This window comes from Wyeomyia smithii, chromosome 3, assembly GCF_029784165.1.
Source record: "Wyeomyia smithii strain HCP4-BCI-WySm-NY-G18 chromosome 3, ASM2978416v1, whole genome shotgun sequence".
NCBI classification, from domain to species: Eukaryota; Metazoa; Arthropoda; class Insecta; order Diptera; family Culicidae; genus Wyeomyia; species Wyeomyia smithii.
In genome coordinates, this window is record NC_073696.1 from 134,904,448 (window position 1) to 135,016,966 (window position 112,519).

Here is a 112,519-nt window from a genome sequence, read left to right on the forward strand (position 1 = left end):
TTTACAACAGGGGGACTTGGAAAGTTTTTTGGGAATTTTGAATGGTCTTCATAAAAATATCCAGTTCACTTTGGAAATTGAACAAAACAACAGGCTTCCATTTTTAGATGTAGTCGTTGTTAAGAACTCCAACCACTTTGAATTCGAAATCTTTAGGAAACCCACACATACTAAGCGGGTAATACCAAACACTTCTAACCACTCCTCCCAGCATAAAATGGCTTCTTTCCACCATATGATCCACCGTATGGAATCTTTGCCTCTCAGTAATGAAGGTAAGAAAAACGAAATGGAATATATTTTTGATATTGGTGAGCAGAATGGATCTAACAGAAGAACCATACAAGCCATTTATGACAAAAAGAAACGAATCCAACATAGGAAATCTCACACAACACTCACTCCGCTAACAGAAGACCGGAAAAGAGTAGTGGTTGAATATGACGTCAGTTTCACTCGTCAACTTCGTAAAAAATTTAGAAAATTTGGTATCGATATTATCTACAGTAGTAGAATAATCAAATGAAAACAAAGTTGGGGTCTACTAAAGACACTATTGACAAATTACATAGGGCGGGTGTTTATAAAGTTGCATGTCCACATTGTGATAAAGTTTACATTGGCCAAACAAAAAGAAATTTAGACATCCGGTTTAAGGAACATACTTCAGAACTTGTAAAGGCTAAGAAAGACTCAGAAAAAGCAATAGCTCACCATTTCAGATCCAAAATAGCCGAACATATATTTCATGAAGATCACGCTATGACTACCGACAACATTAGTCTAGTTCGATCAGTAACATCCCCTTGGAAATTAGATGTCGCAGAAAGTTTAGAAATTTTCAAACAAATTCCAGCTACCCTCCTTAACAGAGATCAGGGTAATCATTTCTCTTGGCTTTTTAAATTTCTACCGAAAACTCCCCGACAAGGCATGGATCACCAGGCCGCACATTTCTCTACCTAACTCAAGTTGTTTACGTTTTCTGAGTTAAAATTTGCCCCAGTCGTTTACCTAATTAGGTATAAAATTCTTGGGGTTTCGCGATTTTCTCCACAGTCCAAATAAGCACTGACGAATTTTGAAAAATGTTTGAATTAGAATTTTTATAAAAAAAATTAATCTACCATAAAAAAATTATTTTCCATGACTCCATCCTGGACTTTTTTTTAAAAGTTGTATATTAACGTCAAGTTTCTTTAAAAAAATTAAAAAAACATTCAACTCATATTTTTAAATTGAAATTTAATGTTTATTTTTAATTTTTTTAGTAAGAAATTTTTGTTTTCGCAGTGTATATTTTTATGATGCATTTTTAATTCCCTACAACTCGTTCTCAGACAGTTTTTCTATACAACCAACGGTTTCTGGGCTACAATGTTTAGAATAAAACCTATGCCAAAAAGCATACGCTCTTTTAGAACATAACTCACCCATGAGTTCTCTCCATCTGTGAAAAATGCTCAGGTTGCTAAGTCAAATACGTGTGCAAAGTTTCATTCAAATAAAAAATGGTCGATATTCGACCATAGGCCATTTGGCGCGATTCTGCTCTATATTGCAACTAGAAGCTACCGACAAAGGAAGATTATCCAAAGCTTTTATTATCGGAGATTCAATGAAAAAAAACATCGGTGGTGACATCGAAAGTGGATCCAGCGAAGCAAATATGTCACGTTATGTACTTTGCACTCGGAATCCCGAACAAGTTAAAAAAATCGCTGGCAATGTCAAACCTCATTGATGAAACCGAAATTACCATCATTAAACACCCAACACTCAACATATCTAAATGTGCTGTATCCTGCTACGAGCTGTTAGACGTAGACGAAGAAACGATTTTGGAAATCTCAAGGAACAAGGTGTCATAGCAGTAAGACGAATCAAGAAAAAGGAGAACGAATTATTAAATTGTTAATAAAACAACGAAAGGCTAATAACTATTTAAAACTATATCTGCTTTGATCTATATATGTGGCCGCAACATAATTTAAATGTGGTATCGTACTATTTGAACGTTCCAAATTCATTGATTCTCTGCGATGTGTTTAAAGTCTGCAAATGCACGACGAATCAGCCATAGGATATGATCAAAGTCAAAAGACAAATCGTTTGAAATGACTGGTTTTATTGAAATGACAACATCGTCGACTTTTGGCTTCTTTAAATCGCCTTTATTCTGCATATATTCATATTGGGTGATATTCGGTCATTTCCAGCAGATTTTCTGGCATAAATCTGACACCGGAAATACCCATATTGGGAGGTATTCAGTTATTTTGGTTGTTTTCCTGAAACTAGAAGTGGTCGTCTTCGAATTCAAAATGGTGTCCAGGGTCAATGTTTGGTTTCTATGCATCATCTCGATTACGGAAATATCTATATTTAGTATTATTCGGTCATTTTCGACTGTTTTCTAAAAGTTGCCATTTAGCAATTCAAAATGGTGCCTGAGGTCAATTGTTAGCTCATTGCATCATTCTGGTTCCAGACATACTCATATTGGATGGTATTTGGTTGTTTTAGGCTGTTTTTCACAAACCGGAAGTCGCCAGCTTGGATTTCAAAATGGTATTTAAGATAACTTCTGGCCTCTGAGCGTTATTCTGGTTGAAGAAACACCCATATTGGGTGTTATTCGATCGTTTTCGGCTGTTTCTCAGGAACCGGAAGTCGCCAACCTAGAATTCAAGACGGGGTCTGTTATCGTTTTCAGCTGCTGTGTATAATTCTAGATCCGGAGATACTCATGTTAGACGGAAATCGGCCATTTTGGGCTGTTTTACAGAAACCAGAAGTTGCCATCCAACAATACAAAATGGTGTCTGAGGTCAATTTTTAGCTTCTTGCACCATTCTGGGTCCGGAGATACTCATATTGGGTGGTATTTGGTCACTTTCTGTCATCTATGAGTAATTCTTAAAACATTCATATTGAATGGTATTTGGTCATTTCCGGCTGTTTGCCAGACACCGGGAGTCACTATCTGAAAATTCAAGATTGTGTCTGTGATCGATTTTTGGCTTCTGTGCATCTTTCTGGTTCAGGAGATACTCTTATTCAATGGGAATCGTCCATTTCAGGCTGTTTTCCAGAAACCGGAAGTTGCCATCTTACGATTTAAAATGTTGTCTGAAGTCGATTTTTGGCTCCAGTGCATCATTACGATTCCGGAAATACCCATATTGGGTGGTATTTGGTCACTTTCGGCTGTTTTTCAGAAACCGGAAGTCGCCGTTTTGGATTTCAAAATGGCATTTGGAGACTATTTCTGGCCTCCGAGCGTCATTCTGGTTAAAGAAACACTCATATTGGGTGGTATTTGATCATTTTCGGCTATGTTACAGATACCGGAAGTCGTCATCCTACAATTCAAAATGTTGTCTGAAGTCGATTTGTGGCTTCAGTGCATCATAACAATTCCGGAAAACCCATATTGGGTGGTATTTGGTCGTTTTCCGCTGTTTTTCTGAAACCAGAAGTCGCCATTTTGGATTTTATAATGGCATTTAAAGAAAATTTCTGGATTTCGATCGTCATACTGGTTAAAGAAACACTCATATTGGGTGGTATTTGGTCATTATTAGTTGTTTTTTAGAAACAGGAAGTCAACATCTTAGAATTCAGAATGGTATTTGTAGTCGATTTCAGCTCCTGTGTATCATTCTAGATCCGGGTTTTATTATATTGGGTGGATATCGGCCATTTCTGGCTGTTTTCCATAAACCGGAAGTTGCCATCTTACAATCCAAAATGTTGCCTGAGGTCGATATTATGGAACATATTCGTTACCACTAAAAACATTGACCTGCCAAATATGGTTCCATTTAGTTGATTAGTTCGTGAGATGTGCAGAAATTTGTGCAGAAACATGTGCTTACAGAAGATGAAGGGGCTACGAACCATTATGGACATATTTTTTACCTCTATAAACATTCACATACCAAATTTGGTTGTATTTTCTTGATTGGTTCTTGAACTGTGCGAAATTTGTGTTTCATTTGTATGGGACCCCTCCCTTATAGAAGAGGGAGGGGTGTCAAACCATTATGCGCATATTTGTTACCTCTAAAAACATTCACCTGCCAAATTTGGTTCCATTCAGTTAGTTAACTCTTGAGATGTGCAGAAATTGGTGTTCCATTTGTATGGAAACCCTCCCTTCCAGAGAAGGGAGGGGTGTCGAACCATTATGGACATATTTGTTACCCCTAAAAACATTTACATACTAAATTTGGTTCCATTTACTCGGTTCTCGGGATGTGAAGAAATTTGTTCTTCATTTGTATGACACCCCTCCCTTCCAAAAAAGGAGGGGTGACAAAACATTATGGACATATTTTTTACCACTAGAAACATTTACCTGCCAAATTTGGTTCCATTTAGTTGATTAGAAAAGGGAGGGGCGTCCAACTATTATGGACATATTTGTTACCCCTTAAAACATCTACATGCCAGATTCGGTTTCAATTGCTTGGTTTGTGCTTGAGTTGTGCAGAAATTTATGTTTCATTTGTATGGGACCCCTCTCTTCCAGAAGAGGGAGGGGTCTCAAACTATCATAGAAACCTTTATCGGCACCCAATATCCCTACATACAAATTTTCACGTCAATCGGTTCGGTAGTTTTCGAGCCTATATGGATCAGACAAACAGACCGGACTGCATTTTTAGATGTATAGATAGATTACATCATGTGAATCTATTTTTACAAATAAAAGTTTGAATGAGAAAGGCTGGGTCAGACCGCTAGGTGGAGTAATTTAGGTTTTTGTAGTTGTTTTCATATTAGTCGTTAAAAGAATATTTAAAAAAATCGTTGAACGCTAATAAATTTGAATACCGTTTTTCACACATTTTACTTATTCGAAAATAATTGAACTAGTTATAATTCGAAAAACGTTCCAAAGCTCTCACTCTCTAAACAAATTTCAAATATATTGATTCGATTTCTTATTTACTAGCATGAATATAATCATAATTAATAGTTGCCGAATCGCGGGACTAAGAGCGTTTTAACAGTTTGTAGTTGTTCGTGTAACGATTTGCAGTAATGATTTTTCCAACCGTTGGTGTTTGTTCACCTACCGTCTGTACAGAAAAATTTGCCTGTGAGTGCAAGAGCACAGAGGATTTTATTTCTGCTATAGTTGCCCCGTTGGTTACTCACATTTGATTCTGCATCATTTTAGAAAGCAAATACTTACAGAGAAAATAGACAGGAATCACGAGAGCGCGAGAGTGAGTGTAGTCTGATGTCGAAAACGGGTTACTAATGACACTAGTGGAAGGAAAAACTCAGACGCGGAAAATTCTATTGTCAGTATCGAGTGTATGCGTTTCATGTTATTCTTGTGTAGAGTATTTTTATATCTAATGAATGAAGTAAGAAAAAAAGAACCACACTTAAAGCGCATAATTTCAGTGCTGTTGTTAAATATTTAGATTTAAACGTAAAAATACCTTCTGATCGTTGTGGAACCTAAAACTATGGTTTCGAGTTATTCTTATTAGCAGTGAATTGAATATTCGTGATTCACAAAGAGCACCTACTGGTTTGGATTAGTTTTTCTGGCTTTTTTTGCAATGTGTTTCGGCACCATTTCAGGAAAATGAAAAGAAGCTCAGAATGGGAAAGGAAAATGCCGCGAAGGATTTTTGTGTCTTGTCTGCATATGTTTCAGAAAGAGTGTAAAATTTAGTCATAATCTGGTTAATATTAACTGATTAAATGTGATTCAATAAAAAACAAAAAAAATGGATGAGAACTTCGCAGGATAACTCACATATCAATGCTGAATGAGCTCATTGCTTTGATTTGTATAAATGTTACGAGATTTTTCTTAGTGTCTTTTTTGATTCTTAGAAATATTGCATATATGTTCACTATTTGCATGGAAAATATAGTTAAATTGTAATGTTATAGTGTTATTTTTCAAAAAATCTCAAAATTCTGCTAAACAAGTATAGGTGTTTTTCAATTGTAGAACCGAACAGATGCATATAAACGCTTTATTACTATGATTCGTTGGAGTTTTTATTGGATGAAAATATATCTTGTATAAGGCATATGCGTGAGTTTACAATTAATCGATTTCAAAATTTTGGAAGAAACATCTTCGACTGAATTACAAATTAAAAAAGCTTTTCCGCTCTGACGTAGCTTTTCAGTCATTTCATCAGATAGAATCGTCAATGATTTCAGAAAACGACGTCTGTGGTTCAGCTAGAGTAGCTAATATTTATTTATATATATATAGGTACCAGTGTGCTCTCATCGAAAAAGAGAAGAACCTTTTCTGCTATGAGATGTAGTGGAAATCGGGTTTTGGCGGTCAGCGAATGCGTATACAATGCACTGTTAAGATTAACTTTATTCAATGTTCATCCTATGGGATATGTATGGTTTCCATGTGAAATAGCCTAACTAGAGATGCATAGTAAAATTATTCAAACTTCAAATGTGATCATTGCTTAATTTATTTTGACTTTAACCGTTTTGGTGAAGATCAGTACTGCAAATTATTGGTTCGTATTCGAAGTATTTGTATTGAACCGTGCCAAGTAAATTTTTTGCTAACTTTATATTGATTGTTAAACATAGGTTACACAATGTTTTTATTGTATTGTATTTATATTGAACCGTGCCAAGTAAATTTTTTTGCCAACTTTATATTGATTGATTATTCCAAGTTGAACATAGGTTACACAATGTTTTTAAGACTTCCCATTAACCTTTTCTTTTACACTGGATTGTTTAATATACTGATTACTTTCGTCACTCTTATAGTTTAGTTTTACCTAGAGTATTAGACGGATTCGCCAGAATAAATTGTAACAAGCGATACCAGTAGGAAAAACGAGATCAGCATAGTGAAGCAGATGCTTGAAAGGAAGAACAAAATAATACAAACAAGTGCAGATACAGTATTTTTCCCACAGTTATACAAAAACAATCATTACAACAGATTTCAACAATATTTGTCAGGTGTATTTTCAATTCGTTTCAATTGTTCATTTCCGGACTACTTCGTGATTAGGGCGAAGCTAGATAGGAAAACAAGCAAGGATTCGCCCTTATCACGAAGTAGTCCGGATTTGTTTGGAGTAGGCCCAATGAAAATCGTCGAGATTATCATTATCGTTTTAAATTGTGTTAAATTGTGAAACAAGCAATTGCTCAATGTTCTTTCCTGCGAAAACGAAAAACACAAAAGTTAACAGATATAAAAAAGGCATTTTTTTTAATGCCGATTTTTGATACATTTACTCTCAGCAGTATGAGAATATTGAAGGAACAAGCAAAGCAACAAAAAAAAAACTCATTCCAAATCAATTTGAGACTTTATTCAATTCGTTGATTTTTTGGTGTAGAAAGTATGTTTTTTTTTCTTTTTTCACACAAATGGGTTATATTGGTCAAGTATGTATATTCTTCAAACAAACTGAATGTATAATTTTCTTAGGTCGTGTATTGAAATCAAAATTTTCTGTCGCATTTTTTTTTCTATGAAATGGATTGACATGTCAACAAAACACGTATGCGAGTATCTTGATTAGTGTATCAATACGCATGCGTTTTAATTGCCAGGATGTGGGTAATAATCAAAGTGCAAGCTTACTAGGAAGCACCAATCTTGAAGTTGAATATTTGAAGGTAGAGACACAGATGCTTCGAATAGTTATCTTTCAGTGATTGTTCAATGGTATGTGTGTGCTGAACATTCAGCTGAGACAAAGTTATATTTAGTACTGAAAGTACATCGAATCACAATTACGAGAAAAATGTAGTGCTGTGTATGTATGCGTGGAAGAAAACATAATGGTACGTGCTATCTTGTCACGCATTGATGTAACGGTAATATAGGTTTCCATGCTAGCAATTCAAAAAATAATTCTGCTGGTAGTGAACGACAGAAAAGTTTACGAATAACTGTTTTCTCCTCGGCAACCCCTACTCATGTGCAAAAAGGAACAACAATAACAGATTTTGTCCTGTAATGTAGTTTGAACTCAAATAATATTATGTATAATGTAATGTTGAGTATCAAATATTGCATACGAAGAGCAATATGAGAATATATCCTGTAGTGCGAAAGTGTAATTTTAAAAAGAAAAGTTTTTAGTTATGATTTAATGGAATCATGCCACATGAAGCTGAATCATCGTCACTATCGTCATCGAGTTCGTTACAAGATATAAGCTATTGTTTTGATATCATAACTACAAGTAAATTGTGATAGTGTCCAGCCTAACCGGAAGCCCACAGATTTTTGAGGATATAATGCAAATATGGCTAGTAGTGTTTCGCAGCAAGGAGTAGCGAATTCCGCCGGTTTAAATGGAAATCAAAAGATTTGTGGTGGCCGCTATGATTTTGAGGACGGTGGCACATTCTGTGGCGGATGGGAGGATAATAAAGCACATGGTCACGGCGTTTGTACCGGTCCAAAAAATCAAGGTGCTTACTTCGGAGCTTGGCATTATGGTTTCGAGGTTTCGGGGGTTTATATATGGCCAAGGTAAGTATAAACTTTTATGCATGTCAACACTCGGGTACTTCAATATGCGTTGTAAAAATGTGTTAGTGAAACCACAGATAACAGATATCCAAGCTTATTTCGTTTCATGTGTAAAAAGATGCAACGGTTTTTAAGCATGTCGCAATACGCAGTATGGTGGCGCTAAGAACACTTAGTAGTCAATGATTTGATAAAATCGATAGTTTTCCAGCTCTTATCGATATTATTACAATAAGAAGGGTTGCCGTTTTTAATGTAGAAATTTTGAGCAGTCGTAATTTGTACATAATGGACGATTTCATTCATTTCCAGTTTATATTTGCAAAAAATTTGTTTGTTTTAGTGTTGATTTGAAAAAAAAAATGCACAGTGTTATATCGTTGCAAAAACAGCGACTCTATAATTTGTGTGAATTTTCATACGTCTGGCAGCTTTGACTATAATCCAGCGCTGCCATCACTTTAGTGGTTGAAGCTGAGTAAGAATTTGAAATCTTACACGCGATTTCTGGAGTTTTCTGTTCTAGCTTGGATATATGTTATCTGTAGTGAAACTAAATTTTTAACCCATTGATGGTTGAGTAGACATTTTGTTATTGTCGTAAAAAAAATCGGTCGGTGGGTTTTTGGGTAAATTTTACTGATATTTTTTTTTGTATATGATTGTTTCTACTTCGTATGCGATCGTCTGTACTGAAAGTTTACTTTATGTGACATAATTGCAACACTGTTATGTTCAATTGTCGAATTGGGCTATATACTTTTGATATAACGTTGTAAAGACACAACATTTGCGTAACTTTTACATATCAAATATTGTTGAACAATAGAATGGGGAATGGTCAACTGGGTTACATTCGTACAGATACATGCGAGTGTGTATATTTGTATATATAAAACCTGTAAGCCGCCGCCGCTGCAAGTACTTTGGTATGGGCGTGTCGTCGAGAATTTTTTTTTTCACGCCGACTTTCTTCCTGATTCTGGAATCGAGTAAAAGTTACATTAATTTTTTAATACTAATACAGTACTTGACATTTAGAGTGTTAAGTTGAAGCAAAGAGTTCTTCTGTTTATATGTTTTGTCATTGTGCGGCTTATTTCGTTTCATCTAAACATATAAAAATGCAGCTCTGTCTGTCTGTCTGTTTGTCTGTCTGTCTGTCTGTCTGATTCATATAGGCTTGGAAACTATCAAACCGATCGGCGTGAAATTTAGTATACAGGGGTTTTAGGGGCCGGGAAAGGTGACTAAGATAGTTCGAGACCCCTCCCTCTTCTGCAAGGGAGGGGTCCCATACAATTGAAACACAAATTTCTGCACATCTCGAAAACTAACCAAGCAAATGGAACCAAATTTGGCATGAGGATGTTTTTAGGAGTAACAAATATGTCCATGTTGGATCGACACCCTTCCCTCCTCTGGAAGGGAGGGGTCCCATACAAATGAAACCCAAATTTCTACACATCTCGAGGACTAACCAGGTAAATAGAACCAAATTTGGTAGGTGGATGTTTTAAGGGGTAACAAATATATCCATAATGGTTTGACACCCCTCCCTCTTCTACAAGGGAGGGGTTCCATACAAATGAAACACGAATTTCGCACAGCTCGAAAACCAATCAACCAAATACAACCAAATTTGGTATGTGAATATTTTTAGAGGTAACAAGTATGTCCATAATGGTTCGACTCCCCTCCCTCTTCTGTGAGGGAGGGGTTCATAACAAATGAAACAGAAATTTCTGCTTATCTCGAGAAATACCCAACTAAATGGAACCAAATTTGGCAGATGATTGTTTTTAGGGGTAACAATTATAATGGTTTGACACCCTTCTATCTTCTATAAGGGAGGGGTCCCATACAAATGAAACTCACATTACGCCCAGCTCGAGAACCAATCAAGCGAATATAACCAAATTTGGTAGGTGAATGTTTTTAGGTGTAACAAATAATGCTTCGACACCCTTCCTTCTTCTGGCATGTCTCCAAATACCATTTCGAAATCCAAGATGGCGACTTCCGGTTTCTGAAAAACAGCGGCAAATGACCGAATACCACCCAATATGGGTATTTCCGGGATTGTTATGATGCACTGAAGCCACAAATCGACTTCAGACAACACTTTGAATTGTAAGATGGCGACTTCCGGTGTCTGGAAAACAGCCGAAAATGACTATATACAACCCAATATGGGTGTTTCTTTAACCAGATTGACGCTCAGAGGCCAGAAATTGTTTACAAATGCCATTTTGAAATCCAAGATGGCGACTTCCGGTTTCTGCAAAACAGCGGCAAATGACCAAATACCACCCAATATGGGTATTTCCGGGATTGTTATGATGCACTGAAGCCACAAATCGACCTCAGATAAAATTTCGAATTGAAGATGGCGACTTCCGGTGTCTGGGAAACAGCCGAAAATGGCCAAATACCACCCAGTATGAATGTTTCTTTAACCAGATTGACGCTCAGAGGCCAAAATTTATCTCCTAACTCCATTCTGAAATCCAAGATGGCGACCTCCGGTTTCTGAAAAACAGCGGCAAATGACCAAATACCACCCAATATGGGTATTTCCGGGATTGTTATGATGCACTGAAGCCACAAATCGACCTCAGACAATATTTTGAATTGTAAGATGGCGACTTCCGGTGTCTGTAAAACAGCCGAAAATGACTATATACAACCCAATATGGGTGTTTCTTTAACCAGATTGACGCTCAGAGGCCAGAAATTGTTTACAAATGCCATTTTGAAATCCAAGATGGCGACCTCCGGTTTCTGAAAAACAGCGGCAAATGACCAAATACCACCCAATATGGGTATTTCCGGGATTGTTATGATGCACTGAAGCCACAAATCAACCTCAGACAACATTTTGAATTGTAAGATGACGACTTCCGGTGTCTGGAAAACAGCCGAATATGACTAAATACAACCCAATATGGTTGTTTCTTTAACCAGATTGACGCTCAGAGACCAGAAATTGTTTACAAATGCCAATTTGAAATACAAGATGGCGACTTCCGGTTTCTGCAAAACAGCGGCAAATTACCAAATACCACCTAATATGGGTATTTCCGGAATTGCTATGATGCATTGAAGCCACAAATCGACATCAGACAATATTTTGAATTGTAAGATGGCGACTTCCGGTGTCCGGAATACCACCCAATATGAGTATCTCTGGAACGAGAATGAAGCTGAAAATTGACCTCAGACACCATAATGAATTGTAAGATGGCAACTTCCGGTTTCTAAAAAACAGCCAAAAATGGCCGATTTCCATACAATATGAGACTGGGACACGGTTATATGGGAAAAAAGCGATGGTGTTATTTTTTCGCTCCCATTCACCTTTCGTGTTCCTTATGGGTCCTATAACAACTGTGTAACTTTTCAGATCGATCGGTGAAACGCTCGATTTGCGCCCGATTTTTAAAGCTTCCATACGATTTTATATGGGAAAAACCACTTTTTCATAACTTTTTCTATAGAGATGTCCAGTTGGCTCCTAAAAATATATCAATACATGATATTTATAGGAAATTTTCCTGGGAAAAATTCTTCCGAAGACCGTAAGGCGCTACCTTGCTTGTGAAAAAAGATATTCACCCCAGACTGATTGAATATCTGACGAACGGCTCACCATTGAATTTTACTAGCAATACTGCTGCAGCATGCTGCTGTTCAATCATGTGATGAGAGTTGATGTCGCTTAAATTTATCTTGGAGGCTTCCCCGAAGATACTATGAGCAAAAATCACACTTTGAAAATTAATTCCACGCGAAATTATTTCTCATACTTTGCATATAGCAGCATGCTATAGCAGTGTTGCTGGAAAATTCCAATGGTAAGCCGTCCGTCAGACATTCAATCAGTTTGGGGTGAATAGCTGTTTCTACAAGCATCGTAGCACCTTACGGTCCAGGAAAATTTCCTACAAATATCATGTATTGATATTTTTTTAAGAGCCAACTTAACATCTCTAGAGAATAAGTATTGATAAAGTGGATTTTACCATATAAAATCGTATGGAAACTTTGAAAATCGGGCGCAAATCGGGTGTTCCACCGAACAATCTGAAAAGTTACACAGTTGTTATGGGACCCATAAGGAACACGAAAAGTGCATGGGAGCTAACATTTATTTTTCGTCCCACCCTAATGAGTATCTTCGGAACCAGAATGATACACAGGAGCTAGAATCGACCACAGACACCATTTTGAATTCGAAGATGGTGACATCCGGTTTCTGGAAAACAGCCGAAAACACCCAATATGGGTGTTTCTTAAACCAGAATGACGCTCAGGGGCCAGAAATTGTCTTCAAATGCCATTCTTAAATCCAAGATGGCGACTTACGGTTCCTGAAAAATAGCCCAAAGTGACCAAATACCACCCAATATGAGTATCACCGGATCCAGAATGATGCAACAACAGTTTGAATTGAAAAATGGCAACTTCTGGGAAACAGGCGAAAAGGTCATGTACAAAAGCCAAAAGTCGAGGATGTTGCCATTCCGATAAAACCAATCATTTTTAAACGATATAATCCAATCGCAACGAATCAATGAATTTGAAATGTTTAAAATTATTAAATTAAACACTAAAACAGGCGGGACGAAGTTTGCCGGGTCAGCTAGTGTGTAAAAAGATGCAACGGTTTTTTAGCATGTCGCAATACGTAGTATGGTGGCGCTAAGAACATTTAATGGTCAATGATTTGATAAAATCGATAGTTTTCCAGCTCTTATCGATATTATTACAATAAGAAGGGTTGCCGTTTTTAATGTAGAAATTTTGAGCAGTCGTAATTTGTACATAATCGACGATTTCATTTATTCCCAGTTCATATTTGCGAGAAATTTGTTTGTTTTAGTGTTGATTTGAAAAAAAAAATGCACAAAATCAGTGTTATATCGTTGCAAATACAGCGACTCTATAATTTGTGTGAATTTTCATACGTCTGGCAGCTTTGACTATAATCCAGCGCTGCCATCACTTCAGTGGTTAAAGCCGAGTAAGAATTTGAAATCTTACACGCGATTTCTGGAGTTTTCTGTTCTAGCTTGGATATATGTTATCTGTGGTGAAGCTAAATTTTTAACCCATTGATGGTTGAGTGGACAGTTTGTTATTATCGTAAAAAAAAGATCGGTCGGTGGGCTTTTGGGTAAATTTTACTGATATTTTTTTTTGTATATGATTGTTTCTACTTCGTATGCGATCGTCTGTACTGAAAGTTTTCTGTATGTGACATAATTGTAACACTGTTATGTTCAACTGTCGGATTGGGCTATATACTTTTGATATAACGTTGTAAAGACACAACATTTGCGTAACTTTTACATATCAAATATTGTTGAACATTAGAATGGGGAATGGTCAACTGGGTTACATTCGTACAGATACATGCGAGTGTGTATATTTGTATATATAAAACCTGTAAGCCGCCGCCGCTGCCAGTACTTTGGTATGGGCGTGTCGTCGAGAATTTTTTTCACGCCGACTTTTTTCCTGATTCTGGAATTGAGTAAAAGTTACATTAATTTTATAATACTAATACAGTACTTGACATTCAGAGTGTTAAGTTGAAGCAAAGAGTTCTTCTGTTTATATGTTTTGTCATTGTGCGGTTTAAAAATGTTAGTAACTTAATAAAGAAATGAATGTTTGGAATAGTGATGGGAAACTTATCGATACTTATCGATAATATCGATAGATGCAGGACATCGATATTATCGTTAATTTCTTGACGTTAACGATAATTATCGATATTTTAAGGGTGAGCAGGGTGAGCACAAGTCAGTGCGGCTGGTTACTGGAGGAGACCCAAAAGAATGAGACCTCACCTACCCTTCCCCAGGAGTTGCTTTTGTCGCTAGGTATTTGTTGGGTGCTGCTATTCGACAAGATTTAGCATTGTTGGGGGTGGTGTGAAGGTTCGTCCCTGACCTTTTCAAATGTTAATCCAGATAAATTTTCAAACGCAAGTTTGCAAAGTTGCTTGGTTTAATAAGACCTACCCACCCACAATGTTCGATTGAATTCTGCTAGAGTACTGCAAGCTCAAAGAAATATAGTACCCAACAGGGAAAAACCGCCAAACCCTTACTTAATAAATTCATACCTCGATGATTTCTTGGCGAATTTTCAATCTTTGGCTACCAATAAACCCGAAATAAATTCTGATTTATTGACAACATATAAACCTAAGTGAAACAGAATGTCAGAAAAAGTTCTACGCGTTGCAAAAATGTACACTTTGACACACACTCCGGAAATCCGAAACATTTCCAGTGACCCTTGGTCACGTCCAGTTCTCAAGTAATACTAGGAAACTAGGACAGTTTTCCAGTAAAATGAAACCTGTTTTGTCAGAATTGATTCATTTTTCGTGAAGTATTGGCCATTTAAAAATTGACAGAATTTTGCCTGCTTCAATTATTTCCCTTATTATACAACCTTCAAAATAAACTTCGGCTTGAAACTACTCCGTAGAAAGGACTCCCGGCGTAAAACCCGAAGAATTTCAAAAACAATTATTTTTCATTTATTTTTATTTGAATTTTCATTCGCAGTATCGTAAGATTTGTCATTCAAGGCCTTAACACAATGGATACGTTGCGGTTGCGTTTGCGGCAATTTGACAGTTAGCCCATACATATACTGTCAAATTGACGTCAACGCAACGCAAACATATCCATTCTGTTTGGGCCATCACTGTCTCTGTTTTTAACAAATTTATATAGCAAAATTGCATTTGTCGAATAACGTTTGTGGTAAAAACAATGGACAAAAATTGCCGATTTTTCATGGGTTTACCTTTAATCGTACTGACGAAATTACTCATGCATCATCAATCATAGTTACCCATGAGTTAGCCTAAAAAAAATTGACAGCTTTATCAGTCAAACTTTAACTGTGATGGCGAAAAAAGTGAAGCTACTCCGTTCAGAAGTGTGCGCGTTCAAAGAACGGTACCCCGCCGCGTCAAAAACGAACATCGTGCGGCACTTTGTGGACGCCGGGTATGCCGGTTCTGGCATCTACAACATTTTGACACTATTGGACAACGATCAGAGCATCGAAAGAAAGCCCGGTTTCGGACGGCCAACGACCCTGAGCGACAAGAAGCTTCAAAGGATGCTGAAGAGGAATACCGAGGGAAAAGTGGCTAAATCGCTGCGTGCCCTTGGCCGAGAGATTGGTGCATGCTCTAAAACAGTGAAAAAGTATCTGGAGAACATGGACATACATGCAGGAAGCGGCAGTCCCATCCACTGGTCTCGGAGCTGCAGGCAATGACGCAGCGACAGCGGTTGAATAAGATGGTCAAGTCGATTTTCCCGGCGAATCGCGACGTGGCAGTGGTGATGGACGACTAGACCAATCTCACCCTGGATGGCAACGACTAGCAGGGCAGGGAAGTAAAGTTTATTTCACAGACCAAGTTCCCCAAGAAGGTGCGGCTGTGGTTGACAATCAGCGAGAAAGGGATGTCAAAGTTGCTCTTCTTTCACTCCGGGCTGGCTGTGAATATTATAGTACGAAGTGCCTGACAGAAGTTGCGTCGTTCATCAAGAAATACCATAAGCGCAAAGACACGGTGTTCTGGCCAGATTTGACGTCGGCCAACTACTCGAAGCGATCGTTGGAGGAAATGGAGCGGCTGAATATCGATGTGGTACCGAAGTCGGCGAATCCGCCCAATGCCCCCACCTGCTTCCCATCGAGAATTTCTGGGCAAACTTGAAGCGCAAGATCTATTCCAACAATTTTGTCGCGAAAACGGAGGAGGGATTGATAAAGACTTTAAAAACATGGCTACACGCATGTTTTCGTCCGCCATGGCGAATGTTCCGGTTAACTGCCGGAAGGCCGCACGCAAGGACGTAATATTTTTTTTTGCGAGGAAGCTAACATGATAACCTTCCATGGGAAATTTATCCAACTCAATTATCTGTCCTAGTTTTTTTTTTCATCACCATCTGAAATAGTTTTTTTCGTCACCATCTGAAATAGTTTTTTTCATCATCATCTGAAAAATTTTTTTTACCGCAAACGTAAGCTGTCAAATTATCGATACTTATCGATAATATCGATAAAAGCCCCGAAATTATCGATTGTTATCGATGTCCGTTTTGGGCGATATTTCCCATCACTAGTTTGGAAAATTTCACGTGTATAAAAGATTAAACTTTTTGGTAAAAATTAAAGTTTTCTAAAATTCTTGATATTGTGCTGAAATAAAGAACAAATTAAATCAGTTCAGTTACAAAATCGATAATAGACTTTTCGCAAGAAATCATGATGGATTTCGTCCTAAATTTTCAAAATGGCAAGGTGAAGTTTTTTTCTATAGAAATCTTCAAGCACGTTGTACGTTTGGCAACTATAAAAAAAAGCGCTTAAAAGATCTTCAAAACTTTTTGAAGGTGACTTAACAGTTCATATAAATATTCTGAAAACTATTCACAACGATTCCATAGTAAACAGTAATGAAGACTGGATGAAGAAAAGATACAATTTTGAACGACGATTTGGATTGTTTAAACTTGGTCGTGATGTTTGGGAACGCGCTGGTCCCGATCTCCACCCAGGATCAATCATTTTCTACACAGATGGTTCAGAAACGAACAATCGAGTGGGAGTAGGGGTAAGTGGTCCAGGAATAGACCTATCAATTCCAATGGGTCAACTGTATTTCAAGCTGAAGTTCAAGCAATTCTAGAATATTCGGTCTACGCGGAAAATACAGGCACTGAAAAATTTGCTTTCTGTCCGACAGTCAAGCAGTTTTGAATGCTCTGAAGTCTGCGACATGCACATCAAAACTTGTTTGGGGGTGTGTTCAATCATTCGAACACTTGGTTGTTATAATCGAATGAATAGGTAGGTTCCTGGTCACTGTGGAATCTATGAAAATGAAAGAGCCGTTGAACTGGCAAGAATTGGATCATCTTATCAGCGCAATAGAACCTTTCTGTGGTCTATCCGCTTCCTCCCTTATAATGGAACTGAAAACATAGGAAATTCTGAAGATGGAGTGCCACTGGACAAACACTTGTATTTGTAGGCAGTCGAAGCGGTGCATCACATCAACCATTTCTATGACTCGCAAAATACTGGAGCTTTCAAAGAAAGATCTAAGCATATATACTGGCCTAATAACTGGGCGTTGTTCGAGCCGTTATCACTTGAAGGTTATGAAAAACCTTCAAGATGATACATGTTGCCTATGTGACATGGAAAAAGAAGACTCGGCGCCGATATCCGGCAAAACAACTCCCAGTACGATTGTGCGTTTCATGCGAAGTGTAATACCCATCCCTATGTACAGTGGTCGGAAAAGGCAATTTGACGAACTTAATTCTTTTGTGCTTAAACGGTTGATGGTGGCCAAAGACAATGTTCAAAAGAATTATTCACAAAAATATAACGGAAATGTTGATAAGAAAATTTTTTGATCATGGCCTACTATCATAAAAATAAAAAATTTAACTTTTGATACAGCGAAGATACATAAATAGTTTTTTCAGCCAAGTTGTAGAACTTTTCAAAATATGAATTTTTGCCGAAGATATTAAATTTTTATGACGTTTATTTACTGAAATACAAAGCATTGTCGCTGTCAACCCCCTCGAATTTAGTTTTTCTAGCATAACTTTTTATATATTTTTTTTTTCAAGAACATAATGTTCTAGACAAATATGACCAACATAAAAACACAGGTTTCTTTAGAAGACAGCATGTTGCTACAATCGCTCTATACTAAGTTAGAGCGTTTTTTCATTGAATAATTTAAGCTAGTTGAACTTTGATACTTGACAATTCATAAATGAATGAGCAGAGTGATGTTTTAGGTATGTATGTTTCTGAGGTTTTGTATACAAAAATGCACCAACTACCTGATTAATGAACGATAATTTGTGAATTTATAAAACAGATAACTCGCAATACTTTCAAAATTAGTGAGAACACTTCTTAGGTATATTTAGTTGTTGATGGGTGCATCCATCAGTCATTCTACGTGAGTAAAATGAACACATAACATATGGACTGTTAGCTGGCAAGTGAAACCAAGGATATATGGACACCAAAAATGATCTTCATGCAATTCAATGTTGCGTTACAATACTACAGGTCATTTCATCTGGCCGGGAAATTAACGCATCAAAATTCAAACACTATTTTTTTGGAAACTGCTCGTTTGTTGGTATCCTTGGTTTTACTTGCCATGTGAGAAAAATCATGAACTGTTACTATCTTATACGTCGTCTATTGGTTTCGGCCAGTTATTGCCGGCTTGCGGGTCAAACTGCAAAAGAAGCATCAAGAATTTTCAAAAGATGCTAAGTTTATATTAATTTTCACAGAGAGTGAAAACGAGACAGATGGAGATGAAATAAATAATTAACAAGAAACATTGCTGTTATGTGTTCATTTTACTCACGTAGAATGACTGATCAATGCACCTATCAACAGCTAAATATACCTAAGAAGTGTTCCCACTAATTTTGAAAGTATTGCGAGTTATCTGTTTCATAAATTCACAAATTATCGTTCATTAATCAGGTAGTTGGTGCATTTTTGTATACAAAACCTCAGAAACATACATACCTAAAACATCACTCTGCTCATTCATTTATGAATTGTCGAGTATCAAAGTTTAACTAGCTTATAGTACAAGGTCTAAGCTTTAAAAACGTATTTGATGATGTGCACCTCTTTCTCCCCTATATGCATTTAAAACTGGGAAATGATTTAATGAAAAAACGCTCTAACTTAGTATAGAGCGATTGTAGCAACATGCTGTCTTCGAAAGAAACCTGTGTTTTTATGTTGGTCATATTTGTCTAGAACATTATGTTCTTGAAAAAATAATATTTAAAAGGTTATGCTAGAAAAACTAAATTCGAGGGGGTTGACAGCGACAATTCTTTGTATTTCAATAAGTAGACGTCATAGAAATTTAATATCTTTAACAAAGTTTCATATTTTGAAAAGTTCTACAGCTTTGCTGAAGAAACTATTCATGTATCTTCGCTGTATCAAAAGTTAACTTTTTTATTTTTATGATAGTAGGCCATGATCAAAAAATTTTCTCATCAACATTTCCGTTATATTTTTGTGAACAATTCTTTCAAACATTGTCTTTGGCCAACATCAACCGTTCAAGCACAAATGAATTAAATTCGTCAAATTGCCTTTTCCGACCACTGTGCTATGGAATCGCGCTTTGCTCCAAGAGCTAACACTTCAGTATATGTGTAAACGAGATAGCATATCACCCCTACTTTTCATACATCTTTTACTGACAGCTGACAGCGGGCACAAATGAGTTTGAGCCCAGGACATGCGTTCATTGTCATTCACTGTTACTCAGTATAGGGATGTTAATGGCTCGGTAATACCAAACTGGGCTAATAATTGGTCATGTCAGAAATAAATCTTCTAAAACTTTAAGGCTGAAATGCTCTTCATCACAATGTTGGTTGCTGACTGTAATATTGGTGTTGGTGTTGTAACGGTGTTGATAGTAGTAGTTAAACACATGTAACTAAAAGACCAATCCAATTACACAATTGAATCGAACAAGTAATAATTATAAAAAACGCAAGGTAATGGATCGTAATTTTAGAACTTATACCTTTTTTGAAATAATTTTCCTAATTGAATGTTGAGTGAAGAAATAATCTAGTTTATCTTCGATTAAGCTAATATATGTTGCTTCTGAAAAATACAAGAGTTGTAGGCAAAGCCAAGACCGCAAGGTTGACCGAATTTCCCGCAAGGTGCTACCGAACTTCAGTTTGCACATACATCACTGACCAGGAATGGAACAAAAACTATGAGCAATTCCACAAAAAACGGGGAACCTATTAAATCGACTTTTTTGGATGTGACTGAAACTTTATATAGATGTTTCTATGGGCAAAAGATGCCATTTTGTGCTATTGGTTTAATGTTTTGGAAAATGACTCATTTTAGGGAAGCTATTTAAAAATGCTATTTGGGAATGTATTTATGATTACAAATATTTTTAGAGCCAAAACGGTTTGTTTAATCGGTATGACGTCTTCGGCAAAGTTGTAGACAAATTTATTTTCTTTCAAGTTCAAAGAAAAATTAAAAATTATTTATCTGAAAAAAAAAAAAGTTTCGAGAGTTCAACCTGCAAACGCACCATCTGTTCATTGACTTCAGGGCAGCGTACGACACAGTAAAGAGAAATGAGTTACAGCGAATTATGCTCGAATATGGTTTCCCAACAAAACTTATTAGGCTGATACGTGCCACCCTTGAACGCTCTACATCATGCGTCAGGATAGCCGGTGTGATATCGGACTCCTTCGAGACGTTAGATGGTTTGAAGCAGGGAGACGGGCTGTTAAATTCATTGTTCAACATCGCATTGGAGGGTGCTATACGAAGGGCCGGCGTGCAAAGAAGCGGCGCCATCATTACGAAGTGTCTCACATGCTTCTAGGTTTTGCGGACGATATCGACATCATTGGTATCATCCGTATAGCAGTGGAAGAGGCCTTCGGAGAGCGTGGTAGTCCGACAGATGTTGGTGCTGAGGTGGTGTTAGATGGGGAATCTTTTGAAGTAGTCGACGAATTTATTTACCTGGGTACATTAGTGACATATGACAACGACGTTAGCAGTGAGATAAAAAGGCGGATAGCAGCTGCAAACAGGGCCTTTTACGGATTGCGTAATCAGCTGCGGTCTAGTAGTCTGCAAATCCGTACTAAACTTGCACTCTACAAAACACTAATCCTTCCCGTGGCCCTCTATGGCCATGAAGCTTGGACGTTGAAAAAGGCCGATCGGCGAGCTCTTGGTGTTTTTGTTTTGAAATTGTTGTTTAGCGCAGACGCATGAACCATGAGGTGTACAAGGTGTACAAATCGGCGGATATAGTAAAGTGGATCAAACACGGCAGGTTGCAGTGGGCTGGGCATGTAGCTAAAATGCCGGAAGAACGACCAGCGAAGACTATATTTAGCAGAAATCTCGATAGAGGCCGTCGACTTCGAGGTAGGCCCCGCACTCGTTGGATGTGTGCTGTCGACGAGGCTGCCCGCAAAATAGGTGTTAGGGGAGATTGGAAGATAGCAGTCCAAGACCGAGTGACATGGCGACGTATTCTGGATACGGCATTAGATCGATAATCGGTCTGGTGCCGTAAAAGTAAAGTAAGTAAGATAATTAATTTTTAGTTACAGTGAAACCTTCAGGAGTCGATATCGAAGGGACCATCGAGTCAAGGAAATATCGACTCATAGAATAAATTTTTAAATACGTCAATTATTCATACATTAGATTGCATAGAGTTGTGTACACTATTTTTGTCATTTTAAACTCAAGACATCAATCAATTTTATCATCAACAGAAGTCTAGAGTCAATACATGTTGCTTCGCAAATCGATCCGCACCGATTGTTTCCGATACAGCTGCGAATTTGTTTGATATTGATAATTATTTTATTTTATGATATTGGTTGATCATTTAAAATCACAATTCTCGAAAAATAATTCAAAAATGGCAATAATATGTTCAATATGTATTGCATAATGATATGTTTTGTTGAAATACTGTATTCGGCATTGTTATAGATAGTTAAAATTGCAGTTCTGGAGAAAAAAATTACCCTGTAAAAATACTTTAACATTTTTATTTACTTCATTTCTTAGTTTTCTTCATCCTCAGCGCGAATTGAGATGTCATTCACTCTTTCGCGTCAGTAGAACTTGGAATTTGAAAACAACATCGGCTCATAGAAACCAAACAACTAGCAAAGTTACCATGCGGGACCATCGAGCGAAAGAAGCATCGAGTAATAGAAATATCGACTATTGGGATTGAGTTTGTATGGGAAATCGAAGGGACTGAAAATATCATCGAGTATAGGAAAATATCGGCTAATGGAACATCGACTCATGGAGGTTTGATTGTATCTTAAAATTATTAAACGAGAATGAGAAATATTAAATCTTCAATAATATTGATAGTTGTCCTTATAAGGACAATTGTTCTTCAATTTCATGTCGGATATGATGTTGATCGCATATGTGTTGTGGTCCCGTGGTTCTGTGGTTAGCTATGTCGATTGGTTAGCTCTCTCAAACGGTTGTCATACCGGGTTCGATTCCCGATACGGTCGAGGATCTTTTTGAGCTGTAAATCTTCTCGAATCAGCACTGGGGCACGGTGAATCGTTGTACTTATCCTATACATGATAAATATGCCAAAAACAATATCGATAACAAATACTCTCAACTAATCTAGTTGATCGAGACCGATATTAGCCCTACGTGTTAGCGTGCGATATTGTTGTATCTGTGTGCTCCCCCAACAGAGGGGATTTAAGGCATTCATGATAACTCAGTTGAAAGCTGTTGTCACACTGAAAGTTGAACGGCACATATAGTTTGAATACCAGCATCCCAAAACAACACACCTACTACTGATGCTGCCCGCTACTGCACAAAGGCAGCTTTCGACTAGAGAAAGTGTCACTGCACCAGCTGGCTCTGCCGCTATCGTTGCTGATATCACTGCTGCTGCTGATGCTATCCACTTCCACTGCTGCTGCTAAGCAGCATTGCCAACCCTCCAGTTTCTCCTGGATATCTCCAGTTTTTTTGAAGATCGCCAGTGAAACAGATGAAGGTTGAATATTTCCAGTTTTTTGAAAATTGTTCCAGTTTTATCCAGTTTTCTGTTCATCACCACATTTTGTGAACTCATTCTCATTAAATGTATGGTCTTTTCAGTATTTTGTGCATTCATGCCCCTAAGTTGTGAGATTGTAACGCGGACGATTGTCACGCGTGCGGTGATTCTCGTTCTGAAGGAACTCAAACGGTTGACTTAAATGCGCCACCCCCGGAGGGGATCAACCGTCGTGTTGTATTTGCCCGGCAAGAGATCCCCTTTCAGGGCGGATTCAGTAAAAGAACCCAAGCTGTGAATCGCGGAAGGTATGGCCAACAACAACCAACTTAAACGGCTGTCTGAAAATTCAACGCCAGTGGAAAAACGCAGAAGAGGTCTTTGAAACAACCCGTCACTCGGCCAGTTAGCAAAAAACCACCACCCACTACTCTATCATCACGGGGAACAGACTCCAATCAAACTAACCGTTTCGGTCGGTAAGGTGGGTGGAGGGGATTGAGGTTCCCAAGCAATCCTTACTTGGAGTAAAAAAAGAAGAAAACGAACGAACCGCAACTGGACAAGCGACGTGAAGTTCCTAACAGACCGAGCCAATCAACAGGGGTAGCTTCTCATATTCGCCAAAATGATCTCAACTGATTTGTGGGTTTACATTATCGGTAACATCGGTACACAGTGCGCTTGTTTATTTTTAGCTAATTTACACGCATCTTTATCTTCGGCCTTTGCCGACCTCTCCTACAAATTACCTACTGTCTCATCTCTCACTTCTTTCCCCCTCTCTATCTACTGACCTATCGTGTGCGGTTTTAGTTCTATCGATTTCTAATCGGGCCTCTTCGTTCGAACGGGTTATTTCATCGTCTTTTATGACACTTTACATGCGCATGTTATTAAAAAGGGTTTGAGTACTCACTGACCGTAGACTTTTGTAGTGCTCGGGAGCATAGCTCGCTGACTGACGACGGTGCGACAAAACAATGGCGGCGGTGCGACGAAACGATGGCGTCGCTGGTGGTTGCGATGACGCCGACGAGGGACGTGGTAAATTTCGTTCCTGTCGATATGTTGAAAACGCTTGAAGAATCGACGGGGTTCGGACTGAACCGTGGATGACCGTCAGCCAATTCTAAGCCGTGGCGGGCAAAGCGATCCTGGTTTCGCTAGAAGTGGTTGACAAAGCAGCACGTTCCACGTGCATCGATAGAACCGTTTCCTATGCTTAGCGGTGGTGGAAATTATTCGCTAATAGAGAAAAAGCCGTTTGAACGGCTGTTCAAACGCGTTAGGGCGCGCTGTACGAAATTATTTTTTTAATCATTTTTACCTTTTATTTTCAGGCCTTTCACGCACACGCTACCGCACAAACTATTTAAGTACTTATTTCTGTTTCCTATCTACGGGGGAAAAACATCACTGTTACTGGCTAGACTGTAAGAAACTTCACTCACTTTACCTAATTATTTTATATCACTCGACAACGCGCGGATCTAACATTCCACTTACATTCGCGAACCAGGTTAAATAAAGCTGGACGCTGCGAAAATCCCTCAGTTAAATAGTGAGCTATCTTCGGGAAATTTGAACCGGAAGTACGTTATCTAGCCGAAACAGGACAACGAACTTTCCAAACGACAGGTTCTACCAAAAACCAATTCGTTGTCAATCCGGACTGGCATCTCTTTTTCGTTCAAGCCGTTTAAATTAAGCCATCTCAGATTCTGTCGACTACTAAGAACTCCCCTACTAAGAGAGATCTTGCCCGACGGAGAGAATACCGTGGAAAGACGGAATAAAGATTAACCGAGTATCCTCTGGTTAAGTGTTCACGCAGCAGGGACTTTCATAGAAGATATGCGAACCGCAGCAGAGAGCCGCATAAGCTTTGTACGTTCGCTCGAAAAGATGCGTGTCTGAGATATTTGCATACTTGCGTCTTGTGCCATTCTTATCTAGATATTCGATTTGAAGTTGGTGTAATAATTATCACCACAATAGTGAACCAGAATACATCGAAGATTTTGGTGAACAACACGGGTAACAAATCATACAATAATAATAATTCCTAACATTGAAATAACTCTAATCATGCATTTGTGCAATATCTATTTTAGTCAAAATGTGACCATGTTACAAGATTTTAATCGAAATCCGCTCAATTTCAAGTACGCCAATGACTTTAATCTCCATCAGTAAAAAATTTTCCTTCAGCCCTTTTGCAAATATATCAAATACCAATATAGTTCACTTACGTGAAATTATGAAGACAAATTGAAAATGACAGAAGCGTTAGTTACCTTTTCGGCCGCTAGGTGCGCCACTTCCGATTTTATTCTACACGACATGAGAAAAAGAGTAACTTTTGACAATAATATTACCCTAATGGGTACACTGAAAAAAATGCACATTTTATTGTGAAGTGGCCCAGTCGAATATTTTATAATAATAAAGTTCGCCTATGTATGAGGCAATCCATGGGTGGTGTTCCACGGTTTGTACGTTTGTCGACCTCCGACAATATTTTGAGTTGTAAAATAGCGACTTCCGGTGACTGAAAAACTGCCGAAAATGACCAAATACCACCTAATATGGGCGTTTTTTTAACCAGAATGACGCTCAGAGGCCAGAAATTGTCTCCAAATGCCAGTTTGAAATCCAAGATGGCGGCTCCGGTTTCTGAAAAATAGCGACAAATGACCAAATATGGGTATTTCCGCGATTGTTATGATGCACTGAAGCTACAAATCGACCTCAGACAACATTTTGAATTGTAAGATGGTGACTTCCAGTGTTTGGAAAAGAGACGAAAATGACCAAATACCGCCTAATATGGATGTTTCTTTAACAAGAATGACGCTCAGAGGCCAGGAATTGTCTCTGAATACCATTTTAAAATCCAAGATGGCGACTTCCGGTTTCTGAGAAACAGTGAGATATGACCAAATACCACCCAATATGGGTATTTCCGAAACCGTTATGATGCACTGAAACCACAAATCGACCTCAGACAACATTTTGAGTAGTAAAATGGCGACTTTTGGTGACTGGAAAACTGCCGAAAATGACCCAAAAACAACCAAATATGGGTGTTTCTTTAACCAGAATGATGCTCAGAGGCCAGAAATTGTCTCCAAATGCCATTTTAAAATCGAATATGGCGACTTCCGGTTCCTAAACAACAGTGGCAAAAGACCAAATAACACTCATTATGGGAATTTCCGGGATTGTTATGATGCACTGAAGCTACAAATCGACCTCAGATAACATTATGAATTGGGTTGTTTAGCTATTCAAAGATTTCCGATTTTTATATATCATCTGAAAGAGTGTAATTTTCTGAGCAAAACGTGATTTTTTAAAACCTTATATCATTATCCTTCGAATTTTAAATGAAGAATTAAAATTCGCTCCAAATCGCTACAATGACAGTCGGTATATGGGCGAATTGTCATCGTAGCGATATCGAGCAGATTTCGAGCAGTTTTAAATCTTGATTCAAAAAGCGAAGGACAACGATAGAAAATTTTTTTACATCACGTTTTACTCAGGAAATGCAGACTTTTCAGATGATATAAAAACTGATATAGCTAAACAACCCAATTGTAAAATAACGACTTCCGGTGAATGGGAAACTGCCGAAAATGACCAAATACCACCCAATATGGGTATTTCTTGGTATTTTCTGTGGTCCCCGTGGCTCTGTGCTTAGCGATGTCGGTCGGCTAGCTCTCCCACTCGGTTGTGATATCGGGTTCGATTTCCGATCGAGTCGAGGATCTTTCCGAGCTGGAAATTTTCTCGACTCAGCACTGGGGCACGGTGTATTGTTGTACTTATCCTACACATACAAAATGAGCCAAAAACAATATCGATAACGAATTCTCTCAACTAATCTAGTTAAACGAGACCGCTATTAGCCCCAAGGCTGAGCGTGCGATATTGTTGTACGGATATCTCTTCAACCGGCCGATTTCCATCCAATATGAGATGCTTCGATAACGGAATGATACACAGGAGCTAGAATCGACCACAGACACCATTTTGAATTCTAATATTGAATTCTAAATGACTAAATAACACTTATTATTGGTATTTCTACCAGAATGACGCTCAGGAGCCAGAAGTTGTCTCCAAACTTCCGGTTTCTGTAAAATAGCCGAAAGGGACCAAACACCACCCAATATGAGTGTTTCTTTAACCAGAATGATGCATGGAGCTAAAAATTGACCTCAGACACCATTTTGAATTGTAAGATGGCAACTTCTGGGAAACAGCAGAATACTACTGCATATGAATATTTCCGTAATCGAAATAATGTATAGAAGCCAAGCATTGACCCTGGACACCATCTTGAATTCGAAGATGACCACTTTCTGTTTCTGGAAAACAACGAAAATAACTGAATACCACCCACCAACCCCAAATACACATACCACCAATATGAGTGTTTTCGGAATATAGGTGATGTACTAAAGGCAAAAGTCGAGGATGTTGTCATTCCGATAAAACCAATAATTTCGAACGATATAAACAAATCGCAAGAAATCAATGAATTTGGAATGTTGAAAATTATTAAATTAAACACAAAAATAGGCGGGACGAAGTTTGCGGGTCAGATAGTAAATACATAAATATGCTGGTTAAAGCAAAGCTGCAAGTGATAAATACGAAGATTAGAACTCGAGAGCAAAAAATTCGGAGGGATAAAAAAAAACAAAAAAATACTTTCAAAATGAAGAAAACTAAACATTGAATAATAGTTTTTGCATAACAGTTGTTATCACTTATTACGTTTGTTTTGTTGAATATCTTTTATGTATAATATAATAAAGCTTTTAAACCAATTACAATGCTATATGTATCCATACTTAAATTGTTAAATTGATAGAACATTCAAGTGTTATCTAAGCTAAAAGTTGCACAACAACCATATACGACTATTGACAACCATCGTGCGGTTTCTCCTTCTATCTTTTCACGAGGTAATTGAAATATTCATTTAATTGTACACTTCGTGGCCTGATTATTGAGCTTGAGCCGTCAAGGCCGCACATTTCGTAGTTGCTTCCCATGATGGATCTGAGCTAGTGAAGTTACAGAGGGAACCACGTATATAGCAACTTGGGATTAGTTTACCATTTACACGTCGTGGCCTAATTATTTGAATATTTCTTCTTCGTGCCTCGATAAGCTACATGTATTATATTATCAATATTTAACTCCCGGAATGGCGTTAGTTTTACATACAAACAATATACGCACGAAATCTGCAACATATTTTTTTCTGTGAAAGTATGAAATTGAGTCAACTAAATCTAAAATTGAGTAAATTCAGTTTCGTGTGTGAGAATGTCACACGCCCACAGAAATTCAACAACAATGCACAGTGGTACAGTAAGGCAATGTAGGCGGACATGAGTTTTTCGATGCGATTTTGTGGTTTTGGAGTAAATTTTTTTTCTAAGAACTTGTTTCTTATATTTAGTCTATTTTTTATGTGCAAATGAAAATTAGGGTGGTCCTGAAATCGATCAAATGAAAAAAACTAACTTTTCATTTGCATAAATAAATGTATACAGTTGTGGATCAACCAATTTTAAGCAACTTTCGGTATTTCTTCACAATATTTGTTCTTTCAAATGATACCAAAAAATATTATTTATGTTTGCCCTAAACGGAGCCATCAATATATCAAAAGGGCCTATTTTTAAAATAGAAATAGTGAAAACTCTTCATCTGTACAATATATCGACAATGTTTTTTTGTCAAAATTGGCGTATTTTTGATTAAAGTTACCGAAGAAAACTTTGTTTTTAAATTTGAATTGAAAAAAATAGAGCGAAAAGACTGTTTTTGGAAACCAAATTTTTATGTCTACAAAAAAAATTTTCTTACAAAGCTACTTAGAATTAGTTGGTCTACAAGTTTGCCAAAGAATGTTTACAATTATTTATGCAAATAAAACCAAGATAGTTTGTTTTTATTTCGTTGATTTTAGGACCATCCTAATTTTCATTCGCACATAAATAGAGGACTATGTATAAGAAACAACTTTTTACAAAAACTATGGCTTTAAACCGCAAACCAAAATCGCAACGAAAAGCTTATGTCCGCCTCAATTGCCTTACTGTACCACTGTGCAATGAGTTTAGTTACCTTTTTCACCACAAAAGGGGGTGTTCCCTGTCTGTCTTCACGGGAATATATGGGAAATTCGAGAGTGAACTATATTGTTATTTTAAGATATTTGCTTTTTGGTTACATGCAATAATACGGTGCAGCATTTTTGAACCGCAAATCAAATAAATTTCTGTAAAACCTTCAAATTTATATATTCAGTTTTCTCCAGTTTTGAAGTAGAATACTTATCTAAGGAAGTTCGGCTACATAGGGATGTGAAATGAAAATCTAAAACCGAAAAAAGTGAAAAATATGTCCAATTTCAAATGCTAATAAATCGGTTAGTATTCGATGGATTTCCTTCGTTCTTGCAGCAATAGATTGGAAAATCTTCTAAGATTCTTCCCAAAAGAAGTTAATTATAATTTTATTATTCAAACTATTGTACTATTGAAAATAGTCAAGCCTTGCCAACACGAAAAATTCGACCTCTGATTGGTCGTTATATGATTGCTTCCCAAGCACGGTCGACAGAATCATATACCTTGCAATTGAAAATATGCTATTTGGCCTATATAGAGCCTATTTCAGCAATAAGCCGCTCATAATAGTTCTAGACAGCGACAATAGCAGTCATCCCTTAGCAGCAGCAGTAGCAGTGCGGTGGATGCCAGCGATAGCGGATAGCGGCCACAGCTGTGGCGTAGCAATGGATAGCACACTAGTTGCAGCGTATCTCAGCATCGATAGCAGCTGGGCCAGCAGATGCAGGGACAGCGGATACCAATGGCAGCGTATAGCGGCCACAACTGTGGCATGGCTACGAATAGCGTAGCAGTCGCGCGGGTATATCTGAACTTGAAGCATTTATGCAATAAGTGAATAAAAATTGCAATTGCAGCAATCGGCCTTTTTCAAGGCTACTAAATGTTTTTGGAAGAGCGTAATGAATGGTTATCAATAAACTGCAATTTAGATTTGATGCTGCTGCAAAGGCACAGCAGTGTGATGTTTATTACGATTTGTTGATACTGTGCATAACTAGCGGTATATACGAAACAAATCCGATTTCAAATAGAAAAGTTCGGCACGTTCTGCTCATGATGCTGAGTCTGTTTTAGAAAATTCACAACACTTCATTAACAAGGATGTGACACCTTGAAGAAGACGGTTATGGTAAGACATCACAGCACAACTCCGACCTTCATACTCATGTCTACCATTGGCAATATCAAACACGCAACAATTTGCTTCCATGCGACACGGGTACGGGAACATTTTTTTTCTTGCAAGCCGCACAACACGACACAATACATATTATTTTGTTGCCTAATGAGAGCTCTACCGGTCCGGTTCGACAGAATGTCCACAAAAAATCGTTTTTGTACATCCGTGTTACGAAACTGAGAAAATCAGTAGGAACTGAAAATAAAGATGTATTTTTCGTACATGAGTATTACGACATACGAAATAAGAATTTTGTTTCGTTTTTTGCAAATCATTCAATAGTAATTTTTAATGACCAAATCCATCGAGATAAATTGATCGAGTATTATAGCTATTTAAATCTAGTGAGTTCACAAGTTGTTGTTTGCTGCTTGCACTGCTCCATGAGTAGCAGTCACTAATACACTCGACGTGAGAAATAAAGTGTCGGTATATGATACATGATCTGATTTCATTCTATGTCAATGTATTCGCAGTACAACTGTTGCGTTATGCGTTTCACGAATTTATTGTGAGATTTCTGTGCAACATTTGTGCGAATCGGGAAGACACAATGATTGTACAAGAAAAGCAACAACTTGGCCCCTCATTTCAGCAATCATATCTTTCGATGACTAATACGGCGAAAGAGGTTAGGAATTTTATCACTGTTTTACAGTGGAATTGCAGAAGTATCATCCCCAAATTTGATCTATTTTCTCATTTGATAAATACATACTATTGTGACGCGTTTTCGCTCTGTGAAACTTTTCTCAATTCAAACTATCAACTCAATTTCCACGATTTTAACATAATTCGTCGAGATTGAGACTCACACGGTGGAGGGGTACTTTTAGGAATCAAAAAGTGAATTGACGAGGTACGAGGTACTGGACAGGCAGATGAAGTGCTTAATGAAAGTAAAAAACACGGATACTGGCGGCGGTTTGTAAACGCGTTGTCGAGGGAAACAGCGATGAGCACTCTTTGGGATACCGCCAAACGCATGCGGAATCGAAACGTTTCGAATGAGAGTGAGGAGAATTCAGACCGCTGGATACTCGATTTTGCCAAAAAGGTCTGTTTGGACTCTGTACCGGAACAGAAGACCTTTCGCGGCGCGTTTTTAGCAAATACGAGAGTCTTCATTTTCGATGGCTCTCCTTTCGTGCAACAAAAAATCTCCAGGGTTGGATAGAATCAAATTCAACTTGTTAAAGAATCTACCCGATTCTGCAAAAAGACGCTTGTTGAGTTTGTTCAACAAGTTTTTTGAGCTAAACATTGTTCCGCACGACTGGAGGGAGATAAAAGTCATTGCTATTCGAAAACCCGGAAAACCTGCCTCTGATCACAATTCTTATAGGCTGATTGCTATGCTCTCTTGCCTCTGGAAATTAATGGAGAAAATGATCCTCTCACGGTTGAACAAATGGATTGTAACAAACGGTTTACTTTAGATACTCAATTTGACTTTCTCCGGGGCAAAGGGACGAACGATTGCCTAGTGTTGCTTTCTACTGATTTTCAACTCGCCTTTGCTCGGAAAGAGCAAATGGCTTCTGCATTCTTGGATATTAAGGGGGCTTTTGGCTCTGTCTCTGTAGAAGTTTTAAGCGAGAAACTTCATTCGCAGTGACTTTCACCAAATTTGAATAACTTTATGCTCAATTTGTTGTCAGAAAAGCATATGTATTTCTCACATGGTGATTCGCAACTTTCCGAATTAGTTACATGGGTCTTCCCCAGGGCTCATGTCTAAACCTTCTCTTATATAATTTTTACGTCAATGACATCGATGAATGTCTTGCAAATTCATGCACGCTTAGGCAACTTGCAGACGATAGCGTTGTATCCCATTATTGGTAGCGAGGCTAGCGATCTGCAAGGAACATTGCAAGATACCTTCGACAATTTGTCTGAATGGGCTCTTAAGCTGGGTATCGAATTCTCTCCGGAAAAAACTGAGGTGGTCGTTTTTTCTAGGAAGTATAACCCAGCTCAGCGGCAGGTCCTACTAACGAGTAAAACGATCACTCAGATGTTAGTCGCTGAATATCTCGGGGTCTGATTCGGTTCTAAATGCACCTGGGATTGTCATATCAGGTATCTGACACAAAAATGCCAACAGAGGATTAATTTTCTTCATACGATTACCGGAACCTGATGGGGTGCCCACCGAGGAGACTTTCTAAGGTTACACCAATCAACAATACTGTCAGTTCAATGTCGCACTTTTAAATACTTCTGATAATGGTATATTCTTCGACACCAGCATGAAACAAAATATTACTGGTATCCCGGATCAATTGCGACCGCAAGAGATCCCTAAGATTTTTACCAATAGGTTCAAACATGTTAGTTGTGATAGAAGGTTTTACACTGACGGATCTAATCTGGATGAGTCCACTGGCTTCTGTGGTTTTCACGAAAATTTTACCGCCTCCTATAAATTCGATGCTTCTGCTTCCGTGTACGTCGCAAAACTTGCTGCTATTCAGTACTCCCTTGGGATCATCGAAACCCTACCCATTGACCAGTTCTTCATCTTCACAGATAGTCTCAGTGCCATTGAGGCTCTGCGACCGATGAAGACTGTAAAGCACACCCCGTATTTCCTGGGGAAAATACGGCGGTTTTTAAATGCTTTTAAAGATAAAAATGCCGGGTTACCTTAGCGTGGGTCCCTTCTCATTGTTCCATCCCGGGCAATGAAAAGACTGACGCTTTAGCTAAGGTGGGTGCTATTGCTGGCGAGATTTATGAAAGACCAATGCTTATGATGAATTTTATAGTATTTTGCGTCAGAGAACACGCAATAGTTGGCAATCATCATGGAACTCAGATGAACTGGGACGGTGGCTACATTCCAATTTTCCTAAGGTATCGACTAAAGCATGGCTCAAAGAGTTGGATGTAGGACGAGACTTCATTCGCGTGATGTCAAGACTTATGTCCAATCACTATACGTTAAACACGCATCTCTTTCGTATAGGGCTTGTTGAAAGTAATCACTGTGTTTGTGACGATGGCTACCATGACATCGAGCATGTTGTTTGGTCGTGTACCGAATTCTGTGATGTTAGGTCCGAACTTATAGATTCCCTTCGGGCCCGAGGAAAACAACCGAACGTACCCGTTAGAGACATTCTGGGAAGCGGTGTTCTGCAGTACATGACACAGCTATAATGCTTCCTGATAAATGCTGACATTGAAATTTGAAATTCTTTTGTCTATTTGTCAGATTACGGATACAGATATCCTATGCTGAAGACACGGATACAAAGAGCCTGCATCTATGCTCACTCAAATACTTTAAGCCAACAACAAACAAAAATATTATTGCTCTACAAGTTGAAAAACAAAAAGATTTTGAAGTTCCAAAATAGTTTTAAGTCAAAATTGTATTTCCTCTTTACGAACTAATTTCATTTTTTGTCATATTGACTTACATTTTAAGTTCAGCAAAGCGGGCAATGTATGTAGTTTTGCGGGAATGCGAAGATGAACGGGAATAGAAGGTGTGACTAGAATTAGAAAAAAATTTCCCTCGTCCAGACGGGACTCGAACCCGCAATCTCCGTTGTCTCCGGCAAGGTGTTTTGGCCAATTAAACTACTGGGTAAGGGTAACTCTTCCTAAGACCAATGTCGAATCACCCTCTACTATTGTGTTCCCGCATCTCAGCACGCCGCGATGAAACTGCACACACTGCCCTGTGGAAGTTTATTTCTGTCAACTGAGAGAGTGGTCTCTTTACGCACACTATGTATAATGACTTATTATATCTACAGCGGCGCAAGCGATGAGACACGTCAGTTGTTGGCCAACTCCCATGGAAGGCGTATCACGGAAGAGCTCCGTTGTGCTAATTTTACTTTACGAACTAATTTCATTTTTTGTCATATTGACTTACATTTTAAGTTTAGTAAAGCGGGCAATGTATGTAGTTTCGCGGGAATGCGAAGATGAACAGGAATAGAAGGTGTGACTAGAATTAGAAAAAAATTTCCCTCGTCCAGACGGGACTCGAACCCGCAATCTCCGTTGTCTCCGGCAAGGTGTTTTGGCCAATTAAACTACTGGGTAAAGGTAACTCTTCCTAAGACCAATGTCGAATCATCCTCTACTATTGTGTTCCCGCATCTCAGCACGCCGCGATGAAACTGCACACACTGCCCTGTGGAAGTTTATTTCTGTCAACTGAGAGAGTGGTCTCTTTACGCACACTATGTATAATGACTTATTATTTCTACAGCGGCTGCAAGCGATGAGACACGTCAGTTGGTGGCCAACTCCCATGGAAGGCGTATCACGGAAGAGCTCCGTTGTGCTAATTTTACTCTACGAACTAATTTCATTTTTTGTCATATTGACTTACATTTGAAGTTTAGTAAAGCGGGCAATGTATGTAGTTTCGCGGGAATGCGAAGATGAACGGGAATAGAAGGTGTGACTAGAATTAGAAAAAATTTTCCCTCGTCCAGACGGGACTCGAACCCGCAATCTCCGTTGTTTCCGGCAAAGTATTTTGGCCAATTAAATTACTGGGTAAGGGTAACTCTTCCTAAGACCAATGTCGAATCACCCTCTACTATTGTGTTGCCGAATCTCAGCACGCCGCGATGAAACTGCACACAATGCCCTGTGGAAGTTTATTTCTGTCAACTGAGAGAGTAGTTTCTTTACATACACTATGTATAATGACTTATTATATCTACAGCGGCGCAAGCGATGAGACACGTCAGTTGGTGACCAACTCCCATGGAAGGCGTATCACAGAAGAGCTCCGTTGTGCTAATTTTACTTTACGAACTAATTTCATTTTTTGTCATATTGACTTACATTTGAAGTTTAGTAAAGCGGGCAATGTATGTAGTTTCGCGGGAATGTGAAGATGAACGGGAGTAGAAGGTGTGACTAGAATTAGAAAAAGTTTTCCATTGCAGTTTCATCGCGGCGTGCTGAGATGCGGGAACACAATAGTAGAGGGTGATTCGACTTTGGTCTTAGGAAGAGTTACCCTTACCCAGTAGTTTAATTGGCCAAAACACCTTGCCGGAGACAACGGAGATTGCGGGTTCGAGTCCCGTCTGGACGAGGGAAATTTTTTTCTAATTCTAGTCACACCTTCTATTCCCGTTCATCTTCGCATTCCCGCGAAACTACATACATTGCCCGCTTTACTAAACTTAAAATGTAAGTCAATATGACAAAAAATGAAATTAGTTCGTAAAGTAAAATTAGCACAACGGAGCTCTTCTGTGATACGCCTTCCATGGGAGTTGGCCACCAACTGACGTGTCTCATCGCTTGCGCCGCTGTAGATATATCAAGAAACATCATTATCTCGAAAAATGCTGCTGAGATGCGGGAACACAATAGTAGAGGGTGATTCGACTTTGGTCTTAGGAAGAGTTACCCTTACCCAGTAGTTTAATTGGCCAAAACACCTTGCCGGAGACAACGGAGATTGCGGGTTCGAGTCCCGTCTGGACGAGGGAAATTTTTTTCTAATTCTAGTCACACCTTCTATTCCCGTTCATCTTCGCATTCGCGCGAAACTACATACATTGCCCGCTTTACTAAACTTAAAATGTAAGTCAATATGACAAAAAATGAAATTAGTTCGTAAAGTAAAATTAGCACAACGGAGCTCTTCTGTGATACGCCTTCCATGGGAGTTGGCCACCAACTGACGTGTCTCATCGCTTGCACCGCTGTAGATATATCAAGAAACATCATTATCTCGAAAAATGTACAACCGATTTAAACAGAATTGGTTTCAAATGAACGGGCTACCTGAAATACCCTTAACTTTTGAATTTTATAAAGATTGAACATATGGTTCAAAAGTTATGAAAAGAAACGTGTTCTGAAGACAGTTCAATCTCACTCATGTTTCTCAGAGATGGCTGGACCGATTTTCATAAAATCAGTGTCAAATGGAAGGTCTAGTTGCCCCATATAACCCTATTGATTTGTTTTGCAATCGGACTGTTATATTTAAAAATGTGAAATCCAGCTATGAAAAGGAACATATTCCGAAGACTACTTGGACTCACTCACTTTTCTCAGATATTGCTGACCCGATTTCCACAAAATTAGTGTCAAATAAAAAGTCTAGCTGCCTCATAAAACCCTATTGAATTTTACTTTAATCGAACTGTAACTTCGTATGTAATGTACCGAAATGTGAAAATCACGAAACTTCATTATCTCAGAAACTACACAACCGATTTGATCAATGTTATTATCAGATGAGCGGGCTAGTTAAGGGTTAACTGATGAATTTTTATCGAACACGTGGTTTCAAAGTTTGGCTGCCCTATAGGTTCCCATTCCATTTGATTATAATTGAATATAAGCCACCGCTATGTATTAAATTGTTAGTGAAACGACGAAAGTCTATTATCTCAAAGATTACATGACTTATTCATCTCTCAAACTTACAAATAACTCAAACTTACAAATAACAAACTTCATAACAAATTGATATGTGGCTCAAAAGTTATGGAATGAAAAGAAATTCAAAGACTTTTCAAAAATATACCTGCTTTGATCGATATATGTGGCCTCAACATAATGTAAATGTGGTAGCGTACTATTTAAACGTTCCAAATTCATTGATTCCTTGCGATGTGTCTTAGAATCCAAAATGTTGCCTGAAATCGATTATGGAACATATTGGTTACCTCTAAAAACATTCACCTGCCAAATTTTGTTGCATTTAGTTGCTTAGCTCTCGAGATGTGCAGAAATTTATGTTTCATTTGTATGGAACCCCTCCCTTCCAGAAAAGGGAGGAGTGTCGAACCATTATGGACATATTTGTCCCCCGTAAAAACATTCACATGCTAAATTTGGTTCCATTTACTCGGTTAGTTCTCGAGATGTGCAGAAATTTGTGTTTCTTTTGTATGACATCCCTCCCTTACAAAAGAAGCAGGGATGTCAAAATATTATGGACATATTTGTTACTACTAAAAACATTTACCTGCCAAATTTGGTGCCAGTTAGTTGACTAGTTCCGAGATGTGCAGAAATTTGTGTTTCATTTGTATGGAACCCCTCTTTTCCAGAAAAGGGGGGGGGGGGGCGTCCAACCATTTTGGACATATTTTTTATTTTTTAAAACATCTACATGCCAAATTCGGTTTAATTTGCTTCGTTTGTTCTTGAGTTGTGCAAAAATTTATGTTTCATTTGTATGGAACCCCTACCTTCCAGAAGAGGCAGGGGTCTCAAGTTATCATAAGAACCTTTATCGACTCCAAAAACCCCTACATACAAATTTTCACGTCGATCGTTACGGTAGTTTTCGAGCCTACATGGATCAGACAGACAGACAGACAGACCGGACTGCATTTTTATATGTATAGATTATAACCTCAATATTTTAGAACCTAAAGAGTCAATATACATTCATTGGATTGAAGCGTTCATATAAATCTATTTTTACGAATAAAAGTTTGAATGACTAAGGCTGGGTCAGACCGCTAGGTGGATTAATTTAGGTTTTTCAATAAAAAATCGGTTGTTTTCAAAGATAGAGGAAAACTTTTTTTACAAAGTTACTTAAAATTAACAGAGCTATAGATAGAGAAAAACTTTTTTTTACAAAACTACTTAAAATTAACGGAGCTATAATTGTAGAACAACTTTTTCTTATATCTACAAATATGAGTAAGTAAATATCCAATTCGCTTTACGACTGCATCATTTTCACCGAATCCTGGCCAGACTCTGTTCGGCATTAATTATACCGTGTATCGGACCGATCGTTGCTCGAATAGCACCATGGTAAGGGGTGGAGGAGTAATCGTTGCTGTGCGACGATCGTTGGTGTCGGCATTATTGATTGAAGCTAGTGATTCTTACTGATAACTATCAGTAATTTCAAACTCGTTACTGATTACTATCAATAAATATCAGTTATTTGCATTCATGTTTTAGGCAAATTATCAACGCTACATTTGTTGTTAGCGTTGCTTCATTCAGGTGTACATCCTTGGCTCGATATTGTTTTCCGTTGACGGTATTGCATATGTTTGGTGATTTGGGTTTACATTAGAAAAATCCAATCCAATATGTATCGTTCATTTTGATAAATATTAGTCAATCGCCAAACACTGTTTTATTTCGCTTTCGGACACAAGAGCTCTCGAATGGCGCAAAGAGCGCTCCCATCTCACACAAAAAAAAAAATTCTAGTCCCCACTCAGAATTTTTCACAGAAAGGTTGTATTTTTCATAGGATCATTTCATACTTCTTCTCAAGCTGTGGAGAGAAGCTTTTCAGTAGTACGGCGAGTAAAAACGGGGCTTAGTAAGGTCAACACGCAGAATAGATTCTCATATCTAGCTCTACTCAATACTGAATCAGCTTTGCTGAAAGAGGTTGGCGTTGACGCTGTGGCTAAGATTTTCAATCCATTAATTCGGAGATTCAATTCAGATTGAAGTGATCTATTTTACTGTAGGTATTTATTTTTTTTTGTGTCGTACTTTGTTACACAATATTTGATTAAAAAAGCATGAGAGTTTATCGATCTTTTTTTTCAATCGTTATTTCATCGATGTTTTTTCAATAAAAAGTTAGGAAAAACAGCACCCCTTAACTTTTTTTTGGTGGCGCCTATGTGAACATTATATGCCTGTAGAGTACCTCTCCTACAAAAAAAAAATTCAGAATTTATCAGTAAGAGGAAAACTTTATTGAAAGTTAATGATATTTTTTCTTACTGATAACTATCAGTAGTTACTGATAGTTTTCCCATCCCTAATTGAAGCTATAGATGACTCGCTTGAGCAGCTGTGGGTAACAATTAAAAACGGTGAACGGCGCTATTTACATTCCTTCTAACTTGCGAAATGTAGTTGAGATAATTGATCGGCATATTTCATCAGTCGAAAAAGCTGACGATCTACTTATCTTCGGAGATTATAACCGTGCTGATCTTTACTGGTCGATGCAGACGGAGGCTAATCATCTCTTTGTTGACGCTTCGCGCTCTTCTGCTAATGCCGGTAGCACCCATTTATTAGACGGTTTGGTTTTTCACTGCATGCAACAAAATAATTCTGTTTGCAACCAGAATGGCCGATTTCTCGATCTAGTTTTCGATCTAGTTTTCGCAAACTCGCATGCTTTGCCAGCATGCTCAGTCACTATTGCACCTGATCACTTATGTAACATTGACGTTTATCATCCTCCTTTGATGGTTACTTTTAACAGAGCTGTCAAAACTCAATTCTGAGTGATTCATGGAACACGGTTATTGTACGCAGATGATACAAAATTTTTTAAACTTATCGAGACAGCTGAAGATTGCTGTAAGCTTCAATCGCTGATTGAACTTTTTAATGACTGGTGCCATCGCAACTATATGATGCTTAGCATTCCGAAGTGTACCGTGATCAGTTTCCAGTTTCCAGAAACAGCCTCCATTGTTCAATTACCACATTGCCGGTACATGTTTACAACGTACCAATGTCGTCACCGATTTGGGTGTTTTCAAATATCTTAAATACCAATATAGTTCACTTACGTGTAATTATGAACACAAATTGAAAATGACAGAAGCGTTAGTCACCTTTTCGACCGCTAGGTGCGCCACTTCTGATTTTGTTCAACACGACATGCGAAAAAGAGTAACTTTTGATAATAATATTACCGTAATGGGTACACTGAAAAAAAAATACTCCAAATGCCAGTTTGCAATCCAAGATGACGACTTCCGGTTTTTGAAAAACAGCGGCAAATGACCAAATATGGGTATTTCCGCAATTGTTATGATGCACTGAAGCCACAAATCGACCTCAGACAACATTTTGAATTGTAAGATGGCGACTTCCAGTGAATGGGAAACTGCCGAAAATGACCAAATACCACCCAATATGGGTATTTATTCAACCGGCCGATTTCCATCCAATATGAGAAGCTTCGATACCAGAATGATACACAGGAGCTAGAATCGACGACAGACACCGTTTTGAATCCTAAGATGGTGACTTCCAGTTTCTGGAAAACAGCCGAAAATGACTTAATAACACCTATTATTGGTGTTTCTTAAACCAGAATGACGCTCAGGGGCCAGAAATTGTCTCCAAATGCCACGAGCCTTTTAAAATCCAGGGTGGTGACTTCCGGTTTCTGGAAAATAGCCTAAAGTGACCAAATACCACCCAATATGAGTGTTTCTTTAACCAGAATGATGCATGGAGCTAAAAATTGACCTCAGAACCATTTTGAATTGTAAGATGGCAACTCCTGGGAAACAGCTGAATAATACTGCATATGAGTATTTCCGTAATCGAAATAATGTATAGAAGCCAAGCATTGACCCTGGACACCATCTTGAATTCGAAGATGATTACTTTCAGTTTTTGGGAAACAACGAAAATAACTGAATACCACCCAATATGAGTGTTTTCGGAATAGAGGTGATGTACTAAAGGCAAAAGTCGAGGATGTTGCCATTCCGATAAAACCAATAATTTCAAACGATATAAACAAATCGCAAGAAATCAATGAATTTGGAATGTTGAAAATTATTGAATTAAACACAAAAATAGGCGGGACGAAGTTTGCCAGGTCAGCTAGTAAATACATAAATATGCTGGTTAAAGCAAAGCTGCAAGTGATGAATACGAAGATTAGAACTCGAGAGCAAAAAATTCGGAGGGATAAAAAAAAACAAAAAAATACTTTCAAAGCGAAGGAAACTAAACATTAAATAATAGTTTTTGCATAACAGGTGTTATCAGTAATTATGTTAATTTTGTTGAACATTTTTTATATATAATATAATAAAGCTTTTAAACCAATTACAACATAATATGTATCCATACTTAAATTGTTAAATTGATAGAACATTCAAGTGTTATCTAAGCTAAAAGTTGCACAACAACCATATACGACTATTGACAACCATTGTGCGGTTTCTCCTTTTATTTTTTCCACGAGGTAATTGAAACATTCATTTTATTGTACACTTCGTGGCCTGATTATTGACCTTGAGCTTGACGGCCGCACATTTCGTATTTGCTTCCCGTGATGGATCTGAGCTAGTGAAGTTACACAGGGAACCACGTATATAGCAACTTGGGATTAGTTTACCATTTACACGTCGTGGCCTGATTATTTGAATATTTCTTCTTCGTGCCTCGATAAGCCACGTCTATTATATTATCAATATTCAACTCCCGGAATGGCGTTAGTTTTACATACAAACAATATACGCGCGAAATCTGCAACATATTTTTTTCTGTGAAAGTATGAAATTGAGTCAACTAAATTTAAAATTGAGTAAATTCAGTTTCATGTGTGAGAACGTCGGTCACACGCTCACAGAAATTCAACAACAATGCCTAGTGATACAGTGCGTCTTGAGCTGCCCGACAGATCAGACGTATTTTCGGTTGCTTGTGGACTGGTCTTTGACTGCCTATAGCTTCAAAGTTTGTGTTTTGTCAGTGTGTCTTTTAAAGATTACCTGGAAATTAACTTACATCAGTCTTTCTCAAGACTACCTATTTCTTTCTTTCTCAATACTTGCAATTTGATATTATTTTTGAACTTTTTTCGTATCACCTGAAATGGCAGGACGAAAAAAGAAACCACGCATCGCTACGGGGAGGAAAAGAGAAGCATCTCTTTCTGAAACTAGCTTATGCAGTGAAAATTTATATGATATTCTGCCTGAGCAAGAAGCCGGCGAAATTGAAATGTTCGAAAGTAAAACTATTCAAAGTGAAATTTCTGTAAAAAAGGAGAAATTTCCACCTATTGTGGTAACTATTGCTTCTGAATTTAATATTTTTAAAAGAGAACTTTCTACGTTTCTCTCCGACGTCAAAGTTACTTATCAAATTGGCCGAAGAGGCGAATGCCGTTTACTGGCCCAAACATTGAAAGATTGGAATCGTCTTATTCAGTATTTAACTGAAAAGATGTATAAATTGTTTACATATGATACGAAGAGCGCCAAGCCGTTCAAGGTCGTATTGAAAGGTCTCACCAACGATCAAACCGTTGATGAGATCAAAATTACTTTGACAGAATTACTTGGTATAGCCCCTACCCAAGTAATTCTGATGAAACAAAAATCACGAGGCGAAAACAGTCAGCGAACTGGAATTTCCCTTGTAAAGTATTTAATTCATTTTAACCGAAGTGAGGTAAATAACTTAAATTTTTTTGAAAAAGCACATGCTTTATATAACGTGCGTGTAGAATGGGAATTATATCGAAAGTTTGGCGGAGGTGAAAAGCATATTACCAAATGCCGTGTTTGCCAACGTTATGGCCATGGTTCAAAGTTTTGTAACATGGACCAAAAATGCCTCATTTGTGGAGACTCTTCTCACAAAAAGGACACATGTCCTGTGAAAGAGAGTAAAAATTTTCGCTGTGCGAATTGTAACGGCAACCATATGTCGAATTTTTATCAATGCCCAGCCCGTTTAGCAATTGTTAAGGCAAGGCAAGGTAAACAAAATTCAAAACAAACTTCAAAACAAAATTCTCCAAGCGTACCAGTGACGCATAGTTTACCTACTCATTTGCATACCCGTTTAACTTATGCACAGGTTACAGGTAGTTCGAACATTATACCGCCTAGTGTTGGTAGTTCGAAAATGACCGTTAATATGGGTAGGCAAAATACGCCAGAAAATAATTGTACACCTATTACTCCAGCTAATATTGCTGCCGAATTTTTTTTTTCTAATGTCAACTGCCTGGGGCCTATTACGGCAGGTAAACTTTCTTTTTTGCAACAGGCAATGTTCGATCTTATGAACGCCATGTTGCAGGCAAAATCAATGTTTGAAGCCATTCAAATAGGCACAAATTTTTACTATTAAAATTGTTTCTGATTTAAAATTTAACAATGATTTTAAATAAAACAATTAAAATATTAAATTGGAATGCTCGCTCATTGAAGGCTAATGAGAATGAGCTTTTTAATTTTTTAACAGTAAATAATGTGCATATTGCAATTATTACTGAAACATTTTTGAAACCTAACATAAAATTAAAATATGATCCCAATTACGTGGTTCATAGATATGATAGGATTCAGGGTTCCGGCGGTGGAGTTGCAATTGTTATTCATCGCCGAATCAAACATCGTGCTCTTCCCCATCTTGAGACGAAAGTTATTGAAACTTTGGGAATTGAAGCTCAAACTGAACTTGGGATTTTATTTATTGCCGCAGCATATTTACCATTTCAATGCACACGCGAGCACAAAAATTATTTTAAAGGTGATTTACAAAAACTCACCAGAAATCGTTCGAAATTTTTTATAATCGGCGATTTTAACGCTAAACATCGTTCATGGAATAATTCTCAAAGTAATTCCAATGGCAAAATTTTATTCAATGATTGTTCTTCAGGATACTATTCTATTTTGTCTCCGAATAGTCCTACATGCTTTTCTTCTGTAAGAAACCCTTCAAAAATTGATTTGGTGCTAACAGATCAAAGTCATGTATGTAGTGATTTGATCACACATGCTGACTTTGATTCTGACCATCTTCCAATAACTTTTTCTTTATCACATGAATCAGTTTTAAACCCTATGAGCTCTGTTTTTAATTATAACAAGGCTAATTGGGAAAGATACAAAACTCATATTGAGAGAATTTTCAATAATGAGCTTGATTTGCAAAACGAAGTGAATATTTATTCCGCTTTGGAAGCATTAAAATGTGCAATTGTTGATACCAGGTATTATTCTGTTCCAAAGGCTCAAATGAAATTTGATTCACCAATAATTGACGAAAATCTTCAACTTCTAATTCGTTTAAAAAATGTCCGCAGACGTCAATATCAACGTTCTCGTGACCCTGTTTTTGAAACTATTTATAAAGATTTACAGAAAGAGATTAAACATAGATTTACTCTTCTGAGAAATCAAAATTTTGAGACTAAAGTTGAAAAATTGAAACCCTATTCAAAACCTTTTTGGAAGCTGTCGAAGATTCTTAAGAAACCTTCAAAGCCTATTCCAGTTTTAAAAGATGGTGAACGTTTTCTTGTATCCAATGAACAAAGGGCTCAAAGACTTGCTCAGCAGTTTGAGAGTGTTCATAACTCAAATTTGAATTTTGTGAGTCCAATTGAAAATGAAGTCACACGTCAATTTGATTTAATTTCTTCCCAGAATTTTTTACCTGCAGAAATAATTGAAACTAACTTGAATGAGTTTAAATCAATTATTAAAAATTTCAAAAATATGAAAGCACCTGGTGACGATGGAATCTTTAATATACTAATCAAACATCTCCCTGAGAGCACAATGAAATTTTTAGTGAAAATTTTCAATTGCTGCTTCAAAATTGCATATTTTCCCAAATTATGGAAAAATGCAAAAATTACTCCAATTTTAAAACCGGATAAGAACCCAGCTACAGTTTCAAGTTATCGACCAATCAGTTTGCTTTCTTCAATAAGTAAACTGTTTGAGAGAATTATTCCTAACAGAATGATGTCACACATCAACGAAAATTCAATTTTTGCAAATGAACAGGTTGGATTTCGCCATGGGCATTCCACAACTCATCAATTGCTCAGAGTTACTAATATGATACGAGCTAACAAATCTGAAGGTTATTCCACTGGAGCTGCTCTTTTAGACATAGAAAAAGCATTCGACAGTGTTTGGCATAAAGGTTTGATTGCGAAATTGCAAACTTTTAATTTTCCAATTTTCCTAATCAAAATTTAAAAAAAATATCTTACTGATCGAACTCTGCAGGTTGTCTATCAGAATTCAAAATCTGATAGATTTCCTGTCAGAGCAGGTGTACCTCAAGGTTCAGTCTTAGGTCCAGTCCTGTACAACATATTCACTTCAGATCTTCCTGATTTGCCTCCAGGATGCACAAAGTCTTTGTTCTGCGATGACACAAGCATTTCCGTAAAAGGAAAAAGTCTTCGTGTCATATGCAGTTGATTGCAGAAAAGTTTAGATATTTTTTCTTCCTACTTTTAAAAGTGGAAAATCTCTCCCAATGCTTCTAAAACTCAAATGATTATTTTTCCGCATAAGCCTAGGGCTTCTTTTCTCAAGCCAAACAATAATCACGTTGTCAAGATGAATGGGGTTATTTTAAGTTGGTCCGACAAGGTTAAGTACTTGGGACTAATTTATGATAAAAAACTTATTTTCAAAGAGCACATCGAGAGTATACAAGCCAAGTGCATCAAATATACGAGATGTTTATATCCTCTCATTAACAGGAATTCTAAACTTTGTTTAAAGAACAAACTTTTGATTTATAAACAAATTTTTAGATCAGCAATGCTTTATGCTGTACCGATCTGGTCAAGTTGCTGTTCAACAAGGAAGAAAACGCTCCAAAGGATTCAGAATAAAATTCTGAAAATAATTTTGAAGCGTCCTCCTTGGTTTGGTACACTCGAATTACATAGACTTACTGGTGTTGAACCATTAGAAGCTATGTCAAATAAAATTATTAACAATTTTCGACGAAAATCGTTGCAATCCTCAATTGCTACGATAAGCTCTCTTTATAGCCAATAAGTTAGCAATTAAGTTAGTTGTAAGTTTACTTCCCCTTTTCTGACAAGTAGGTTTAAATCCCTACGAATGATAAGTCCTAATTGCGAAAGCAAACAAATCCTAACAATTAAAATTACAAATTTCTAACAGTGTTGAGAAGTCACCATTTGTGATTGGACACACATACTCATTATTTACTAATATTTATCATAAATACTTAAGCTACTAACAAATCCCCCCTTTAAAAAAAAAAATAAAAAAAAATGCATAGTGGTACAGTAAGGCAATGTAGGCGGACATGAGTTTTTCGATGCGATTTTGTGGTTTTAGAGTGAAATTTTTTCTAAGAACTTGTTTCTTATATTTAGTCTATTTTTTATGTGCAAATGAAAATTAGGGTGGTCCTGAAATCGACAAAATAATAATAACTTTTTTTTTGCAGAAATAAATTGGAGTGGCCAGAGCCCGAAAAAATGCGAAAGTCTCGTAAAGACCCGGAATGGCGACGGTTAGAAGAAAACGCGTGTATGCTGGAGTAACAATTAACCTTTTATTAAACTATCTGCGAATGAGGAAGTCTAAAGTGGCACAACTATAGATGGGCAGAACTGGTGATATCGTTCTATCAACCGTGAATGGAATAGATTGGCTGCGTGGGTAAACTGCACGAATGGGGGTCATCCAGAGATGTTGCGCGAACATAAACCGCCCACCGAAATCCCTCCGGGAATTCCAGATCTAAGTCTTCTAGGCACAAACTCATCAACGTCTAAGGGTATAAGCTTTAACTTTCTTACGTCGCGTCGAGTGGTGCTACTACCTGTTTTAACCGCAACAACCCTGATGAGTCCATCCTCTCCTGGAAAGGTTTCAACAATTCTTCCTAAAGGCCACTGCGTTGGTTTTGATTCACCATCGACTAGAAGAACAACATCTCCAATGGCCACATTTGAAGATGATCGCTGCCACTTCGTCATTCTCTGCAAAGACAGCACGTATTCCTTCTGCCATCTACTGCGAAACTCCTGCGAAAGGCGCTGAATAAATTGCCATCGTTGCATGGATGAGATCTGGCGCTCCAACATGTTGATTTCTGGGACAGTTGTAAGCGCTCGTCCGATGAGTAGGTGAGCAGGAGTGAGCGGCTGTGCATCCATTGGGCAATCCGAAATGGGCGTGATAGGTCTCGAGTTCATGGTGGCAGCTACTTGCGCAATCAAGGTTGATAGCTCCTCAAATGTAAAAATATAGTTACAAGTTATTTTAACTAAGTGTTGCTTTGCAACCTTAATTGCCGATTCCCATATTCCTCCATGGTGCGGTGAACGAGCAGGAATGAAGTTCCACTCCACGCCCTTATCGGTCATGAAGTCGATTACTCTTTCATTATGTTGCGAGGAATTGATTAGATTGTACATTTCTCGCAGATGCTTGGCTGCTGCACGAAACGTCGTCGCATTGTCCGAAAACATTTTTGCTAGCAAACCATACCGACTGTAGAAGCGTGTGAATGCGGCTAAAAATGCTGTAGTAGTGAGATCAGACACGGCTTCCATATGAACTGCTTTAGTTGAGAAGCAGACGAATAGTGCTATGTATCCTTTACTTTGCTTTGCTCCTCTGGTTCTTCGGCTAACAATACTGACTGGTCCCGCATAGTCCACGCCGGTAATCGCAAACGGTGGATTGGGTTGAACTCGTTCGGATGGTAGCTGGCCCATTTGCTGAGCCAAAGGTATTGGTCTAGCGCGAGCGCAGGTCACACATTGGCGGTAGATTTTTCTAGCTGCACTGGCTCCCCTGACTATCCAAAAACGTCTGCGGGATATTGAAAGAAGAGTTTGTGGGCCACAGTGATGATGTGCGATGTGGTCATGAGTTAAGATCAATGACGTAAAAATTGAGTGACGAGGTAATAATATGGGATGACGCATATCGTAGCTGAGTCCCGATTGTCGCAATCTACCGCCCACCCTGAGCACACCGTTTCGGCCAAAGAACGGCTTTAATTGTTGCAGACTGCTAGATGAGCTAACTTCTCCTCTTTGACGTAGACGCTCTCGATCTTCATGGAAATGCTTCTGCTGAACGTGAAGAAGGTATATTGTTTGAGCTCGTTCGAGTTCGTTAGGAAGCAGTCGTGGAGAATTTTGAGGATCGATAGAAACGAGGCGAATTATACGAGCAGTCACCCGAAGAAGCATGGTAAGATTTGGATAAAATCGAGCTAACATTTCATCCAGAAACAGATTTTCGTAGACACTGATAAGAAAAATGGGTATTGATCTTTGCTCCCGGTCGATTTGCTGCTTATCAGTGTTGGTTAATGCAGAGAAACTAATCGAATTACTGTGCTCGCTAGTAGGATTCCATGGTGGACCATTCCACCACAAAGTACTGTGTTTAATTTGCTCTGGTGTAGCCCCTCTTGAGATAACGTCAGCAGGATTTCTCTCAGAGGCGATGTGACTCCAATTTACTGCTGCTAAATACGTGGTGATTTCTGCCACACGATTTGCAACAAAGGTTTTCCACCGGGAAGCACCTCCATTCAGCCAGGCAAGGACGACACTCGAATCTACCCAAGCATGTATTTCGAAGAATGGTTGATTGATGGCTGCAGTAACGTTCTTAATTAAACGAGCAAGAATTACCGCCGCGCATAACTCCAAGCGAGGTAGCGTTTTTCGGTTATTTCCAACGGGTGCTACCCTCGATTTGGCACAAAGAAGGTGTGAACTTTTATTTCCTTCCTCGTCGACAGCTCGAACGTACAGACAGGCACCCATTGCCTTCTCGGAGGCATCACTGAAGCCGTGCAGGTAGATTTTTGATGATTTGTTCAGACTAATAACACGTCGTGGTATCTGAAAGGAATTGAGAAGAACCAGATTTTGCGCAAAAACTTGCCAGGAATGAGTCAACTCACCAGGGGGAATGGTATCCCAGTTCACCTTCAGTTCCCACAATTTCTGCATTAATAGTTTAGCCTGAATGATGATGGGTGCTAGTATGCCAAGAGGGTCAAACAAACTAGCAATGCTGGACAGAATATTGCGCTTTGTGGGCTGAAGGATCTTGGGTTGTTGAATGCTGAACAAAAATTCATCGCTGCACGGCTGCCAGTTGATACCGAGTGCCTTGATGGTGTTTGATTCGCTGAGGTCCACGGGAACCTTCATTTCAAGGTCTGCTTCAGGTATTCCTTCCAAGGCTTCAACTCTATTGGAAGCCCACTTGCGCAAGTCCATTTTGCATTCGGAGGCGGTGACATCCGGTTTCTGGAAAACAGCCGAATATGACCAAATAACACTAAATATGGGTGTTTCTTAAACCAGAATGATGCTCAGGGGCCAGAAATTGTCTCCAAATGCCATTTTCAAATCCAAGATGGTGACTTACGGTTCCTGAAAAATAGCCCAAAGTGACCAAATACCACCCAATATAAGTATCACCGGATCCAGAATGATGCAAGGAGCTATAAATTGACCTCAGACAACAGTTTGAATTGAAAAATGGCAACTTCTGGGAAACAGCCGAAAATAACCGAATACTACTACATATGGATATGTCCGTAATCGAAATGATGTAGAGAAGCCAAGCATTGACCCTGGACACCATTTTGTATTAGAAGATGACCACTTTCAGTTTCTGGAAAACAACGAAAATAACTGAAATGCACCCAATATATATCCGGAATAGAGGTAATGTACAAAAGCCAAAAGTCGAGGATGTTGCCTCTCCGATAAAACCAATCATTTTTAAACGATATAATCCAATCGCAAGAAATCAATGAATTTGAAATGTTCAAAATTATTAAACTAAACACTAAAATAGGCGGGACGAAGTTTGCCGGGTCAGCTAGTATTCATATATTTTTAAGCTATTAAACAACGCATTTTCTGATATAGAAAAATGGGTGATCAATTCACCTAAGAGTTAGATAGAAAATTACCGTCTTCATTTGATTGAGATAGACGCATAATGTCTTCAGCAAATCTAACGAACCATATAAAGTTTTCTTTTAACAGGCACTAAAAATTCAAATTTTCGTTCCAACTTTTTCCCACATTTTTTCGAATTTTTAAACCTTCTACAAAGCTATCAGCCTTCCAAAAATGCAAAATAAATGAAATAAGAAAAGCTATTTGCCATATGATAATAATTCCAGAGGTACTTGCACGACCACCATCTCCAAATCTCGCAATTATTCACAAGTGGCAGTTCCACTGGCAGTTAAGATACAAACTATCGTCTTTTCAAATCCGTAGACAGCATCCTCGTTTATTTTTTGTTCTTAAATTCATCGTTGTTGTTTCAACTATCAACAACAACTTATCGATTTGTTTTCTTCTGTTTCCTTTTTGCGGATGAATGAAGACAAAGTAAAAAAAGTCTTATTTTTAATGTGTTTTAAAATGTATTAAGGATATATTTTGTGAAAGGGCTATCAGCGAACCACGTATACACATTGAGGGTCATTTTTGAATCCTCTTCCGTTACCTTAGAAAATAAGTGAAAATTACGAGAAATTAATTTTCTATTCTGTTTGAGATATGTATGACACTAACAGCACAACTTCATAGCCTTATGCAAACACTAGTACCTAACCTACGAACTAGTAGTGAAATTTATGTTTTACTTATATGAGAGCCCTCCCTTTCAGAGGAGGGAGGGGTGTCAAGTTACCGTTGACATATTTCTTACTCCCAAAAACCTCACCATGTCAAATTTGGTTCCATTTGCTTGATTAGTTTTCAAGTTACGCAAAAGTTTGTGTAATATTTGTATGAGGGCCCCTTTGTGAAGAGGGAGGGGTCCCAAGCTACTATAATAACCTTTTCCGGCCTCAAAAACCCCTACATACAAATTTTCACGCCGATTGGTACAGTAGTTTCCTCGTCTATAAGGATCAGAGGGACAAACAGACAGATAGAACTGCTTTTTCATATGATTAAATTTCTTGTAGTAATTTAAATCGCTGATTTTACGTATTAAATTATTGGTTTACCATCTTCCATAACAAAATATTATTAAAAAAAATCCCGATTTGATCACCCCAAACATCATCAAGGGAGTGATATAATCGGGTGATCGCTGTATTTAGGAAAATAACGTTTTTCTTAATTTGTCCGTGGTTCTCCAGCAAAAACCATACATTCATTGGAAGGTTTGACGTAGAACTACGTCTCTCAGGAAATTCGGCTACATAGGGATGTAAGATGAGAATCTAAAACCGGAAAAAGTGAAAAAGCATTTTTCACAGATAGAGAAATTTTTTACACCCATGAGTTATATTCTAACTACCTCAACCACTACCTCAACCACTACCTTCTAACTACCTTCTGACTACCACTAATACTACCTACTACCAGAACGTGCGCGAGTTGCGCACCAAAATTGACGCATTCTTTCTGGCTGTTTCTGCAGGTGATTACGATTTAATTGTACTAACTGAAACTTGGCTCGACGATCGTATTCTCTCGACACAATTGTTTGGAAATCGCTACACTGTGTTCCGGAATGTTAGATCTCGATCGGATAGTCAAAAGACGCGCTGCGGAGGTGTTCTGATAGCTGTTTCGGTAATAAACTAAATTGCCGTATTGATCCTGCACCTATTTATGGCAAACTCGGGCAGTTGTCGGTGATAGTTCAAACATCTTGTAACAACATCAGCGTTGGCGTAGTATACTTGCCACCTGATCGAAAATCGGATTCACAGTTCATTCACCAGCATATCGATTCGATAGGTATGGTATATTCGAACATTCTCGTTTAAAAACTCAGGATGAAGCATTACTTTTCGGCGACTACAGCCAGTCCAGTTTGCGATGGAAAAAACCCAACGGACAACCTCTGGTGAACACACTACGTTCCCACATGCCTGCATGTTGTTGCTTTTTTTATGGTTTTTGTCTACACGGGTTGACCCAAATCAAGACAGTTTTAATTGATGACGACCGCATGCTAGATCTCATATTAGCTAACGACCAAGCAATCCAAAATTATTCTGTATCGATTCCCCATGAGCCACTGGTGAATCTCGAAACTGTGCATCCTGCTATTGTTATCTCGTTAAGCGTCTTTCAACCAATGGTCATCGAGCAACCATCAGAAAGTAGGCGCCTAAATTTTCGTCGTGCTGACTATACCGCACTTTGCGCAGCGATCTCGGCAGTCGACTGGGATGCTCTATTGGAACGGTCTTCTGGTATCGACGATGCGGTGAACTCTTTCAACAATGCAATTGATAGCGTTTTTATCCAGACAGTGCCATTGTGCGAACCACCTCGAAAACCAGCGTGGTCGACCCTAGGTCTCCGTACGCTTAAGCGCTTTCGGTCAGCTGCGCTTCGGCAATATTGCTCTCATCGCTCATCATTCTACAAAAATAAGTTGAACATTGCTAGCCGCCAGTATCGCAACTACAACCGGTTTTTGTACAATCGTTACGTTAAACGCATTCGAAATAACCTTCGAACACATCCAAAACAATTCTGGTCGTTTGTGAATACTGAGCGCAAAGAACGCGGATTACCATCTTCCATGGTTGCTAACAATGAGCGCGAGAAATGTAATCTATTTGCCGGGCAGTTTCAGCAGATTTTCAACGATTTTGTTGCCTCTCCTGAACAAGTTAACAATGCTAGCAACGCAGCTCCCCGTGATGTTTTCTCATTTAGACTACCGCTCATAACGCCAGATATTGTTGCCGCCGGTCTGAGTAAGCTTAAAGCTTCCTATATCGTTGGACCGGATGGTATTCCTTCCGCGGTTCTTAAGCAATGTGGAGAAGTCCTCTGCTCGCCAATCGCTAAGCTTTTCAATTTATCTGTGCAACAATGTAAATTCCCCGACCGCTGGAAATTCTTGTATCTTTTTCCTGTTCACAAAAAAGGTGATAAGCGCAACGTTACCAACTATCGAGGGATCACATCCTTGTGTGCTTGCTCCGAGCTGTTGGAAATAATTGTGAACGACGCTTTTTTTGCTAGCTGTACATTATATTGATACCGAGCAGCACGGTTTTTTTTTCAAAAAGATCAGTAATCACAAATTTATTGCAGTTCTCACCACGCAGAAAATTTATTGCAGAAGCCACGCTCAGTCTCACGATGTGTGCAGACCATGGACTGTGGCTTCCAAACCGATGCTATTTACTTAGACCTGAAAACTGCGTTCGATAGAGTGGACCATGGGATACTGCTAGATAAAATGCAAAGGCTTGGTATGACTTCGGAATCCGTAAGGTGGTTTAAATCATACTTGACTGATCGTAAAGTTTGTGTAAAAGTAGGATCAGCCGTCTCGGACTGCTTTTCCAATATGTCAGGTGTTCCACAAGGCAGCAATTTGGGCCCGCTACTTTTCTCAACCTTTATCAACGATGCTGCTCTACAGTTGCCTCCTAACTGTCAGCTGTTCTATGCTGATGATACTAAACTGTTCAAAGTAATAAAATGTTTACGCGATTGCATGGAGCTTCAGGATCATTTGGATACGTTTGCGAATTGGTGCGAAACAAACTGCTTTACGTTAAGTATAGAAAAGTGCAACACAATTTCTTTTAGAAAAAAACGTTCGCAAATCGTGTATGAATATACCATAGCAAGCCACCGTCTTCTCCGTGTAGGATGTATAAAAGATCTAGGTGTCATTTTGTATAGTGAATTGACCTTCAAGATTCATTACGACAGCATTATTGCTAAGGCTAATAGGCAACTAGGATTTATATTCAAGAATGCCGATGAATTTCGTGATCCGTTATGCCTCAAATCACTTTACTGTTATGAGATCAATTCTAGAGGCCAGTTCTATAGTATGGAGTCCTTTCCGCGCAAATTGGTCACATAGAATAGAAATGGTACAGAAGAAATTCATCCGCTATGCGCTTCGCTTTCTCCCATGGCGGGATCCACTGTGCTTACCATCGTATGAAAGTCCAACCATTGGAACATCGACTAAAAACCGCTCAGGCCGTCTTTATAGCGAAGTTACTGACTGGCCACATCGATTGCCCAAGTATTCTGGCTCAACTCGATTTATACGCTCCCGAAAGACCATTACGTCAAAGAAATTGAATTCTACCAACTTTTCGACTTCAATATGCCGATCAAAGCCTTTCGTCAGCGAATTTTAGATGTTACCGAATAACTGTATTTTTAATTTAATTTAATTTTTCATTAAGACTAATCATTGTCAGATGAATGTTGAGTGTTTAATGAATAAATAAATAATAAATAAATGCTTAATCAAAAATATACAATTCATTCTTTGACAACAAGACGATTGGATAAATAACCAAGGCGCTGTACCTTAGCCTACCTACATGTTCCCCTTTGCCGAATGTTTCATAAAAATATTTGTCGTGCAGAATAACGAACTGCTCGAAATACCCTAAATGACAATTTTCCATATACCGTACGTGTGCGAAATGACATGTAAGGCATTTCGAGCAGTTTTTTATACCTTATTTAAAAATTGAAGAAAAACGATAAACATTTTTTTAAAATCACGTTTTGCTCAGAAAACGCGGCTTTTTCAAATGATATATAAAAACTGGTATCCAGCTTTTTACGCGCCATAATGGCAAACGCTAAAATGCAAAGTTCGTATTAAATCATCCACCCTTGTGACAACTCTGCTCACGTCAATTTGAAGACTTCACGTATTTTATCAAAAGAGAAATGAATCTGACAACATTTGTGTTGCCAATACCTCAGAAATCCCAAAACCCGGACGAACACATACGATTCGCATAGATTCTCTAGGATTCCTCACATTGGATTCGTGAGCGTCCTTGAAAAGGATTCCTGAAAAAAGAACCCTCAGGAATGTCCTGTATATGGCTCTAGGATTCTTGAATAAGAATCCTGAGTGGGAATCCGGATCGTGTTTGCGATTCCTTTCACGATTCCGTCACCGAGTTAAAGGTATCCTGGGGATTCTAATTCATGATTCTCTGCGTGTTAGTAAGTGAACTGGCGTAAGCAGAGAGGTTCGAATATTACGAACACGCATTATAGCGACCGCCATTATGGTGCGTAGAACGCTGGATAGCTTTAGGACCCAGAAGTCAGATAGTTGAGGGTTGTAACGACTAAACAATTTCTCTCGTCAAAATTCAACCAAAGAAAAAAAGTCGTTCGAAATGAGTCCGTTTCGTTCCTTAGCTTAGCTTAGCTTGACTGACTGCACATATCAATGGTTGCACTCCGTGATTGATCCGAATCAGTAAAATTGTACAGTGAATCAACTGAATGGGGTTGGGAGTGACCGACCATTCTCATTGTACAAGTTTTAGTGACTCAATACTTTGAAGGATCAATAACGACGCCGGCCACGTCCTTGCAATCAGGTGGGAAGAGTAGAGGGATGTTAGTGTGACCCTTGCTATTTGAAGACCGTGTTTACCTCTGCATCTCCACAAAGGTCACAGGAAGGAGGTTTTTGTTAGTAGGGGAGGGCTCGTTGGATCAGGATTCACTTTGATAAGTGATGCGATCATACATATAACACCTATCCGTCTCTTTTTAGCTATATTTGGTTTTTCGATAGCCAGCCGGCTGACTATAGAAACACAATTAGCTTATTTATATTTGGTACCGGTTTAGACCAAGAGACATTACCAATGCCTTTGGGGCCGCGAACAGATGTGCATGGTGTATTCCGATGGAGCACAAAATTATTTAAATTTACTGATTTGAGACCGATTTTCACAATATAATGTTATTGAAGCCACGCATATTAGACTATACGATTTGGATCTGATTTAAACCAACAAACTTTAAGAAGGCCAATCCCGAGTACCAGAAACGCACTTCGATAAATGTGGTTCTTTCAAAGGTATACTTTGCGTAGCCATCAGATTATTCAAGATATTTATAGACCGAACGAAACCTACTCCGATTTACGACACGCTTACATCAAAGCAACGCACGAGCAATCTCCGGCTAAACGGTACAACCGACCCGCATCTCCGCGGCTGCGTCGGAACGGAATGTTTTTGTTTTTTTCACCTTTTTCGTCAAACAACACGAACAAGTATCTAAGCATTTGCCTCTTGCCAATCCCGAATATCTCCCAGAAGGCAAACGCACTTCAGTGGATGCGGTTCTTCGAGATACATCGCGTTGTCATTAGTTTAATCGCGATATTCATCGACCGAACAAAATTTACCATAAACATGAATAAATCTGAGTTCACCTCGCAAAGTCATTACATTTCGAAGCCCCATATATGAGCAGACCAAACCAAGGCTGAATACGCATTAACACCGTAGCATTACACGCGACCGCTCTATTCTCTCCAACCGACGCGGACGCGCTGAAATATAGCGCTTTTATCGATTCTTTTTTACTTCTCGACACAAGAGTAAATTTCTATTGAGTATAATTCCTGTTAAGTAGAAAAACTGGCAAAGTTCCATGCATCCAAAGCCATAAAAATTTTGAAAATGCAGATACACATATTCGCCACACCTGCATAACTGTATTGAAACCAAACAGAATTCTAAGTCTATTTAAAAAAAAACTGCCAAACCAATCACAATCGAAGTAAGTTTGAATATTATTGTTCTGAAAAACGGTTTATATACAGAAATATTTACCCAAAAGCTAGGAAAATCATAAAATGAAATCATGTGTCTACTTCTGGATCAAAAGATCGGATCGGAACTCTATCTGGGCACACCGGATAGCCGGAAAGACCTGAGACATGCGCACAGGCGAACGCATCAATCAAACCTTTTGGTATCTTAAACGATATAAAAATAATGTCAACCGTCGTGCACTACCTCGCATACGGCTCACAGATTGGACAGATACTAACGGTACAACACTTCGATGATGTCTGAGCCACTTGCTGGAACAGAGGGCGATGCAATTTCTAAAAATATATACACCAACGTAGGAAGTTGCTCGTGATACATATGAGACAGTGATTACGTTCGAAATGAGTCCGTTCGTTCCGGAGTCAAAGTAAAAGTACTGAACAATCTTCAACATTTCTGAACATCCGGCATCATTCAGAAAAATCAGGACAAATGCTAAAACACGAAAAATAAATCAGGACGATCCAAATGGGTCTCAAAATCAGGACATGTCCTGCTAAATCAGGACGGATGGTATCCCTACTCATCAAGCTTACGCAAATTAAACGAAAACGTTATTGCAAAATTAAAAATATTGAACAGTAAGGCTCATTCTAATACGTCTTTATCAATTTGTGATTTGTGAAGATTATATTGTATCAAAGTGAAAGATGAATTTGATCTCGAAGAGCATCAATTCATTCATGGAACCGACGGAGTTGCAACCATCTGCATCTGTATACGAATTGGCGGAGATACCATCTACTACAACAATCGTATCATCATATTTTCAAGAAAGCATTCAAAAAGAATACTCCAGAGCACAGAAAATTGAGTTATTCAACAAAGGCCTAGCTGGAATCAACGTTTCACCGATATCACTGGCAAAGCTCAATCAGGAAAAATATCCTAAAAAACCCAAATCAATCCACCTAGTGGTGAGACCCAGCCTTTCTCATTCGAACTTATTATTCGTTCAAATAGAATTACGCAACACTCCCATTTAAACAAAATACACCTTGAAAATTTCTGCTGGATTTATTTTCCACTTTAAATAACGAATTTCTGGTAGCCAACAGCACAATCATAACGAACATTCAAAACTTAACATTCACACACATATGAGCGTTAGGATGCCAGGCAAAATGGTCATCTCGAATTTCAAAAAAAAAACCCTATACAAAATGTTCACCTGTTCGAAAAAACACCCTGTGCAAAATTTCAGCTCAATCGGACCTAAAATGGGGTGGCGCAAAGCGATTGAAGTTTGGCTTTTTTGAAAACCGAAAAATCACCCAAGGGGGGGGGGGGGGTACGTGGAATTTCGGTTTTCGAAATTTTTTTTTTATGCCAAATGACTTAAAAACGCACTAAACGTCATCTGAAAAAATTTTTTTTGCAAAAATTTACTCTCTGGGACTTAGTCGTTTTTTCAATTGTGGAAGGCGGAGTTCAAAATGTTTAGAATTTATCTTTTAAAATTGATCACTAGTCTCTCGAAATAGCTTGTATGATGATATACACTATAATTAGCATCAAATACATTATATTTCATTAGGGTGGTTCATTTATTCGGCATAGGGTGGTTCATAATATTGTGAAAAATTAGTATAAAATAAAAAAAAGCACTTCGGTTATTTTGATTGGTGTGACGTCTTCGACAAAGTTGTAGATAATAATTCTGTCTTTCCAAAAATATTACACTCAAAAAATTATTCATTCAAAAGTTAGAAGAAAGATTAAAAATTAATTATTCAAAAGGGCTCATATTTTAAAAACTTGATTTTTTTAATAAAACCTACGAAAGATTACCAAAACAATGAAACCAGTCCGATCATATAGAAATCAAGAAAAATAAATTATCATTTTTTGAAAAAAAAAAATTTCGAAAAAAAAATTTATTTCCAATTATTTTTTTTAAAAGGCATATTTTTTTGAAGGACAAAATACTATCTACAACTTTGCCGAAGACACTATGCCGTTTCGACTGTAGACATATTTTTAATTTCCAATAGAGCACTCTATGAGGAGTCAAGAATATTTCTACAGTCAAAATGGTTTATTTGATTGGCATAGTGTATCTGGCAAAGTTGTAAATAATTACTTCGTTCCTCCAAAAAAAAATGTACCCTGTAAAAAAAAATAAATTTAAAAAATATAACTTTTTTTCTGATTTCTCCATGGCCGGTTCCGTTGTTCAAGAAAACTTTCGTAGTTTTTATAAAAAAGAACAGTTTTTTTAAATAGGCTGTTTTCGATAATTAATTTATAACTTTCTTTTATTTATTTTTTTAATTTAGTAATTTGTTTTTAGAGTGTATGTTTTTTTTGAAAAACAAAACTATTATCTACAACTTTGCCGAAGATGTCACACCACTCAAACGAATCGTGTTGGCTCTAAAAAGTTTTGTAATCATCAATACCTATCCGAAATAGCATTTTCCAATAGCTTTTCAAAAATAAGTTGGGTTTCAATAAATCAAACCAATAGCACAAAATGGCATCTTTTGCCTATAAAAATGTCTATTCAAAGTTTCAGCCAATGGGCACGTTCACGTTCTGATGATGTAAACAGTCTATTGTTCGATTATATAAGCCAGAGAACTGTGTGTTCAATCAAGTGTTGGTAAAGGACATTATTGTGGTAAATAAAACGAACAAATTGTCTGGTACAACATTCGAAAGACGAGTGCAAGTGTCTTAGGGAGTACATTTTTCAAACAAAGTAATATAACATATTCCATCAGTTTCCACCGTTTCATTTAAAAGTTTAAGACACTTGGAATCGAAAACATTTTTCAAATAATAAAATTCCTTGTACCTCCCGTGTGTGATTTTGCAAATGACATGAAAGCATTCAACATTTTCCACGAGACACAATCTTATTTTGGTTGAGATAATTTTTTGTTTGCAGAGTAGTTTGATACATCTTGTAAATTTGTTTTGTAATATTTTGCCATTTTACTTATAATTTTTCCAATTCAACATTGCCACATTTTATTTTCAGGAATTTTTCTATTGGTATTCAGTGAAAAGTGATTTTTTTCATTTTGTACACATTTTTACACAATATTATGAACCACCCTATGTCGAATAAATGAACCACCCTAATGAAACATAATGTATTCGATGCTAATTATAGTGTATATCATTATACAAGCTATTTCGAGAGACTAGTGATCAATTTCAAAAGATAAATTCTAAACATTTTGAACTCCGCCTTCCACGATTGAAAAAACGACTAAGTCCCAGAGAGTAAATTTTTGCAAAAAAAAAAATTTTCAGATGACACCAATTCTCGACGTTTCATGCGTTTTTAAATCATTTGACATCAAAAAAAAATTTTCGAAAACCGAAATTTCACGTGGGTGATTTTTCGGTTTTCAAAAAAGCCAAACTTCAATCGCTTTGCGCTTAAGTCCGATTGAGCTGAAATTTTGCACAGGGTGTTTTTTCGAGCAGGTGAACATTTTGTATAGGGTTTTTTTTTGGAAATTTTCTGGTCACTTTTTTTCCATACGATGATTGGCGCCCTAATGAGCGTACATTAACACTTACACATGCAAATACCATGAAATAAATATGTTTCAAATACATCACGCGAAAAATCCACTGCCTACTTATTCTATTGCTCACCCTAACTACACACACTGCTGCGCAGGCGTTGTTTATGCTACTGAAAGGAATGTCTTATCACATACAGGAGAGTGAGCTGACGCTGATAACTCTTATAGACCTATGTGATTGAGACCAAAACCAGTCTGAGTCATGCGTGCGAGTGCAACACAACAACGGAAGGTGCTCCGTAGGGCTAAATTTTTTCGAATTAATTTCTATCTTTTACAACGGATTTTACCCGTTAACATTCAAATTCATTGAAGGCAGACAAAGTGTGCAGCCGGGGAAGCGAAAAATAAGCGAACTGAAAATATGATACAGATTTGGAAAAAAATATCGCCTGCAGACGAGACTTGAACCCGCAATCTCCCTGACTACTTCACTGGTTGCCGGAATACTTCCTGAAATGGCCTTATTCTGCCTAATCTGGTCATAGTACAACATCAAATTTGAAAAATGTTGAGGCCACATATTTTAATCATTGCTTTAGTTTTAAACAGTCTCCGAGCCACTTTTCTTTCCATAACTTTTAAACCACATGCTTAAACATTATGATGGTTCTAAAGACAAGTATATTTGGTCCATTGAATCCAACTATGTTCAGATCGGTTGTGTAGTTTCTGTGGTACCTAATTAAGTTTTGTGCCTTTTACAATTTTATACATAACGGACAAAAATAAAGGCCGATAACAGTGTAATTAAATAGGATTTTATTGCGCAACTAGATCTTTTATTTGAGACTAATTTAGTGAAAATCGGTCCAACCATTCTGAAAATTGAGTGAGTTTAAGCAGTCTTTGGAATGTGTTTCTTTTCAAAACGTGATTCCTTTCTTGTATACATATCTTTTATGCATAATTTTGAACCACATGTTTAATCATTAGTTAAGGATTTTGCACCAGTTTTGTTTAAATTGGTTGTTTAGTTTCTGAGATAATGAAATATCGTGATTTTCACATTTTGATACACGGTGCCTAGATTAAAAATCCGATTACAATGAAGTTCAATAGGGTGTTATGAGGCCACTAGACCTTACATTTTCAACTAATTTCGTAAAAACCGGTTTAGCCATTTCTGAGAAAAGTAAGTGAGTTTAAGCAGTCTTTGGTATATGCTTTGCTTTTATAACGAGATTTGACATTTTTATAAATAACTGACAAAGTTATAAACCGATCACAATGAAATTCGATAGTAACCTATGGGACAACTCGGCCTTTTATTTAAGACTTATTTTGTGAAAATTGGTCCAGCCATCTCTGAGAAAAGTGAGTGAGCCTAAACAGCCTCTGGAAAACATTTCTTTACATCACTTTTGAACCATATATTCACACTTTATGAAATTAATAAGTTAGTAGTTTTGAAGATAGCCCGTTCATTTGACATCAGTTTTGTTGAAATCGGTTGTGTAGTTTCTGAGATATTGATGTTTCGTGATTTTTACATTTTGATACATAACCTCTAAACCAAAAATCCGATTACAATGAAATTCAATAGCAACCTATGGGGTAACTACACCTTTCATTTGCAATCAATTTCACGGAAATCGGTCCAGCCATCTCTGAGAAAAGTAAGTGAGAAAAAAAAATTGCACATACACACACACACGCACACACACATACACACATACATACATACATACAGAAAATGCTCAGCTCGTCGAACTAAGTCGAGTGATATACGACATTCGGCCCTCTGGAGCACTTTCATACCTTTAGTTTTTTCAGTGATTGCTATACCTTTCTAGGAGAAAGGCAAAAACCTTAATTAATCCACCTAGCGGTCAGACCCAGCCTTTCTCATTCAAACTTTTCTTTGTTTCAATAGATTTACATGAACGCTTCAATCCAATGAATGAATATTCACTCTTAAGGTTCTAAAATATTAATGTTGTAATCTATACATATAAAAATGCAGTCCGGTCTGTCTGTCTGTCTGATCCATATAGGCTCGAAAACTACCGAACCGATCGACGTGAAAATTTGTATGTAGGGTGCCGATAAAGGTTCCTATGATAGTTTGAAACCCCTCCCTCTTCTAGAAGGGAGGGGTCCCATACAAATGAAACATCAATTTCTGCATAACTCAAAAACAAACCAAGCAAATGAAACTGAATTTGGCATGTGGATGTTTTAAGGGGTAACAAATATGTCCATAATGGTTCGACACCCCTCCCTTTTCTGGAAGGTAGGGGTTTCATACAAATGAAACACAAATTTCTGCACATCTCGAGAGCTAACCAACTAAATGGAACCATATTTGGCAGGTGAATGTTTTTAGTGGTAACAAATTTGTTCCATAATCGACCTTAGGCAAAATTTTTGATTGTAAGATGGCCATACAAATGACCTGTTAAAGTAATTTTATGTATCTTGAACCAATAATTGTTAGATTTTGTCCAAATATTGATGAAATTCCTCAGTTTTCGGAATATCGGATTTCCGGGTATGAGAGAATTCTTGTGCACCGCTGACGCTAATTTTAAAGTGGATAGGTTACTGGATCTTTTGGTGCCACCGAAATCAAATGAAAATCACAACAGATATAAGAATTTCGAGCAAAAACGGTTTAAGTCAAAGGTTTCGTATCCGAAGAATTCTCATAACACGATTATCACTCAAGAATCCCAGTCCCATATACAGGGCATTCTTGAGAATTCTTTCGTCAGGATTCCTTATTGCGGACGCTTTACGATTCCAATGTGAGGAATCCTAGGGAATCTATGCGAAACCTATAGGTGCGACTAACGTATATATGAGTATATTCTAACCGCGACGTCAGTCATGTCGAATAGTCTGTCCTCGTTAGAGTAAGTTGTTCAAATTTATAATTCTGTTCGCATATTCAAAGAAGTTTCTTTCGCATTTTTATAGGTTGAAACAACTTCGGCTTGATGCTAGAAGGACGCAAGATCCATGTACAGTTGCAGTGTTACCTTGGTGATACCCATATATATTTGATTTCTGGTCTTTCTGAATCATATCATTTGAGGTTCAGATCAGAGGAAGCCAAAAAAAGGGAATCTAGTTTGGCTGAAATATAATAAATGTTACAAGTACTAAGACGCTCATATTAGAATAGAATTAGATATTCAGAATATGAAATGTTTTAATTTAATTCTACTAGTACTACAAAAAATCGAATACCGCTGAAATCGTCCGCAGATACCAATTTCGGTTATTGGAGTGCTTATGTGGACTGCTGAAAAGGAATCTTTTTAAGAGAGAAATTTTTATTTGTTAACCATCAGTTATCAATTCCAGACATAGGTCTTGTATACTCCTAAAGTAGAATTTCCAAGTTACAGGATTAAATTAGGATGTAGAACACTCTGAGAAAGAAATAACTAACTTTCTCAGAAACGTAATTTGATCCAAAACGGGAGCAAGTTTACCGTCTGTCGTGATGAGTATAATATTCTTTATGATGTTGGTTAGATTCTTCAATTTCATTTGGAAAAGAGATAGACACATTACGACACGTTTTCCTCAGTGTTATGCTATACACTCAGTTTTTTTACGCTCGGAATACGTACCTCGTAAAAAACCACGTTAAATACGCGGAAATCAAATCTGCGTTGAAAAACCGCGGCAATTTGAAATCCCACGATTCTTTCAAAATACCGCGTTAAAAATATCCTCGTAAAAAATATTCTGTCCGGATCGTAGAGACGATTGCTCTCACGATTCTGTCGCCGACATACCTAAATTTGGATTCTTGAGGTTTTCCATAAGCGATTCGAACAGATTCTGTCCGTATCGCAGAAACGATTCCTCTCACGATTCATTTGGATTCTGAAGGATTCTTGAGAAGGTTTTCCATATGCGATTCGTATAGATTCTGTCCGTATCGCAGTAACGATTCCTCTCACGATTCGTTTGGATCATTTGGATTCTGAAGGATTCTTGAATAGGTTTCCCGTATGCGATTCGAACAGATTCTGTACGTATCGCAGAAACGATTCCTCTCACGATTCCGTCACCGAGTTATAGGAATCCTGGGAATTCTTACTCAGGATTCTCAGCGTGTTAGTTAGGGTTTTCATACAAACGTCAAGTTTTTTCAAAATCTACAATACATAGAGAAAAAGTCTCATTAGCAAAGTTGCTTGTAATGAAATTATCTACAACTATGCTGAAGACAACTTTGAATTTCATGCAGAAACAAAAAGTTATACATTTTATTTTTGCCATAGTAGGCTATGGATGATGTTGCCTAACGTTGCCTAATGTGAGCAATTTCAATACAAGCAATTGCTTCGAAGATACTAAAGTCCTAAAGTGAAGCACTTAAACACTACATAATTAAGTTCACGACTTTACTATTTCGAACCACTGTGAAAATCAATTTATTCAATCGAAAGTTAAAGAGTATTGATATCAAAATATTTTGTACAACAGGCCCAACAATTTAAGTTTAATTGATCGAAATGCCACAGCTTGATGCAGCTGACCCATCGAAAACCATTCCTAATTTTGTAGTGGAACTATCTGGCCTCAATACGTAATGATGAGGAAGATAATACGCTGTGCTGGGCTCGACGCCTTTTACACATTCAATTCATATTCAATGAACGTTATGTATTGCTTCTTAAATTCCTTTGATTTATCAAGCCGTTTTTTGATATCCACAAAACGCCTTTCGGCCATTTTTCTAGATTCTTCCAGCTGCATCTGTAGATCATTAAATGGAAGGTGAACTATGAAGCGCCCTTCTTTCGTTCGTTAGTAATTCTCCCGAAAATGTTGAATACAGTTTCCATTGATGAAATCTTATGCCTCGGAACCGCCATAAGATTCTACTTGCCAAAGCTGCTTTATTATAAACGTTTGAAATTGGACAATTTTCGTGACGCTCTCGATGTTTTCGGTTTTGAAATTGGATTCCTGTATTGAAGTCGGGTCCCTGTATATACCCTGCCGTAAGACGTATTCTACGTCAAAAAATGGACATCTCTGAGAAATTTAAAAAAAATTTGAGCCGGAAAACTCTCCATTGGCCCCAGTTCAAGTCCAAGAAAGTCATTTTTTTCAATTTTTTTTCTGGAGATAATACCAGATCCTGACGCTTCATGAATTTCTAAGACATTTGGCATGAAAAACTCGATACCGACAACCTTCCCAGAAAAAATAAGTGATATCTTGTGGTTCATTTTTATTGAAATCGCGTGGCATTGCAAAGGCGCATAGGACACGTTAGATGAACGCGGGACATTTCGCGGGACGTTTTTCTTCGCGGGACATTTTGTTGAAACGCGAGACTGTCCCGCGAAGTGTGGGACGATTGGTCCTTTTGAGCTTAACACAACACTCAAGAAGTTTTGCAGCGAAGGGAAAAGTGTACCCGTAGTATATCATATATTTGAGACATTAAGACTTTAATTATAAATGACTACGTAAATCATTGTTTTTCTAGTCGTGTAGAAACACTTAAAGAGCTCTCCCACCTCAACAAAGTTACGGTACCTCTTGTGCTCGATTACCAGATTGTAAGTTGCTAGTAGTCCCAACCGTGAGCGTTGGAAATGTTTGAAATGCCGAAACACGAATTTGGCTAATAACAAATTTTTATTCTAACAATCCTTGTCTCCCATTTCCTTATAACCTATCTAACCTTTTCTTCTCTCTATCGGTTCCCCTTTTCTTTCTCTACTTTTTAAGAGTCGATCAAGATTTGATTCTCGCTCGGATCAACAGGTTATTGCCCCACGCCAACGGTCATTGTCCTCGCCAAGTAAATAAGCAGCTTTCTCCCGCCAGATCCCACTTAGTCCTCTCTCCATCGCGGCTCCATTTCGCCCGTTTCCTGGTGACAGGATACACTAACCTGTGAACCGGTCAATCGTTGCGTGGCATGGGCGTCGGGAGGGAAACATCAACATACACAAACACTTCCCAGTTAGTTAAGACTAACAAAGTTAAAACGAGATACATTTACGCAAACAATCCCACAAACCTTCTAAGCGGAAGCTACCAACGCTTACATGATCTTGGGAAATAATATACTGACATCCTATTAAGACAAGGATTTGCCTAGATATTGATTGGCTTCAAACCGTTGATGTTATTCTATCGAATAATTGCAACTAATCCTCAACTATATGTAATTAAGTTGTAAATGATTTCCATACTTAATATTTTTATATGCTCGTTATTTACGTTTCAAATTCTATCGAACATCGCTCTGAATATAATATTATGTTTGTTTAAATATTACAGTGGATCTTCATATGAAGGGCATTGGCAAAATGGAAAAAGACATGGCCTTGGTGTTGAAACCAGAGGAAGGTGGATATACAGAGGAGAATGGACACAAGGTTTTAAAGGGCGGTATGGTGTGAGGCAAAGTATATCGTCTACTGCCAGATATGAAGGTACATGGGCAAACGGCCTTCAAGACGGATACGGGTCTGAAACATACGCTGATGGAGGTAACGTGATTCTTTTCCTACACTTTAGCTTAAACATCTTCTAAGTTTTTGAAAACTTCAGGAAGCTATCAAGGTCAATGGTTGCGGGGTATGCGTCACGGGTATGGTGTACGAACATCGGCTCCTTTTGGTATGGCAGCTCGTTTTAGAACAAAAAATATCAGAGTCTCAATGACATCAATTAGGAGCAATGACGGCAATAGCAATCAAATTGTTTCTTCAGATGCAGCTGAGAAGCGCAATCACAGAATAGATGATGCCCGAGGCGGGTTTGTCTTGAAAGCTAGATCCGATGAACCACCTGCTAGACGAAATAGTTTAGTGGAAAAGACAAAGAAAGGATTATTATCCGTAAGTATTGAAACCAATATATCGTAGATGTAAGGTACACAGAGACAAACTAAAATGCGGGGTATGCTGAGCTCTCACTTCGGCCATTGGTGATGAATTGCTATAATTATTTTTTTTATTAGTGAGTATCACTTAACGCATTTTTCAACTGCAACACCTGAGGAGCGACAACTGGCTTCTTACTCTTCATCATCACTCATCTCGATTATCCCCGTTGTATTTTTCACAAGTGATGCCATCCACACCAAAAATACTTGAATGTTTTAATGCTCTCTATCATCATTATCCACAATCCCTCCTGCAGGCGATACAGGGTGAGGAAACATCATCCGTGTTCAATGTTCTAGTCATAACTTTATTCTTTCAATATTATTATCACTGGAGACTTGGCCCTGCGGCACCCTTCTGTACCCGAAAATGAAAATGAAAAATGAAACTTTATTCTTTCAATATTAAGCAACAACATATTTATACAAAATGTAGATACATTAGCATGGTTTGTAATTTTTATATCACGGACTCGACCCTTCAACGCAGCCCTTGGCTTCAACAACGCACGCCTTCAATCCCTTAGAGAAATTATCGACGATGGACGATAGTTCTTCCACAGATACGGCATCCCAGGCTCTGACAGCTCATACAAGTCATCAGTCAACAAGTGGAAGGCCACAAGAACGGTCCTGAATAATTAAAGGCGGTTAGCAGTTGCAGCGGTGGCGGATTCCAGTGGCGAAAGTGAGCTGCAGCAGGTACCACGGTGTCAACAGGCAGCAGCGGTGGAGGTAATGGGCAGCTGCGTTGGACCCCACCAGCGGTAATCCAATTCAGATATCGTTGGGTGAATACAGCCAGAAACTGCACGAGCCACCTCGGAAAGCTACCGCCATATAGCGTGTGTGCATATATAGCGTATATGCATCTGCATAGCTATGACATTTGCGATGCAAGGGATGATAGCTAACCCATGCAGAGTTGCCAATGTTCCAGTTTAAACTGGATTCTTCCAGTTTTTTTAAGTGATCCAGTCAAACAGTTGAATTCCAAAATCTTCCAGTTTTTTCATATGTTTGCCAGTTTCATCCAGATTTTTTATCCACTTAAGCTCCAGTTGGTTTTAGAAAAAAAATTTAAAAACGTTAATTTTCTATATTTTCCTAACGGCATTTTCAGTATTTTCTTCTCGCACGAAACACGGCCAAATTAAGAACTGCATGGCGGGGTTGAGATAAAAGCAAACTAATAGGTTTTATCGTATCAAGAAAAAAAAACTTCAATTCATTTTCTGTTGCGTAGCAGTTTGAAAATTGTTGGAAGAATTGGATACCAAGCGAGAGCGAACTCAGAAATAATTGAAATTGTTGCAACAGTTCTTTTGTTAAAAGTGAAAGTAATTGAAAAAAGTTTTTTTTCTTTATTTTGAGATAGATTGATTGCGTAATTATAATTTTGCTGCTGTTGACGCAAATTTTGCAGTTCATAATTTCTATAAAATGTAAGCTCGAAACAAAACAAAACAGACTCTGGATTTAATCACAGAAAAGCTCTTTCATAATTATTTTTTTTTGTTTTTATTTTTACAATTTATTTGGAATCCAGTTTTTTCCAGTTTTTTCTTCATCATTCTTCCAGTTTAACCAAAAAATTTTATTGGCAACTCTGAATGTGTACCGATAGCTAGAGCTGTTGCGTGTGTATGGCTAGCTATAGCGTGTGTAAGATATAGCATGTGTAGCGTACTATGGCTATTGCGTGTATATCTTTAGCGTGTACACGGATAAATATAGCGTGTGTGTGGATAGCTGTTGCGTGTGTAATGATTAGTTATAGCGTATGTATGGATAGTTAAAGCACATGTTTGGATGTATGGATAGGAATACGGTGTGTATGGAAAACTTTTGCGTGTGTATGGATAGCTATAGCATGTATGTAAAACAAACTATAGCTACAGCGGGTGTATGAATAGTTTTAACGTGTGTATAGATAGTTATAGCATATGTGTGGATAAGTATAGCGGGTGTTTATCAAAGATCATTTTTATCATTAAAAATATTAAAACGTCTAAACGAACACAGTTGTAAATTTAATTTTACAGCAACTGAATGATCAACACTTATATATTAGAAATTTCATTTAGGTCAAAACAGGTTCTTTTGAGTATCATAAATTATTGGTTAAACGAGTTGAAAGTTTTCTTAATGAGCATTCATTAAGTTTTCGTTTTTGTTTTTCGGTGCGCGGTTTTGATTTTGTTTCTTGCACATAGAGAAAGAAACAAACTTGTCGCTATCGTGAAAAATAACAAAACAATTAGAAATGCTCTAAATCACAATTAAAGAAGTTAATATATTTTCCTGTCACTCGTCAAACCCTTGATAACAACTACCGAAAACGTGTAATTGAGCTCTTGCTGTTTTAAGTTATTGCAATAAACGTATTTCTTTTAAATACATGAAGTAGTATGGAGCTAAACATAGCATGAATTTCATCGATTTAATGTCAAGCAATTTTTAAATTTTCGCTTGAATCGTTCGGTCTCCAATTTCAGATAGTTTCGTTGAGTTTGCTTTTTGCTTAGATAGGAAAATTTTACCAAATTCGCTGAATTAAATGATTGTCTTGCTAGTGCAGCTACGAACAAAGGTTTGGTTCGAACAAAGGTTTGATTCGAATATGTATGAAATGACAGTGATTAAATAAGAGAGATCCATTTTTTTAGTATATATAATTATTTATAACGTTTTAAAGTCTCAGCATTCAGATATGCACTGTTAGATAAAATTGCAGCAAATACTAGAGTTGTATTTTCCTCTACTATTTGTTTTAATGGAATATAAGAATACCGTAGTCCAACGTCATGCGGTCGTGTCTTGAATACCACCTTCCTACTTTTTGATTTTCTTGTCTATCATTCCAAAGTGAATTTCTTTTTCGTATGCTGTAAATATAATAATGTTTCGAAATGTTGATTTTTTTTTCATATTTAACACGACCATTATTGAAATTTAAGCGAGAATTAATTTAATGATTTCGTATATCTGGGTAACATTTCGTTTAAATGTTACGGGAGCGAAAGAAGCTAAAAGCGGCATTTTTGTGTTATAATTATAATTTTTAAAAGGCTACTTAAATATATTAACATGCAGGACACATTTGTATACTTATTTTAAACATAAATGTTGGATAAATTGCAAATGAAAAAAACTTGAAGAAAAATAATTTTAGTATGTTTTACACATAATGTTATATGAGACACTTTTATAACACTTACATCACTTATGAATTAAAAAAGTTGTTCAAATCATAACTCACATTCCTTCACTGAAAATCTTCAAATTCCAGTTTTGTTCTGCATTCCCAAACATTTAACACCAAAGTTGTCTCTCGCTATCAAAAATTATCTGTCATTGTCCTCATAAGTCAGTGGTTTTCAACCTTTTTCAGTTCATGCACCCCCTTTTGATAATTTACACAAGCTTTTCCCCCCTATCGGCACCATGAAAGAAAAGCTGTAGTAATTAAAAAATATAAGGCTTTTTAAACTTTAATTTTAAACAGGTTTCAAGCAGGAGCAGGAAAACACCAATACACGGGCATCTTCAGCATCACTTGTGAAGGTGTGTGTTACGATTTATCGCCATCAAGCATGTAGAGCTTTCTAAGCCAGATCTCACCAATACAGGCTTAGTCGTGTATCCTTATAAAATCGATTTGTTTTCAACCAAAAAATTAGCTGATATTCAATTTCGAAAAATATTTCACTTATGAATCCTAGTTCATTCGTGTTACCTGTTTCAACAAACTGTGTTTTAGTGGAAACATAAACGAAATAAAACTAAAAATCTGCCTACAACTTGAATAAAAGTTCGGGGCATGAGGAAATTTTTTGTCATCACCAGCGTGTTGATAATTTGCGCCCAAAAATAAAACTTGTATTAGTGAAATCGACCACTAATACTAGCGCAGATAGAAAGGTCTATTTGACGTATGCCTATAGAGCAAAATAATGCGCAAAAACCGGTGCATGGGTTTTTCGCGAGCGAATTCATTGGACACTGAAAAAAAATGTCGCACCACCGTCAATCATAAAATCGCATTACATGTGAAATTTTTCCACTCGCGATTCCCCCTCTGCAACGGTCAAATTCCCCCCCGGTTGAAAACCGCTGTCATAAGCAAAGTAAAGCCTTGCTACTACATTCCGGTTCGGAACTCGGGCTGCTGTTCAATATACACAGACTTCGGGGCCAACCATTTGGTATACAGGACAATTGCTAGGCTTGCACTATGATCCTATTGAAACTGACAGTTTCTCCCGCGACGAGACTCGAACTTACGGTCAGTGGTGAATATAATTACGGTCACGATCGACGTATGATTGTGTCCATGCCTATACTTCATTTGATAACCGATTAATACATAAGTGGTAAAGAAAGATGATCTCTACTGTGGATCACTTTTTAGGTATATTTAACTGGCCCAATTTTTAATCATGAACAATTGCCTAAAGTGATTGCATAGATTCTTATATGTGTTATTTGCAACATTTTGCCTTCAACAGTGATACACCCTGATTTGGGTATCACATGCTAGAGTAACATGTCACAGTTTCCGTTTACTTCGGTGAGTAAATAGCTGAACGCAATCTCACATTCATTTCGTCTAGATTCTATTGAATGCTACGAAACTTGGATACAAGAGTTTGTATATTGTGTTTGTGCTTGTATCGAATTGTGTTTGTATCACAAAGTTTTCTTTTTGAGTTTGTCGGAACAATCAGGGGTAACAACAATTAGTTTTTACGGGAAACACATTAAATTAAATTGTTAAATTGTCTATGCTTGCTCCTTATTGATTAATACCGAAATTTCTTTGTTGATGAATTTCGAGGCGATGAGAACCAGTTTGCTTATCTGGTTTAATTGTACCGTCTGCCGGGGTGAGATTGTGCCAAAAAAGGATACATTTTTGTTCCTTAGCTTTTAATGTACACATTTAGGCAATGAGTTTGATCCAAATCACGTCAATGCACACTTAAATGTTTTGGTAACGACTGCCGCAAATATGGTTAAGTTACAATAAATTATAATTTTGCTGAAATTGAATGAACTTTGGCCTAATCTCACCGCTTCTATGGGGTGAGATTGTGCCAAAAACAAAAAGTTGAATTTCATACCTGTTAAATGAACAGTAGTGTATCTACGAATAATTCACATGAATAACATGATAAAACAGTAGCTATAGGAATGACCATAAACAACGTGGACTATCAAGGGGCTGCGTTTCATATGAATTATGGAAAAAGGCATGACTAGATCAAATCGATATCTGGAGTAACTAGTTATGAGAACATGGCTTATGGACAGTCTCTATATACATAGTGGCGTCTCCAGGTAGCTTAGAAAGGGAAAACGTTAAGACATAAAGCCTGAGAAGACTTTTCGTTTCAATTATTATGTGACATTGACCACTATATATTTCATTGAAGATCTCAAAACCGCTGGAAACGTACCCACAACCCTCCTTCCTCGGTTTAAAAGTCATCAGTTTATATAGAATAGGTGTACAGAATTTTGTTACATTCCATAAGTAATTTACAATGACTGATACATTGTAAATTTCCATCTAACAGTTGTTAGCTTACTGTTCTCAAGCATTTAGTCATTATTTCAAATAACACCAAAGCTAGACAACACACCCTACGTAAACAAAGCAAGTGTTTTGGTGTATACTGATATAATTTTGTCGTGAATGTGAATTCCGCAAACTGTACCGTTCATTATAGCTTGGCACAATCTCAACCCAAAAGGGCTCGAAAAGTGTACAGTTTGGAAAAAACATTATTTTCTGAGCCAACACAGGTTCATTGCATAATATTTCGTCAAAACATTGGAGACGACATCCTAACGTACCAACTGAGCAGTAAGTTGATGTGATTTCTTGATCGGGTTGGTTTGCCTGGGACATTTTTGGATAACGCAGATAAGCATGTTTTTCACCCTGTACTTTGAAACATTATTTAAGTGAAACAGTTCACTGATATTATCTATATTGTGAATAAATATGTCACGTTTCATAAAGTATTGAATTTGAGGTATTAGGTTCTAGAAATCTCAAGCAATTTAACATACGAACATTTCCCGTTTTGGCTTAATCTCACCCCCGTGGCTTAATCTCACCCGGGCAGACGGTATCATAATAAATATCTTATAGATAATCCTCGATCTCAAACTTTGGTAGGCGTAAGAGGTGGGACCATCATCATCATCATTATAGGTAAAGTTACAGTTACTACTACACTTTATTACAGTTACTCTATTATGTTGTTCCCTATTCAACAAACTCTCTAGAGAATTCTTCTACTGCCCAGGTGTTTCAAGACATTGCGGTTTCTTGTTACGTCGGATTTTGAAACATATGAAACGATGAAATGATTGCATTTGGAAACATTTTTGCCTTTCTCCTAGAAAGGTATAGCAATCACTGGAAAAACCAAAGGTATAAAAGTGCTCCAGAGGGTCGAATCTCGTATATCAATCGACTTAGTTCGACGAGCTGAGCATTTTCTGTATGTGTGTGTGTGTGTGTGTGCGCGTGTGTGTGTGTGTATGTATGTATGTAACGGTCTCCCAATCTCACTCGATTTTCTTAGAGATGGCTGTACCGATTTTCATAAAATTAATTGTAAATGAAAGGTCCAGTTGCCCCATAGAACCCTATTGAATTTTATCGTAATCGGATTTTTAGTTTCGAGGTTATGTATCAAAATGTGAAAATCACAAAAGTTCAATATCTTAGTAACTACACAACCGATTTGAACAAAACTGGTATCAAAAGAACGGGCTTGTTTTTCGAACCATTTGTAAATTAAATTTCTAGTGTTTGGACATGTAGTTCAAAAGTTATGCAAAGAAACGTGTTTCGAAGACTGTTCAATCTTACTCACTTTTCTCAAAGATGGCTGGACCGATTTTCACAAAATTAGTGACATATAGAAGGTCTTGTTGCCCCATAATACCCTATTGAATTTTATTGTAATTGGACTTTAACTTTGTTCGTTATGTATAATAATGTGAAATCAGGCTATGAAAAGAAACATTATCCTGAGCTCACCCACTTTTCTCAGAGATGGCTGGACCGATTTTTACGAAATAAGTTGCAAATAAAAGATCTAGTTGTCTCGTAATACCCTATTAAATTTTATTATAATCGGACTGTAACGTTGTCTTTTATGTAACGAAATGTAAAAATCCCGAATCTTCATTATCTCAGAAACTACACAACCGATCGGAACAAAACAGGTATCAAATGAACATGCTATCTTCAAAACCATCGATGATTTTTACAATGAATAAACAAATGTTTTCCGATGAGTATATATCATTCACTAGTTCTTGCCTTTCTTCAAAGAAGGTATAACTATCACTGACAAAACCGAAGGTATAAAAGTGCTCCAAACGGTCGAATGGCATATATCACTCGACTCAACTCCATGAGCTGAGCATTTTCTGTATGTGTGTGTATGTGCAATTTTTCAACCTCACTCGATTTTCTCAGAGATGGCTGGACCGATTTTCAAAAAAATATTTTCAAATGAAAGGTCTAGCTGCCCCATAACCCTATTAAATTATATTGTAATCGGATTTTTAGTTTATATGTTATGTATCAAAATGTGGAAATAACGAAAGTTCATTATCTCAGGAACTACACAACCGATTTTAACAATATTGGTTCTAAATTAACGGGCTACCTAAAAAAAACCCTAAACATTCGAATTTTATAAAGATTGGACATGTGGTTTGAAAGTTATGGAAAGAAACGTGTTCTGGAGACTTTTTATTTTACTCATATTTCTCAGAGATGGCTGAACCAATTTTCATAAAATCAGTATCATATGGAAGGTCTAGTTGCGTCATAAGACCCTATTGATTTTTGCTTTTCTCCTAGAAAGGTATAGCAATCACTGCAAAAACCAAAGGTATAAAAGTGCTCCAAAGGGTCGAATCTCGTATATCAATCGACTTAGTTGGACGAGCTGAGCATTTTCTGTATGTGTGTGTGTATGTATGTATGTAACGCTCTCCCAATCTCACTCGATTTGCTCAGTGATGGCTGGACCGATTTTCATGAAACTAATAATGCAAATGAAAGTTCTAATTACCTCATAAGACCCTATTGAATTTTATTATAATCTTATCTGTTCTATACAGTGTTATGAAAATGACTGCAAGACAATGACAGCAAATTTTTAACTGATCCGGCCAGTGATGCCACATATACAGATTTATCTGCATTTATACAGATTTTTTGCGTATTTTTCATACAGATATCTGCATATACAGATTACAGATTTTCTGGAAATAATACAGATTTATACAGATTTTTTTGGTTTTCATGGGGTCGTAAATTAAACTGCTTCATATAGTTGAAAAACATAATTTACTGAAATGCGGTGGAGCGTGTCGGAGGTTTCATTATATTCATATGCTACGCATAAACGTGTGCATGAATGAATCACGGAAAAAATGTTAAACAAGCTATATTGCATTTTTTTCGAGAAGGATATGTCTAGTACATATGCAGATTTTATTTTACAGATTTTTTCAAATTTTACCAAGGTGATAAGATTTTATGAGCTCCAAAATACAGATGAAAATGTGACATCACTGGATCCGGCTCTCATTGTATTGCACAGCTCTCTCTGTTTCCCATACGTTCGGTAAACAGTCCGACAGCAACTGACGACAGCACACATGCAACTCCATACGGGCTGTTAGTTTTCATCTCCTTATGTCTGTTGGTTATTCCAAGCTGTCGTAAATGACAGCCTATAATCTTCCGACATCCTTCAGCATGAATCCGAGCGGGATGCCATACACGACAGTAAGGCCGATGAAAGAATGAAAGAGAGATGGTGCGAAGCACGTTTTCTTCTTACGTGGGGTATAATATCAACAATGGAAACGGTTTGCTTTGTATTCAATATGCCACCAGCCTGTGGAAAAGGAGAAACGAAAAAATTCGAGTCGATGACAGCCGCAGCCGATCAGCAGACTGTCACACTGAGCAAACTGGGCTGTCATGTCCGAAAGAACAAAATACATGCGCAAGAATGAACTGTCGTACGCAACACAAGACAGTTTCTTTGCCTTGTTTAAGTTGTAGCTGTATGTGAGTTCTCATGAACAGCTCATGCATGAGGCTGTTAGAGTGAAAAGAGAGAAAAGTCGTCAGTATAATGTCGCTCTCCAGTCATTCTCCTAAGCTTGGTTCTATATCAAAATTTAAAAATTATGAAACTTCATTATCTCAGAAACTACTCAACCTATAAAACCCTTAACATTTGAATTTTATAAAGATTGGACTTAGAGTTCAAAAGCTATGGACAGAAGCGTGTTCTGGAGACTATTGAATCTCACTCGTGTTTCTCAGAGATGGCTGGACCGATTTTAATAATATCAGTGTCATATGGAAGTTCCAATTTCTCCATGATACCCTATTGATTTTTTCTGCAATCGGACTATTACTTTGCCTGTTGTGTTTAAAAATGTGAAATCCAGCTATAAAAAGAAAAAAATATTCCGAAGACTACTCAAACTCACTCACTTTTCTCAGAGAATGTTAAACCGATTTCCACAAAATTAGTGTCAAATGAAAGGTCTAGCTTCCTTATAACACCCTATTTAATTTTACAGTAATTGAACTTTAACTTCGTCCAATTCTAAGAAACTACACACCCGATTTGAACAATACTGATTTCAGATGAACGGGCTAGTTAAGGGTTAACTGACGAATTATTATGATTGTACATGTGGTTCAAAAGTTGTGAAAAGCAAGTCATATTCGATATAGAAAAAAAAATCTTACTATAAACAATCGAATCAAAAATTATACTTCAACGAATGATATATCGAGTCTCAGTGGTGAGCACCGCTAACCGAAAATTTAGCGACGCTAATCGCTTAGTCGCTAACCGGAAAATTTAGCTCGATAATCGCTTAACGCTAAACCCACATTAACGAAACTCTCGCTAATCGCTAATCGCTAAGTTTTTAATATGTAAATAGTCATATCGCTATATTTATTGCTCGTGTTTTGTAAGATTTGGACCACTTTGATCTGTTTTGGTTAAACAAACGAAAACAATTACTTTTTAAAGCTATTTACAGTAAGAGGTTCACGAAACGGTGTTCATATTTGATTTCGTAAAAACAAGAATAACAAAAGTTATTTAGCTTGCATTGAAAATAGATACTCTTAGGAATGTGTTCATAAAAATTTAATTATTATCTGAATCGAAAAAATGGAACTAAAGTTGTCATAATTTCAAGCGCATTGCAATTTACCAAAGTTCTTGGTGTGCCGAAAATTCAATCTAGACCTTGTGCTTGTTCTTCAAAATGCTCCTGTGGCTTGTACGATAACTGGAACTCCATTCTAGGGTAAAAAACTGACAAAAGTAACTTTCGCAGTAAAGTATGTTCATCTTTCGAAGCAATTTACGTACGCCATCAGCAGTTCACAGTTTTTCTAAATATTTCTATTGTCGCTTCTCTACAAATTTTAGCGAATTAGCGATTAGCGTTTCGAAGGCCAAAATTTTAGCGACGCTAACATTCTCGCTACCCAGCTCAAAAATTAGCGAAATCGCTAAATCGCTAACTGAATTTTAGCGTCGCTAATTAGCGAATTAGCGGAATGGTGCCCACCACTGTCGAGTCTACATATAATCGAGTCCAACCTATATATGAGTACAGTGACGTTTCGATTATACCACGATCAAAAAAAAGTTTCGCGTCATATATTTAAAACATATTTATTTTATGTTATTCGCATGTGCTAATGTATGTGTATGTTCGTGTAAATCTATTTTAACAAATCATAAGTACGAATGAGAAAAGCTTGGTCTGACCGCTAGGAGGATTAATTTAGGTTTGTTTGCCTTTCTCCTAGAAAGGTATAGCAATCACTGGAAAAACCAAAGGTATAAAAGTGGTCCCAATGGTCGAATGTCATATACACCTCGACCCCTTTCGACGAACTGAGCATTTTCTGCATGTATGTATGTGTGTGTATGTGTGTGTGTGTGTGCGTGTGTGTGTATGTGCAACTTTTTTTTCTCGCTCACTTTTCTCAGAGATGGCTGAACCGATTTTCATGAAATTAATTGCAAATGAAAGGTCTAGTTGCGCCATAGGTTGCTATTGAATTTCATTCTAATCGGATTTTTAGTTTAGAAGTTATGTATCAAAATGTAAAAATCACGAAACATCAATATCTCAGAAACCACATAACCGATTTCAATTAAATTGCAAATGATCCGGCTGTCTCCAAAACTCTTAACTTTCAAATTTCGTAATGACTTACCATATGGTTCAAAAGTTATCTAAAGAAAAGTTATCCCGAGGTTGTTTAAACTCACTCATTTTTCTCAGAGATGGCTGAACCGATTTTCACAAAATTAGTGTTAAATGAAAGGTCTAGTTGCCCCATAGGTTGCTATTGAATTTCATTGTTATCGGATCGTAACTTTGTCCGTTGTTTATAAAAATGTGAAATCGCATAATGAAACTAAACATATTGACTTTCTCCTAACGATCACTGGCTAATTAAACGGTAGAAAAGTGACCCAAATGGCCGAATATCATATACCATTCGACTCAGTTCGACGAATCAAGCATTTTCTGCATGTATGCATGTATAGGTGTACATGTGTGTGTGTGTGGGTGTAGGTGTGTACGTGTGTATGTGCACCTTTTTTTCGCAATCACTTGTCTCAGAGATGGTCTGACCGATTCTTTCTATCTTGGTGTCAAATGAAGGGTCTATTTGCCGCATAGGATTCTATTGAATTTCATTGTAATCAAACTTTTAGTTTTGGCGCTGCGTCAAAATGTGAAAATCGCTCTTATATCTCAGAAGCTATGAAAATAATTGAATTCGAATTAATGGGCTTTTAAACCCTTAAACAATGAATTTCATAATGTTTAAACATGTGGTTTGAAAGTTATAGAAAGAATCGTAACCCACAGACTGTTTAAAACTATAGCTACGATCAAAATATGTGGCCTCAACATTATTTAAATTTGATATTGTACCAAAAAGGGCCGAATGCCGTATATCACTCGACTCAGCTCGGTGAGCTGAGCTTTTTCTGTATATGTTTGTGTATGTGTGTGTATGTGTGTGTGTATGTGTGTGTGTATGTGTGTGTGTATGTGTGTGTGTAACGTCCTCCTAATCTCACTCGATTTTCTCAGAGATGGCTGAACTGATTTCAATGAAATTAATTGTAAATGAAAGGTCTAGTTGCCCTTTAAAACCATATTGAATTTTGTTATAATCTGATTTCTAGTTTAGAGGTTATGTATCAAAATGTAAAAATCACGAAACATCAATATCTCAGAAACTACACAACCGATTTGAACAAAATTGGTTTCAAATGAACGGGCTACCCAAAAAACTAACTTTTGAATTTTATGAAGATTGAACATGTGGTTCAGAAGTTATGGAAAGAAACGTGTTCTGGAGACTATTCAATCTCACTCATGTTTCTCAGAGATGGCTGGACCGATTTTCATAAAATCAGTGTCATATGGAAGATCTTGTTGCCCCATTAGACCCTATTGAGTTTTTTTTTTGCAAGCGGATTATTACTTTGGCTGTTATGTTTAAAAATGTGAAATCCAGCTATGAAATGAAACATATTCCGAAGACTCACTCACTTTTCTCGGAGATGCAGGGTGGCCACTCAAAACCCGAAATTAAATTCCCGGTTTTCTCCCGGTTTTTCCGGTTCGTTCAAATATTTTTCCTGGTTAATTGTACTTTTGAATTCTGTAGTTATCCATGCAGTTAAGGAATAAAAAAGCGTGACTTTCGATTTACATCTTAATATGCTCTAAGTCACTTCTTGACGTGTTCAGCCTTATTGAAATCAAGAGATATAGTGGCAAAAAATCGAAAAATGCGACGGATGTCACCTTTCCGAGAGGAGATGTCTACAAGTATCTTATAGACAACGCATATAATACTCATTACCGAGGAATTCTAGGCCAAATTAAGTTTGAAGGAATCGTTTTACCTCAACCAGATAAGATTCAATGTATAAAAGAGTAATATAGAAAAGAGTATTCTCATAACACTTAAAACAAGTTACTTTAGCAGCTCACGCATCTCCTCATCAATATCAATTTCGTGTCCTCCTCCGGCAACCTGTACTGTATCGTACACCAAGCGCTGCGCTGCAAGTCTGTCTTTTTCCAAATTCATGACTACGCACTCCTTTTTCACGGAGAAACCTCGCTCCAACGTGGCATTGCCAACCGATAGAATCAGAATCTTCTTAATAAACACAGTAAAGTTAGAAAGTTTTTTGCCTGAAGCAGCTATCAGATCTCTACAAAAAGTATCAAGGTAGGAAGTCAGCAATGTCTTCGTCGAATGCATACTCAATAGTTGTGAGTATTCATGGCGACATTTATAGGCGACATTTGCTCTAGGCAAAATTCTAGCCATTTGAATGCTACTTCCGGGGAGCTTACCTTGGTCAAGTTAGCTTCCAAGAGAAAGATGAATAGAAACAAAAACTGTTTTATGCACTGTAAGATATATCAGCTATCTTTTCCGGGTCACAGGACTAGTCTTTTTTTGGTTAAGTATTCGAGGAAACTTACTTAAGAAATTTTGGTCTTGTGATCGCCATGAGATGGCTGACAAAAAATGGGTTTGTATGGCACAATCCCACTGGCACAATCTCACCCCGGCTTGCAATGTTAAGTGAAATTCCTGGTTTTTTCCCGGTTCCAAACGATTCCAGGTTTTTTCCCGGTTCTCCCGGTTTTCCCGGTTGGGTGGCCACCGTGGAGATGGTTGAACTGATTTCCACAAAATTAGTGTCAAATGAAAGGTTTAGCTGCCTCATAACACCCTATTGAATTTTGCTTTAATCGGACTGTAACTTCGTCTGTAATGTATCGAATTGTGAAAATCACGAAACTTTATTATCTTAGAAACTACACAACCGATTTGAACAATATTGATATTAGATGAACGGGCTAGTTAAGGGTTAACTGATGAATTATGATTGAACACGTGGTTTCAAAGTTTGACTGCCCTATACGTTTCCTTTTCATTTGATTGTAATCAAACTTAGGCAACCGTTATGTATTAAATTGTTAGAACAACGAAAGTCTATTATCTCAAGTATTACACGACTTATTTGAACATACAAACGAGTCATCTCTCAAACTTACAAATAACAAACTTCATAACAATTTGATATGCTGTTCAAAAGTTTGAAGTGAATATACCTCTATTGTATGTAAGCGTTCATGTAAATCTACTTTTACAAATAATAAGTTTGAATGAGAAAGGCTGAGTCTGACCGCTAGGTGGATTGATTTTTTCAATGAAAATTCTCTATTGTTTGCAGGGCCTTAAAATAAGAAAACAGCGGAGTACTGGTGATTTGGAAAAACGTGGAGCAGGATCAGGGAGTATTCGATCAACTGCTTCCATCGCATCATGGCTGAGTACGGAGTCCTCGCAGTCAGGAATGACCAACAAGTATGTTATCTGAAAACATTTTGATTATTGTTTACAATTTCTTTTTTTCTGTCAGTAGATCAATGCATACAGATTCCAATGCTAGTTTTATCGTAGAAGACGAACAACTTGATGGGAGTGTGACTGAAACTTATATGGGTGAATGGAAGAATGATAAGAGATGTGGTTACGGTATTTCTGAAAGAAGCGATGGGTTGAAGTATGTTATTAATTATTCCACTGTATAATCAGTTATTCTATGACTTTCTCTTAGGTACGAAGGTGAATGGTTTTCTAATAAAAAATATGGGTATGGTGTTACCACATTCAAAGATGGAACAAAGGAAGAGGGAAAATACAAAAATAATGTACTTATAACTAGTCAAAAGAAGCGGCATCTGTTTCTTATTCGATCTGCCAAGTTTAGAGAAAGAATTGATGCTGCGATAGATTCAGCTCAACGTGCTTCGAAGTATGCTTTGCAAAAAGCTGATATAGCTATTTCTAGAACAGCAACAGCTCGTGGCAAAGCTGAACTGGCTGATGTTGCTGCAGATCAAGCTCGTGAAGATTCGGATATTTCCATACAAATGGCAAAAGAATTCGCTCCAGACTTCAAGCCGCAATTGCTGGATCGTTTTGAACGGTTAAAACGAGATCGTTGTAGGCTGGATTATACCATAAAGGCAACACCGATAGAACCATCAAAACCTAAAACCGGAGAAAATATATCGAAACAACATCAATTCAACCAGGTGCCTACAGGGTCATCACTGCAACCACAAATACAGCAATCAAATTTTAATCACGATATTAGCAGTGATTTTTATGACAACGGGTACCCTAGTTCACAACAGCCAATATCGAGTTTAAATGCGCCAATCAAACCAAGTACTAGGAAGTCATCCCAAACGCTTGAACGAAACAATCAACAGAGCAGTGCAAATATATCAAATATTGCGAATAATGTACAAAGCACTCTCATGACACCCAGTAAGTTAGTAATGCAAGCCGAAATATTGAGTAATCAACAGAGACAACTTGATTCGAATTATTCTGATAGGCAGAATTTTCAACAGTTAGAATTAGAAAGATATCAACACGAAAACATCACGCGAAATTCCATTCAGACTTCTAGTTTAGCAAAGCCGGCGGTCACGCTAAGTCAGAGTAATCAAACCTCTATTGATTATTTTGATCATTACAAACGACCTCCTAGCAGAGACGGTTCGGTAGATCGATATTCAAGAGCCGCAAGTAGGTTAGGTGGGACTCAATCGAGACAATCTTCAGTAGATAGAACTGGTCAATATTATGCTAATCAAGCTAATGCGAATGACACTGTACCGGATCGATCAATTCGAGCAGGTTCGCAGATACGAGGTGTTACCCTTACGCAGAATGTTTCTCAAAATAATAGCTCAATGCATACTGGAAATGGAGTGGGTCTAATATCTCAAACTAGAGCTGCGAGTCCTTTTCATCAACCATCAAGTGATTCGAATCGTAACCAACCGTTTGAAGAAGTTCTTTTACGACAGCGAACCCTTGGTCAAGATATTATTCCATCCCTGTCACAGCCAAAGCGAACCGAGAGTTTGTATCTTTCCAAATCAGGTGGTTTACAAAACGAATCAGTTGGAGCTGTTGGCGTCAGTATCGCCATGAGTAAAGGTGGTCGTGGTGCTTTAGGTGCTGGTAGTGGAAATGGAATGTTGAGAGCACCGAAGGTAAGCTATTGATCATTTTAAGATGTGGACATACTTTTCATTGAAAAACAATTTAACTTAAAATATGCTAGTATCAATTTAAAAAAATATAATTCCTCAGATGCGGCTTGAACTTATCGGGAAGAAGAGTAGAAAAACAAATGGTTGGATTGCGAATGGCCTAATGTTAATCGGTAAAACTACATGAACATTCTTGAATAACACTTGACCGAATCTCGAAATGCCAACACTTTACTCTATGGTAAGGTACCATCGGTACCATCGGACCGTATCGCGGTAACAAACAACTAATCTTCTGATTACTAAGATTGCTCAAACCTATTTTGATATTGATATTTGTAATTCCGGCCTTTCCTGATTATGTTATTTGTGTAATGGTCATTCGCAGGAACTCTCTCGATATCTGGGCAATTCAAGATAAAATACTGTTCACCATTGTTATGAATTAGCTCTCTGCATAGTCTAGTCCATCATGTTTAGAACATGGTGAAACGGTTTGGTCAAAAAGTAGTCGCGCGGTGAGGCAGCTTTTTTGAGCTGGAGGGATGGAGGCGAAACGTCGCTAATGTCGTTTTCGTTTTCGCGGTATAGCTACAATTTTTCCGTGCTATACTTTGCAGCTTTAAATAAAACATTTTCAATGTCATTGCATTGGTATGCGTAATAATGGGATAGCTGTCAATTCTTTTTGTTTTGGTCATTACCGCATTCGTCATTTTGTCTCGTTTCCATTTCATATGTCCATTTCGCAATTGTGCTGAGAAAAATTTTACCTTACACTTAACCACGTGGAATCACATTTGTTGTTTTGCTTTCGTCTCGATAAGACGCAAATTGTTCAGCTCTGCTTGATTCGCGAAATAACAATACACGAGTTATCGTACGGGTGTTTTTTTTGTCGATTAGTTCTTGTGCTGTGCGATAACAATAGCCTGCAGTATATCGGCAGAAACATCTTCTGCACACTGGTAGGGGCAGGCTACCCCGCCAGTGATCCGATACGCAGCTGATATATCAGCAAATAGTTCCCCCGCACCGCTATTACCCCGCTAGCAGCACGGACCACCATACGATCGAGCGAATGGAAATCAACAACAAGTGGCATCTACAAGACCACGTGTAAGATACGGCCACTGTATTACAACACGAAGCTGGATCGTCATTGTTTGTTCTGCGGAGACACACTTCCAGATTGATCCTACTAGCAGCCGAGAGGTCGTGACTTAGACGTTCGGTGAAATATTCACTTTAGAATTATTATCATTATTAATATTATTACTATCATTATTATTATTATTAATATTATTATTATTATTGTTATTATTATTATTATTATAATTATTATTGTTATTATTATTATTATTATTATTATTATTATTATTATTATTATTATTATTATTATTATTATTATTATTATTATTATTATTATTATTATTATTATTATTATTATTATTATTATTATTATTATTATTATTATTATTATTATTATTATTATTATTATTGTTATTATTATTATTATTATTATTATTATTATTAGTATTATTACAATTGTTATTATTATTAGTATTACTGTCTTTTTTTTATTTGATCCATTGTAGTTTGAAATATTGTTTTTAAAATTTAATATCAACTATTTGATCCCCCCCCACACATTCGAATATTTATCGTTTGTGTGCGGTAGAGCGTAACGCTCCCGCAAAATGGACGACATGCAGGTGCAACTTTTCCTGGATGTGGAAACAAATGGGGAAGAAATTGAAATTTCCCCCAGCAGTTCTCCCTTACCTTCCCCTGTACCATCCCCGCTACCTAGCCCTGTACCAAGGGTACCGGAAATATGGGTAAAAGTTTACCCAGATGCCACTAGCGGTCCCTACGTTTCCACTTCCGGCCCATAAACAAACCTTTTAATATAATTCAGATAGGCAAAGAAATGGCAAAACAGTTTCCGGCCGTAACCGAGATTACGAAGGTGAGGCTGAACAAACTGCGAGTTATCGTGAGTAGCTTGAAGCAAGCAAACGAAATTGCTAGCTACGAGCTCTTTACAAGGGAGTACCGCGTGTACATCCCTGCCAAGGACGTGGAGAGCGACGGTGTGGTTACCGAAGGAAGCCTCACGGTCGATGACATTTTGCGTCTCGGGGTTGGCTGCTTCAAGAACTCCCTGATTCAAGATGTAAAGATACTGGATGTCAAGCAATTGCATTCAGTATCCATCGAAGAAGGGAAGAAGAAATTCCTCCCTTCGGATTCCTTCCGTGTAACATTCGCTGGATCCGCACTGCCGAACTACATCTCTTTAGACAGGGTTCGTCTGCCTGTACGCCTGTTCGTACCGCGGGTCATGCATTGCCAAAACTGCAAGCAGTTAGGTCATACAGCCACCTACTGCTGCAACAAGGCACGCTGCAGCAAGTGCGGAGGCAATCATGCTGAGACCGCTTGCAGTGAGGATACTGAAAAGTGTCTTTACTGCGAGGGAACTCGGCATGACCTTTCGACGTGTCCCGCGTACAAACAGCGCGAGGAAAAAATTAAGGAACGATCAAAGCGTTCTTTTGCAGAAATGCTTAAGAGGGCTGAGCCACCCACGACAGGAAACATCTTTTTTTTTGCCAACCAATGAGGGTACATCTGACGATCTCGTCGAAGGGTGTTCTTATGCCTTGCCAGAGGGATCTGCTTTTACCCATGCTGAGCAACCCAAGCTGAACAGCTAAAGCCCTTTGTCTCCCCGGGACCGCCGTTAGGCATTACTTCAGGGAGAGGGCCCGTCGTGCTTTTCGCACTTACCTCTATGGGTAGCAGAGCAGCCTATACAGGCCAGTTAGTTAACCGTTAACTAACTGGGGCACGTCGATGGTTTCCCGTCGATTGGTGCCCTCCAAAATACTAACGATCTGTGATGCTGCCGTGATGACCGCATCCCAGATTACCCTATTTTCGCACATCCTACGCACTATATTCTCTGGCGTGGTGTCCATCCCACGTATTGCCAGCATTTCGTACCGTACCCGCTCGAAGCGCGGACATGTGAAGAACACATGCTCTGCGCTTTCTTCCGCACCCGTACAAGCGGGGCACATAGGGGACTCGGCGTACCCGAACCTATGCAGGTACTGCCTAAAGCAGCCATGGCCTGACAGGATCTGTGTCAGATGGAAGGTTACTTCCCCATGGTGCCTATTAATCCAGCCTGCTAACTCTGGAATGAGTCGGTGTGTCCATCTACCTTTTGTAGTGTTGGACCACTCCCGCTGCCACCTGGCCATTGAGGATGACCGTATGGTGTTGCGAATACCCCTCGTGTCGCGTTGGTCGAAGCACTCTACATCCTCTTTGACGATGATGCTGATGGGCATCATGCCAGCCAGGACGCAAACCGCCTCGTACGACACTGTTCGGTATGCGCACGCGACCCTTAGGCACATTAGCCTGTACGTACTCTCGAGTTTGCCGCGATGGCACGAGGTACTCAATACCTTGGACCACACTGGTCCTCCATACCTGAGTATGGACGTGGTCACGCTAGCAAGGACTTTGCGCCTGCTGCTACGAACCGCCGAGCTGTTTGCCATCATGCGAGACAGCGCTGCCACAGCCATGGAAGCTTTCTTGCAGGTATAATCGACGTGGCTCCCGAACGTGAGCTTGTCGTCGATCATAACCCCCAGAAGCTTCAACGAGCGTTTTGAGGTGATAGTGCATGTACCGGCACTAATCGATGCCTCCTGCTCAGACTTTCTGTTATTTACAACAATAACTTCAGTCTTATGGTGCGCTAGCTCCAGTTTCCTGGAGTGCATCCAGTCTTCCACTACGCGTATTGATAGCGCGGCCTTTAACTCTACCTCTCTAATAGACTCGCCATAGACCTCAAGAGTTATGTCATCGGCGAAGCCCACGATCACCACCCCTGGAGGGAGTGTTAGTTTTAACACGCCGTCATACATAGCGTTCCACAGTACCGGACCCAGGATGGAACCTTGCGGTACACCTGCGGTAACTGGAACGCTTTCCTGACCCTCGTTTGTGTTATACACTAGCACTCGATTCTGAAAGTAGTTGCCCAGAATCTTGTACAGCGGCGTCAGCACTCTGAGACTCTGTAGCGCTAAGGCTATGGAGTCCCAGCTGGCACTGTTAAACGCGTTCTTCACGTCAAGCGTGACGATCGCGCAGTAACGAATGCCCCTCCTCTTGCGTTGGATTGCAACCCCAGCCGTTCTGGTGACGGAGAGAATTGCATCCACCGTGGACCTACCTTTTCGAAAACCGAACTGGTTGCTTGATAGACCATTCTCACTTTCTGTATATTTCACCAGTCTATTGAGGATTACCCTCTCAAGCACCTTGCCCGCCGTGTCCAGCAGGCAGATTGGTCTGTATGCCGATGGGTCACCTGGTAGTTTCCCAACCTTCGGCAACAGCACCAGCCTCTGGCGCTTCCACACGTCCGGGAAGAGGCAGTCGTCAAGGCATTTCTGCATGACCGCCCTGAACAACCCGGGGGCTTCTTTGATGGCCGTCTTGATGGCCAAGTTCGGGATTCCGTCTGGTCCCGGAGCCTGGTGCCTACCTTCAGGGAGTTTGCGATCTCGATCAATTCATCTTCCGTCACCCTTACCGCATCGTCAGCCTCTGCACGGCTGCCGTCACTCACGGTAGGTGGTGACTCGTCAGCCGGAGGCCAGGGACTTGGTTCGTGGCTTGGGAAGAGGCCCTGAATGATCGTTTCTAGCATCGCTGGTGATTGTTCGGCCGGGGCTAGCGTACCTCTAGTCTTGGTCATAACGATCCTGTAGGCGTCACCCCACGGGTTCGAATTGGCACTGGCGCAGAGTCGTTCGAAACAGGCTCGTTTGCTGGCTCTGATTGCACTCTTAAGCGTTGCCTTAGTGGATCTGAATGCGACACCGCGTTCCGCTCTTTGCTCGTCGGAACGTGCGCGTTGCATCCTCCGTCTTGCACGGAGGCATGCATTGCGCAGGCCTGCTATCGTATCGCTCCACCAGTATGTCGGTGGCCTACCCTCTCTAGGCGGACGAGACCTAGGCATCGTGGCGTCGCACGCCCATGACAACATCGAATTTAGATGGTCCACATCCGGGAGCAGTTCACCCCCTTCGTGCTTCCATCTAATTGCCTGCCCAAAAACATCTGCATCGAAATGCAATGTTTTCCAGCCGTAGAAGGATGGAATATTGGCCCTACTCGCTGCTTGATTCCGCACGCCTACCTCATAGCGGATCGATTGGTGATCGCTATTCGTGTAGCTGTCGTCTATCCTCCAGTTCGTGATCAGTCCCGGGCTGCAGAACGTCACATCGATAATCGATTCGGCACCGTTTCTACTGTAGGTGCATTTTGTACCAACGTTAGCCAAGTCTAAGTTGAGCTTTGCCAAAGCTTCCAACAAGACCTGGCCCCTCTGGTTTGTACAGCGACTCCCCCACTCGACAGCCCAAGCGTTGAAGTCACCCGCAACCACCAACGGCCATAGGCCCGTCAGTTCCACGGTTGCTTGATCGACCATCTGCGCGAACGTTTCGGTAGACCAACTTGGCGGAGCATAGCAACTGCAGTAGAATACTCCATCCACTTTGGCAATAACGTACCCCTCTCTGGAGGTCGACACAATCTCCTGAACCGGGGACCTGCCTGTCGTGCAAATGGCCGTCTTCCCAGACTTGTCCGATACCCAGTTACCGTTTCCGGTTGGGATACGGTATGGGTCCGAGACGACGGCCACGTCCGACAACGACTCAGCAGCCGCTTGGTGTAGCAACTGCTGCGCCGCATAGCAGTGGTTCAGGTTTAACTGTATCACCCTCAGGCCTGCGGCTTAGTAGCCGGCCCTGCAGCCGGACACTTGGGGCCTCCCATGGCGTGTTTGGCGTCCCGTTTACCGGTGCATACCAGACACTTGGGAGGTGCACCGCCCGTGCCTTGTGGCCTGCGCCACCGCAGTGGCGGTATAAATTGGACCTGTCGGGCCCTTTGCACGACCAGGATTTATGCCCCCGCTCAAAGCACCTGAAGCAAACGTCAGGCTGTTGGAAGGTGCCCAGAGGGCAGACCGACCAACCCACCTTCAACGTGGCCTTCTTCAGGGCCTTGTTACCCTCCGCTAGTGGAAGCTTTATGGTAGCAACCTGGGTGCCGGCCGGGCCCCTGCGGAGACGAACTGCCTCTGCGGTCACTACCACTCCACACTCTCGTTCGAAGGCTTGTGCTATGTCGCACCCTTCGGTGATCTCGTCCAGGTTTTTAAGCTGGAGAGTCACTTCAGGAGTGAGGGCTCGGATTTGAACCTCCTCGCCTAGCACTTCCTGGGCCGTCTTTTTATAGGCACAGCCCTTGCCCTTCGCCTCTTTGCGGAGTTCGAGGATCATCTCGCCGGTGCGTGAACGACGAATTGACCTGACGTCCGTGCCGAGGTCTTTGAGCTTGGGTTCGCTTCTCATGGCCTTCAAGACTTCGGCGTACTTAGACACATCGGTCTTGAAAATGAGCGCGTCACCCTTGCTCCGCCTACTCGCCCCTTGCGGCTTCTTATTGCGGTCGCCGCGCTTCGCGCGTCGTTCCCGCTTCTGCCGCTTCTTATTCACCACGGTGATCCAATCCGTGGCTTCGCCGTTTGCCGGTTCGCCGTTTGCCGGTTCTTTGCTCGGCTGGACCGACAAACCAGCTTCCTGGCTGTCACCGAACAACCGCCTTCGTTGCGTCCTGGGGGCCGTTTCCCCCGGAGAGCCCCTCGCACGTTTGTCAGTCGGTTCAGTTGAACAGACTTCGGCAAACGATGCTGCAGCTGTTTGTGTGTATTTAGACACAGCTGCAGCACTCCCTTTTTTAGGCTGGTTGAGCCTCGCCTCTAGCGCGAGTGCCTTGCTTTCGGCATCGTTAGCCCGTTTAAGGGCTTGCGAAAGCTCGGACTTCGCGCTGCAAACGTTCATACGTAACAACAGAAGACATTGTTTCAGGTCTTTTGATATGTTGCTACGTTCGTCCGTGAACTTGAGTATTTCATCAAGTTGTACGGACACCGCCTCCACGCTTGGGAACTTGTTCATGTGGCTTTCTACCGCAGAGAGTAGCATAGCCCCAGATATCTGTTCCCGCTCCTTGGCGGTTTTAGGTGTTTCCACCTTGCCACCAGTCTTCGCCGTTCCGGTTGGTGCTGGCTTAGGCGTGCCCGCCTTTGCCCCAACTCGGAATTCCCCTGTCGGTGTCGCAAAAGGTGTACCAACCTGTGCGCCGCCTTTACCGGCATCGGCCAGTCTCGGTGGAGACCGGGCGATGCCCCGCCTGGCAAACGGGTTTACTAACCCGTCCGCCCCATCCACTACCTTCGCCTCTTCGTCGATTTTATAAGAAAACATTTTGGTTAAAAGGGTCCCCCTTCCAGCCGCTATCCTTGGTCATGGTGGAAGCCAGAGGGATCTAGGAAGAGGAGAATGCTCAACTCTCCTAATCTTTCTCGCAAAGGTCGTAAGATAACCCCTAGCGGAATGACCAATAAGACAACACAAAAAGGAAGCGGTGAAGAAAAACCGAAGCAAGTACCCCCCGGTTTTAATTTCAAATCAAACCAGGAGTACCCACCGCTTCCTGGGGCACCAGAAACCCCTCGTGCACCCATTTCTCGATCAGAAGACATAAAAGAAACAGGGTTCATAAAATTCTCTGATATTGTGGACTGGATATTTAAAACATTTAACATACCAGATCCCCTTCAAAACATTCTTCTTGCCCTTCTCCCTACAGTGAAAACCTTTTTGAAGCAACTCACAGCAACTTGGCCCCTCATTTCAGCTATCATATCTTTCGATGACTAATACGTCGAAAGAGGTTAGGAATTTTGTCACTGTGTTACAGAAGCAGAAGTATCATCCCCAAATTCGATCTATTTTCACATTTGATAAACACATACAATTGTGATGCGGTCGCGCTATGTGAAACTTTTCTCAATTCAAATGACCAACTTAATTTCCACGATTTCAACATCATTCGTCGAGATCGAGAAGCACACGGTGGAGGGGTACTTTTAGGGATCAAAAAGTGCTATTCTTTTTTCAGAATCGACCTCCCCTCGATCTCGAATATTGAAGTTGTTGCCATTCAAACGAATATGAATGGAAAAGACCTTTGCCTTGTTTCGTTATATATTCCCCCATCCGCGCGGATTGAACAGAAGCAACTCCTTGATATAGCAGAATTGCTTTCCGCACCTTTTTTTAATTTTGGGAGATTTTAACTCTCACTGTTCGCTATGGGGGTCGCTGTACGACGACAACCGATCTTCTTGAATCTGTAACTTGATCGACGACTTCAATATGACACTTTTGAATACTGGGGAAGCGACACGTGTACCTTATCCTCCAGCACGTGAAAGCGTGCTTGATCTATCCCTCTGCTCGACATCACTACCGTTAGATTGCCAGTGGAAAGTAATCAACGATCCCCACGGTAGTGATCATCTTCCAATCGTTATATCAATTGCTAATGGTTCAACTCCCCCGAACCCAATCAATATTTCCTACGACCTTACACGTAATATTGATTGGAAGCGTTATGAGTCTATAATAGCAGAATCTATCGAGACTCACGAGGTACTTCCTCCGGAGGAAGAATACGCGTTCTTAGCTGGCTTGATAATCGACGCCGCGACTTAAGCTCAGACGAAACCGATACCCGGGGTAACGATTAGACAGCGCCCTCCCAACAAATGGTGGGACATAGAGTGCTTTGAGCTGTACGCGCGAAGGTTCGCGGCGTATAAGGACTACCACTGTCAACCTACTTCGAAAGTACGAGGCACTGGGCAGTAGAGATGGTCGGGTTTCGGGTTCGAAAACCCGAAACCCGAGCCCGACCCGTACCCGACGGGTTCGGGTTTGAAAATTTTTGAAAGTGTCGGGTACGGGTCGGGTTCGGGTTTTGTGAAAAAAATATTTCCGGGTTCGGGTCGGGTTTGAAAATGTCGGATTTGGGTATGAAAACCCGAAACCCGACTAAAAAATCTATGAAATCTCGGGTTCGGGTCGGGTTCGGGTTTCACAATTTCGGGTTCGGGTCGGGTTCGGGTTTTAAAGAAATGAAAATTTCGGGTTCGGGTCGGGTTCGGGTTTGAACGAAAAAAAAGTTTCGGGTTCGGGTCGGGCTCGGGTTTCGACCGTGAAAAAAAATTCGGGTTCGGGTCGGGTGCGGGTTTGAAAAACATCAAACCCGACCATCTCTACTGGGCAGGCAGATGAAGAGCTTAGTAAAGGCGAAAAAACGCGGGTACTAGCGGCGGTTCGTAAACGCGTTGTCGAGGGAAACAGCGATGAGCACTCTTTGGGATACCGCCAGGCGCATGCTGAATCGTGACGTTTTGAATGAGAGTGAGGAGTATTCAGATCGCTGGATACTCGATTTTGCCAAAAAGGTCTGTCCGGACTCTGTACTGGAACAGAAAACCTTTCGCGACGCGTTTTTAGTAACTACGGAAGAGCCTCCATTTTCGATGTTGGAATTTTCAATGGCTCTCCTGTCGTGCAACAATAAGGCTCCAGGGTTAGATAGAATAAAATACAACCTGTTGAAGAATCTACCCGACTCTGCAAAGAGACGCTTGTTGAATTTGTTCAACAAGTTTCTTGAGCTAAATATTGTTCCGCATGACTGGAGGGAGGTAAAAGTCATTGCTATTCGGAAACCCGGGAAACCTGCCTCTGATCACAATTCATATAGGCCGATTGCGATGCTCTCTTGCCTTCGTAAATTAATGGAGAAAATGATCCTCTTACGGTTAGACAAATGGGTCGAAACAAACGGTTTACTTTCAGATACTCAATTTGGCTTTCGCCGGGGCAAAGGGACGAACGATTGCCTAGCGTTGCTTTCTACTGAAATTCAACTCGCATTTGCTCGAAAAGAGCAAATGGCTTCTGCGTTCTTGGATATTAAGGGGGTTTTTGACTCTGTCTCTGTAGAAGTTTTAAGCGCGAAACTTCATTCGCAGGGACTTTCACCAAATTTGAATAACGTTTTGCTCAATTTGTTGTCAGAAAAGCATATGTATTTCTCACATGGCGATTCGACAACTTCCCGAATTAGTTACATGGGCCTTCCCCAGGGCTCATGATTAGGTCCTCTCTTATATAATTTTTACGTCAATGACAACGATGAATGTCTTGCAAATTCATGCGCGCTAAGGCAACTTGCAGACGATAGCGTTGTATCCATTACTGGTAGCGAGGCTAGCGATCTGCAAGGATCATTGCAAGATACCTTAGACAATTTGTCTGAATGGGCTCTTAAGCTGGGTATCGAATTCTCTCCGGAGTAAACTGAGTTGGTCGTTTTTTCTAGGAAGCATAACCCAGCTCAGCTGCAGCTCCTACTAACGGGTAAAACGATCTCTCAGGTTTTAGTCGCTAAATATTTCGGGGTCTGGTTCGACTCTATATGCACCTGGGCTTGTCATATTAGGTATCTGACACGAAAATGCCAACAGAGGTTTAATTTTCTTCGTACGATTACCGTAACCTGGTGGAGTCCTCACCCAGGAGACCTTCTAAGGTTATACCAAACAACGATACTGTCAGTTTTTGAATACGGTTGTTTCTGCTTTCGCTCCGCTGCGAACACGCATATTTTGAAACTAGAAAGAATACAATATCGTTGTTTGCGTATTGCCTTGGGTTGCATGCAGTCGACCCATACGATGAATCTTGAAGTACTAGCGGGTATTCTTCCGTTGAAACATCGTTTTTGGAATCTCTCTTACCGGTTACTAATTCGATGTACGGTCATGAACACATTAGCGATTGAAAATTTCGAGAGGTTGGTCGACCTTCAATCCCAAACCAGATTTTTAATTTTATATTTAGACTACATGGCTCAAGATATTAACCCTTCTTCATACGTTCCCTTCAATGTCACACCTTTAGATACTTCTAACAATGCTATATTCTTCGACATCACCATGAAAGAAGACATTATTGGTATCCCGGATCAATTGTGCCCACAAGAGATCCCTAAAATTTTTTCAAATAAGTTTAACATGTGAGTTGTGATAAAATGTTTAATACTGACGGATCTAATGTAGATAAGTCCACTGGCTTCGGTGTCTTCCTTGAAAATTTTACCGCCTCCTACAAACTCGATGCTCCTGCTTCCGTGTACGTCGCAGAACTTGCTGCTATTCAGTACTCTCTTGGGATCATCGAAACCCTGCCCATAGACCACTACTTCATCTTCACAGACAGTCTCAGTGCCATTTAGGCTCTGCGATCGATGAAGACTGTGAAGCACACCCCGTATTTCCTGGGGAAAATACGGCGGTTTTTAAGTGCTTTAACAGATAAAAAAATTACCGGGTTAGCTTAGCGTGGGTCCCTTCTCGTTGTTCCATTCCGGGCAATGAAAAGGCTGACTCTTTAGCTAAGGTGCGCGCTATTGATGGCGATATTTATGTAAGACCAATTGCTTATGATGAATTTTATAGTATTTTGCGTCAGAGAACATTCAACAGTTGGCAATCATCATGGAACTCAGATGCACTGGGACGGTGGCTACATTCCATTCTTCCTAAGGTATCGACGAAAGCATGGTTCAAGGGGTTGGATGTAGCTCGGGACTTCATTCGCGTGATGTCCAGACTTATGTCCAATCACTACACGTTAAACACGCACCTCTTTCGTATAGGGCTTGTAGACAGTAATCACTGCGTTTGTGGCGATGGCTACCATGACATCGAGCATGTTGTTTGGTCGTGTGCCGAATTCTGTGATGTTAGGTCCGAGCTTATAGATTCCCTCCGGGCCCGAGGAAAACAACCGAACGTTCCGGTTAGAGACATTCTGGGAAGCGGTGATCTTCAGTACATGACACAACTGTACTCTTATTTGAAAAAAAGACCAAAAGACCACGAAAGACCACGGGGGGGGGGGGGGGGGGTACGGGGGGTATAAAAAGGGATCAAAATATGACCACGTGGTTTAGGAACGACCCCAAAGGTATTGGTGATCTTTAATGGATTTAACAAAAAATAGATTTTTAAAAAATGAGCTTTGTTAAATAATATTTTTTTATTTTTCTTTTGAATTTTTACAAAAAGAACTATTTTCCAGAGTGTATATTTCTTTTAACAGACGAGATAATAATCTACGACTTAGGCGAAGACGTTACACCGATAAAACAAACCATTCAGGCTCTAAAAATATTTGTAATCACCAATACCTTCTCAAAATATTATTTTCGAAAAGCTTCTCAAAAATGAGTCGTGTTCCAAAAAATTAAACCGGTAGTACAAAATGGCATCTTTTGCCCATAGAAACTTCCATGCAAAGTTTCAGCCAAATCAAAAACGATCGATTGAATTGGTTGTTCTTTTTGTGGAATTACACTTGTTGAAATCAACGTAACCAAATTCTTCCTCATACGATATTTTAGGCCATAAAACATTTCCGCAGGCGTCGTTTTTTCAGGTAGTCATGACTTCTTCGACATATATTTTGTATTTATTCTTGAGCACATCTGTTCAACTAAAGAACCAAAAACGAGACAAAATTTCTTTTTTTTAAATATCGACATCTAGCTGTGGAGGGAACGCATTTTACACTCAAAATTTTATCACTCTCATACCCTTCATACCTGCTCGTGGTGAAGAATTATTTCGGTCTCTCTTGTCCTCATACAAAACTGAAAAGCAAAAAAACTGTGCGACCTCTCGCCGTTCTTTCGTTGAGAGAATTGTTTGTTCTCTCCGGTACTGGTATAACGAGAGTGCCTTTTCATCAGCGTTGCCAACCCTCCAGTTTTTCCTGGATATCTCCGGTTTTTTTGAAGATCGCCAGCGAAACAGCTGAAGGTTGAATATTTCCAGTTTTTTGAAAATTGTTCCAGTTTTATCCAGTTTTCTCTTCATCACCACATTTTTTGAACCATTCCCATTACATGTATGGTCTTTTCAGTTATTTGTGCATTTATGCCCCTCAGTTGTAAGATTTTAATCGAAATCCACTCAATTTCAAGTACGCCAATGACTATAATCTCCATCAGTAAAAAATTTTCTTTCAGCCTTTTTGGTTACATGCACAATAATACGGTGCAGCATTTTTGAACCGAAAATCAAAAAAAATTCTGTAGAAGCTTTAAATTTATATATCCAGTTTCCAGTGAATTCTTCCAGCTTTTTATAAAAAAAGGTTGGCATCGCTGATTTCAACTATAAAGCATCATCCACATACACCTCAAAACGGAAATCCGGCGCACGATTGAGTTCGTTTGGATGCAGTATTACACAAAAAAAATGAGTATAAACATAATATTTTACTGATTGAAGAAATTGGTTCTATTTATAAAAAGTTTTCATACTATTATTTAATTGAATTATTATGGCGCTGAGTTATACGTTGTACGTTACGAAGTAGATTGTTAATAAACTAATGAACGCTTTTTTTTCAAAACCGTTAAACTAAAAAGTAATGGTCCAGCTGATGTCCACCTCCCATTAGTAGAAGTACATTATCGTCCATGATTCGTCCATCCCATTTTCGCCCACATTCTCTACGGTAGTGTCTACAATGAAGAGACAAGAAAGACAAGAAAAAGAAATGTAGAAATGAAGCTGCCAAGATCAGAAGAAATGTTTTTTTGAAGATCGCCAGCGAAACAGCTGAAGGTTTAATATTTCCAGTTTTTTGAAAATTGTTCCAGTTTTATTCAGTTTTCTCTTCATCACCACATTTTTTTAACCATTCCTATTACATGTATGGTCTTTTCAGTTATTTGTGCATTTATGCCCCTCAGTTGTAAGATTTTAATCGAAATCCACTCAATTTCAAGTACGCCAATGACTATAATCTCCATCAGTAAAAAATTTTCTTTCAGCCTTTTTGGTCACATGCAATAATACGGTGCAGCATTTTTGAACCGAAAATCAAAAAAAATTCTTTAAAAGCTTAAAATTTATATATCCAGTTTTCTCCAGTTTTTTATTTTGAATTCTTCCAGCTTAATATAAAAAAAGATTGGCATCGCTGCTTTTCATGATAATCGTACAGTACCACCCGCATACGTGCAAGGTGTTTTTGTACATATATATTTTTTAAAGAATTTCATTGTGGCCCGAGTCGAAAACCGAATATCTTGTGTAAAGACAATCGTCTTTTTAAATTATACCTAATGTCGCAAGCAGTATTGTGCGTCTGATATGCATTACTCGCAAAATTAGGTATAATAAACGGTACGAGAAAAAAATATTGTCGTTAGTCGAGAAACGCGGTTTCCAACTCTTACCAAAATATTAAACTAATTTTACTAACTGGTTAAAACGGTTTCAACTGTCGCGCGGTTTACGAACCAACAAAATTTGTTAAGTAATGTTTGAATGGTTGAAAGATTTTTAGTTTATTTTTCTATCAATGTTGATTGTGAATTGTTACTGAATTTCTGCTTACAAAATCTTTTGAATGCGCTCCTATCTTAACTTGATTTTGATAGATTTAAGATCACTTTTTTGTCCGGTCATTGGAGCAAAAAAAGAATAGATTTTTATGCATGTTCAAACTATTGGAGCGAACTGTTTGAACGATGCACTGTAAAATCAATGTAGGATAGAACAGCAAGAAATGAATGCAAAAGTGTTGGCACAGACAGACGTCCAAGCAAGAACAACATTGATCGAAAATTCTGTGTAAATTTTCAAAGAGAATTGCGTTATAAATCACTTGTACACTAGTGCCGCCTGGTGACCTTATCGCTATAATACATTTTTTTTCGCTGGTGTACGAGGCTAGCGTCACTGGTAGCGCTATCTGGTTACGAATTGCTACTACAGAAATTTTTACACAAGTTTGGAACTCAGCTTGGACGTCTGTCTGCGTGGTGGGCCAGGATTTGCAGCAGAGTTTTGTTCGAAGTTGCATATCTGTTCTGTGTCTTGAGTCAAATCATAAACCAAGAAAGTTTGTCATTCTTTTTTTGTGCGCTCCGAGTTATGTGCCAAAGACACTAAAAAAAGATACCATTTGGATCCTCTACCAGAAAGTTCGTGGCCTGCTCACTGAAATTGACGACTTATTTCTGGCTGCTAGTACCTAGAGATCCTCAGAGGGAGAGATAAGCGATGAAAAAACCGCCAATTTGGCAACTAGGTTTCACATATCAGAGGTGCCAGATCTCTTCTCGAAGCGCAATGTTCACTATCTTTTTTATTCGGCTCGTATAACTGATGGTGACGGTGGAAGTCCTGGGGAATAATAAAGTGCATCACAAAAACCGTGAAGGTGTTAACTTTTATGTTTATGTTTTTTTTTTCATCATTATTTTGTAGACCATACAAAGGATTTGTGAACCACCAGTTAAAAATCACAGTGATGAAGCAACTTTGGAGCATTCTCAATTCATGTTTTAGCAATAAAACATGAAAAACGTGTAAAAATAAATATATTCTTTATTGAACCTTATTGCAATACCTTTCAATGAAAGGTAACTTGTTCGTTTGGTTCGAATTTCGACATGTTCGTTTGGCTCACAACACTCTCTTCGCATATCTCTCCCTCTGAGTATTGCTACTAGTACCTAGGTACTATGATGTCATCATTTTGACGGAAACTGGACGCTCAGAGAAAGAAAAAACAACGCCAGTAGTCAATGAAATTTTAATTTATGCTCAAAATTTCAACAGGATGCGCAGTGCACTCAAAATTAACCACATTAATAACAGAATCAGTGGATGTTCATACTCAGTCATCCTAGCAACAGAAACGAACTGGAACGTAGATATTGAAAGTCAAAAAGTTTTCGATAGTTCCTTTATTGTGTTCAGGAGCGATCGTGATTTATCACTATCTGATAAGAAATCAGGTTGAGGAGTGCAAGTGGCTGTTGAGGTTCAGCAATATTCTGAGCAAATCATAACCCAGAAAGATGCCGAGTTTGAAGATGTCCGGGTTAAAGTTTTATTGACGGGTGAAATCCATATTTTCGTATCAGTTTACTTTCCACCCCACTTTGCCAAAAACCAATCATATGTAAAATTTTTAAGGACGATAAAATTAGTGAATTATGAGTCCAACACCAACTCAAAAATTAATATATATGGAGATTTCAATCAGAATGAAGCTGATTTTATTGTAAGTGATGATAATGAATCACTTTTACTTCCTGTAGTAGGAGAAAAGAAAACTCTGCAATTTATTTTTGACGGATTTAGTCAACTTGGATTACATCAGGTTAACTCAATCCGAAATGAGCAAAACTGTTTTTTATACTTTTTATTCACCAATCTCCCAGATGGTCTCGAGGTACGATGCTGGCCTAGCAAGCCAGTCGTAGTAGGTTCGAGTCTCGGCTCGGGAGAGACTGTTAGTGTCAGTAGGATCGTAGCGCTAGCCCCGCAATTGTCCTGTACACTAAACAGTCGGCTGCGAAGTCTGTGTATAAAAAAAACAGAAGGTCAAGTTCTGAATCGGAATGTGGCACCAAGGTTTTGCTTTGCTTCATCACCAATTGCACGGAAGATTTTAGTGTTGACAAAGTAGAATATCCCCTATGGAAAAATGAAAAATTTCATACTGCAATTGAGTACTCGCTATTGATTGATACCGAGAGATCACGACCCTCTGATCATGAGCCTGAATATAAATATGACTTCACTAAAGCAAATTTTGAACTAATCAATCGTAAATTAACTGACATCGACTGGCAATCACTTCTTAAAAAATGAAACAGATATGAACAAAGCAGTTGATAATTTTTTATCATCACCAGGGATGGTATTCTACGCGATTTTTCGGGACTCGTAAGTAATCTACGTAGACAACATATTTGTTTTCATCCAAAAATGCTAATGAAAGCAAAATCGCATAATATACGTCACATACAAAATCAGTGCAACAACAAAGGCGCATCTAAGGCCTGATTTCACAAAACTATGCATTCGCTGTCAAATCTCATATATTTAGAGCGTACCCAACATCTCAATGGTTTATGGTTCCCCTGGCATATATAAAAAAAGCCCACCAAAAATTCCATGCAACTTTAAACGGTTGCAGGAAGAATTCCTCATACCCTCGGGAAAAAAACTCTAAAATGAGTAAATGAGTTTGACGCATTTTCGTATAAGAGGAACAACTCATAAACTGTGTAACTCCTTAAATACGCATAATTTAGAAACAAGACGTTTTAAAAACTGAGTGATTGTTACTCACTTTTTGGGTCAGAAGAATGACTCATTGAAGAAGAATGTACTCATGGTATCGGTTTCGTCTGAGCTTGCGTCGCGGCGTCGATTATCAAGCCAGCTAAGAACGTGTATTCTTCCTCCGGAGGAAGTTCCTCGTGAGTCTCGATAGATTCCGCTATAATAGACTCATAACGCTTCCAATCAATATTACGTGTAAGGTCGTAGGAAATATTGATTGGGTTCGGGGGAGTTGAACCATTAGCAATTGATATAACGATTGGAAGATGATCACTACCGTGGGGGTCGTTGATTACTTTCCACTGGCAATCTAACGCTAGTGATGTCGAGCAGAGGGATAGGTCAAGCACGCTTTCACGTGCTGGAGGATTAGGTACACGTGTCGCTTCCCCAGTATTCAAAAGTGTCATATTGAAGTCGTCGATCAAGTTACAAATTAAAGAAGATCGGTTGTCGTCGTACAGCGACCCCCATAGCGAACAGTGAGAGTTAAAATCTCCCAAAATCAAAAAAGGTGCGGGAAGCAATTCTGCTATATCAAGGAGTTGCTTCTGTTCAATCCGCGCGGATGGGGGAATATATAACGAAACAAGGCAAAGGTCTTTTCCATTCATATTCGTTTGAATGGCAACAACTTCAATATTCGAGATCGAGGGGAGGTCGATTCTGAAAAAAGAATAGCACTTTTTGATCCCTAAAAGTACCCCTCCACCGTGTGAGTCTCGATCTCGACGAATGATGTTAAAATTGTGGAAATTAAGTTGGTCATTTGAATTGAGAAAAGTTTCACAGAGCGCGAACGCATCACAATTGTATGTGATTATCAAATGTGAAAATAAATCAAATTTGGGGATGATACTTCTGCAGTTCCACTGTAACACAGTGACAAAATTCCTAACCGACGTATTAGTCATCGAAAGATACGATAGCTGAAATGAGGAGCCAAGTTGCTGTGAGTTGCTTCAAAAAGGTTTTCACTGTAGGGAGAAGGGCAAGAAGAATGTTTTGAAGGGGATCTGGTATGTTGAATGTTTTTAATATCCAGTCCACAATATCAGAGAATTTTATGAACCCTGTTTCTTTTATGTCTTCTGATCGAGAAATGGGTGCACGAGGGGTTTTTGGTGCCCCATGAAGCGGTGGGTACTTCTGGTTTGATTTGAAATTAAAACCGGGGGGTACTTGCTTCGGTTTTTCTTCACTGCGTCCTTTTTGTGTTGTCTTATTGGTCATACCGCTCGGGGTTATCTTACGACCTTTACGAGAAAGATTAGGAGAGTTGAGCATTCTCCTCTTCCTAGATCCCTCTGGCAAGGCATAAGAACACCCTTCGACGGGATCGTCAGATGTACCCTCATCGGTTGGCAAAAAGGAAAAGATGTTTCCTGTCGAGGGTGGCTCAGCCCTCTTAAGCATTTCTGCAAAAGAGCGCTTTGATCGTTCCTTAAGGGAACGCTTAATTTTTTCCTCGCGCTGTTTGTACGCGGGACATGCCGGAAGGTCATGCCGAGTTCCCTCGCAATAAAGACACTTTTCAGTATCCCCACTGCAAGCGTTCTCAGCATTATTGCCTCCGCACTTGCTACATTGGGCCTTGTTGCAGCAGTAGGTGGCTGTGTGACCTAACTGCTTACAGTTTTGGCAATGCATGACCCGCGGTACGAACAGGCGTACAGGTAGACGAACCCTGTCCAAGCGGACGTAGTTCGGCAGCGCGGATCCGGCGAATGTTACTCGGAAGGAATCCGAAGGGAGGAATTTCTTCTTCCCTTCTTCGATGGATACTGAATGCAATTGCTTGCAATCCAGTATCTTTACACTTTGCATCAAGGGGTTTTTAAAACAGCCAACTCCATGACGCAAAATGTCATCGACAGTGAGATTCCCCTCGGTAACCACACCGTCGATTTCTACATCCTTGGCAGGGATGTACACGCGATACTCTCTCGTGAAGAGCTCGTAGCCAGCAATTTCGTTTGCTTGCTTCAAGCTACTCACGACAACTCGCAGTTTGTTCGGCCTCACCTTCGTAATCTCGGTTACGGCCGAAAAATGTTTTGCCAGGTCCTTGCCAATTTGAATAATATTCAATGGCTTCTTTATGGGCCGGAAATAAACAACGTAGGGACCGCCAGCGGCATCTGGGTAAGCTTTTACCCGTACTTCCGGTACTCTTGGTACAGGGCTTGGCAAAGGGGAGGGCACAGGGGAAGGTAGGGGTGAGCTGATGGGAGAAATTTCAATTTCTTCCCCGTTTGTTTCCACTTCCAGGAAAAGTTGCACCTGCATGTCGTCCATTTTGCGGTAGCGTTACGCTCTACCGCACACAAACGATAAATATTCGAATATGGGGGGGAGGGGTTCAAGTAGTTGATATTAAATTTTAAAAACAATTTTCCAATCTACAATGGATCAAATAAAAAAAAGACAGTAATACTAATACTAATAACAATAGTAATAATAATAATAATAATAATAATTATAGTAATAATAATAATAATAACAATAATAATATCAATAATAATATTAATAATAATATTATAACATAGTAATAATATTGATAGTAATAGTAAAAATTCTAAAGGTAATACTTCACCGAACGTCTAAGTCACGACCTCACGGCTGATAGTAGGATGATTCGAGCGTCTCCGCAGAACAAACAATGACGATCCAGCTCCGTGTTGTGACACAGTGGCCGTGTCCTACACGCGACCTTGTAGATGCCACTTGTAGTTGACTTCCACTCGCTCGATCGTATGATGGTCCGTGCTGCTAGCGGGGTAACAGCGGTGCGGGAGAATTATTCTTGCTGATATATCAGCTGCGTATCGAATCACTGGCGGGGTAGCCTGCCCCTACCAGTGTGCAGATGTTTCTGCCGATATATAACAGGCTATTGTTATCGCGCAGCACAAGAACTAATCGCCAAAAAAAAAAACACCCGTACGATAACTCGTGTATTGTTCTTTTGCGAACTCAAACGGAGATAAACAATTTGCGTCTAATCGAGACGAGAGCTAAACAACGAATGAAATCAGGTAAGATCTGATATCAAAAATTACCGTGGCATTGCTATGATATCATGTATTCTCAAACGTTTTGAAGGTATCGTAAACCAAAAAATATTTAATCAGGTAAAGAACCGCATAACGTGTAACCAACATGATTTTTACAAAGGAAGGTCTACGGCTACCAATTTACTTGAATTTTTCGATTTCTCTCTTGCGTCTATGGACAGAGGCAACTTCGTGGAAACTTTATACACGGATTTTAGTTGCATGCTTGATAATATAAAAACGCTTGAAAAAAGAAGAGAAATTCCTTCGGTAACTCTTGTCAACGATTTAGTTTTACAACGCATAAGTTCGTAAAATTTGCTAGGAGCACTCAACTTTTATGCTCCTGCACGCTCACTAAGAACGCGAAAAATTTTCGTAGGGGGATTAGGGGCATAGTGAGCACACGGGGCGAAATGGGCACCCCTCTTTTATGTGAAACTACGCATTTTTTAATACAATATGGTTTGTGGAACTCTTCCGTAGTTACTACAGTATCTCCTTATGTAGAACAAAAGTGGTTTGTATGTTTAAAAGAAGGAAATATATTGGAAAAATCAACTTGGTTCCCGGATATTGGAAAAATTATTATTATTGCGCACTACAAAATAAGCTTCTACGGTCGTTCCAATGGCTCAATCAAGTATGTAGACACATCAATATGACGTATGGGTCGTACCCCAAATTTCACCATCATTGAAGTTTTGATTTTAAGCTATAATTAGTATTAAAATCTCATGTTAACTTTAACTAATTCGGTAGGGGCGAAATGGTCACCCTTAGGGCATCCTTAACCGTGCGCTTCTATACCCCGTTTGGCAGCGCTCTATCATCACTTCATACCGTACCGTTCGCTGCTAAACGCGCTAGTGAAATAGTAGCCGGGCCTCCGGGGAGCATCGCGCTCTCAAATTTGGCAGCCCGATAACAGCGCAGCTAAAGGTTTATGCTGGATGAAACGTCAAACAGAGACGATAGCAACGACCGGTGTGAAAACGGGTGAGTGCGTAAAATAGCCGCGCTGTACACAGTCGCCATAACAACTTAAATAGTAGCGCACTGTTAGGGATGCCCTTAGGTGGGGTCAAATGAGCACACCTTGTCACATGAACTTACCTGAAGTTCATCTCAGTAGACTTGTAAGTTTGCCTGTTTCCATAGTCAGTGTTTGTTTACAGTGATGGTGCGAACATACCTATATTAGAAAATCTTCGAGACCGAATCGGTCAGGAAAAGGGACTGCAGGCAGAATTGGCCACCAACAAGGCGTGACGGGACATTCAGGAAACAAGCCGCCAAGTATCATGGCATTCCGCGACAAACGTTGGCCCACTAGTTGTACTTCTACACAGTTTCAAGATATGTTCTATTAGAGTGCTCATTACACCCCGTGGGTGCCCATTATGCCCCAGTGGGGTGCTCATTGTGCCCCACACATCGACTGATTGCTAGTTTTTGATGCATGAATCTAATTTGTGTTTTTCACCATTATACGATAAACTTTTCAATTTGTGAATAGTGCACCTTTAATTGAAGATAGTTAATTCAAGTTTTGCACTGAAGACAGCTTAAATTTTATGTCGTTTTCCATGCTTAAATCAGCAACCAAGTTAGGGTGCTCATTATGCCCCTATTCCCCTTATTAATTTCTTATAGAACAAAATATGCCATGGCCGGGCCAGTTAATAGAATGATGGTTCTTTTTAATAAATATTGTGAAGTTATTGATGTAACGATGTCACGAAATACTCTTAGAAAAAAATTAAACACTAGAATTACATAACTACATTTGGGATGTTAGCAACAGTTTTTAAGATTTAGTCTACTATGATTGACGTAAATAAACAAAAAGTAGCACTATGTGTAGGTACTTATAATGTTGTATCCTATTAGATGGTATGGATCAGGGTTGTTAATATGATAGATTATCGTTGATATTCGTTATTAGGGTTTGCAATCCCGGGAACGATTTCCCGGGAATTACCTTTCCCCGGGATTCCCGGATCCCGGGAACAGAAATATTGATTCCCGGGATCCCGGGATTCCCGAGCTCTTCAAAAAATTTCGCAAGATTTAATATAATTTCCCATACAATTTTGCAATAAAACTTAATATACTATCAAAACTAACGTCATTAAAGTGTATAGCAGCTTTAAAGTGGGCATTATACGAGGTAAATATTTCTTTGAAATGACGGTCAAAATTCACTTGTCGAGTACTAGCAATTTATTTGCTTCGGGTATTTGTCGAGAATATTTGCTGTCTTATTCAGCAAACGCCAAATTAGGTAAATATTTCTTCGTCCCATGTCGTTCTTGGACAGTTAGTTCACTACTGAGCGAATAGTGATTTCTTTCTTTGTCCATTGATAAAAATTAAACTAAATTGATCAAGAAAATTAGAAACCCGTGAATCAATGCGACCAGAAATAAATAATTTAATAAAAACTCAGTCAGCGTAATTTGGGTCTTGGCCGCGATTTCACACGAAAAATCATCTTTGGGATTAATTACGTTTACATTCAAATGCTCTGAAACTAACTTATTTAGAGTCACCATGGATTTATGGGTGAATAAGGCTCTGAAGTTAGAAACAAATATTATCGGAACGATCGCCAATTTCACGCCCGAGAAAATTCTAGAGCTGCGAATTTCACGGATGTTTTTTTATCGTACTATGGGTTCTTCAGATCCCATTCTTGCAACTAGATCTGCCAGAAAAAGAACAGATATTCAAAGGTCTACGATTGAGTGGAAAGAGTACTTGGATTAATATAAAAACAATTTGGGTTTGTAAATATTTGAATGTAGAGAACCCTATAAAAATGCCATTTTTCAATTTTAAAACAACGATAATTTGTTTTCAACGAGCATTGGAAACTATTTATTGACATCAAAATAAGCGCTTTTTCATGCCCCAAAAGTCACTTGAACGAATTTTCCAAATAAAAATCGAGCTGGAATAATTAGATAGTTTTGAATGGTAGATTAGCAAATTTTTGTGTGAAAACTCCAAGTTTTTAAATGAATTTTAACCCAAAAACAACAAAAGTTGACTAATTCTACAAAATGGATTTTGAAGGTGAAACTATGAACTTTCATCCTAAACGTGTTGTTGTTGCATATATGTGCAAACAAGAGAGTAGGGTGCCTCCAAAAAGTGTGATTTTAGAACGAAAAAATACCTGTAACTTTTTTATCTGAAATTAGCTACAATTTTGTGGTAGACAATATTGCTCTATGTCATAAGATAAAAAAGTTACAATTTTTATTTTGAGTAGACCACCCTAGTAACCAGTCATACCAAAAGATAGATTCCTCTTAGTAGAGTAACTTTCTAGAAGACAACAAATCTCTAGCATCTATTCTTTCCGACTTACAGATTTTTGTCGTGAAATTTCACGATTCCGACCATAGTGTGCCCCATGGATGGTGCCGGTGTTGTTCAGTTTAGGTGTGCGAAATGAGGAGGCGATCATCAGGGCTCTGACCGACAGTGCCCAAAAAAGGGATAGCTTCAAGCATATCCGCAAACAAGCGTCATCAAACAATCAGCCGGGTAGGCAGAAACTTCAGGTCTTCAGGGCGGAAGATTTTCCTCCTCTGCGTCCTTCCCAGCAAACAGGACAATCAAGCACGTGTGCGTCAGCTGATCTTCCACACTTATTATCCGGTGGGCTAGCCGATCAACGGTCGTCCACCCCCCCCCCCTCACTGGTTACTGGCGTCCACCTACAACAACACCACCGAGCTCTGAGTCCAAGAAGTACTCTGCGGATGAGCAGCATGACCAATGCTATTCGTGCATGTCGCAACAAACCCGAGCAAATCCATGTGCTCGGAAAATTCATAATTCAGTATAAACCCTAAGCCATCGTCGTCTACTGTCCTCGCCAGTGTAAAATCTGCTTCCAGTTTAGGACAGTACAACCTGGCAACTATCACCAGGACCAACTCCCGCTTCGTCTTTGGGGGAGACCTGAATGTATGTACACAGTGCAGTTTGGCCAACATCGAGCTGTCCAAACCAGTGGCGCACAACGATCTGAGCTCAGACCACCAACCTGTCGTAGCTGAGGTGAGGATCAACGTAGATCCTGACAGCTGCCTGCGGAAAGCCTACCACCATGTAAATTGGGAGCGTTTTGCTCAAATAGTGGACAATAACACCGATGGTCTCATTCCGGAATTAAAATTTCGGACGTGTAGTCCAAAGTTTGGACGACCGCTCCAGGTCATTTTGGAATATAACCAAGGTGCTGAAATCGCACCCCAAACCAGTTCTTCCCCTCAGAGTCTGAGAGCGAATGCGGCAGGTGATCACATTGCCTCATCGTATTTGCTTGGCTCGACCATGGCTAGTCCAATGGAAGACCAGGTTGAGCAGTGCTTCCGCAACCTCCATAACTACCCTTGTACCGTTCTTCAAGCAAATAATATTACAGCAGAACAGGTTTATTGGGTGCTTCAATATGGTCTTAAAAAAGTTCAGCAACAGGGTTCATCTGCTGTTAAGCTCTATCTTCAACAGATGCTTGGAATTGCACTACTATCCAAGCATTTGGAAGATAGCCAAGATCATACCGATCTGCAAACCCGGGAGAGATCCGACGTTGGCATCAAGCTACCGATCAGCCTACTCTCATCGCTAGGCAAACTGTTTGCAAAACTAATCCTCAACCGCGTGATGGAGGTGGCTGTGGAAAACAACATCTTTCTTTAGAAACAGTTTGGATTTAGGAAGGGTCATCCATCACGCGCCAGCTGGTGATGGTGATGGACAGCGATGCCTAGCCGCCTTTTTCGAATATACCACCAACTGCAAAATCAAAATCAATGCTTCCAAAACCCAAACAATTATGTTCCTCCATCGACAATCCCCCAAACTGAAGCCTCCTTCATCATGCCTTGTGGTCATGAACGGTACAGGGGTTTAGTTATCTTCAGAAGTCACGTATCTAAGACGTCTATTCGATGAGAAACTTCTTTGCCGATCGCATGTGGAGAGGACACTGATTAAGTGCTCAGCTTTGTCATCGATCAGATTATCTAAAAGTTTGTCAATACAGGGGATAACCCTTTTTGATGTAGTTTCTTGGAAAGAATTTCGATTGAAACTGAATCAAATGCACCTGTGATATCCAGAAAAAAACGAGGTCATTTGTTGTTTGCTGCCAAGAGCCATTTCCGCTTCTGTGGCTAGCAATGCTAGGCAATCGTTAGGACCCTTGCTCCTACGAAAGCCGAATTGGATCTCTGATAGTTGGTTAGTTAATTTTGCCCAGTTGTCGAGCCCACGTAGGATCATCTTTCCAGCAATTTGCGTAAGCACTAAAGCATTGCAATCGGCCTGTACGAGCGATGATCTGCAGCAATTTTGTCTGGCTTTTTGATTGCGATAATCTTACCCTGTCTCCAAGCTTTCGGGACCATATTGTTCCTGATGAGTTTATCAATCTTTTAAAGGAATCGTACACCGATGCATGCATGGAGAATCCTGAATCGCTCGGTGATTAACAATCTGCACATTGAGTGAGCACTAACGGTCGACGGTGCGTCGATGAAGACGCTAGTTGATCGCAATATGCATCAACTATAAATCAACTATAAATTGACAGATATTGTTTAAAAAATCTACCAAATCATCAGGTAAATCCAAAACTGAAGTCTCCAACGAAGGGAGGGATGGCAACTTTGGACAGTTTGGCAAAACCGATCGCACAATCCCAGAGGGTAATGCCAAGGGCATCAATGATGCCTATGGTAAACAGACCTCAGGGTCAAACAACATTGGTCCCATTTCTGTCCAGAGTGGTAACTCGTGCCCTTCGTCTGACTCTGGAGTACCTGTAATCGCTGAAGTTCGATCAAAAAGCCCTGAAGCCCCGGCCAGGGATACGAGCCAATCGAGCACATGCACATTTGGAAACCACTCCAATCAGAGGGAGAATCACACGCCTCTGAAAAATGGTACACCAAACAAAAATGTCCAATAAAATAAAATTTATTCAAGTGAACCTACATCACGCCAAAGGAGCTAGCAGCGTCCTATGTAGCAGGTTCACTCGAGACAACTTGGACGTGGCTCTAATCCAAGAACCCTGGTCCAACAACAATAGAGTTCAAGGAATTTCTACACCAAAATGAAAGCTTCTTTATGATAGTACACAAACTGCTCCCAGAGCAGCAATTCTTAAAATTAAATGCTATGAAAAATCGCGGTTTTGACATGTGCATCTTGAATTGGACTATCGCTATGTTATCAAACCGGTTGATAACAGCCAATTTAGGAAGATCAACTTTACGACAAAACCAACAAGGGGTTGCCCACAAGGAGGGGTTTTATCTCTCTTATTGTGGTCTCTTGTTGTCGATGATCTTCTTAACAACTTAACGAACCTAGGATACGAAATCATCGGATTCGCTGATGACATTACTATTTTAATTAGGGGTAAATGCGGATCTACTATTTCCAATAGAATGCAATACGCCTTAAACTACACATTTAAATGGTGTAACCTGGAAGGACTAAGCGTCAGTCCAACAGTCATAATCCCATTTACAAGAAATAGAAAGTATAATATTGCAACTCTTAAGTTCGGAGACACACAGTTGGTGCTATCCAAGCGAACCAAGTACCTAGGTGTTTTGCTTGACCATAAGCTCAACTGGAAAGACCATCTAGAGTATGCGATCTCAAAAGCAAACAACGCTATTTGGGCTTGCAGCAATACATTTGGCAAAAAATGGGGACTCAAGCCGAGGATGATTCACTGGATATACTCGGCAATAGTGAGACCCAGAGTAACTTATGCCTCGCTAATGTGGTGGCCTAAAACTTTACAATTATCAGCTCAGAAAAAGTTAGATAAACTACAACGTCTGGCATGCTTATCAACAACAGGAGCGATGGCCAGTGCACATGTGCAGTGCATCCAGTGCATCCAAAGCCTTAGAAGCTCTTTTATATCTTCTACCCTCACATCAGTATGTACAACTTGAAGCCGAAAAATGTGCTCTTAGGCTAAAACATGTTAAAACTTTTCAGGAAGGGGATCTAAAGGGACATCTACGAATCCTCAAAGATTTCCAACTGAACACGTTAATAACCATGAATGTGGACTGGATGGACGCTGGGACTAACTTCAATGTTCCTTTCAAAGTGATTGAAACCAATCGCAGTGAATGGGAAGAAGGAGGTCCCAAAGTTCGTCCTGGATCAGTCATATTTTATACAGATGGCTCTAAAATGGGCGAGTCCACAGGCGCTGGGGTCACTGGACCAGGAATCAATATATCAATTCCAATGGGGCAGTGGCCCACAGTTTTTCAAGCGGAAATAAATGCTATTCTAACATGCGTAAGTATTTGCTTGGCTAGGAAATATAGGTATGCCAATATCTGCATTTTCTCAGATAGTCAAGCAGCGCTCAATGCTTTAAAAGCATATACATGTCAGTCGAAGTTGGTATGGGATTGTATTCAATCCCTACGACAACTAACTGTAACAAACGTTGTCAATCTATACTGGGTGCCTGGTCACTGTGGTATAGAAGGAAATGAAAAAGCCGATCTCTTAGCAAGAATTGGTTCTTCAACTGCTTTCGTCGGGCCGGAGCCATTCTGTGGGGTATCTTCATCCTGTTTGAAATCTGAGCTAAGAGGCTGGGAATCAATGATGATTGATGCCAACTGGAAATCTTACCCCAAAGCAAGGCAATCTAAACTATTCATTACACCATGTAAAAGAATCACACGGAACCTACTCAGTATGAATAAAGCTGATCTGAGTACGTTAACTGGCCTACTTACTGGGTACTGTCCGAGTAAGTATCACCTTAAAAAATTAGGTAAACCGACAGATGACTTGTGTCGTTTCTGTAATTCTGAAGTAGAAACTTCGGAACACTTACTGTGCCAATGCAGCGCATTAATTCAGCAAAGACTGCGTATTCTTGGAAAAGGTATCCTCACGCCTAACGAGATATGGTCTGCTGAACTAATGAAGGTAAGGAACTTCATCAAAGAAGTCATACCTTCTTGGGGTGAAATGCAAAGTCTGGGTGCGACTATCACTGATACCCATAGTGATGGAACGAACTGACAGTGCATAAAAATTAACGCGGAGTATACCACAATATATCTAACTAATGGTAGCAGTGGTCATAGGCTCCTACAGGAAAAAAGAGGAATCGTACCTTGGCCGAATCCGGCAGGTTTTTCATCAAATTAAATTTGTTCCTGTCCAATCCTAGAGTCTTGTTCTTGCAAGACGCGAGGCAATTGAAAATTCCAGCATTGTAAATTCTGGTTCTTCAATGGCCGTTGTATCGCTGAATTTTTGCTGTGATGGGACAGCGTCTGGGCATACTTTTTTCGCGAAATCATAGATCCACTGTTTAGAGTATTCCAGAGATAGCTCATTCAAACGTTTCTGGGTAACGTGCTTATGAAATTTTGCCAGTATGATTTTTTTTATTTATGTAGTTAAGACTGTTTTGGTTCAAGCTCTCTAAACTGATCATAAAGGTCAATTGAACCATCATTCCTAAATGCTATGTACGATGCTTTTAGAGCTTTTTTTTTATCTCGGTGCAGTCTTTGTTCCATCATTGTTTGCTAGGACGAATTTTGAACTTGTTCTCATGGGCGGGCCTTATCTGAGATTGCAACGCGTTATCTAGCACTAATGTTGCAAGGAAGTTGTATTCGTCAGATGGGGAAAGTTCTTCGGTTGCTTCGAGACCCTTGGATATTTTGTTCGAGAATTTTTCCCAATCAATATTCCGGGTGAGATCATACTCTACTTCGACTGTAGTTGCAGAGTGGAGCCGGCTCACAATCGAAATACTTATTGGCAAGTGGTCACTACCGCGGGGATCTTGAATAATTTCCCATTTACAGACCAAGGCTATTGAG

General features: G+C 39.0%; 1 protein-coding gene across 21 annotated transcripts; it reads left to right on the forward strand.

The window, feature by feature from the left end:
• The first annotated feature begins 5,260 nt into the window (after positions 1 to 5,260).
• On the forward strand, positions 5,261 to 107,129 carry LOC129732840 (junctophilin-1-like). Of its 21 annotated transcripts, none has more exons than XM_055694149.1 (10): positions 5,391 to 5,554; positions 6,790 to 6,987; positions 7,466 to 7,857; positions 7,972 to 8,521; positions 66,509 to 66,720; positions 66,782 to 67,071; positions 81,503 to 81,636; positions 81,692 to 81,835; positions 81,890 to 83,345; positions 106,983 to 107,129. In XM_055694149.1, exons 4-10 carry the CDS (start codon positions 8,292 to 8,294, stop codon positions 107,052 to 107,054), a joined length of 2,538 nt encoding a protein of 845 aa, XP_055550124.1. In that variant the 5' UTR covers positions 5,391 to 5,554; positions 6,790 to 6,987; positions 7,466 to 7,857; positions 7,972 to 8,291; the 3' UTR covers positions 107,055 to 107,129. The 21 variants fall into 21 exon arrangements, with proteins under 21 accessions (XP_055550121.1, XP_055550128.1, XP_055550132.1 ...); XM_055694152.1 differs by having other exon boundaries at positions 8,006 to 8,521; XM_055694148.1 differs by having other exon boundaries at positions 7,466 to 7,824; positions 7,907 to 8,521.
• The last annotated feature ends 5,390 nt before the right edge of the window (positions 107,130 to 112,519 follow it).

Coding starts and splice junctions, on each gene's coding strand:
- LOC129732840 (XM_055694146.1), top strand. CDS start 8,292: ATGGCTAGTAGTGTTTCGCAGCAAGGAGTAGCGAATTCCGCCGGTTTA. Junction 66,721..66,781: donor TGAAACATACGCTGATGGAG/GTAACGTGATTC, acceptor TGAAAACTTCAG/GAAGCTATCAAGGTCAATGG. Junction 81,637..81,691: donor CAGTCAGGAATGACCAACAA/GTATGTTATCTG, acceptor TTTTTCTGTCAG/TAGATCAATGCATACAGATT.